Source organism: Crinia signifera, chromosome 6 (genome assembly GCF_055691185.1).
Source record: "Crinia signifera chromosome 6, ASM5569118v1, whole genome shotgun sequence".
Classification (NCBI taxonomy): Eukaryota; Metazoa; Chordata; class Amphibia; order Anura; family Myobatrachidae; genus Crinia; species Crinia signifera.
This window is the reverse complement of record NC_139222.1, coordinates 112,337,727-112,481,905: the sequence shown is the minus strand read 5'-3', so window position 1 is coordinate 112,481,905 and position 144,179 is coordinate 112,337,727. Positions and strand designations below refer to the sequence as shown.

The window sequence follows — 144,179 nt, the reverse complement described above, 5'->3', positions numbered from 1 at the left end:
TATGTCATGTGCTCTGCAGAAGTGGTTTAACCTCATGGCCTGAGCCTATCTTCTTGGGGTGTGCCCAATATTTTCAGAGGTGTATATGTACAGTATACTGATTTTGTATAAGATATAAGGTATAAGATATAAGGTCTACATAATGATGTAATCAGAAATACTGTACAGTATGCGGGCTAATTTTGTAATATTACTACAGAGTAAGGGTGTATTAAGAGAGGAGACTTTCTATCCATCCAAATGTCTGCACTTTCCCAGTTATTTGTTAATTCTGCCACTGTCAGGGTACTCCAGAGAAGTAAGTCCCCTGTCAAAAGTGGTTGCAGGGTGTGTGGTGTGTCCCCACCTGGACTCAGGGGCCCGTGTGAACTGTACACACAGTACCGATTATAGAAACACCACTTCTACAGAGATTAGGTATTGGGCAAAGGTCCTTATTCTGGTTCACTCGCAAAGGCAAATTCCTTCTCAAATGGACAAAACCATGTGCACTGCAAGAAGGGGGGGGGGGCAGATGTAACGTGCAGAGAGATTTAGATTTGGGTGAGATATTTTGTTTCTGTGCAGGGAAAATACTGACTGCTTTATTTTTACACTGCAATATAGATCTTTGCTGTAATAACCCACCCAAATCGAATTATCTCTGCACATGTTACATCTGCCCCCCCCCCCCCCTGCAGTGCACATGGTTTTGTCCATTTGAGAATATGGGCCAAAGACTCTACTAAACTGCTACCCACCTGGCATGGTGTGCCTGATAGATTCAGTATTACTTAGTTTATGCTAAGGGATGAAATCTGAAAATAAAAAATAAAAAAAATGTGTATTGGTGTGACATATACCATACTGAAATTATGAGCTGTCTTTTGTTGCATAACATGTTCAGTGTAAATTTACACAAGTTATCTCCACAAAAGGCCCACATTGAATCGTACGTCAGCTCATATAATCTGTAACTTCAGCATGTTGCTGAGCAGGGTCACAGATATTGTTAATTAATTCTGTTCTGTGGTGTGGTTGGCAAAGGAGAAAGGAAATCTGACAGGAACAAATACGGTGATTTCCTCAACAGGAATACATTTGATTTGTTGACAATGAATATTGTATGAATAGTGACACAACAGTGCTTAGGTGTTATATAGACAGGAATAATTCATCCTTAATTTTTACAGCAGGTTTTCAATATGCCTTCATTTGGAAGCACACCCAACTTGTTCATTAAACGTATAAAAAGCCTAATTAAAGCATTCAAAATAAAAAAAGTGCAATACTGTTGAATTCAAATAACACATTTGTTATTTGAAAAATACACTCACAAAAAACATATAAAATAGGCATACAGTTGGAATTCCGAGAATTCGAGATTCCGATGTTAGAGAAACGACCGTTGGAATCCCGATTGTTGGTGACTTATACCATACCCTACATCTAGTGTGTACCCAGCTTTAGACTCATGGCAGCTATGGAGGGTTTCATTTGTGCCCAAGTGCAGGACCAGCTGAGAAAAGAACGTGCTTGGATTGAGCTGTCAGCGTTTGTCAATTTACCAAGCAGAAAGGATAAGCTATAGAAGTCACATTTCATTTCGAAAACAATGAAACAATACCAATTATTATCATAAAGATCGAAATTGGTAGAAATAGTACTGTATATGGATTTGAAAGAAGAAAAACAAGTAGAAGTATAGTTTTCATTGACATGTTGTTAAGACTATACCCTGTAGCAGAGTATACAAGTCAGTAATTTCTACGAGTCAGATTGCATCCAGTGAGTCAAGATCAGGTATTAAAGGATCTGGATTGTTTTGTATGTGAGTCAGGACAGAATTTAAGGTGGAACCACCGGGAATCCGACTGCCTGATCTCTTATAAAAAATATTCCAAACCGTTTGACTCAGAAAACCTCTTTATGAATGTAACCACAAAGTGTCAGATATTACAGATTACTTTTATTAGAAGAATGTAAATGTTTTCAAGGCTTAGGTTTGAAACACAAACATTCACATGGTGAAATACAGTGGTTGTCACCTTAGCACATGGGGCCTTATTCTAGTTCATTCTTTCTGACAAAATCCTTCTTAGATGGACAAAACCATGTGCACTGCAGGAGGGCAGATGTAAAATGTGCAGATAGAATTAGATTTGGGTGAGTTATTTTGTTTCCGTGCAGGGTAAATACTGGCTGCTTTATTTTTAAATGCAATATAGAGCTCACTTTGAAGTAAAACCCCACCCAAATCTAATTCTCTCTGCACAAGTAACATCTGCCCCACCTGCAGTGCACGTGGTTTTGTCTATCTAAGAAGGATTTTGTCATAAAGAGTGAATTAGAATAAGGCCCTGTGTTTTTAATATTTTAACATTAATGATTACATTTTTTATTATCTTGAATCAGCTATAAACCGATAAAACACTTAACATGAATTATCATAGACTAATATCATAGTCACAATTTCTGAAAAATAGGGCCACTGTCAGGAAAAATTTAATTAGAGGAAGGGGCAGAGAGTGTAATCAAATACAGTCTCTTCCATCAGCCTACAATTGAACAATGTCTTATTTTACTGGGTGATTGAAGCAGGTTTCTACATCTATTTGAAAAGTTCTTATACAGTATATAAGGAATTCAGACTTGTTTATACTTATCTCAATGTGATTCTTTTTTTTTTTGTACGTACAGTAGGTAACCATGATGAAAAATTCAACATTAACTTTATAAACCAATAAATATTTTAAAGGGAGGTTCTCTGTGGGTTTTCAACTGTCTAGTCATTATAAATAAAATCATACCCTGTCAGGCTTTCAGTGCATTCTGGAGCTTGTAGTTTCTCGAACTGGTTAAGCTTATTCCTTCGGTACTTGTTTCCTAGCACGGCGCCCACGATTTTAATCCTGTTACATAGTTTTTATCGCATTGATCGCATCGAATGCGACCAGATCGCATGAGATGCGATCAAAACGATGATTTCATTGTACAATCACCCTGATGGGTGATTAGTATGTTATATGCACCCCCATTGTTAACACCACTGCCACTATTAATGCCAGCTCGAAGCGTGAAAAGCGCAGCGAGCCCGCGAGGGGTGGCGGTATGCGTCCTCCGACCTTTTCATACCCCCACTATCCACGTTGGCGTGGAGCTGATTTTATATAGTGTGGAGAGCGCAGCGAGCCACCGATCCCGAAGCGTGGCGAGCGCTGCGAGCCCCGCGAGGGGACGTGGATAACTTCACATGTATTACGCGTCCCCTCGCGGGGCTCGCCACACTATGTAAAGTCAACTCCACGCCGACGTGGATAGTGGGGTATGAAAAGGTCGGAGGACGCGTACCGCCGCCGCTCGCCACGCTTCGGGGATGCATATAACATACCACTCACCCTTCAGGGTGCATTTACAATTGCATGTACAATTAAATCATCGTTTTGATCACATCAATCGCATCGCATGCCATTTTAGTGGCATGCGATGCAATGCGATTTTAAAATTGTACAGTGCGGCTCTTAGGACCCGAAAATCGGGTCCACCCCATACCACTAATTAAGGCATGCGATGGTATGCGATGGGCGCCGTGCTAGGAAACAAGTACCATTCCTTCTGTGTGGCCACAAATGGAAATGAGTAAATGCAGTAGAAGAAACATAAAATGTGGAAAAAGTATTTCTAATGATTCTGGCAAAAACCGATACATGTAAGACCAGTATTACAAAGTAAGCAGTATAGGAAAACATGGGGGAAGATTATTAGAAGTTAGCATCATTTTAGACCAGCGGTTCTCAAACTGTGGGTCCTGACTCCTGACCCCAAAGTGGGTCCCGACCTTCTCAGCATGGGGTCGAAAGTCTGAAAAATCTGTTGAATTGTCTGTTATTTTAGACTCCTCACATCATGTTATGCATCAACCATGGTGCATGTGTTGTTTGCTGACTACGCACGTGATGTGATGACCTTCTACAGTTACTTTCTCGGGTCCTGTAATTAATTTTATTGTCTGATGGGGTCCCAGAGCAAAATAGTTTGAGGACCCTTGTTCTAGACCATAATGTACTGTCTTATTTACTATGTGTGGTATATGCTCAAAGGTAGAATGTGTAATTTTATCACTATGAAAAATTAAGAGACTTCAGTCAACAAGGGGAATGAGGTTAGGTATGTGAAAATGGGAAAAAGAACAAAAAGATGCTGAAAAAGAGATATTGATAAAAGAATACATAAATATTTGATACTATTTCGGATACTGGTTTATAGATAATATATATTGTGGAAAGCAGAAGCAATACAATAAATTCGGTTGTATGATTTTTCATGTATCACCTGTCATGTCTTTTCAACAATACCGCAAAAAGTAAGTAAAAAACAAACGTTTTTATTTATCATACAATTTTTTTCAAAATGTATTTTTATTGAAGCGAAGTGTTGTACATTCACAATGAGTGATCAAGAAAATCAAAGCAAGTGCATGTAAAAATAACAATAAAAATATGTGTACAAAACCCATGTATCAATTTTACAAATTATAGCTTAATACAGTAAAATAATGTTGGTCCGAAATATTGAATTTAAAAATTACAAATGTAAACAATTGTCCGCGCTTGGCTCTCCTCCTTTCTTTATCAGATATAGAAAAAAATACTTAATAGGACAGTGGGTGGGTCTCCTCCTAATGTTTGTACCGTATATTCCTAGAGAAGGAATTATACATTTGCAATCTTACTGGGGCTGATAAAGTAGAGATGTAGCTTTCGCAAACTTCTAACATCACACAATTTTTAATAATTTGAAATTCAAAATAACACATTCTTGCAATGTAGAGGTCATCACTTTCATGCCTTCAGTTATATGATGCTCTGGTGGTCTGTCCTCTTTAAGGCTGTGGAACTGTAATATATAAATGTCTGTATGCAGGGACATATAGGACAGAGGGAAAATAAATGAATGTCATCAATAGGAAAAAAAAAACAAATACATTGGTCCCTAAAGGAATGGATAAAATTGGCCCCACACTCTCTCCCCCGCCTGTGCTCTATCACAATGACGCACTCCCTCCCCCTGCAGCCATTCATAGAGTGCAGCAACCCTGGGTCTGCAGAAGCCCCTCCTCTCTGTCTTTCACTGACAGCAGCATTAGTCCAGTGTAGCTCTGTCCAAAATTGAGTCTTCTTAAGGCTTCCTAACCCTGGCCACAGTCACGCTATGCAGGTGCTACAGCGCTACTGCTCCTGGCTAATGGATCCCAGGAGTGTGGCCTGCCAGCTGGACAAGCAATATGCTCCTGCCCAAATAGGTTTGGCAGTGGACCTGCCAACCTGGAACCTGACCAGTATCTGTGATCTGATTTTTTTTATAGGGTGTAGTCACACTTCCTGTAATTAACCATGTCCTTTCAGTAACTGGGGCCATGATCGTCATGCAAGCGTATAGAACTGAAATTATACCCTTGAAAGAAAGAGTCGATGAAAAGAGAGAAGTGGTGACTAAAATGGCTTTATGGGCTTAGATTAATTTATTACAATGGGCTGAATAACACCTCTTTAATGATCTCTTTACATGCCTGACCCATGGTATATGGCTGAATATCAAAGAATATTATCTTTACAGAATGCACTGACAAATTTCAATCAGAATTATAGCTGCAAATTTACATTTTTAAATTCATTAGAGCCTAAATGATACAATTATATTTGTAATTGTAGCTTCTGGAAAAGATACTATACTGTAACTGCACACAAAAACTGCTGGCCTCAGGATTTGGTTGGCTAGAACTTAATGATTTGACTGAACTTAAACCTTGCATACATTGTAAATGTAATGGTCTGATTCTAAATGGCATGCAAAGTAGCTGAGGTTGTGGGCAGCCACGGAAGCTACATTTACTATTGCACCTTACTATGCTAATGTGAGAATCTGAGCTGAATTTACACCATACACAGCATTTATAGCAGGTGTAAAGCTGGCACAAAGATGATTGTTACCTACCAGCTCCAAGCTCTGGATTTCACAAGCTTGGTAACGGAATGTAGCCAAAACTCTAAGTTTTGGAAATATTTTCAGCTTTAGTAAATCTGTCCCTGCTTCTATATACTGTACATCTGAAAAGCCACCTTACAGTCAACAGAACAACAGATACTGTATGTAGGCTAACATATTTTCCAAAACTGTGCATCATTAGATATGGTATTAAAGGCTTGCAGCAGGTCTATAAGTAAGTTTATATTACATTTGTAAAAGGTCTTGTATCATGTCAAAGTGCCTCACAGCCAGGACTTTCTCCAGAAGGGCAGAGGAAATAGCATCCTCCACCTTTTTGGAATGTAAAATTATGCTTTAGGATATCTTTAAATGATTGGTAGAGTGTTGGGAAGTTGATGGTTCACATACAGGTCAGGATGGACTATGGTTGAAATGTGGTAAAATTTGAAAATTGCAGAGTTATAACGGTGCTTCCTGTTGGTACAAAGCGCTGGAAAGCACAACTTTCTGGACCTTGTACCTTAGAATGTGTTGCCTAATAGAAGCTTATTTTGCATGCTTTCCTTGCTTGTCAGCCAGCGCATTCACAGAAAAGGTTCATGTGTCATAAAGAGCTGTCCTTTGCAATTTTAATCTCGATTGTACATGCATACCAGCATTATTAATGCCACTATGCCTGCCATAAGTAATGTGTATTACAACCCAGCTAAATGGGGTGAAAAGCTGGCAAAGTCTTTTTTATTTTTATTTGTAGCTTTTTTTTAAACTACACTAGCAAGGTCTAAACTGATGATGATCATTGCCAGCTTGAATTATTACACTCGACCTTCAGTAGCCACAGATAGGGCTTTGGCTGGACATCACCATTTATCACCCTTGCATTTATCTCTTTTTAAGGCTTAGTACATCTGCCCCTCAATGTATGTGGTAACTTTTTATATTAACCCGTTTTCTACATTACTTATTTTTAACCTACCCAACCTTTTTTCACATTGTCTTTCATCTATACCTGATTCCAAGCATATAATAACATCACATTTAATCACCACTAACCATGGGAGGCTCCAATGGGAGGGCTGCAGAACAGTTCAAAATTGAAATAGAGGAGGCACAGCAACCACCACCAACTGCCATTTCAAACTGACCCACTGGTAGTGGGTGAGGCTCCCTGTCCCACAGCCCCACCCATGGAGCCGCCATTGCCACTAACCCCCTATTTTAAATGATCCTGCAGTCTTCCTCTAATAATTGGGAGAGGTACCCCTTCAATGCGCTTAGAAATATAAATAAATAAAGGTGGGCAGCAACCAGGTGTGTCCCCTCTGTTAGTAGGGGATAGAGACAGATAATGGAACAAAGGGATTGACCCAGTGCGCCCTAAATTACAATATCCACCCCCAGATCAATAATAGAATACAGTTATGATACTGTACAGAAATATTTAATACAAATGACTTAAAAAATACAATAAAACACTTGTCATCTGTATATTCAATTCAGTCAGTTTGTGGAATAACCCAACGTGTTTCGTCGACCAGGCGACTTCCTCAGGGGTTAAATTTATCCAAATTCAGCTCAAAAGTGTATATAGAGCCTTCAAATTTCTGACTTCATGTAGAAAGGATAAGTCCTTATAAGGTCTTAAATCCTAAAGTATAGTGTGATTCTCAATTTCCAGATGATGCCCCTTTTTTTTATACGTAAAAAAAGGGGGGGAGGGACTCAGGATGATTTAATTGAATCCACTGGTTCCTTAGGTGAATCTCACAGCCGCCTTACACTGGACCGAACTGCAGGTCCAGTGTAAGGCGGCTGTGAGATTCACCTAAGGAACCAGTGGATTCAATTAAATCATCCTGAGTCCCTCCCCCCCTTTTTTTACGTATAAAAAAAAGGGGCATCATCTGGAAATTGAGAATCACACTACACTTTAGGATTTAAGACCTTATAAGGACTTATCCTTTCTACATGAAGTCAGAAATTTGAAGGCTCTATATACACTTTTGAGCTGAATTTGGATAAATTTAACCCCTGAGGAAGTCGCCTGGTCGACGAAACACGTTGGGTTATTCCACAAACTGACTGAATTGAATATACAGATGACAAGTGTTTTATTGTATTTTTTAAGTCATTTGTATTAAATATTTCTGTACAGTATCATAACTGTATTCTATTATTGATCTGGTGGTGGATATTGTAATTTAGGGCGCACTGGGTCAATCCCTTTGTTCCATTTCCTCTAATAAATGTTAATAATAATGTATGAAATCTTCTGAAAAGTTCCTGTTTTGTTCATATGCTTGTAAATCCAGTCATAAGGACATGAGTTCACTGCTGTGCTGTTTTATTCCATCTAACTCCAAGCACACTGTCTCAGCACCACCCACTTCGCAGCATTCCCCTGGACCTAGGGACCATCACCGAAGATTCAGGCTTACACATATTAGTAAGGGAGTGTCTACAAATATTAAGCATTCTAATATACCATCACAGTCCCTATTTTATTAAATTAACCCTTTGAGTACAAAGCAAATTTGTCAAAACAGTTTTGAAAATTGTCAAGAAAACATTTGTATTCATTATAATGATCTGTAATGTTTCCATATATACATATATATATATATATATATATATATATATATATATGAAATATAATCTCTTTTTAAATAACATATTTTATTTGAATTTATATAACAAATGTGAGTGATGCTGGAATTTTTCAGCAGATATTTTGCACTGAGATGTTGGCACTCCGAGGGTTAACATTACCTTTCCATTTTGGGTATATACAGCAAAGAGAACACAGTGAGTCTACCTATTATGATAGCTAGATGCAGAATGATATGGCAACTTCCCCACTTGTCCACTTTAGAAAGTTTCATATGACTCCCCGATTGGCTCTTCTTGCTATGACCATCTGTCCACTGATTGCTAGATAATAGCCCTCTAATAACTTCTGTTACGCCACTGAATTCCTACTGTTTTATAACTTGGCTACCGCTTCTCATCAAACTGCTAAAACATTGATTAATGAGCAAAGTGAAAACCAAAAAAATTTAGGGGTAAGAAGAATATACAAGTTTCTGTATTGTATTTATCAAAGCTGAGAGAGAGAGAGAGAGAGAGAGAGAGAGAGAGAGAACTACATTAAATTGTGAGAGTTAAAGTATTAACCAAATAATCTAGTTTACATTTTTGTTCTATGCTTCATAAGTGATAAAATGGAGTGATAAACAGCCAACCAATCAGCTTCTACATGTCAAGTTACAGGATGGGATTGAAAAACAACAGGTGGAAGCTGATTGGCTGGTTGTTTATCACTCTCCACATTATCAATTTTTTTAAATAAACTTTTATAACACATATATGTTACAATAAGCATGATTTGTCACAAAATTCAGAATTCAAAAGAAACTAAAAACAGACAAAATTACAAAACATATACTGTATATCACATATCCAACCATTATATAGAAAAAATAATATATTGGTAGCATCCATATCCATAGTTCTAATATAAGAGGACAGGGGGCTCTTAATCAGCCAACCAAGTACAGTATTAAGCCTGGTGAAGAGATAAAGTGCAGATAAAATGAAAGGTGATAACGCACCAGCCAATCAACGCCCAACTGTCAAATTTAAAACGCAGTTTATTGGCTGGTGTGTTATCCCCTTTCATTTTATCTGCACTTTTTCTTTACTTTATCTCTTCACCAGGTTTAATACATCTGTCCCCTAGCTAGATGCCATGTAGTTGTTTTCAGGCTTGCATGTATCTGTTGTCATGTGGTAATTGGAAGAGTGGATATGTAAGATTCCCATACAAGAAATAAGTTTACCTCTACCTACAATGGATTCTACCCAGTCCATCCAAAATAAGAAATTAAGCTTGGTTAAAATTAATAGGAGTTGTGGGGGAGTGGTATCAATTCATCCCTGAAGAATCATCTTTTTAAGGGCTAGTAACAGTTTTTTACTTTCTTTTGTCATACGTAAAGTAGGATCACACATACACAGTATTCTGGGGTAAAGGGTACATATGTGATTAGTTTAGCTTCTGCATATCGTCTAATGTGCCCATATGGAAACGCCGGCGAGGGGACAGATATGATTTGTGGCATATATTCAGAAAAAGTTCTGTATGCATGTTAGCTTTAAGAGCTTGTCGAGAAAATAGCTAAGTCTTTTCTAATAATGGTATGGTTAAGGTAGGAAAATGTACCAACCATGCAGACATACCTCCCTTTATTTTAGTGTGATAAAGGATTTGTCAAAAAAGTATAATGAACAGATGTAGCTTTACTAGATGGCACTGGGTAGGACAAAAGGGTATCTAAGGTATTATTCAAATCTGCATCTGAAAAATGAGTAAGTACATGGGAAATGTAAAATCTAGCCTGTAAAAACGCTAGTGGATGTGGCTAAACCATTGCATAATCCCTACCAACCTCCACATAGAGAAAAGATGAGCAGCCATGCCCAGGCGTGCACGCAGGGGGTGTTTCCGAGTATCTGGAAACCCCCCTGAACGCTTCTCCATCGGTACAGCTGCCCAAAATCTATTTAGTTACTAGACACAGAGGACTGGAGCGCCGCAGGCTGTGTGAACTGCGGCAGCTGCCTCATACTTTACAAGCCAGAAGGCTGGCTGAATATACAGTAGGGGAGCTGCAGGCAGCATGCAGCACGCAGCTCCTCGTAAGAAGTTGATTGAAGTTTCTGTTCCATGGTGCTGTCTGAAGAAGGAGCCAGCTGAGTGAGGCTCCTCTGACTCTGCAGATTAGAAGCTACCAGGTCTGTGCCAGGGGTGGGATAATGTTTTTAAAGCTGGGCAGGTCACACTATGCATATGTGCATCTGACTGGGTGATGCAGAGAGGGAGGGTGGGGGGGGGGAGGGGGCGTAGTCCTCTTTAATAAACTGTGGTAGCTTGTTTATTTGTTTTAAATGATGGTGGCTGTTATTTTATTGTATTAAAAGAGGTATGTGAATGACAGTGTATGTTTGTGACCTGTGCTAAATACAGTAGATGTTTGTATTGTATGTGAGTGTCTGTGACATCCATATTTATATGTGTTTATATAAATATATATATATATATATGTACCGTATACAGTATGTGTGTAAAATATATATATATATATATATATATATATATATATATATATATATATATATATATATATATAGCATACACAAAGTTCAAACAATAAATACAGAAAAGCAAACATTCACCCCACCCCCCATGTCACACCCGATTGGCTCAACACTCACCCTCCCCCGTCCGCATCCCGCCGCACACCTGTCAACCTTTGCCGCGATCAGCCCGCCGTAACACACCGGGCGGGGAGCACGTCACTCTCACTGACCTGCTCTTCCGCACCACGTGACCGGGCAGGCTGCATCGTAGCATTGGACAATCCACATGCGCGTCATCAATGCCAGACGGAAGGTGGAAGGGCTCAGTGTATTACCAAATCGGTTTCTATGGAAACAATAAACAAAAATGAAAAAACAGAGTAAAATGACGATCAGCAACGATCAACAATATAAAATATATAAAATATGAAACTAACGCTTGCACAACAATCCATTCAATATAATAATATCCATAAATATATAGGATTTAGCATCTAATGCAGATATTTACGTATAGTATAAGACAGCATTATAATAAGGCATTAACTGGACAATATGAATGCATAATTTGTATATATATATCAAGTGTTACAGATACAGGTATCAAACATAGCATAATGGTGGCTAAATGAAACACTGGAGCCCCAGAGTCTCATTCAGACCACCAGGGGACATAGTCCCCAGAGAGAAAATCCAGCGACTCTCCCTTTGGAGTAGGATTTTATTCCTATTACCCCCTCTAATTGATAATGGCACATGATCAATGATCATGGTGCGTATAGAAGCTACACTATGTTTAAATAGTAAACAGTGGCGAGCCACGGGTTGGTCACTGTGTCCACTAGATTGGGCTTGATGGATGGCAGACCTATGCAGGGCCATGCGCTCTTTAAATGTGCGCTGAGTTTTTCCCACATAGGTCAAACCACACGGGCGGGTCAAAGTATAAATAATATAAGATGAAGAACAAGTCAGGGGAAACTTAATATAGATTTTATAACCCTTGTGTGGGTGTGTAAAAAAGCTCCCCACTGACATTGACCTACACATGGTGCACCCGAGGCAACCGAAAGCATCCATTTTTCCTGGACAAAAAATGCTGACCTGGATTCTTCTTATCCCAACCCGTGATGTCATATTTGACAATTCTATCCTTGATGCTGTAATCAGCACCTCCTTGTTCGTGAAAGCGACCGACAGAAATACATTATTAAGAAATGAAAGTTTCCATCCCACCCCCCTCCGTAAAGGGCTCCCTTATTCACAGCTACTGCGTGTTAAAAGGATAACATCGAACCCTGAGGAAGTCCCCATCGCACTACAAACAATGGTGGAAAAATTTGTAATAAGAGGGTACTCTAGATGTGAATTAAACATTTTGAAAGAAAAAGTACTAGCCATGCCCCGTGAACAACTTCTAAAATCCAAATCAGAGCCGCCTGCTGACAACATGGTAAAACGTGTTCCCTGGGTTAATCGATATTCCGTTGGTTCTGAGCATTAAACCAAAAAGGTCAAGCAATTATGGCCAATGCTCTCAACTGATGGTGATTTACCACTTTTACATAACTCCAGGGTGCTCCCCAGTTACACTAGGGGGAGTAGCATCAAGGATAGAATTGTCAAATATGACATCACAGGTTGGGATAAGAAGAATCCAGGTCAGCATTTTTTGTCCAGGAAAAATGGATGCTTTCGGTGCCTCGGGTGCACCACGTGTAGGTCAATGTCAGTGGGGAGCTTTTTTACACACCCACACAAGGGTTATAAAATCTATATTAAGTTTCCCCTGACTTGTTCTTCATCTTATATTATTTATACTTTGACCTGCCCGTGTGGTTTGACCTATGTGGGAAAAACTCAGCGCACATTTAAAGAGCGCATGGCCCTGCATAGGTCTGCCATCCATCAAGCCCAATCTAGTGGACACAGTGACCAACCCGTGGCTCGCCACTGTTTACTATTTAAACATAGTGTAGCTTCTATACGCACCATGATCATTGATCATGTGCCATTATCAATTAGAGGGGGTAATAGGAATAAAATCCTACTCCAGAGGGAGAGTCGCTGGATTTTCTCTCTGGGGACTATGTCCCCTGGTGGTCTGAATGAGACTCTGGGGCTCCAGTGTTTCATTTAGCCACCATTATGCTATGTTTGATACCTGTATCTGTAACACTTGATATATATATACAAATTATGCATTCATATTGTCCAGTTAATGCCTTATTATAATGCTGTCTTATACTATACGTAAATATCTGCATTAGATGCTAAATCCTATATATTTATGGATATTATTATATTGAATGGATTGTTGTGCAAGCGTTAGTTTCATATTTTATATATTTTATATTGTTGATCGTTGCTGATCGTCATTTTACTCTGTTTTTTTTCATTTTTGTTTATTGTTTCCATAGAAACCGATTTGGTAATACACTGAGCCCTTCCACCTTCCGTCTGGCATTGATGACGCGCATGTGGATTGTCCAATGCTACGATGCAGCCTGCCCGGTCACGTGGTGCGGAAGAGCAGGTCAGTGAGAGTGACGTGCTCCCCGCCCGGTGTGTTACGGCGGGCTGATCGCGGCAAAGGTTGACAGGTGTGCGGCGGGATGCGGATGGGGGAGGGTGAGTGTTGAGCCAATCGGGTGTGACATGGGGGGTGGGGTGAATGTTTGCTTTTCTGTATTTATTGTTTGAACTTTGTGTATGCTATTGTGTCCCTGATGACGGAGGTTTCTCCGTAACGGCGTAGGACCGCTACAATAAAGGACTTTTAATCTTTGAACTAAGCCTGTGAGAGTGCCGCCTTCTTCCCATTTGTTATATTGGATCTTCTGGCTCCGTGGATGGCACCGCAGCAAGTTACTGATTTCACAAGCAGAGTGCCGGGTAGAACTGCATATATATATATATATATATATATATATATATATATATATATATATATATATATATATATATATACAGAAACTCCCATAGGGGAAAACAGCACTCACCAGACATCATACAGTAAGGTCATCAGGGTTTTGGTGTTCCGTGTTTAATCAGGTAAAGAAATGGAGCCTGCCGACGTTTCGGTCCTACTGGACCATTCTCAAGGCAGTGATAATCCACAGCAACAAAAACAGCAATGTAGGTAAGGTAACAGGGATGTAGGTAAGGTCCCTGTTACCTTACCTACATTGCTGTTTTTGTGGCTCTGGATAATTACTGCCTTGAGAATGGTCCAATAGGACCGAAACGTCGGCAGGCTCCATTTCTTTACCTGATTAAACACGGGACACCCAAACCCTGATGACCTTACTGTATGAAGTCTGGTGAGTGCTGTTTTCCCTTATGGGAGTTACTGTATCTACATAGCACTGTTCTCTATTTACACTGCTATTTATACGGCACCCCAGCGGCTACCTAGACACAAGGGTGAGAGTGCAGGTCTTGTTTGCATATATATATATATATATATATATATATATATATATATTCCCAGCGAGGGTGCTGCACTCCAACAAAATACTTCAGTTAATCCATATAAAATGAAGTTTTAATAAGCAACGTTTCGATGTCAGCGCGACATCGTCATCAGGCTACAACAAAATTACATACAAAAGAACATACCTTTATAACAAACACCCAGGTGAGTTCCCAGACAGTGAACGCTGGAGACCAGCCCCTCAGCGCAGGCAGATGACGTCAGCAGCGTGAGGAGGGTCATCCAGTGATTGTGCACCCATCACCAGGACAACAGCAATAAACAAATGGACGCGACCATGTCTTGTCAGGATCGTATACAAGCACACTGAAAAACAGAAAAACAGAAAAACACATATCAATATATACTGGAGGTGTATAGAAAAACGCTATGCTAAATCATTAGAAAATATACAGAAAAACAGACAAAGGATAAGAATAAGCATATAAGCAGAAAATACATCAATGACGGATATCTCATATATCACATATATATATCGCATGGTGCAGTAAGCTATATTAGGTCAGAAGCAACAGGATATAATTTACATGACTAAATCATAATAGAGCAGAAATACCAGTATGCTCATTAAGCCCGTAAGGAGCAACGGTACCTAATTTAATGATCCACCGAGCTTCGCATCGGAGGAGTGCAGCTTTGCGGTCTCCACCCCGTATGGACGGGGGGACATGATCTATCATGCAATATTTCATTGTCGTTAAATTGTGTTTAAATGCCGCAAAGTGGCGCGCCACAGGTTGCTCACTAGTGCCAGCTATGAGAGCTTTTTTTATAGCTGACCTGTGGGCGGCCATTCGCTCCTTGAATGTACGCTCAGTTTTCCCTATATAGGAAAGGCCACAAGGGCACAATATCTGGTACACAGTATATTGCGAATTGCATGAAAGGGTGTATCTGATGTACATTAGTTTACCAGTACGAGGATGGTTGTAAGTTGGGCCAGGTATCATAAACTGGCAGGTAGTACAGCTACAACGGACGCATCCCAAATTCCGTGCAGCTCTACCTATTTTGCAGGGGGCAGCATCGGATTTAACTAAAATATCCCTAAGGTTACGGGAGCGCTTGTAGCTCGGTAGCAATTTGCCATTATTGATACCAATATCGGTATCAGTTTGAATCATGGGCCAGTATGAGTTCGCTATGTTTTTAATTTGTGGGCTGAGTTCATTGTATGTAGTAACCCACGGTATGGTGGATGCCGTCAAGGGGTTAGAGATTTTAGGGACTAACAATGAATCTCGTTCTAAGGCCATGACTCTGTTTTTAGTGGCTAACAGTTCTGACATAGGGTAGCCTCTGGCTAGAAAACGTTCTACCATCTGATCAAGATGGATGGATACCTGGCTGGGGTCGGAGACTATGCGTCTGACCCTAAGCATTTGAGAGTAGGGTAAACTGCGAATGGTGGATTTTGGGTGACAACTAGAATATTCAAGGGCATTATTGCGATCTGTGGGTTTACTGTAGAGACAAGTGGATAAACAACCATTATGTAAATTAATAGAAACGTCAAGAAAATGAATAACAGAAGGGCTCCAGGAGTACGTAAACTTGATGGGACTGGTGCTTAAATTGTGAGCATCAATGTAATTACATAAAACCTGGGGGTCAGAATTCCAGAAAATCAAAAGGTCATCTATATAACGAAAATACTGTAACATATGAGGAAAAATGGAAAGATTATCAAAGAAGAAACTTTGTTCAAATTCAAACATAAAGGCATTGGCATATGAGGGAGCTACCGCCGCCCCCATAGCCACGCCCATCAGCTGTAGGTAGAACTCATTGTTATATAGAAAAAAAATTTTTGTTAGCACCATATTCATAAGCTCCACAAAAAAATTTACATTCGGGCCCAAGTATTCGGAATTATCACTTAAAAAATGGCGAAGAGCCGACAGACCGTCGGCATGTGGAATGGCCGTATAGAGCGAACACACATCAATCGAAAACATGCATGTATGTTCACCCAGACCTGTCAATGATTGAAGACTCTGTAATAGGCTGGTGGTGTCCTTGAGGTACCTTGGATGTTTGGAGATGCAAAGTTGGAGTTGGCTGTCCAAATAGATAGAAAGGGGTTGCATAAGGGAGTTCCTGGCTGCCACGATAGGGCGGCCGGGTGGGTCCACCAGTGTCTTATGTATTTTGGGTGTACAGTAAAACAAGGGCACCACAGGATGATCAGGTAACAGAGCCTTTTGTAGTTTGGTCGAAATATAGTTGTTGTCCACTCCAGTCTGCAGTAATGTCTTGAGTTCCTTGGCGAAGATCGAAGTTGGATCATTAGCAAGCTTGCGGTATGTGACAATATCATTTAAGTGAGATAGTACCTGTGTATGGTACTTATCCAGGTCCATCAACACAAGGGCTCCCCCTTTATCAGCTGGGCGAAATACCAGCGAATTGTCGCTGGCTAGATTTTTTAATGCAGATCTTTCGACCCTACTCAAATTGTTGTGCAAACATTTGTAGTCGCGTGCCGCTGATGAGACATCTTCATTTAGTAGGCGGGCAAACGTCTTAATTGACGGATTAAACGACTGTGGGTCGAAAGTCGACCTGGGTTGAATGCGCAACAGTTGTTGTGGTAGTTGGTCGACATGGTCAATAGTGCTGACACTGATGGGAGGGGGTTGAGATTTATTAAAATATTCTTTGAGGCGAAGTTGTCTGGACAATTTTTGTTGTTCGACCGTCCAGTCGAGTTTGCTGAAAATGGTGGTAGGAATGTAAGAAAGTCCTTTGGAGAGGACCCTAGATTCTGTTTGGGTCAACTCTCGTGTCGACAGATTTATAATTAACGATTCTTCGGGGTTTTTTTGTAGCCCCTTCCTCGTGTGGCGGCCACCCCTTCTGGTGTGTCTACGTGTCCTCCTGTGCGGGCACGGGTTGTCACAGCTAAAGGGATAAACGGTTTGGGTTTTCTTCCTTTATTTTGTGTGCTGTCGCTGCCTGAGGAATTAAAATCTGTCGATGATTCATTAGTATATTGGACTCTGCCACGATTCCTTCTAAAGAAAGGTTTTCTAGCTCCTCCTTCTCTTTGAGGGGTTGCCCAGTGGTAGATGCAGTTGGTCTCATAATCAAGTTCTACTTTTTGTTTTTTGTCTTTTTTGAACTTAATTAATTCTCTTTTATATGTCTGCAGTTGAGTGTTAAGCTTATCGTACCAGGCATTGGTAGTGTCTTGTTCTAGATTAGCTTTGTGAAGCATCTCAAATGCTGCAGCTTTATTCTTGCAGACGGAAACCTCTTTATTGGAGTATTCAATGATTAAAAGCATGTGATCAAAAGCGCATTTATTGGCGATGGCTACCCACCTACGACAGAACGCCGGATCATGACGTCCGATCGTGGGGGCATTCTTCACCCGCAGGCCTCTCGGAATTTTCCTAGAGCGATGATATTCGCTCAGAGAGAGCGCATGGAAATAATAGTCGATTTCTCTGCGTTTGATCTTCAATAAATCATTATATACATCCTCCAGTGAGGTAGACTCTGCTAGATCTCCCAGCAGGTCAGTGTTGAGGATACGGTCTGCTTCATTGTCTGTATATGTGTAGATTTCTCCAGCAGCAAACGCGGGGTCTGTGAAGCCTCCAGCGTCATTTTCATGGGATGTAGACGGATCCATATGTCGACAAAAACAATGGTCTGTGTCCAAACAAACAATTGCAGCACAAAGCTGCTAAAATCAATCCAGATAGGAGGTGTTTTTATAATATAATCCTCCTAAAGAACTGTGGATGCAAATTCACAGTGCTGAAAATTCACCTGATGTGTAAAACACAGCGGGGGTGCTCTTGGCATGGGTGGCCGGCTGTAAGTTCCGGATCACCCCAATATAGTCCCAGGGTGGCCAGGCACTACCTCCTAAGTCGGTTACCGTCTGGGTGCTCGCACCAAACAAATGTATGTATATTCCCAGCGAGGGTGCTGCACTCCAACAAAATACTTCAGTTAATCCATATAAAATGAAGTTTTAATAAGCAACGTTTCGATGTCAGCGCGACATCGTCATCAGGCTACAACAAAATTACATACAAAAGAACATACCTTTATAACAAACACCCAGGTGAGTTCCCAGACAGTGAACGCTGGAGACCAGCCCCTCAGCGCAGGCAGATGACGTCAGCAGCGTGAGGAGGGTCATCCAGTGATTGTGCACCCATCACCAGGACAACAGCAATAAACAAATGGACGCGACCATGTCTTGTCAGGATCGTATACAAGCACACTGAAAAACAGAAAAACAGAAAAACACATATCAATATATACTGGAGGTGTATAGAAAAACGCTATGCTAAATCATTAGAAAATATACAGAAAAACAGACAAAGGATAAGAATAAGCATATAAGCAGAAAATACATCAATGACGGATATCTCATATATCACATATATATATCGCATGGTGCAGTAAGCTATATTAGGTCAGAAGCAACAGGATATAATTTACATGACTAAATCATAATAGAGCAGAAATACCAGTATGCTCATTAAGCCCGTAAGGAGCAACGGTACCTAATTTAATGATCCACCGAGCTTCGCATCGGAGGAGTGCAGCTTTGCGGTCTCCACCCCGTATGGACGGGGGGACATGATCTATCATGCGATATTTCATTGTCGTTAAATTGTGTTTAAATGCCGCAAAGTGGCGCGCCACAGGTTGCTCACTAGTGCCAGCTATGAAAGCTCTCATAGCTGGCACTAGTGAGCAACCTGTGGCACGCCACTTTGCGGCATTTAAACACAATTTAACGACAATGAAATATCGCATGATAGATCATGTCCCCCCGTCCATACGGGGTGGAGACCGCAAAGCTGCACTCCTCCGATGCGAAGCTCGGTGGATCATTAAATTAGGTACCGTTGCTCCTTACGGGCTTAATGAGCATACTGGTATTTCTGCTCTATTATGATTTAGTCATGTAAATTATATCCTGTTGCTTCTGACCTAATATAGCTTACTGCACCATGCGATATATATATGTGATATATGAGATATCCGTCATTGATGTATTTTCTGCTTATATGCTTATTCTTATCCTTTGTCTGTTTTTCTGTATATTTTCTAATGATTTAGCATAGCGTTTTTCTATACACCTCCAGTATATATTGATATGTGTTTTTCTGTTTTTCTGTTTTTCAGTGTGCTTGTATACGATCCTGACAAGACATGGTCGCGTCCATTTGTTTATTGCTGTTGTCCTGGTGATGGGTGCACAATCACTGGATGACCCTCCTCACGCTGCTGACGTCATCTGCCTGCGCTGAGGGGCTGGTCTCCAGCGTTCACTGTCTGGGAACTCACCTGGGTGTTTGTTATAAAGGTATGTTCTTTTGTATGTAATTTTGTTGTAGCCTGATGACGATGTCGCGCTGACATCGAAACGTTGCTTATTAAAACTTCATTTTATATGGATTAACTGAAGTATTTTGTTGGAGTGCAGCACCCTCGCTGGGAATATACATACATTTGTTTGGTGCGAGCACCCAGACGGTAACCGACTTAGGAGGTAGTGCCTGGCCACCCTGGGACTATATTGGGGTGATCCGGAACTTACAGCCGGCCACCCATGCCAAGAGCACCCCCGCTGTGTTTTACACATCAGGTGAATTTTCAGCACTGTGAATTTGCATCCACAGTTCTTTAGGAGGATTATATTATAAAAACACCTCCTATCTGGATTGATTTTAGCAGCTTTGTGCTGCAATTGTTTGTTTGGACACAGACCATTGTTTTTGTCGACATATGGATCCGTCTACATCCCATGAAAATGACGCTGGAGGCTTCACAGACCCCGCGTTTGCTGCTGGAGAAATCTACACATATACAGACAATGAAGCAGACCGTATCCTCAACACTGACCTGCTGGGAGATCTAGCAGAGTCTACCTCACTGGAGGATGTATATAATGATTTATTGAAGATCAAACGCAGAGAAATCGACTATTATTTCCATGCGCTCTCTCTGAGCGAATATCATCGCTCTAGGAAAATTCCGAGAGGCCTGCGGGTGAAGAATGCCCCCACGATCGGACGTCATGATCCGGCGTTCTGTCGTAGGTGGGTAGCCATCGCCAATAAATGCGCTTTTGATCACATGCTTTTAATCATTGAATACTCCAATAAAGAGGTTTCCGTCTGCAAGAATAAAGCTGCAGCATTTGAGATGCTTCACAAAGCTAATCTAGAACAAGACACTACCAATGCCTGGTACGATAAGCTTAACACTCAACTGCAGACATATAAAAGAGAATTAATTAAGTTCAAAAAAGACAAAAAACAAAAAGTAGAACTTGATTATGAGACCAACTGCATCTACCACTGGGCAACCCCTCAAAGAGAAGGAGGAGCTAGAAAACCTTTCTTTAGAAGGAATCGTGGCAGAGTCCAATATACTAATGAATCATCGACAGATTTTAATTCCTCAGGCAGCGACAGCACACAAAATAAAGGAAGAAAACCCAAACCGTTTATCCCTTTAGCTGTGACAACCCGTGCCCGCACAGGAGGACACGTAGACACACCAGAAGGGGTGGCCGCCACACGAGGAAGGGGCTACAAAAAACCCCCGAAGAATCGTTAATTATAAATCTGTCGACACGAGAGTTGACCCAAACAGAATCTAGGGTCCTCTCCAAAGGACTTTCTTACATTCCTACCACCATTTTCAGCGAACTCGACTGGACGGTCGAACAACAAAAATTGTCCAGACAACTTCGCCTCAAAGAATATTTTAATAAATCTCAACCCCCTCCCATCCGTGTCAGCACTATTGACCATGTCGACCAACTACCACAACAACTGTTGCGCATTCAACCCAGGTCGACTTTCGACCCACAGTCGTTTAATCCGTCAATTAAGACGTTTGCCCGCCTACTAAATGAAGATGTCTCATCAGCGGCACGCGACTACAAATGTTTGCACAACAATTTGAGTAGGGTCGAAAGATCTGCATTAAAAAATCTAGCCAGCGATAATTCGCTGGTATTTCGCCCAGCTGATAAAGGGGGAGCCCTTGTGTTGATGGACCTGGATAAGTACCATACACAGGTACTATCTCACTTAAATGATATTGTCACATACCGCAAGCTTGCTAATGATCCAACTTCGATCTTCGCCAAGGAACTCAAGACATTACTGCAGACTGGAGTGGACAACAACTATATTTCGACCAAACTACAAAAGGCTCTGTTACCTGATCATCCTGTGGTGCCCTTGTTTTACTGTACACCCAAAATACATAAGACACTGGTGGACCCACCCGGCCGCCCTATCGTGGCAGCCAGGAACTCCCTTATGCAACCCCTTTCTATCTATTTGGACAGCCAACTCCAACTTTGCATCTCCAAACATCCAAGGTACCTCAAGGACACCACCAGCCTATTACAGAGTCTTCAATCATTGACAGGTCTGGGTGAACATACATGCATGTTTTCGATTGATGTGTGTTCGCTCTATACGGCCATTCCACATGCCGACGGTCTGTCGGCTCTTCGCCATTTTTTAAGTGATAATTCCGAATACTTGGGCCCGAATGTAAATTTTTTTGTGGAGCTTATGAATATGGTGCTAACAAAAATTTTTTTTCTATATAACAATGAGTTCTACCTACAGCTGATGGGCGTGGCTATGGGGGCGGCGGTAGCTCCCTCATATGCCAATGCCTTTATGTTTGAATTTGAACAAAGTTTCTTCTTTGATAATCTTTCCATTTTTCCTCATATGTTACAGTATTTTCGTTATATAGATGACCTTTTGATTTTCTGGAATTCTGACCCCCAGGTTTTATGTAATTACATTGATGCTCACAATTTAAGCACCAGTCCCATCAAGTTTACGTACTCCTGGAGCCCTTCTGTTATTCATTTTCTTGACGTTTCTATTAATTTACATAATGGTTGTTTATCCACTTGTCTCTACAGTAAACCCACAGATCGCAATAATGCCCTTGAATATTCTAGTTGTCACCCAAAATCCACCATTCGCAGTTTACCCTACTCTCAAATGCTTAGGGTCAGACGCATAGTCTCCGACCCCAGCCAGGTATCCATCCATCTTGATCAGATGGTAGAACGTTTTCTAGCCAGAGGCTACCCTATGTCAGAACTGTTAGCCACTAAAAACAGAGTCATGGCCTTAGAACGAGATTCATTGTTAGTCCCTAAAATCTCTAACCCCTTGACGGCATCCACCATACCGTGGGTTACTACATACAATGAACTCAGCCCACAAATTAAAAACATAGCGAACTCATACTGGCCCATGATTCAAACTGATACCGATATTGGTATCAATAATGGCAAATTGCTACCGAGCTACAAGCGCTCCCGTAACCTTAGGGATATTTTAGTTAAATCCGATGCTGCCCCCTGCAAAATAGGTAGAGCTGCACGGAATTTGGGATGCGTCCGTTGTAGCTGTACTACCTGCCAGTTTATGATACCTGGCCCAACTTACAACCATCCTCGTACTGGTAAACTAATGTACATCAGATACACCCTTTCATGCAATTCGCAATATACTGTGTACCAGATATTGTGCCCTTGTGGCCTTTCCTATATAGGGAAAACTGAGCGTACATTCAAGGAGCGAATGGCCGCCCACAGGTCAGCTATAAAAAAAGCTCTCATAGCTGGCACTAGTGAGCAACCTGTGGCGCGCCACTTTGCGGCATTTAAACACAATTTAACGACAATGAAATATCGCATGATAGATCATGTCCCCCCGTCCATACGGGGTGGAGACCGCAAAGCTGCACTCCTCCGATGCGAAGCTCGGTGGATCATTAAATTAGGTACCGTTGCTCCTTACGGGCTTAATGAGCATACTGGTATTTCTGCTCTATTATGATTTAGTCATGTAAATTATATCATGTTGCTTCTGACCTAATATAGCTTACTGCACCATGCGATATATATATGTGATATATGAGATATCCGTCATTGATGTATTTTCTGCTTATATGCTTATTCTTATCCTTTGTCTGTTTTTCTGTATATTTTCTAATGATTTAGCATAGCGTTTTTCTATACACCTCCAGTATATATTGATATGTGTTTTTCTGTTTTTCTGTTTTTCAGTGTGCTTGTATACGATCCTGACAAGACATGGTCGCGTCCATTTGTTTATTGCTGTTGTCCTGGTGATGGGTGCACAATCACTGGATGACCCTCCTCACGCTGCTGACGTCATCTGCCTGCGCTGAGGGGCTGGTCTCCAGCGTTCACTGTCTGGGAACTCACCTGGGTGTTTGTTATAAAGGTATGTTCTTTTGTATGTAATTTTGTTGTAGCCTGATGACGATGTCGCGCTGACATCGAAACGTTGCTTATTAAAACTTCATTTTATATGGATTAACTGAAGTATTTTGTTGGAGTGCAGCACCCTCGCTGGGAATATACATACATTTGTTTGGTGCGAGCACCCAGACGGTAACCGACTTAGGAGGTAGTGCCTGGCCACCCTGGGACTATATATATATATATATATATATATATATATATATATATATATATATATATATATATATATATATATATATATATATACTGTAGGAAGGAGTCCATATGAAACCCCCCCTGTAATAATCCTGCTTTTGCCCCTGTTGACGTCCAAAAAAGCAGGGTTATTCAACCCTGCATTTCATAGTATATGCCAGATCTTTCTGGTGGACCATAAAAAGGGTTGGATTTCAAATTATCGGTATTTCCTGGTCATGTTGGTGAAGAAAACAAGTCAAGCTAGTGTTACCTAAGAAACCCTGGTCAAAATCTACATTAGTGTAAACCAAGCTATTGTGCAACCAATCACGTAGATGCCTCAGAAGAGTGGTATGATTATAAATGACTATGGGACAGATTCTTTAAGGGTGCATACACACTGTACAATTTTTTTGACCAATTTGGTTGAAAGACATTTCCATTGAACAAAGTGTCCTGGACTAAAGATGTTGACGAAAAATAATGACGACAGACGAAAGAAGAAAGATCTAGCTACAGTTTATAGGCTCTTTTTGAAAGATATTCAAATTGAGCTGCATGCACAGTTGACGAACAATCTTGATGAACAACTGGCGGGTATGCGCATCATCATTCATCGTTTGTTTGTTGACAATATCTTTTGTCAACATCTTTCGTCCAGGACACTGGGTTCAATGGAAATGTCTTTCAACCAAATTGGTCAAAAAAATTGTAGTGTGTATGCACCTTTAGCTTCAAAAGTGATAAAATGTAGAGTGATAAACAACCAGCCAATCAGCTCCTGTCTGACATTTTTCAACCACAGTCTGTGACATGGCAGGTAGGAGCTGATGGCTGTTTATCACTGTCATATGATATATACCTATCCAAGGTATAATCAGGCGCACTACTTAGATGTAATTAAAATTAATATCACTAGCTATCAACCACAGCTTATTGCTGCTCCCAAAAATACAGAAAAAAAATGTAATATATTTTCTCTGAACCTTAAATAGAAAAAAATGGTAACAACCAGACAGCCCACTGTATTGATCTAATTTTCTATTTTTATTTATATTTATTTGTACAAGTAATTAAATCGCATACATGATAATAAAAGATATTAAAACAAAATTTAAATACACCTTAAAAAAGGATAATTGATTGTTATAATCAATTTATAAAAGAAGCATATACATCCACCTTAATAATCATTTGTATATATACTGTGTCCTTCTGGGTAACTCAGACCCAACAATTATCGGTTTCCTTGAAATGACAAGTATGTGGCAAAGTTAGTGCAACAAAGTTTTAGATGACCATGCCTTTTGGCTGATATAATTGAATATCTGTCCTGCAAACAATTAATTGGAATATATTACCGGCTTCTGGCTTGGTGTGGTGCTGAGACGTGATGTTTAAGAAGCGTCTGCTTCTACCGGTGTTGCTCCGATGGTAGGGAGCCGGTGCCGGGAGCAGACTCGCAGTGGGCGATGGTAGCTGCTCGCACCAGCGTGACTCCCTTGGAGAGGGAGCCGGCGCTGGGAGCTGCCGATGGACGTCTCAAGATGGAAGGGGCGCTGGTAAGTTGGTTCCGTACCCGCTCACACCAGCGTAACTCCTGTGGGACGTCACTCACAAATTGCCAAGGATGTGAAGGATCTTCTGAGGAAACCGTCAAGTTTTACAGGACGGAGAAACGCGTCAAGCCAGCATTTTGCATCTTTAATAACATCCACCCGATCCTTCACATCCTTGGCAATTTCATTTACCTGCACGAGATTTCAACTTTATTAAAGGAGACCTGCGGCTATTCCTAAACAGCAATATCCGGCATCTGTAAAGGTGATTGGCAATCGAGCACACAGTGAGTGACGTCCCACGGCGGCTCCCAGCGGGTACGGGACCAACTTACCAGCGCCCCTTCCATCTTGAGACGTCCATCGGCAGCTCCCAGCGCCGGCTCCCTCTCCAACGGAGTCACGCTGGTGCGAGCAGCTACCATCGCCCACTGCGAGTCTGCTCCCGGCACCGGCTCCCTACCATCGGAGCAACACCTGTAGAAGCGGACGCTTCTTAAACATCACGTCACAGCACCACACCAAGCCGGTAATATATTTCAATTAATTGTTTGCAGGACAGATATTCAATTATATCAGCCAAAAGGAATGGTCATCTAAAACTTTGTTGCACTAACTTTGCCACATACTTGTCATTTCAAGGAAACCGATAATTGTTGGGTCTGAGTTACCCAGAAGGACACAGTATATATACAAATGAGTATTAAGGTGGATGTTGATGCTTCTTTTATAAATTGATTATAACAATCAATTATCCTTTTTTAAGGTGTATTTAAATTTTGTTTTAATATCTTTTATTATCATGTATGCGATTTAATTACTTGTACAAATAAATATAAATAAAAATAGAAAATTAGATCAATACAGTGCGCTCTCTGTTTATCACTCTCCATTTTATAAACTGCCGGCCCTGGGCGGGATGCAGGAACTACCTCAAAACACGGGACGTTCCTGCGGAAAGCAGGACAGTTGGGAGGTACTGTATGCATACTGTCTCTGCATTGAAATGGGTTCTATTCTTTTATGGTGCAAACATTTTTCTTCTCACCACCATTAGTTGCCATCCCTTGCCCTTGTATAACTATATGTACATACAGATCCACTAACAATTATTGCTTTTATGAGTTTTGAGTTGTAATCCTCTTTCTATTCTTTTTGACCTTCAATAGCTGTGTAAAATAAATTAGCATTTAAGCCAAGAGCAAGAATCATCCTCTTCTTCTCCAGCACTGGCATAATCTGACAAATGCAGGGGGACATCTCTGGAGACACACAGAATTAAGATAAAAATACACAGAAAATATCCAGGGAGAGCTTCCACACAAATGTTTTCAGTCCCAGATAAATTAGGTGCCGCAGATCACAACTCCACTGCATTGCAAGCAGAGCCCTGAGACACATTATACATTTAATAATCAGGCAAAGTATGTACAGAGAATAGTAAACATTAACATGAAAGTTTCATTTGTGACCCAAGACTCTGATGAGCTTTCTAAACTTATTTACTTTTCGACCGTGATGTTGTTTGTGAGATTAAAGGGAATCTTCTCTCACATCTGTTGCCCCCACTACAGAACACCTTTTATAAGATATTCTCTTTAAAATCACTGGCTGCGCTGAACTTCTACCAAAGATGTCTACTTGGATAGAATATTACATTTATAGTGTAGTATATGTATGTTGCAAATAGATTTTAATCCTACATAAATTCTATTTCAGAAGATTTTAATCCTACATAAATTCTATTTTTGATGGATTTAAATTCATTATGCAGTATTTCTATCTATTGTTTAGCACAATACTTTATTGTACTGAGACCAAGATGTAACAAATGTTTTATAAATGAGATTGTTTTTTTCCTTGCTGGTGTATCTTCTTGCCATCCTGGTGTGCTTGGAAGTGCCTTCACTTTTGATTTCTGCCCCCTTCAGTTGAAATGTGCAAACTCAAGGGAAAGGTAACAAAGAGGGAATCTTTGGATCCCTCCAGTGGAATTTTGACACAAAGTAGCCCGTAGGCTGCAATAGTCCATGCCATGTAATGATGCCGTAGCTATGGGGCCCCGGGAAGTTACATTTTCAGAAGGTTGATCCATGCAGTCATATAGCAGCCCCATAGTAATTTATAATATGTGAGCTGTTTGCTCCGGCCCTGTTAACCCCTTCACGACATTTGACGTATATATACGTCATGGCCGGGAAGTACTTCCCGACACATGACGTATATATACGTCATGACTTTAAACTGTCACTGCGTCTCGAGACGCAGTGACAGAGGGACGATGTCTGCTGTCCCTGACAGCAGACATGTCCCTGCATGCCCAGGGGGGGCTGCGATGTCGCCCCCCCGTCGGCGATCGCTGTGATTGGCTGTTCAGTGTGAACAGCCATTCACAGCGTTTTCCTGTGTTACCAGCGAATCGGACGCTTGGTAACACAGGTGTCAATCACCGCCGGGCGTCAGGGGGCATGAGGGGGTCATCGGTGACGATGACACCTCACCCCACCCTCACCCCACCTGCCCCCAAGGCTGTGATTGGTCCGTGGGACCCACGGACCAATCACAGCCAAGGCGCGACATTTAAACTAACGGTGACTGCGCTGCAGACGCCATTCCGGTCTGGAATAGCGTGCAGAACGGTCACCGTGCCTGTCTGCCGTGAATACCGACCTGATCCTTGCTAATACTTACCTGATCCTTGCAAATACCTTACCTGATCACCTGCTCACTGCTTGTAGCGTGCTGGACGCTTCCTGGATCTGACTTCCTGAGACTTCCTGCTGCTGCTGCAGTGTGATAGAGAGATAGAGAGATAGAGAGAGAGATAGAGAGAGATAGAGAGATAGTGACAGAGAGAGCTATATTTTGTGTCTGCTACCCCCCCTTTTTGGGGGTGCAGGGGTTTTTTATATATAAATAACTGTCGCTGCTGCTGCAGTGTCATAGTGATAGATAGTGATAGATAGTGAGAGATAGTGATAGATAGTAATAGATAGTGAGAGATAGAGAGATTTGTGTCTGCTACCCCCCTTTTTTGGGGGTGCAGGTTTTTTTTTTATATATATATAACTGTCAGTGCTGCTGCTGCAGTGTCATAGTGATAGATAGTGATAGATAGTGAGAGATAGAGAGATAGAGAGAGATAGTGACAGAGAGTGTATATTTTGTGTCTGCTACCCCCCCTTTTTGGGGGTGCAGTTTTTTTTTTATACATATAACTGTCAGTGCTGCTGCTGCAGTGTGATAGATAGTGATAGATAGTGATAGATAGTGAGAGATAGAGAGAGATAGTGACAGAGAGTGATAGAGAGTGTATATTTTGTGTCTGCTACCCCCGCCTTTTGTGCTGATCACTATATCTGAGGTGATCAGCAACTTTTTGGGGGTGCAGAGGTTTTTTTTTTTTATATATACCTGTCAGTTGCTGCCAGTTGCACCAAAGGTTGTGCACCTGCTGCCCCTCACTGGTAATCAGTGTCGCATCACTGATCACCTTTTTTTTTTTTTTGTGGGTGCTGTGTGGTCTTTTTTTAATTTTTTTTTTACACACACTGTGATTTTGTGGGTGTCCTGTGGCCACTGTGCGCTGATCAGTGACGTACATCACTGATCAGCTTTTTCGGCACAGGGTTGATCTATTTTTTTTTTTTTGATCAAATTCCTGTTGCCTTTGAGCGCTGTTCAGTGACAGACGTTACTGACCAACATCTGTGCTCAATTTTTGGTGCAGGACCTTTTTTTTTTTTTTTAACCCCTTCATTTTTTTTTTTTTTAACCCCTTCAATTTTTTTTTTTTTTAACCCCTTCATTTTTTTTTTTTTTGTATAAAGTATTTTTTTTGTTCTGCACTACATACACACAACACACTACATACCCCCCGGGTTGAAATAAAGTTTGTACCCCCCCCTACACTATACACGTGTTGAAACATTTCACTACCAGTAACACAAAAATAAAAATGGCATCCCAAATGTCCTCCCAAATGTCCTCCCAAATGTCATCCCAGTCATCCAGAAGAATGTATTCAGTGGAGGAGGCATATGCCATGCTTGCCTCTGATTCTGACACAGCCAGTGAGGCAAGCGGGGAATTTGAAGGATTCGTCTTAAGCTCCTCTTCCTCCTCTGGTGATGAGGGACCCCCTCAAAGACGCCCCCGTAGAGCAGCTGAGACCCCCCCCCCAATAATTGATCTCGTATGGACCCCACCACCAGACAATTTTGAGCCCCAGGTTCCTGAGTTTTTGGCCATGCCAGGAATCCAATTTGATTCCACAGGTCTCAGAGAAATTGACTTTTTCAAATTATTTTTCTCTGATGATTTTATAAATTTAATGGTGGACCAAACTAATTTATATGCCCAGCAGTTTATTGCTCAAAACCCCACGTCATCATTTGCTAGGTGGACCCCTGTAGATGCAGTAGAGATGATGACGTTTTGGGGTCTGGTGTTTCATATGGGCATAGTAAAAAAGCCACAAATTAGGCAATATTGGAGTACAGATGTTCTGTACAGCACCCCATTTTACCGTATGGCCATGACTCGGACTCGTTTTGAGGCAATCCATAAATTTATACATTACACCGATAATGCACAGTGCCCACCCAGAGATGATCCCACCTTTGACCGGCTATTCAAAGTCAGGCCGGTCATTGATCATTTCAGTGCCAAATTTGCAGAGCTATACATCCCTGAAAAATTTATTTGTATTGACGAGTCCCTTATACATTTTAAAGGAAGGGTTAAATTCCGCCAGTACCTTCCCAGTAAGAGGGCAAGGTATGGCATAAAAATGTATAAGCTGTGTGAAAGCACCACAGGGTACACCCACAAGTTTAGGGTATATGAAGGGAAGGATTCAAGAATTGAACCGCCAGAATGCCCCCCCTCCCTCGTAGGTGTTAGTGGCAAAATTGTCTGGGATTTAATGCACCCCTTCCTGGATAAGGGTTATCACCTCTATGTGGATAACTTTTACACCAGCATCCCCCTGTTTAAGGCCCTTGGTTCAAGAGGTACAGCAGCTTGCGGTACTGTGCGCAAGAACCAAAGAGGCCTCCCCAAAACGCACATTGCCCAAGTAATGAGAAGGGGTGAAAGCAGGGGAATATGCACCGAAAATATGTTGTTGGTCAAATATAAGGACAAGAGGGATGTCCTTATACTGACAACAATTCATGGAGACAGTACCACCTCCATCCCTGTACGAGGTACCAGTACCCACACCTCAAAACCAAATTGTATCCTAGATTACAATAAGTACATGGGCGGAGTGGATCTTTCAGATCAGGTACTGAAGCCGTACAGTGCCCTGCGGAAAACAAATATCTGGTACAAGAAGCTGGCCGTGTATATCATCCAGATGGCACTGTATAACGCTTACGTGCTATTCCGTTCTACCGGCCAGAGGGGGACATTTATGCACTTTCAAGAGGAAGTCATAAAGGGCCTAATATTTGGGAACCAGCAGGCAGAGGGCCCCAGTACTTCTAGTACTGGGCCCCGTATTGTACCAGGGCAGCATTTTCCCAACGAAATCCCCTCCACTGCAAGAAAGGGCAGGACACAAAAAAGGTGCAAAGTTTGCTATAAAAAGGGAATAAGAAAGGAAACTATTTTCCACTGTGAAACTTGCCCCGACAAACCCGGCCTATGTATAAAGGAGTGTTTCAAAATATACCACACATCGATGGATTATTAGGTTCATCATTTCACCGTGCATCGGGGGTCTTGCTAATGCCACATAGCACCCACCATTCATTCCACCAGAATCTGAGCTGCAAAATCCAAAAATCACTCCTTCCCTTCTGAGTCCTGCCATGCACCCAACTGGTATTTTTTGGTCACATGTGAGGCATTGCCGTACTCTGGAGAAATGGGGGCACAGATTTTGGGGTGCTTTGTCTCCTTCATTCCTTGTGAAAATGAAAAATTTTGAGCCAGAAGTACATTTTTGTGTAAAAAAATGTAATTTTTCATTTTCACAGCCCAGTTGTACCAAAATTGGTGAAACCCCTGGGGGTTTGAAATGTACACTATACCCCTAGATGAATTCCCTGAGGGGTGTAGTTTGCAAAATGGGGTGACTTGTGGGGGGGTTCCACTGTATTGGTAATGCAACATAGCACCCACCATTCATTCCACCAAAATCTGTGCTGCCAAATCCAAAAATCACTCCTTCCCTTCTGAGTCCTGCCATGCGCCCAACTGGTATTTTTTGGTCACATGTGAGGCATTGCCGTACTCGGGAGAAATTGGGGCACAGACTTTGGGGTGCTTTGTCTCCTTCATTCCTTGTGAAAATGAAAAATTTTGAGCCAGAACTGCATTTTTGTGTAAAAAAATGTAATTTTTCATTTTCACTGCCCACTTGTATCAAAATTGGTGAAACCCCTGGGGGTTTGAAATGTACACTATACCCCTAGATGAATTCCCTGAGGGGTGTACTTTGCAAAATAGGGTGACTTGTGGGGGGGTTCCACTGTATTGGTGCAACATAGCACCCACCATTCATTCCACCAAAATCTGTGCTGCAAAATCCAAAAAACACTCCTTCCCTTCTGAGTCCTGCCATGCACCCAACTGGTATTTTTTGGTCACATGTGAGGCATTGCCGTACTCGGGAGAAATTGGGGCACAGATTTTGGGGTGCTTTTTCTCCTTCATACCTTCTGAAAATGAAAAATTTTGAGCCAGAACTGCATTTTTGTGTAAAAAAATGTAATTTTTCATTTTCACTGCCCACTTGTATCAAAATTGGTGAAACCCCTGGGGGTTTGAAATGTACACTATACCCCTAGATGAATTCCCTGAGGGGTGTACTTTGCAAAATAGGGTGACTTGTGGGGGGGTTCCACTGTATTGGTGCTTGGGGGGTCTTGCTAATGCGACATAGCACCCACCAAAATTCCACCAGAATCTGAGCTGCAAAATCCAAAAATCACTCCTTCCCTTCTGAGTCCTGCCATGCACCCAACTGGTATTTTTTGGTCACATGTGAGGCATTGCCGTACTCGGGAGGAATTGGGGCACAGATTTTGGGGTGCTTTTTCTCCTTCATACCTTCTGAAAATGAAAAATTTTGAGCCAGAACTGCATTTTTGTGTAAAAAAATGTAATTTTTCATTTTCACTGCCCACTTGTATCAAAATTGGTGAAACCCCTGGGGGTTTGAAATGTACACTATACCCCTAGATGAATTCCCTGAGGGGTGTACTTTGCAAAATGGGGTGACTTGTGGGGGGGTTCCACTGTATTGGTGCTTGGGGGGTCTTGCTAATGCGACATAGCACCCACCAAAATTCCACCAGAATCTGAGCTGCAAAATCCAAAAATCACTCCTTCCCTTCTGAGTCCTGCCATGCACCCAACTGGTATTTTTTGGTCACATGTGAGGCATTGCCGTACTCGGGAGAAATTGGGGCACAGATTTTGGGGTGCTTTTTCTCCTTCATACCTTCTGAAAATGAAAAATTTTGAGCCAGAACTGCATTTTTGTGTAAAAAAATGTAATTTTTCATTTTCACTGCCCACTTGTATCAAAATTGGTGAAACCCCTGGGGGTTTGAAATGTACACTATACCCCTAGATGAATTCCCTGAGGGGTGTACTTTGCAAAATGGGGTGACTTGTGGGGGGGTTCCACTGTATTGGTGCTTGGGGGGTCTTGCTAATGCGACATAGCACCCACCATTCATTCCACCAAAATCTGTGCTGCAAAATCCAAAAAACACTCCTTCCCTTCTGAGTCCTGCCATGCACCCAACTGGTATTTTTTGGTCACATGTGAGGCATTGCCGTACTCGGGAGAAATTGGGGCACAGATTTTGGGGTGCTTTTTCTCCTTCATACCTTCTGAAAATGAAAAATTTTGAGCCAGAACTGCATTTTTGTGTAAAAAAATGTAATTTTTCATTTTCACAGCCCAGTTGTACCAAAATTGGTGAAACCCCTGGGGGTTTGAAATGTACACTATACCCCTAGATGAATTCCCTGAGGGGTGTACTTTGCAAAATGGGGTGACTTGTGGGGGGGTTCCACTGTATTGGTGCTTGGGGGGTCTTGCTAATGCGACATAGCACCCACCAAAATTCCACCAGAATCTGAGCTGCAAAATCCAAAAATCACTCCTTCCCTTCTGAGTCCTGCCATGCGCCCAACTGGTATTTTTTGGTCACATGTGAGGCATTGCCATACTCGGGAGAAATTGGGGCACAGACTTTGGGGTGCTTTGTCTCCTTCATTCCTTGTGAAAATGAAAAATCTTGAGCCAGAAGTGCATGTTTGTGTAAAAAAATGTAATTTTTCATTTTCACAGCCCAGTTGTACCAAAATTGGTGAAACCCCTGGGGGTTTGAAATGTACACTATACCCCTAGATGAATTCCCTGAGGGGTGTACTTTGCTAAATGGGGTGACTTGTGGGGGGGTTCCACTGTATTGGTGCAACATAGCACCCACCATTCATTCCACCAAAATCTGTGCTGCAAAATCCAAAAAACACTCCTTCCCTTCTGAGTCCTGCCATGCACCCAACTGGTATTTTTTGGTCACATGTGAGGCATTGCCGTACTCGGGAGAAATTGGGGCACAGATTTTGGGGTGCTTTTTCTTTTTCATACCTTGTGAAAATGAAAAATTTTGAGCCAGAACTGCATGTTTGTGTAAAAAAATGTAATTTTCCATTTTCACATCCCAGTTGTACCAAAATTGGTGAAACCCCTGGGGGTTTGAAATGTACACTCTACCCCTAGATGAATTCCCTGAGGGGTGTAGATTGCAAAATGGGGTGACTTGTGGGGGAGGTTCCTAACTTTTAGCACTTATGGTGCCTAGAAACCTACATGGTGCCTAAAAAAAAATCTCATAAAAAGGAGGCTCCAAAATCAAGTAGGTGCTCCTTCTATTATGAAGCCTGTGGTTTGGTCAAAGTGCACACTAGGGCCACATATAGGATATTTTTGAAAACAAAAGAATTGGGGGAATCAATTTTTAGTCACATTTCTCTAGTAAAATCTACTGTATTCGTTAGAAAAATGTATTAAAATTGAAACTCTGCAAAAAAAAAGAAATTTTGAAATTTCACCTACACTTTGTTTTAATTCCTGTGAAACACCTAAAGGGTTAACAAACTTCCAAAATGCTGTTTTGAATACTGTGAGGGGTGCAGTTTTTGAAATGGCATCATTTATGGGGGTGTCTCACATACAAGTCCCTCAAAGTCACATCAGAACTGAACTGGTCCCTAAAAAAATCAGTGTTTGAAATTTTCTTGAAAATTTGAGAATTTGCTATTCATATTGTAAGCCTCCTAGTGTCCAAAAAAATTAAAAGGAAGTTGAAATAATGATGTCAACATAAAGTAGACATATGGTCTATGTTAGTTATTAACTATTTTGAGTGGTATGATTATTTGTCTCACAAGCAGAAAATTTAACATTTTGCAAATTGCTAAATTTTCCATTTTTTCACGATATTTTGGTATTTTTCACAAAAAAACACAGACTGTATCGACCCAAATTTACCACTAACTTGAAGTACAATGTGTCACGAGAAAACAATCTCAAAATCACTGGGATAAGTAAAAGCAAAAAAAAGTTATCCCCACTTAAGTGAGACATGTCAGATTTGAAAAAAAGGGCTCTGTCATGAAGGCACAAACTGGCTCTGTCATGAAGGGGTTAACATAGATGTGAGCATACTTTATTCACCTTCAATTAAATAGTGCAGGGGTTCTCAAACGCAGTCCTGCATGTTTTCCAGGTCACCCGGCAGGTGCACAGGTGCATTAATTGCTCATTAACACATTTTCAAAGATCCACAGGTGGAGCTAATTATTTCACTTGATTCTGTGAGGAAACCTGCAAAACATGCACTGCTTGGGGTCCTAAGGACGTTTTCACTCATATTGTGAAAACGTACTTCACTATTATTTGCTCTCATTTCTCACTTCTATGTGAATACCTTGGAGAGATCTGGGTGGATTCAAGATTCCAAGCGCCCGATAAGTTGTATTCCTCTTTTTTTTGTGAGTATATGATGTTGGTGAAGGTTTGAGAGGGACCTTTTTGGAATTATAACTTTGCATACCTCCCAACATGACCCGTGCCAGGAGGGACACAATGCTCTGTTCCTGGACTTTCCTCTTAATTGATGGATTGCCTTCACCTGTGTGGGACTGGTTAATTGAAAAGTAAGGTGTTTTACCACAGGTGATGGTAATCATACATTAAGTGGAAAGTCCAGGAACAGAGCATTGTGTCCCTCCTGGAGAGGGTCATGTTGGGAGGTATGACTTTGTGGCTGCTGGATGCGCAACAGACCAGTCTATACATTTTCTACAATACACTATACTGAGTAAAAGTGCCAAAGACAGAGGTCCAATATGACAACCTAGTAATTGTCAAATCTAAGTTGCGGCATGTGTCAAGTGCCATAAAAAACAAAGCAAAGATGTGGACAAGGTCACATTTCTATATAGATTAAAGTGGCTGCATCCACTTTAATTTAACAAAAATACAAATAGGATGTTGCATGCTTACTGTTATACAAATAAGCATTGTTTCACATTCCAAAACATGCAGGTGTACACATGCAAATTACTTCCTACTGTATATACATAAAATAGGAATTCAGAACTGCTGAATCAATGGCATGTTGTACATGCTGTCATGTATTTAGATCCATGTATATAACTCTATACAGTGTGTGTGTTATTCAATATCAATAGTGCAAGCAGTAATAATTGAGGTGTATGGACTTTACATGATGCAAGGGCTACAACTGGGTGCCGGATGATGCCCCAACAGTTGGGTTTTCAACAATCAGTACTCCAACATCGGAATCCCGACTGTGTAAATGCCCAATGGTCAGGATCCCAACTCACAGGGATCATTCTCCCCTGTGGGGGTCCACAACTCCCATCAAGGGAGTATAGAACCTGTTATGAACCCGCAGCATGGCGTGTGCAGTGAGCCCACAAGGGGCTTCATTGCAATCCCCCCCCCCTTTTTCGGAGTACTAGTGGTCGGGATTCAGATATCAGAATCCCGACTGTCAACCCACTGGTCCGCGGAGGTTGTTACTATCCCTATTTCAAAGCACAAAAGTCCTGTGCAAGGATCAATATAATTTCTTACAATCGGGGGTTCAAGTGGGCCGGAACGGGGCAGAACTGAGTTCCGGTAGTTGTAGTTGAAGGCGGAACACAGTTCAGCCTCCTTCTGCGACCATCCACATTGCCTATGTGCTGTGTTGTTCCAGTGCCGGAGTGCTTACTTCCTGGGAGGGAGGGACGGAGGTTCAGGTAAAGTCCATCTGTTAGTGAGGCGTTGGAGCGCATTGGAGGTGGAGTCACTGCCGGAAGAAGCTGCTCTGTTGAGGGGATTAAGGAGCTGCCTCTGCGCACACTTTGCCTACCTCGTGCCACTACCACCACGCTGTCTGAACCCACACCGTAGAGAACGTGGAGATGCTGCCGCACTGCCCATAGCCTGCCAATGTCACTTCACTGCCTGGAGCTGCTCAGTATAAAAGGTGGTGCAGGTGCGGCTGCGCTGATCAGAGCCTGCCTGGAGCTGCTTCGTGGAGAAGGAACCTGCCTGGAGATCTTCAGTATAGAAAGAGGTGCCGCTGTGCTGGTCAGAGCCTGCCTGGAGATGCTCTGTTCCATGGAGGGAGGATGAGCTGCTGCTGCACTGAGCTGCTCTGTGGAGAGGAAGCTGATGGTGAGCAACCCCCCAACTCTTTGTCAGTTTGTGTATGCCCCCCCCCCCCCCCATCTATCTAGGCTGCCCCCATCCATCTGTCTGTCTGTCTTTGCCCATTCCCTGTTTGCTTGTCAGTTTGTCCCCCCATATGGTGTTATGTCAATCCATGCTCAATATCAGTATGTACCCCCATATGGTGCTATGTCAGTCCATATCCCCTGTCAGTCTGTCCCTCCATGTGGTGCTATGTCATTATGTCCCCCCATACAGTGTCAGTCCATGCCCCCTCTGTCTGTTCCCCCATATATGGTGCTATGTCAGTCCATGCCCCCTGTCAGTCTGTCCCCCATAAAGTGTCAGTCCATGCCCCCTCTGTCTGTCCCCTGTGCTATGTCAGTCCATGCCCCCTCTCAGTCTGTCCCCCCCATATGGTGGTATGTCAGTCCATTCCCCCTGTCAGTATGTTCCCCCATATGGTGCTCTGTCTCACTTTACACCAATATGGTGCTCTTTCTGCCATCTATGTCCCGTTTCCATCTGTCTGTCTTCCCATAGGGTGCTTTTTCCTGTCTAAGTCCCTGCTTATCTATCCCCATCACCATCAGTCTTTTCATCTATGTTCCAATTTGGTGTTCTGTCTCCCTATTTATACCCTTATATGGTGCTGTCTGTCTATACTTGGCCCCTACCCACCCATTTCCTTCATTGTCTTTCATCTGTACGTCTATGCTCTCCACCCCCATTCTGTGCTGTAACACAAATGTAAAACAATGAAAATATTTAAAATGGCGGAGTAAGGGGTGTGGTCTCTGCAAAGTGGGAGGTGCTAGGGGTGTGGTTCCCAAGGGTGGGTGTAGAGGGGGGAGTTCCACCATCTTCCTTGGGCCACTTTGAGCACTACTTACAATCAATGCATAATTAATCGGGAGGAAGATGTATTGCATTGAAGCCTGCACATCTACAATAAATTAATACATTTTAATTAAGCAATAAACCATATTTGGCACATACAGTACACAAATTTGCAAATTTTAGCGTAGCATCCCTGTCAGAATCAGCGTAGTGTTCCCACGGCCAGCGTAGGCAGCGTAGGGAGTGTAGTCAGGGTCCCTGTCAGTATCAGCGTAGTGTTCTCACCCGTTTGCGGCTAGCCGGAGCTTACATAGTTAGCGTAGCCAGTAAGCGTTACGCAGTTAGCGTAGTCAGTCAGCGCTTATTACATTGTGTGGGAACCATTGAACTTTTTAACCTGCCTGACATGAAAGGTGAGAAACACCCCCACTATCCACTCCAGCCCGAAGCGTGACGAGCGAACGTGGTACGTGGTTCATACCCCCACTATCCACATCGAAGTGGAGTTGATCTTATAAAGTGTGGCGAGCTCAGCGACTTCCGAGCCTCCAATCCCGAAGCATGGCTAGCCCAGCGTGCCCCACGAGACAGGTATCCTTGATTCCCTTTTCACACCTGGCACTCTGGGGAGCGGGGGGGGGGAGCAAATTGCATAGCTGGGGGGGGGGCAGCATTAAAGCAGAACGCACAGCCAGGCAGCAGATTCCCCCATCAGCAGCAGTTCGGAGTCAGGGCACTCAGCACATCCCCCAGCAGTGGCAGCATCCAGATCCGACTCAAGAGCATACAAGAGGACATAAAAAGGCAAGTCCCTCTTACCTGCCTTACCGAGGGGAATATCCAGCAGCCCAGGAGCAGAGCAGCAAGGTCCAGGACACCCTTCCTCACAGCTGCTGGCACTCTGCCCAAAACATCTGAGGGGCTTCCTCGGCAGCCGCATTATACATCCAGCAGCTTTACGGGTCCAGAAGAGTAGCCACATCCAGAGGTCAAAGGGCAGCATGGAGATCTCAGCACCCAGACCTTGCAGGAACAGGAAGCAACCCAAGCGATTCATACAGGAAACGGGGGAGGAGCCCAGCAGAAACAAAGATCAGAGAGCTGCTAGTCGGCAGCAGCAGCCTAGAGGAGCATGGCAGGGAGGTGCAGTCAACAGGAGCACAGAAAAAGACTGGTAATGCAGAAAGTCCTGTGCCCAGCACAGAGCAGCATCAGGATAAAAGTTTTGTAGCAGAAAATTATGACGACGTGTCGGCAGTGGCAGAATCGGACAGGCCAGAGTCTGATAGTGGGGAGCAATTCGTGGGCATTACTACACACCCAGACAGCCCCCACTTACCCTTCACACAGCAATCGCAACACATCCGCAGTGCATCAGAGGAATGAGTGGCGTGGGTGCAACAAACAGCGATGCAACAGTATGCTGCTTTGGCGCAGCCTACCACCATCACAGCGGCATCTTCATCCCATCATGACAGGGGGTCGGTGCCTTTCCAGCGCATATCAGGGATGGACCATTCACACCAGCAGCAGTCCCCAGCCAATTCACTACCAAGGAGAAGGTATCAGCACCCCAGGTTCTGTACTGAGCGACATGGCCGCCGCAGCTGCAGTTGCACAAGGCAGTCAGAAAGGCGGGAGCATGCTTGCCACCGTGAAGACCATGATTTCCAGCATGGGGGGAGGGAGGCCAGCAGAAGGCAGCAGAGTCCGCAAACTTGTCACAGCAGGAACCATACACAGAGATACCATGGGTCAGAGCCCTGGGTTACCCTCCGCCGGTCACCGCAAAGGAGCAGCAATATTACAGCACGCAGAGAAGATACCATGACAGGCACTCCGGTGGCAGCGTTAGGGGACAAGTAGAGCAAAGCACAGGCACCGCTATGGTCGGCGTAGCTCCTACATTCACACCCCAGCAGGCAGAACACACTTGGTCACCTCCTTGCGCATTGTTAGGTGCAGGTAACGGGGGACACGAGAATACCTTTCCGGCTATCGACGCAAGAGTGGAGCAGACGGGGCACAGGATTGTCATCAGTGATAATCAGCATAGCATGTTTAGTACGCCAGTAAATGTATGCAATAGCCAGAAGGTTAGCAATGCTATATGTGATGTTTTGAGGGTACCGAGTGTTGTTTCACAAAATGTATGTATTACACCGGGAGGGGCTTAGAACTTTAGCAATGCTACAGGTGATGTCGTAGGGGTAACTAGTATGGGGTTGCAAAATAGATGTGTTACAGCAGGAGGGGGTCCGAATGTTAATCGGAAAGAAGGGGGAAATATAGCAAAACACATCTGCAACAAGTCACAGAAGGGGGAAACACACCTGCAACGAGTCACAGGGGGACCTTCATTTAAAGGAGGGCCCCATGGAATCAGATGAGGATGAGGCGTTCAGAGTTTTAAGGGAACAATGGAGGGCCGCAGTAGCTAAATGGAGAAGCAAGATGGGTCGCATTCCAGGGAGCAGTTGGGCGGTATACAGCTGTATAAGGTGGCATCCTTTGGGCAAAGCAACACCACCATGGGATATGCATTCGGGTCATCAGCGGCACACCTGCCAGCAGTGACCAGGAAGGAGATAGAGAAAGGGGCTTTTAAAGACATATGTTCTTTAACTGCAGCAGGACTGAAGGATAAAGAGAAGGCCAAGCCAAAAAGGGGGGGGGGGGGGCACAGGGCGATAGCTATAAGGCAAATGAGCATTGGCTGAGCAGCATGTTCGCTTACCCAGCGTGCTATACGGAGGCCTACCCTGAGGCATGGCTAGGCTTATCAATGTATACGGATTTCATTTACAATGCATACAAGGAGCAGGTGGGGACAGTATGGCATAGATATGACGAGGACTTCAGGGCGAAGGCTGCGGGCGGGAAGCCCATAGACTTCGGCTCTAGGTATGTGGACTTATGGCTTAATGCGCAGTCAGCAGGGTTAGCAGAGAAGGCATCAGCCCCACAAATAATAGGTGCTGGGAGGCCTTGCACGCAGAAGCAAGATATTAAATGTTGGGCATTTAATGATATGCGCTGAACCCACACACAGTGCAAATTCAAGCACGCATGCAGCACATGTGGGGCTAACCAGGCAGCCAAGGAAAGCACCAGACAAGTGGGTAATTACTGGAAAAAGGTACCTGCAGCACCAGGAGCTAACAAAAGCAGTTAGTGCTGTCAATGTTGACAGTTTACTGGCGTGGATAGCCAGGTATCCCAAGGGGCAAGAAGCCAAAATGCTACGGGTAGGGTTCAGGGAGGTTTCAGGATTCCGATCACCAGGGAGGTTGCACCCACGGGCAGCTCAGCGAACCTAAAGATTACCAAGGAACTTGCATTGGAAAGGATGGCAGGGCCATTCCTAACCCCGCCAGTTCCAAGGCTAATTATATCACCTTTAGGGCTGGTCCCAAATAAAGCAGCGTGGAAGTTTAGGCTCATCCAGCACCTGTCATATCCTGAAGGGGGCTCGGTGAATGACGCCCTAGACAAAGAGGAATGTTCAGTGCAGTACCAGTCATTTGACTCGGCAGTCGAGACGATATGAGCGCAGGGCAGGGGAGCACTGATGGCAAATTTAGACATCGAGTCAGCTTTTAGGTTGCTCCCTCTGCATCCAGAAAGCTTTAGCCTAATGGGCCTAAGCTTTGACGGATACTTCTTCATAGACAAATGTTTGCCTATGGGCTGCACAATATCATGCGCTTTTTTCGAAGCATTCAGCACCTTCTTGCAGTGGTGCTGGCAGGAGCGCACAGGGTCGAGGGCAATAGCACACAACCTGGACGATTTCCTGATGGCAGAGCCGCCAGAATCACCACTATGTGGTTACTTTTTGGGCAAACTACAGGCAATGCTGGAGGATTTCAGTGTGCCTATTGTGCCAGAGAAGACAGAAGGGCCCAAAGCGGTCCTATCTTACTTGGGCATAGAAATCGATACAGTCAAGCAGGAGTGCAGGCTCCCAGCGGAAAAAGTTGAAAAGCTGGGTAGGGAGGTGGATCATTGCATTAGGGAAAAAAAAGTGACTCTAGGTCACCTGAAGTCCTTGTTGGGAAGCCTCAATTTTGCATGCAGAGTGATCCCCATGGGCAGGATATTCAAAAGGCGGCTTGAGCAAGCCCCCACAGGCATAGCAAAGAAACACCACTTTGTGCGCATTACTAGGGAGCTCAGAGAACACCTGCAGGTATAGGCAGAATATCTACAGAATTTCAATTGAGTGCGGGTTTGGCCCACCGAGTTTCGGCCCAATCGCACGATGCATTTATTTATGGATGCTGCCGGGGCCACAGGCTTTCAAGGCATATTGGCAAGGGGAGTGGTGCACTTAGGTGTGGCCGCCCACATGGGAGGCCATTGGGCTAACCAGGAACCTGGCGGCATTGGAGTTATTCCCAAAAGTTGTTGCAGTTACAATTTGGGGAGAGAAGCTTGCCAATAGCCAGATTCAGTTTTAATTTTACATGTCCTGTCTGGGGGGACCCGCTGCAGAGTGCCACACCTGTAGTGTCTATTTGGCCCGGCGATAGTGATGCTGCGGGGCAGCATATCGCTATCGCCCACTGTGTACACATAGGGCGATTCAGGGAAACCTAATCGATTTTGAAGGTGTAATAATCGCCCTGTATGTTTGGATTGAAGAACACAGCATGACATAAGAACTGGATAAGGGGCATGATGGCTGGGTTTCATTTTTAGGGAGGGTGTATTAATGATATTTTAAGTAAAAATTGTATTAGTCTTATGGCAAATAGTAGTTGTTAGTTTAGAAAGTGGTTGTCAGTGGTTTTCCCTCTGAGTGGGAGTTTCACAATTTTTTTAACTTTGAAAAGATTTAAAACAATATTGAGCATATCTGTTTTTCATATGGGGCCAGCCTCATGTGTGGCTGGAGCACAACAATAGCATGGAAGCCGCAGCAGCGATAGCACTTACAGTATATGTTTACATACCCTCCAACTGTACCGAATTTTCCGGTACAGTACCGTTTTTAAACAGTCTGTACCGGCAAATTTAAATTGTACCGAATGTACCGCATTTCAGCGGTCAGTCACTCACAGTGCGCCTCATGTTCCTCCTGGCTCCCGGGCGCTCCATGTGTGATGTCTGGACTGCACCGCCGGCTCCCCCCCTCACCCGTTCGCATGTGTGCAATGCGCGGGCCGGTGCGGTGCCGTGCTTCATGATGTCACGCGCCGACGCCGGCACCGCGCACCCAGTGCAGTGCGCAATCATGGGAGAAGAAATAGGACTCTTCAGACTCTGCCCTCAGTTTCCCTCTTGGCTGCGAATCTTCCTGAGTGCTCAGGGCTGCGGTGGCCAGCCAGGAGCCCCGGGGTGCGTGACACACTGACTGAACCTGGATTCGGAGGAGCCACAATGTAAGTGCAGCAATGTAAGGTGGCTCAGCTTGTATACTTTATATATCCATCGTGTGACGCACCTGCTGCAGCTCATGTCACATGGTGGCTTGGTGGCTGCTGTTATATTAAATAATATACTTATTTATTTTAATATTCCAGCAGCCACCAAGCCACTATGTGACATTAGCTGCATCAGGCTGAGGGGAGGGGAGGGGGGGGGCATATTGCCATATGTCCCACAGGGCCACTCAGTACACATTCGGAAAGGGGAGTGACCACGCCCACTTTACCCATGACCACGCCCACTTTACCCGTGGCCACACCCCCTTCCTAAATGTGTACCGATTTTGGCCCCTCAAATGTTGGAGGGTATGTGTTTATGCTGCAGGAGGCATCAAGTTTCCTTCTAGCATTAGTGATCCCAGCTGCATCCTAGGACACAGCATCAAATCACCTGCAGCACTATCGGACAGCTGAGTGACCCATGGGGTTGTGCAAACTGACCGCCCCAGCTATAACATTGAGGCCATAAAATCTATATCCTGACCTCATCCCTTCTGCACAACGGTGGTTACACGGAAACAGAGAAGCAGGGGCCATCACTGCCCTCCAAAGGCATCAGACTTGTAATCACTGCCGATCTGACTGGTACATAGCAGACCTATACAGCACATGCACAGAATGGGTCCGCATAAGCACAGCCTCTATTCACCACTGCTAAGCAAAGCAGTAGAAGGCCGGGGGGTCTCCCAACTGCCTGCCACACTCTCCACCGTGGGACACTGACAGCCTGGAGGGACATGGGACAGTCCCAAAAAGCAGAACTGTGCTGTGAAAATCAGGACAGCTGGGAATCTGTGAGGTATGGCACTGTCAGGACTTGAATTAGGCCCATGATCAGGGGCGGATTGGGGACTAAAAGTGGCCCCGGAAAATTTCTGGAAGTGGCTTCATGTGGGCAGCAACAAATCAATAAAGGGCGGAGCCAACATAACAGTAGGCGGGATTATCACATCACTATACTTAGATACATTGTTGACAGGTAAAACTAATGCCACACACCGTAACACACCATAATGCCCATTACACATCATGTCTGGGCTGTACAAACATTTGTAAAATAGGGACAATAGGGATAGCCAAAAATTAACACCATAATGCCTATTACACGTCACACACCCATTACATAGTATACCACATGCAACGATGGCCTGCCCGGCTTGCTGGTGTCAGGCCCCCGGCCCACCCAACTAATGACTACACTACGGCACTGTCTAGTGCCGTACAAGAACCGTTGTTAGTGTTACCTATGATTTTAATGCTAGCCCACAAAGCAACTTACTGCAGACTTTTTTTTTCACCGTAATCCTGTATTGAAACATACATCGCTCTCATACATACTTCTCCACTCTCATACATACAGTACATACATACATACATAATCCGCCACTCTCATACACACAAACATACATACATACTCCGCCACTCTCATACATACATACATACATACACCGCCACTCTAATCATACACCGCCACTTTCATACATACATACATACACCGTTCTAATACACCAATCTCATACATACTCCGACACTCTCATACATACATACACAATTCTAATACATACACCTTTCTAATACATACACCAATCTCATGTCATACACCGCCACTCCCATAAATACATGCATGCATTCACTGTTCCAATTCATCCCACACCTCCCTCAGGCTAGTGCACACACCGTAATCCTGTATTAACCCATATATCGCTCTCATACATACTCCTCCACTCTCATACATACAGTACATACATACTCCGCCACTCTGATACATACATTCATACATACACCGTTCTAATACATACACCGCAACTCTCATACATATAAACATACTCCGCCACTCTGATACATACATATATACATAGTTACACCGTTCTAATACATACACCGCTGTCTTACATACACTGCCACCAGTGGCATAAGTTTGTCCCTGTGGCCCGGAGGCAAGATAAATATTGGTGCCCCCTAAATAGTTCAGTAGTAAGTGTCTGTCTCCAGCAAGACAGGTCATGGGTTCTAATACAGGGTGTGCCACTTGCAAAAATGATGTTAGGAGGGGAGTCAGTGTCATAAACTTGGGGTGCACTACCACTCGGGGATTGGCTAGACCTGACACAAGGGCGCGGAGTCTAACCGTGCCGGGGGTTTTCTGCCAGTGACCCCTCCAAGCGGGATATGGGCTTCTGCGGCACCCGACACGTCGGTCGCGGCCCCCTGGTCAGGTTCCCCGTATGAGTGGCGGTAGCTTGTGAAATATGGAAGCGTGGTTGTCTAGCCGAGTTGGTATCAGTGTGGGCAAGTAGGAACACAAGGGAAAGGCAAAGGAGTATCCAAGGACAGGCCGGGTCATACACTGGAAGCACAGTTCGCGGTACACTGGGATAAGGCTGAAGAATAGTCAAACGGCAAGCTGGGTCATACACAGAGTCACTGGACACGGTACCAAAGGATCAGGCAGGAGAATAGTCAGGAAACAAGCCGGGGTCAAATATGGTAATCAGGAAACTGGTAATATACTAAGCACAAGGACGCTGGAGCTGGTGTGAACCTATACTCTGGCAGCTTCTTTCTGCCAGAGGCTGCCTTTTATAGGAAGCACAGGGAAATCACAGGTGAACTAATCAACGGGCTGAGCATGCTCAGTTTACACTGAACTCTCCTGCAGGAGAGAGAGTTACCAGGTGTTACTAATTAGCTGAGCTCAGATCTCACAGCACAGTTCAACTATACAGAGCTTGTCAGCAGCAAGGACTCCTCCAGGTGCTGTAATTAGCAAAGCTCAGGCCACACAGAACTTCCTTGCAGCATGGAGCAGGCTGAACAGACAGGATAAGCCACAAACCAGGTAAGAAACAAACAATAACTGAATGTTGTGACAGTCAGCCATAGAAGCCATATCGACAGCTTTCAATTAACTGATTAAAACTTGCAGGGGGGAGAGGTGCCCCCTTGAGAGCAAGAGCCCGGCGGCAGATGACTCCATTGCCTCCCAGAGTTACGCCTCTGACTGCCACTCTCATACATACATGCATGCATGCATACACTGTTCCCATTCATCCCACCCCTCCCTCACGCTAGTGCACACACCGTAATCCTGTATTAAAACGGGTTGGGATCGTTTGGTCGAATGCATTATGGTCGAATGTCATTACATCGAATCCATTAGGTCGAATTGCAAAAAGGTCGACATGACTCTAGGTCGACATGGGAAAAGGTCGAAATGATTCTAGGTCGAAAGGTCATTAGTTCGACAGGTCATTAGGTCGACAAGGTCATTAGTTCGACATTGTCTAGGTCGACATTCACAAAGTCGACATGGGGTTTTTCACTGTTTTTTTACCTGAATGTCAACACAGTCGACATGGACACAGTTTAAAGTGCACTGCATCCCCTCGCATCGCTCGCTGCGCTCGCAATGCGTCGGGCACGGTGCCTCGCTACGCTCGGCACACTATTTTATTCTCCCACCATGCCCTAGTGGATGGTAGGGCATGAAATACCGCCTGTCAGCACATGTCGGCTCAAAAAACAGTGAAAAACCCCATGTCGACTTTGTGAATGTCGACCTAGACAATGTCGAACTAATGACCTTGTCGACCTAATGACCTGTCGAACTAATGACATTTCGACCTAGAATCATTTCGACCTTTTCCCATGTCGACCTAGAATCATGTCGACCTTTTAGCAATTCGACCTAATGGATTCGATGTAATGACATTCGACCATAATGCATTCGACCAAATGACCGCATCCCATTAAAACATACATCGCTCTCATACATTCTCCGCCACTCTCATACATACATACACCATTTGTTCTAATACATTCATCGCCACTCACATACATACACCTATCTCAATCATACAACACTGTCTTACATACAACACCACCACTCTCATACATACATACATGCATGCATACACTGTTCCCATTAATCCCACCCCTTCCTCACGCTAGTGCACACACCATAATCCTGCATTAAAACACACATCGCTCTCATACATACTACACCATTCGCATACATACATACATACATACATACATACATACATACATACATACACTATTCTAATATATACACTGACACTCTAATACATACACCAAGCTCATACATACACCAGTGTCTTACATACAACACGCCACTCTCATACATACATGAATGCATACGCATATGTTCCCATTCATCCCACCCCTCCCTCACGCTAGTGCACACACCTCACAGCCACTTCTACAGACACCCAAACCCCTAACAATTATTCTGTATCTTACTGCTGGCCCAGGGTAACGCAGCTGCTGATCCATGGTGCTCCTGGCGAGTAGGCGGGGGGAGGAGGAGTGAGGAGCACTGCTGGAGGTGACAGCATCTCCCTGCGTAAGGAGCCGCTGGTAGTGGGGTGGATAGACGCAGGTGCTGGTGGCAGAGGAAACGGTTTCCTGTGAAAGCTGCAGGCCAGCTCCGCACTGCTGCTGGTGGGAGGGACACATAATGCTGCTGCGCTGCTTGACCCCTGGCCCACCCCCTTCTTGTTCCGAAGCTAGCAGCATTTTTTTTAAATGAGGAAAAGGTTTAAAATAATGAGTTGCATGGTGCAGGGGGGTGTTTGCTCTCTGCAGGCCCCTGGAACAGCTGGGCCCATAGCAAGTGCACCCCCTGCACCCCCTAGTTACGCCAGTGGGACGGCAATTGTGCAGGGGTGCCTGTCATTAGCAGGTGCCTGTGACTTTTGCCCCCCCCCCTCATATTTTTTATTGACTTTTGCAGCCCCCCCCCTCATATTTTTGTTTAACTTTTGTAGCCCCCCCTCATAGTTTTATTTGACTTTTGCCCCCCCCCCCCATTATATTTAAAAAATATTCTGCTGTGTGGCCCCCAGCCCCCGTTATTTTAGGATGCTTTTCAGTGGGCCCCCTCCCCTTAAATTTCCTCGAGTCTGGTGCTCATGTGAGTCGCTCCTCTGCTTCTCAGCCTAGGCACGGAGCAGAATCACTTCCTGTAACTTGTCGCAGAGCAGCAGCAACAGGCAGCCTTGAGATTGGCTGTCTGTTACTAGGCTACCAGAGACCAGTCGGAACCATGACTCAAGCATCTCCTGCCAGGCGCCGGACACCCACTGCATATCACCCGCCGCGTACCCCCCTTCCCCCGCACATATAAAAAAAATGTCATGCCGGGCACTGTAATCTTTCGGCCTCACTCTGGCGTCGGACTCCCGGGAAAGTTCCTGGTGAATGCAATGGTCAATCCGCCTCTGCTCATGATCCACAGTAGCCCTATGAACCTTTCCTGAAGCTAAAAAAGATTTGTTGCCAGAAATAGTTAAGAGCTGTGAGGATTTTTCATTTAGCACAGACTAGAGCAAAGCCAAATAACGGGCCACTTCAATACAGTGGGGACTCTATGCATGCTCTAGTATAATGACAAAAAAAAATAGAGTCTCAATTAATAATTCATTGGCTTTGAAGCTAGAATGCCTTAACAGGAGTTCAAACAGCATGCAGAAATTCTGTCTAATGTGTCTATAAGTACCCATACATCCGAATCAGCAGCCGAACAGCTTAAAATGGTAGATGAAAGATTTAAACTATGAGCTTGCTAGATAGGGTGTCTTTTTACCGCAACACTCTAGCATTTTGATGATGTTTCCTTTATAATATTTCTATTTAAAGTCATACACTGTTTTTATTGTAATAAAACAAAACAAAAAATGATAAAAAAACTAATGTTGTCCAGATTTCATTTATCTTCATTGATGAAAGAGTACACAAAAACATAGAATTATATGCTAATAGTATTCAATATACATGAAAAGTTTTCATTAGCTTCAAAATTAAAATATTTGCAATAATCTGTTTTCTATATCCTCTAGTCAGTGACTCCAGGAAGATACATAGGGGGACATTTACTAAGATTGGCGATTATCGGCCGAAATCAACCTGAAAATATGACCTGAGAATTCTGCCAATTCACTAAGCTGCCGAATTCTCAGAATTCATATTTTGCTATGGTGAAGTTATTTGTATTTGGCTGCTGAGTTTCTTGGCAGTCAACTACGAATGAGCATGAAGAGATCCATGCAGGCCTCTCTGTGTACAAATTATATAATTATGAAGACCCATATGGGGTCCCCCCCACCTGTATAACCAGCCCAGAGCTATTTGAGGCAGTGCTGGTTGCAAAAATATAGGGGAAATTTTTTTATAGGGGCGCCTGTATATCTGTAACCAGCACTGGTTCCCAAAATATGGGGAACAAAAGTAGTGGTCCCCCATATTTTGGAAATCAGCATCGGGCCCCAGCAACCAGTGGTGTCAGTCCACAGCTGGGAGATACTTATTATCATATAAGGTCCTATGGCCAAAACATGACAACCAGTGGCAAACGCAGGATTTTCAGAAGGGGGTTTCCAGAGGGGCGGAGCAAAGCACGGAGATGGACACTTAGGTGACCCAGTATATGCCGGGTCAGTTAAAGTATTATAGATAGACCAAATGTATATAAATAATAATAATAGTAATAATATATATATATATATATATATATATATGTGTATACATACATATACATACATACATACAGAGGCGTCAACAGCAGTGTAGACCCCTGGGCATAGCAATGTATTGGGGCCCCTACCGATCCTCCAGCGGTAGGAGTGGGGGAAGCTTTGATGTCCCGCAGCTGGTAGGGGGTATTATATCAACCGCTCAGCATATAGGGCCTGGATTAGTAATTTACACTAATTACCACCTTACTGAACAGATGGATGGAGATGAGGTGGGAGAAGGGGGCATTGGGCTGAATGAAGGGGCCCTGATACATAACTTCCAGGTTAGTAGAGGATGTTTAATATGCAGAGGAGGGGTGTATAGTGGAGTGGGCTTATTATTCATAACTTTGTGGTGGGAGGACAGCTTGCTTGACAGTTTTTGTAATAGAATTAAAAACTAGAGAATCCCACCTACCAAATGGTATTGGGTACTAGGGGATCAGATTTCAGGAGGCAGAGCAATCTGCCAATGAGTGTATAAAACTACATACCAGGTGTGTGGAGCTGGAGCAGTAACCAGCTGCTGGAAGGCTGATATAGCTGGTTCTGGGGACAGTAAAGACAAGCTACTAGTGTCCCTCAAAGGGGGAGAATCCCAGCTTTTGGAATATACCTTCAGAAAAATAGTCAGACAGAACCTGAAATATCTGACTGGGAATAATAATTAACAGGCTTGGATGGGGACCACTGCTTTGAAGTCAGATATCTCTGGTTCCCAAGGGCCGATTTTTACAATTCTTATACCCCTGGAAAGAGTGGACCCTCAGCTTTCAGCCTTGGACTCCTGGGGGGGTTTCTGGGTACTCAAACCCCCCCCCCCCTGTGTGCGCTACTGACAACCATTGCAAGTCAGCCCTGGCCATGTCCCTGGGGGAGTGGGGATCCCCCAATAAAGGACCCCCCAATAAAGGACCCCCCCCCCTCCAGGGCACCCCCTGGGCGGTGAGCACTGGGCTGGTAGTATAAAAAATAAAATAAAAAAATATAAAAAATAAGGTATTTGGTTTTGTAGTAGCAAGCCTCCAGAACTGAAAGAACTGACCTACAGATAATAAAGTGTAATGTTATTACACACTACATGCATACATACTTACTTATCTTGATCCTGTAGGTTTGGTCCTCTTCTCCAGTTGAATCCATAGGGTTCCTGTGAAAAAAAAAAATTATAGTCACCATCCCGTCAGCGTAGATCGCGTTCTCTTTGGTCCATGTAGGCAAAAACACGAACCAGCGGACTGAGGTTTCTCTCCGAGAATGAGGGAAGCCAATCAGGAGCAGGCAACCTGATAGGTTGTGCGCAGCTCCATAGACGTGCATGTTATGAATATAACATGGGTCTCTATGGCTAGTTCCCACCATAGAAGCCTATGTTAAAGTTTTAGCATAGGTGTCTATGGTGTGAACCAGAACCCACTTTTGATAGGCTGGGGGAAGCCCCAATGACTAACATGGGCTTGTATGCAGCTGTGCAGAGCCTATCAGGCACGGAGCTCCCCCAGAGCTTTTTCACAGGTACCCTATGGATTATCTACTGGAGATAAGGACAGGCCTATGGGTGACCCTATAGGTGAGTATGGATGTATGTGGGGTGTAATAAAGATTTACTTTAATCTATGTGTGTGTACGTTCTTGGAGTATTGGTTCTGTAAGTCGCAGTGGGCACATTAATGTTGTGCTTGCTGGGACTTGTGGTTCTCTAAGTCCCAAAATTTGGGGGAGGCTTGGTAGGCCTTTTCTTTCGACTACAGAACCCAATATCTATTTTGTACACTTAGTTCAAATCTTTTTTTACACCATCAGCCCATGCTATAATGTTTAATTTAGTTGTCAGGAGCTGAACGGATTTGAGGAGAACAAAATATACTCATATTGCTTTCAGATAGCAGACACAGGTTGACCTTTTTACACTGAACCCGGATCACCCATTATAAACACTGTTGAAATGCTGGGTTGATCGACTGTTATTTACTTTGTTGCTTTCACACTACACCTTGACCCAGGAAAAAGAGGCAATAACCCAGGTCATTTATGCAATGTGATAGGGGGTATAAGTGGTCGTTGGTACCTTCCTCTTTCCCACACACCCCATCAGCATTTGGTGGTGATGGAAAAGGGGAACAGGCAAAGGACAGAGTGGGTCTAGTATGGGAATATATTTATTGCAAGACAGGAGATGTAGGAGAGGGACCTGGTTCAGTGGTGGAGTAATGCCCAGTACACACCAGGGCGACCCGCTCACGATGCACATTGTGAGCGGGTCGTCCTAACCGATCACAATCACGCGGAGCGCAGGACCCGCTCACAATGTGCACCGTGAGTGGGTTCCAATCCGATCGCGGCCTTCACCCGGGTGTATGGTCATTTTATAACTGCCGACCTGCAGGGCTGCTCATCGGATCAGGATCAGATCAGAACAGGCAAAAAAGAGCCCAATCTACCTACAATCTACATCCAATCGGTCGGATTGGATCTAGATTGATGGGATTGGGCACTTGTCGTTCTGGTGTGTACCCTGCATAAGACTTTGAATCAGCCTTATATCCTTTAACATGCTATAAATTATATTTTATTATATACAGTTTATATGAATTTAAATATATCTAGCTGATAGCATTATTATTTTTTTCAGAAAGTTTTAGATAACAGGTTTTATGATAAAGGATTGTATATCTGTACTAGCTTTTATGGAAAAGCTTTAAAATATAAAACAATTACACAAATGACATAACATGGAAAGGCTTCTGTGGTTACCTCGTAAATTATTATTCGCACCTACAGTAAAGAATTAGTAACTCCATCATCTGAATCACTCACGTAGAGCCAGCTGTGGTGAAGGATGCTGTTTAAGCAGAATGTTAAATACCAGCACAGACCACGGAACACAGGCACAGATTTCTTTGAAGAAAAAGGCATCCAGTCAGTGTTTTTCCAGCTGCCACACTCATTAACGCTATGCAAGGGAAAGTTATTACATCTGCAAGCTAGGCCCTTTCATACAAAAAGGTTCGTTATTTTTGTTTAGTCATTTATTCTCTGTGATTATTTATTATTTTTACATCTGTTGTTGTGTTTTGTATCAATCTGATTTCGCCTTCCCTACTGTATGTACGTTAGCAGGTTAAGCATTTTTATTGCAGTCTGTTATATAATTTGAGCAAAATTAGAGGTGTTCTGTACAGTATGTGTGATTCTTGAATCCAGGAATGAAGTACTGTAACTGTTTCTGGAATCCTGAGTGCCCCAAGGAGGTCATGCTTAATATTGTTTGTTTGTGAAGTACAAAAAAATGTTGCCAATAGCAGCCAATCAGATTATCCATGTAGCTATCCTTTACCTATTGTGTCCTAGTAAAAGACAGAATCTAATTGTCTAATGTGAAAATCCACACCACTTTCTTAAATGATTTACCTTTTATGCTGCTTTATTTGCATATGGGACAGAGTTGGAACTACCATTGGTTGAGTAGAGGAGGGGGAACCAAATTATGGGTGAAATGTAATAGGGTGAGAGATTCAGAAAGTGGGAGATTTGGTAAGAAAGCTCCAGTTTTTTTAAAGTGGAAATCATTTACACTGCAAAACCAGTTTGATTTTGAAGTGTAAATGATTGCCGCTTTAAAAAAACTGGAGATTTCTTACCAAATCTCTCACTTTCTGATTCTATCATCGTATTATATTTCACTCTATATTTCTGCACCTGGTCCAACAACTCACAAGTTCCGCCATTGGTATGAGTGACTACTGGGGTACTATTGGTTCAAGGTGCACATCCACTTCAAGGCAGTGAGGAGAAAGTATCAGTGCCAGATACACACACACACACACACACACACACACACACACACACACACACATACATTCTGTACGCAGACAATTGGGTGGTGAGTTTGGACAATAAAAGCACTAGAATAATACAAAGATGATATTCATAAGTTCTAAATATCCTCTTTGTATTATTCTAATAATTTTTTTTTATGGGTACCGGACTACCACCTGACACTCAAGATTCCGATGGTCAGTAGACAGATGTCAGAATTCCGACTGTCAAAAGTTCAATAGTCGGGATCCCTCACGGGGGTCCACGTCCACCACAGGGGGAGAATTTAAGCGTGGCGAACACAGCGAGCTTGCAAGAGGCTTTATAGCTCTCGCCCACCTGTCAGGGTCCCAGCAGTCGGGATTTTACCTTCCATCTAATGAATGTCAAAATTCGACTATCGGGAGGTCATACCACACCAATAATTTACAGTTAAACTCTGCAATATACTGAAGTATGAGTTCACATCCACTTAAATTAGGTTTGCCTCTATAATAGCTACAGTGTTAGCACACCTCACACCCAGCAAAGGCCATTTTCCTAGAATTTTGTACATGATCTGTAAGCAAATCTCCAGGAAAATGGCCATCAGACCATGATATTCTGCACATGCCCAATAGAGCCTATGCCCCTAGTGCTCAGACTGTACTGCGTTGCTGGCTAAAGAGGGGGCCCAGACAGTGAAGGCTGCACACCGGCCTCCTCCTCTGTTAAAATACCCCCTAACTTTCTTGCCAATGGAATATCGGTCTAGTTTTGTTGTGTTCAAATCCTAAAAATGTACTTGGTGGAAAAATAATAAATAGCCATTTGAAAGTCTGACCTAGGACTATACCATTTATGAAATTCTATTATTAGATTTTTCTTCCAAAATGCTGCTCAATTTAGCCTCTTTAATGTTTAAAATGAATTATAAGCGAGAGAGAGGACATTGGGACGTTGCCTAGAAACATGCTTATTAAAAGGCATTTGGAAGAATAGAAATGTGTTGTATGGAAAGTATAGATCAAGAACACATTTCCATCATTATCAATTTTCAGTTCTTTTGGGAATAGGAAAAGGTGCTGTGCCCTAGCGTAAGACAGGGAACTTCCCTCAGGTAATTTTTCCCTTTTCCTTAGTTAAATAAAATATATGCGGTTTTGGCTGTAGGTACAGAAATACATGCCATAAATCAGCATTGAGCAAGTAATGCTAGCTTATCCAATTTCTACCCAATCAAATGGTTTAACTAGCAGCCCAGCAATTGTGACCCTCTTATTACCCAAATACATTTGTAATAACATCGGCCCTTATTCTGATCCGAATATGCGGCCAGGACCGTGCGTGCGAAACCCCACCTTCCATACGGATCGCCAACTCCGTCCGTACGCGGTAAGAAGCTGGCCGAACGGACCGCACGTGTATTTTTCATGGAATATGCCTCCTCCATCTCAGGGAACCTCCCCCATCAGTCGCAGACCATCGAATGCAGGACCGAGTGGTCCACCAGCTCCCGCAACCTCAGACCACACGGACATTTTTCCGTGCAAAAGCAGGGATCTGGGCGGGCAGCTGACATCCGGCGATGTCATATGTCCGCCCCCTACACGTGCGTCACGGCCGCATTACCATACGTACGCCCAGCGTTTGCATGGGAACGCCCATGAAACGCGGGGCGTATGCATATGATAATGAGCCCAAATAGCCGTTCACGCCCCTCTCCACCCCCTGTTCGGAATGTTCACATTTCATGCGGGATTTGGCCGTCCGCCCCGCTCGCACATGCGCAGAGACGCCTCTGCACATGCGCAGACACAAAACATCGGCGGCACGAACGCACACGGATATTACCGCACCGATCAGAATAAGGGCCATCATGAGACTATGGGGGAAATTTACTAAGATGGGAAATACACTTCACAGGTCATGTTGCTATGGGCAACCAATCTGGTAGTAGCTTCTGATTGGTTGCCCATAGCAACAAGACCTGTGAAATGTATTTCACATCTTAGTAAATTTCCCCTTATATGTAAGTATGACCACAGCATCAACACAAAGGAAACATTGTGGCATAAACATTACTATGACCAGTAACACAAAGTTCATAATATGGAGGATTTACCAACAGATTTCTTCAATAAAGTACCGCACCTGTCCCTCCACTGTTGCTTCCTGAGCAATACCTAGCAAGTAGTTTTAGCCATGCTGCAAAAGAGCAAACCACACTCATAGCCAGGACTTGGACTAAAAATTGGCCCTCCTACTTAAATAACACAGTCACAACTGCTGCAGACTCTATGCACAATATTGCTGCACAAACAGTAAATTGTTATGTATATACTGCAGTGGTTCCCAAACTGTGTGCCGTGGCACCCTGGGGCTCCATGGGAGACTTACAGGGGTGCCCTGGGATGGTGGTCCAGGACCAATTCAATTTTTTTTATGTACATTATAATAATCATATTATTGAAAAATAAAAGTGAATCTTGTCCATTACCACATAACTGATCCTAAGCATGAGATATAAACACAATTATTAACTTAATATTTGTTTCTGACTTTCTCAATGAGAAACCTTTAGCCTTGGGGTGCCGTGATTCAAAAAAATTGGGAACCCCTGATATAGAGTACTGTATTGTAAAAGAAGAGCCTGCATAGCCATGACAACTGGCCTGCACTAGCTTGTCACATGTCTTATTGCCCAGCCTGTAGTCTACACATACCCTCCAACATGACCCATTTCATTAGGTACACTATGCCCTGCTCTTAGACTTCCTGGTAAAGTATGACACCCTTCTCATCAATTAAGTTCAACACAGGTGATGGTAATCATACATTAAGAGGGACGTCCTGGAGCAGAGCATCAGGTACTTATTAGAATGGGTCATTTTGGAGGGTATGCTTACATGGCCATTGTTTCTAGTGTACTTAGCCTGAGCAGGCTTTTGCTGCATGAGCTCATTGAATTGCCATTGGCACAGCTAAGAGTCAGACAGCTGGGTACTTTCTGAGAAGGGGGCCCAGGTAACATGCCCAGGTACTTCCCCACTTAATCCAGCATTATCAACCTGTCCAGTAGACCATCGCCAATAAGGCATTCACTAGAACGGCGAGTCGTTCCCTGAACTCATCTACAAGATTAACACATTTCACCTCCAATAATTATTGTGCTCTTATGGCCTGATAATTGCACTACTATGCATTTTACTAGATTTATTTCCATACAATAATGTAAATTAATTTCACTCTTCCTAGAAATTAATACAGCAGACAGAACTTAGTGTGTGAGAAACTATCTGCCAGAGTTGTTTTATAATCTGTCTGGCTTCATGTTGTTCTAACCCCTCAAAGTTCAGAATATGATAATGAAAAAGAATATAAAAGAGTGATTTAAACACTTAAATCACAAAACAAAATATGAAAACCTCAGACTCATTCTTTTAGGTGTTCTAAGAGAAGGTAATCATTTTCAAAAAATTTCTCTCTATTTCTTCCCTGCAGAATATGGAAACTATCCATCTCAGGGGAGCAGCCATTTTAGATGTAATTTATCATATAGAAACAGTTGTTTTTGTCATGCAAATTTAAACATGTTTCAGTTGAAACTAAACATTCTCTTACCCGAGTATACAGCGGTTTGGAAGCAAATCAATGTATTGCTATAAAGTGATATTTTTATGTAGGTTGCCTTCAGTGATTTTCTACCATACACATGCATCCTTTTATATCTAGACTAGCATCCATACATTGGATTCGGTATGAAATCCCGACGGTCAAAATCCTGACATGGTCAAAATCCCGAATGGGTCAAAATCCCAACATTTAAAATCCTGACAAGGACAAAATCCCGACATTTAAAACTCCAGCAAGGTCAAAATACCGACATATAGAATGTATAGGTGAAACAGTCAACATGACTTTTGGTCAAAAGGTCGCAAGGTCAACATGTTTTTTTCACTGTTTTTTGACCCGAATGTCGCCATGGTCGACATGGACACAGTTGGAAGTGAACCGCAGCCCCTCGCATAGCTCGCTTCGCTGGCGATGCTTCGGGCACGGTGCCTCAATATTCTTAAGATACAGGGCGAGATGTATTAAGCCTTAAAAAGTGATAAAATGGAGAGTGATAAACCTTCAACCAATCAATTCCTACCTGTCATTTTTCAAGCACAGCCTGTGGCATAGAAGTTATGAGCTGATTGGCTGGTGGTTTATCACTTTAAATGTTATCACTTTTCAAGCTTAAAACATATGGCCCACAGTACACTGCCAAATTGGCTCTGAACTTCATGCCACCTTTCATATCTACAGTATGTTATGCCACCAAGCTGCATTTTACCAAGATGTATGCCTGTCAATACTGTATACAGTATTCCTTAACATATAATACACAACAAGTGTGCTGCACCTACGGTTGGCCTGTGTGGGTAAAGTGATCACTTTTCATAGATGGCGCCTCAGGTTTGGAGTCCTGGTAAGGGACAATGGGGCAGATTTATTACGTTTTAAAAGAGATAAACAACAGGGTGATAAAGAGTGATAAACATCGAGCCAATCAGCGCCTAGCTGTCAGAGTTTCAAAAATGGCAGTTGACTGGCTGGGCGTTTATCAATCTCTATCACCCTTAGTTTTATCTCTTTGAAGGCTACTACATCTGCTCCAGTGTCATTTTGTAAATCATTAACATTTTTCTCCAATATCTCCAATACAATATTAAATAAAGGATTAACACACACACACACACACACACACACACACACACACATTCTATGGTTATTTTTTGCTATATTTTATGGGTGGGTGGCTGTATGAACAACACTTAAGACCATTTAAAGCACTTTATACAGTAAGTGTTTTGTAAGTGTACGTGTAGTAATTACTAGTAGTAATAGAGTAATAGAGCAGTCAGGGTTTATTTTACAGAATGTGCATTATTTTTGGTTTTCAAACAGTTTTGAGGCAATTTTGCATTTGTAATTTCTTCTCACATGCCTAAAACTGCACCAGGAGGAAGAGGAGGAAGCGGGTAATGATTAGTAGATGGACACACTAGTTTACTATTAGTGTCATTTTTTGATTTGACAATAAAGCTTGTTTTCTTTTACACACAGACTGTCTAGCAATTGATGAAGTGTTCTACCACTATTCTTCTGCTCCTTTTTAAAATGTCTTCATTTTGTACTCTCCGGACTCTCCCAGTGGCTCTACACCCTGACAAGGATTGTAAGCTTGCGAGCAGGGCCCTCCTACCTCCATGTTGGTTTGTATCTACCCAGTTTGTTTAATCACTGCTGTTTCCAATTCCAATTGTAAAGCACAATGGAATATGCTACGCTATATAAGAAACTGTAAATAATAATAATAATAATAATAATAATAATAATAATAATAATAATAATAATAATAATAATAAAGGATCATTAAACACTCAGACGACAATCATGATGCACCCGGGAAAGGAGCATAAAACTAGCATGTAGGTTGGTAACTCCTACTACGGGAATTATGTTTAAATTACACTACAGGGGGCATTATGTGTGTAAGCTGCATTAGTGGGGGGCATTATGTGTATAAGCGGCATTATGTGTATAAGCAGCATTATGGGGTTAATTTACTAAGATGGGAGTTCTATGCCCATAGCAACCAATCAGTGTGCTTGGTTTTTCATCTGTCTCTAGATATTCTGCGTTTCTGTGTTACCATGTGGAACTCCATGTATTTCACATTGTTTTTGAACAGATCATTTTATTGCAATATATTATATACAGTATGGTATAGCAATGTGTAACAAATTGTTTAGGATGAGAATTCTGCTTGCATTTGTCTCTGGAGATAATTTCAAAGGAGCAATAGGCCATAGGTCACAACCCTCAGAACTGGCCTCCAAATCAGCAGCTGACTACAGTATACAGAGGAATGAGAGAGCATTCCTGGCCATGTACAGGGCAAGGAGCAGAAATTACTCACAATTGTCATATGCAAAATAAGAGCTAAATTCAAAAGCAAGCCTAGTAAAAGGAAAAACCATAAAATGCTCACGTAGCCTGTTGCTCAAACACTCTATTATTTATTTCTTTATTTACAGTTTCTTATATAGCGCAGCAGATTCCGTTGCGCTTTACAATGGTAGACAGTGATAAAAAAAAACTGGGTAACCACAGACAGACATGGAGGTAGGAGGGCCCTGCTGCAAGCTTACAATATACTGTATAAGGATATAGGAGGGAAAAACAAGGACAGGCACCAGTAATAGCATAGCATTCCCACCAAGTTGCAAGTCCAGAAGGGAAGCTATACAATACATACTGTAAGTGCCTCTGAGGGCTATGGGGGTCATTCTGGTTTCATTGGCCCATTGGCCGAATTCGCAATGGGGACCAATGTTGATGGCCTGCACATGAGCATAATTTCTTATGCCCATGTGCAGGTCTTCACTGTGGGCGCCCACGGAGACATACATTGGCAGGTATTCAATGACCTAATTTGTCCTGTGCAGTGAATCCTGTTTTGAATTTTAACCCCCCGGCGAATGCCGCAGGGAACCGAGGGACGGCAGCAGGCAGGGAGATGGAAGCCTCCCTGCCTGCGCCAGACACTGTGGGAGTGAAGGAGGGCTCCCGGGGACACAGGGAGAGCCCCAGAGAGCTGGCAGGGGACTGGGATAAGGAGCCGCTGCACTCACTGGTCCCGATACAGCATATTCAGTGATAGGGACCAGTGTACAGTGAATATATGAATATTGATGAGCGGCTCCTGGCTCCCGGCCCCCTGCTGGTGAATGTGTAAAAAAAAAAAAAAATTGTAAAAGTAATTAAAAAAAAAACCGAATTAAATATATATTAAGCACATGAAGAAAAATAGCATTCCCCTTCACAGAAAAAAAATTCTGATTATTTGACACCAAAAATAAAATAAAAATCCCTTTATTTTAAAAGATCACATTCCAGTTTTCCTAAAAAATATGACGAATGCAAAACGGTGAATCATAGCGAAAATCACTGGAGAAATCAGTTCTTCATTTGAGCATTGAATACTCTCTCTGCAAATTTGACTAAAAACCCCATTGAAAACCACCGGCGAATCGCACACGGCGAATCGGCAGACATTCGCTGTTCACTTGCAACAAATTGTCTCCACTGAATTGGGAGAATCGTTTTTTCAGAGGAAAAATTCGCCGTTATCATGGATAAATGCCAGATTCGCTGTAAACTACGGCAAATCTGAGGTATTGAATACTAGCCATTGGGGGGAGGGGTTCAGAAAGGGGGAAGGGGGCTATCGCATGCAAATGCCCTGCATTTCCTGGGATTATTCATGAGAATGCTGGGTGCACCCAGAAAAACGCAGGGCCTCCTCATGCGAACGAGGGCGGCCACCTGCCTTCTGGGGGTGGGTGGCTGACGTCAGATGCCCACCCTGTTCTCGGCGCAGAATCCTGCTAACTAAGTCACCAGAGAGTGAACAGAGAGTACAGAAATAATTTGATGGTTGCTGACCATTGAATGATTTCAGGCCCCCATGCAAGGCTGTGAATGGATGTTTATGCAAAACATCCATTCGCGGTGCTGCAGGGAAAATCAGTGAGTAGCGGGGGGGGCATCCGCAATGGTTGGTGGGCAGTGTTACATGGCTTGCAATGCAACAAAATACTGCTGCTTTGCAAGCCAATCAGAATCAGTGCCTATGTGTGTGGTACTTAAATATGATAGGCTTGCCTGAAGAGGCAAGTTTTCAGGGAATGCTTAAAAGTTTGTAAGATAGTAGAGAGTCTTCTTGTGTGTGAAAGGGCATTCCATAGGGTGGGCACAGCCCGATGAAAGTCCTGTAATAGAGAATGGGAGCTAGTGATCCGTGCAGAAGAAAGAAGCAGATCTTGTGCAGAGCGGAGTGGTCGAGTTGGGACAGAGCCGGCCATAGCCTAAATGACGCCCTAGGCAAGATTTTGGCTGGTGCCCCCTAGCACCGCTACTAGTTCCGCCTCTGACCCTGCTCCCCTTTCCCAGCACCATCAACCCTCATCATAGCAGTCATCATTTTGGTGCCCATACCCGCAATATTTTAAATAGAAACAGCGCACACATTTGGTGCGCAGCCCAAACAGGGGTGTGTTCTTGCTGGGAAGGGGCATGGCCACACAATAGTACCCCCAATTCAAATGATGCCACACAGTAGTGCAGCTTTATTCACATTATATAATGTGATGGTGTCCCTGATTCACGTTACATCACACAGTAGTACCACTTTACCTTATGTACATTACTCCTCACATTATTCACATTATACCCTTAGAAAAAAATCCTGAGAAAATATTGTATTTTAAGCAACTCCATGGCCACACTGCAACCCAGCACAAAGCAGTGTGTGCTGGGCAGAGGAGAAGAGCTGCAGCTGCTGCTGTCACTTAAGGGGAGGGGCCCGGGCCCCCACTGGGCCCTTCCATCAGACTTTGGCCTGGGTAAATTGTACCCCCTACCCCTTTCTCTCGGCACCCCTGATAATACCACACAGTAATGCCCCTTACACATGACACACATTATTAATGTTCTTATAACCATAATGCCCCTTACACATTATGCCAACCTTTAATAATGCCCTTCATACACATAATGATACACATTATGCCCCTTACACATATGTTGCATATTATTAATTCCCTTATACACATGACACACATAATGCCTGTTACACATATGTCACACATTAATAATGCGTTTATACATGACACACATAATGCCCCTTACACATATGCCAAACACTATTGCACAACCAACCCACCCGCAGACAGCACTCGCACAGCCGCTAACACTGTGACCTCTGCCTCTGCTAGGATACAGATGTTTCCTCATACATCTCAGACTCAATAGGCGATGCAGCTCCTGGCCAGCTCTGCTAACGTTGGGTGCCTTTTTTTGCTGAAAATTTGTCTTATTTGCATTGTTATGACCAGCACACACGGAGCTTCCAATGATTAAAATGATATGCGGCATGCCTATATTCTGTGTGCGACTGTGGCTGTACCTGCATACGGAATGCTATGTTACAGTGATTTCCATGAATACACTATTTCATATGCAGATAAAGCCTCACTCACACACAGAATATAGGCATGCTGCATATCATTTTAATCAGCAGAATCTGCTGATGCCCCTAGGCATTCCAAATGCCCTAGGCAATTGCCTACTTTGCCTATGCCTAAGGCCGGCTCTGAGTTGGGAGATATTTTGAGTTAAGTGAAGAGATGCACTCAGTGGTGAGATTTTGTTCTTGAGAAGACCAGTTAGAAGACTATTGCAATAATCAATGCAAGATATAATGAGTGCATGGATTAGAGATATAGCAGTCTTGTGTAAGATAGGGTCGTATTTTAGATATGTTTTTTAGATGCATGTAACTTGATTTAGAGACAGATTGAATGTTTCAGAGTTGAGGATGACCCCTAGGCAGCGAGCTTGTGGGGTAGGGTAGATTGTCGAGTTGTCAACAGTTATGGAGATATCAAGTTGGTAACTGCTCTATATAGAATAATGTGATTTGGTCACATTGCAAAGCCATTTGCGTAATGTGTCTGAATGCGCACATCATATAATGGATGCCATTAGATGAAAAACTCTAACTTAAATACATCTATAAAAAATACACTTCTTTAGCTGCACCTTCTGTATATAAATGTGAAGATCTGTGTGCAAGCGCTTGCTAGTGAACGAGGACACCCAGGGACACAACGCATCAGGAATGCAAGAACAGGTTTGTAATAAAAGGCTTTTATGAAACATAGAACCTGACAATGGGTTAAGAGCATTATCATCACATTAGTCTTCCTCTGTAATAGCAGATCAGCTTCCCATCATTCCTTTAATAAAGAAATGCGACTTCATTATTTTTAGTACTTGTAAATTAACTTTCTGCACTATCCAATTTGTCAAGTCCAACGCTATCAAATTAAGACATTGATTTCGAGCGCTGTGGACAGAAAGTCAAATTTAATTTTTAATTGAGCTCTGAGATAGGAAATAAACTCTCATAAAGCATATTGTACAGAGTTTATGTTGTAATATGATTAACTGTTATGGTACAATAGCAGGCATGAAAGATCTTTGTGTTATAAGGTGGAAATGGAGTTTATAAGCTCTCATTTTTATTACTCCATGCAAATTAAATTGTTTGACATTCAAAACAATATTAAATAACCAAAGCCCTAGTTGCCAAGGTAGTTACAGTAGGATGGCATCTCTTTAATCTTAGTTTCTTTAGCTGTTTTGGATGCTAGCACCTACTGTCATTGATTTTTAAGATCACTAATGTACCGGTCTCAAATTTTCAACTGTGCATGTGCAGGGACGAGCGTCTGAACAGAGTATTTCAGATCAATCGAGAAAGCACTTTGGAAAATGCACTTGCAGTTTTAAGCATTTTTAAAGTGCTTTTTGAGTGGAGCTGCCTTCAAATAAATTTAGTATTTTATTTATTTATTTGCCAGAAAGAAAAGCATAATACTTTGAGTTACCTTTGATTTTCAAATATGCCCTGAGTGGGTACCGTTAAAGCAGGATTTACATGTGATAAAGCCAAGGTCACTGGTTGGCTCAGGCTCCTCAGCTTGTAGAAATTATCATAAACATTAATAATTGCAGGCTTGGAATTTTCCATCTCAAAAAATACATTTCTGCATGTGAAAGGCGCAGTAGGAGGATGTATGATAAGTGGGGCACATATGTATAGTGCCCCAATGTTCATTACCATCCCAGACAGACAACAGACCTTTATACAATACACCTTGCCTCAAAGGTAAATAGGCATTAAGCTTGTGCTACAATTGGGTGTCAGGCCCTACTTAGAACCCAGGTCCCATTGCTACTGTACATGGGCACTAGGCCCAGGGGCGTTACTTGCATGAAGAGTTCTCTGGACTTCTTGCTACGGGACCACCGCTCCCTAAGCTCCTAAACCCTGTAGAGTAGAGACCACGGTAAGTAAGTGATAGGTGTACTAAATCCTCTCTGTATTAAGCCATATTGTTATAGGACCGCCCAACGGTCAGAATGATGACAGCATCATCACAACTTTTAAAATCCTAATAGATCCCACCCTGCAGCCTAAACCCAACTGTCCCTTCCCATAGTCTAACCATAACCCTCCCCCAGGTTCATAACCTGAACCAAAAATACTTACTCTCAGGATCCTTTAGGATTCTGAGCGTTGGGATCCAGACTGCTGGAATCTTGGACACATCCGGTTTTAGGAGTTAAAGCTACAGTATACTTAAAACTTAGGCCATAACATTTAGTATACAGTAGCTGGCAGCTCTGTAACTAAGCTTTATAAGATGCAGCTGGGTGTGCTGCTTCTTTTATACATTGCAGCAGGTGATACACAGCAGCTGGTGGTGGTGGGGCTTATACAAAGGGAATTATGGGTGGATGTGGCCATTTTTATTTGCAAACTCATTTATTAATAATCACTGGCATTGAAGTTTTTTTTTTTAATAGTAAAAGATTTATATCTATATTATAATCAATATCAATATTGTCTAATGTCTGTCCCTTCTCTGACATACTCACAGACCGATCTGCTGGAGAGAGTGGAAGATTACTCTGCAATGGGAAGAATGAGGCAGTGGCGATAGGGTGGTAGAATTTGGGAGGAGGGTGCACCGATGGGACCCTTTGTTTGCTGGGTGTCTTTATTATTGAATTAATATTCATGTCTGGTGCCATGCCCAAATCCAGCATGAATAATTGGTAAGTATTTACAATGCATTGTGTTTAGATAGTTTAGGAGGGAAAGTACTCTCTTTTTGTTTGGGGTACTCTTGTGTAAAGTTAAAATATATTTTATTTATTCATAAATAATAATGATAGGGAGATGTCCTATATAAATGTCTAAAATTGAAAAAAGGGACACAATATGACAACAAACGTCGAAAAAGACACAAACATATCAAAAACACCAAAAACAGTGCAAGGTATCAACTCCTGTGTTATCTGCATAAGAAAAACAGCAAAAAAATGTCAACACAAGTGACGGTAATGCTGTTGTCATGCGTGTGGTTCATAAAATCTATGGTGAGATAGTATGCATGTACATCCCATCCATTATGTTGAAAAGACACAAATCTCTATGTCTCTGGATGCTGTGACGCTTAAGCAAAACAACTTTCAATATCCTTAAATAATATCAGTGCACTCACCTCCTGAATTAGAATGTACTGCTGCCATTATTGTGATCATTCAGGAGGCGAGTGCACTGTTATTACGGACGGCAGTCTACACTCCTGTACTTATGTTAGAGAGGCTGGCCTGCATGGGGCCTGTTGTAAGAAGCGAATGAGTGGGAGCCCAAAGTGAAAACTGCGCTATAAAAAGTGGAAAAAGTTCCATTCTATCAAAATAATACAAAAAGATGACATGGTCAAAAACACTTGTAGATAAAATATACAGTACAGTATAACTATGATCATTACCATTCATGCTAAAGCATAAAAAAATGACCATTCAGTGACACAAGGAAGGGTCAGACTTGTGTGCACAGCAATGAGGGTGTAATGGTCCTTAAAAAGCATTAAAAAAAATCCCAAATCTCTGCAGTGCCACTGATAATGATAGCATAACAAAGCCCGCTTATAATGAGCTGGATTCTTTCCTCTAGCTACAGGCATATGACAGGTAAATGGAATGGAAACATAATGACTACATTGTGAAAATTGTAACTTAGCACTAATAGTCCTTCACATTGTCACTAACTGATAAAAGGTGAAATTTAGTTAGTCACACATAATATCACTTACTATATAACTAAACATGTGTGGAAGAAAAATATGCATTGAACAAGTCATATCTTTAAATAAGAAAGTAACACAGAGATGAATGGGTAAAGAAAAAATATATGTTGGAGAAACTTGACAGCATTAAATAGTTATATTGTGAATTTCCATATGAAATATACATTGGCCAGTGGCTGAAATATACATGTGCGTGTGCCAGTGGCAAACGCAGGATTTTTAGAGGGGGGTTTTAATGTAATCCAAAATCTCCCTCTCTGCAGCACATTGCGCTAAATACGGGAGTCTGGGGGAGCGGTAACAGCCCTGAAAATTGGTATTTTTATACACTATATATATGGAATACAGTATTACAGTATTAATATTTAACAGTGCAGATGGTCTATAGGCTGTTTTATACATTTAAATAAGGTCAGGAAAAGGTTAAACATATAATAAATTAATACACAAACATACTGTAATAGAAACAGTACTGCAGTTTCTAAGCTCACAATCTCCCAATTCATGGTAAGGTTCCTGTCTCTTCCTCCTGGCAGCTACTCTCTGGTCCATTGCAGTGTTTGTGGGCTCTGATCCACACATACAGTAAATGTGCTAGAATAAGCTGGTACACTAGGCATGTGCACTAGCCCTGCTCTGTCCCTTATATTGCGTGATGTGGTGGCAGCTCTTTTGATTATATTATATACCAGTGCTATTGTTGTAATAATTTAAGACACTGCCAAGAGGAGGGGGTTTCTGGGAAACCAGAAACCCCCCTGCGTGTGCCTATGTGTGCACATACAGTAACACTCAGGACTCCTCCTAAAAAGCGTGTATACAGTAGTCTGTGATTATAAACAGTATACTCCTCGCAATTTATATAAGTGATCACATTAGTGATCCATGCGGAATTAGCACCAATGCCAGTGACTCATCGGGGTGCGACTAGTCATGTTGAGGTTGTATACTGTATCTCCTATATATTTAGCCAGATCTGTCAATCACTGTGTGTATAACGCGGGGAGGAGTTCTTAACTATGCCCCCCTCCCAGCGTTATACACACAGTGGAACAGATTTGGCCAGTCCTTCCACCCAACACACTCTCACCCAAAGCCTCCTCACCCTCCAGACTCAACCAACCCATATACCCCTGTCCGTTGGCCACCAAGGCTAAAGTCACACACAAATTGCCACCGACGCCAGTGTTGCCTACCCTCCACAATAACACACTGCGCATATGCGACCCAGAAGTCTTGCGGGCGGCGCCTGCATGCGCAACGTCACGTCGCCATTATTATGTCTGTCCGCCGGCCACCGCGGCGGGAGAGGACCCAGGTGTGGCAGCAGTATTAGGATTGACCTGCACCGGAAGTAGGAGCGGCAGCGGTGGCCAGCACAATCATTACAAGCGGCAGTGGGAGCGGGAGAACCGGGGACAGTGCAGAATGTCACAAGCAATCAGTGCCAGTGAGTAAAGTGTCTACCCCTCCCACAACACCCTACTTTATTATTATACAAAGCACTCAGTGGCAGTCAGTATAGTGTCTCCCCCTCCCACAAGACTATATTTAATTAATGCTAATTGGTCATCCTCCAAACCCCTCTCCTTGCTAACACCCAATACTTGTTCCACTCTTCTGATTCCAGCCCCATAATGCCCACAATAATCCAATGGTTGCCGCAGGCAGCAGCCTGAGCCGGGGGAAGATGGCGGCGTCCTCTGCCACCCCAGCCGCTGCCCGGACAGTCAGTTGGCGCTGGGAAGCCGCTTCTCAGCTGGAACATGTGTGAGGAGCAGAGTGTGGGAGCTGCATCTCCACCCGCACCCCCCTAATTTCCCGGCAGCATCTCTGCCCCCACCCACCCCCTCCTGGCAGTGTCTCCGCCCGCACCCCCACCCACCCTCCCGCCAGCATCTCTGCCCGCACCCCCCTCCACTCACCCACCCCCAAGCACCTACCCCCCATAGCACCCTACCCTCACCCTGCGTTCATAGGTTAAGGTGGCGCAGCCCCTTACGCCGGTGTGCGAAGAGCTTCCGTAGGGCATGATGAATCAACTAGTATTATATATATATAGACATAAACAGCATACACTGGGACACTTCAGTCTCCCTATTACTTTTTCCCATCCTGCCATATACAGATGGAGTGATCTCCAACCAGCAGGGGTCTGGCGGTTGGATTGCCAACTGCCAGCCGCCTGAAGGGGACATGCGCACACACGAGACGCGCGCCTGTCCCCTTACAACGGAGCTCCCTGCCGGTCCCTGTCGCTTGATCCACCCTCCCCGCTTCCCCAAGTAACCCTGCCAGTCTCCCTGAAGTGTAGACAGTCAGAGTTAGAGTCACCCGCCGCCTGGAACCTGGCACTCGCAACCCTGTCAGATGGAGCGCCATCTCGCCAGCGGGGGTATTCTGACGTGCCTGGTGCTGGCCGAGATGCGCTCCATCTGTATGACCTGCATTGTTGTGTCCGAACACTCCCCATCATTATATCTCAAACTGTATGTAGCCCCCATGTGTATGTCTTGCATTGTGCTGTGCGCTACCCCCTACTCATCATTAAGGCTGGCATTGTGCTGTATGCCTGCTCAATATTGGCATGTCCTTCACTGTGTGTGCTCCTCCTATCTGTATATCCTGAACTGCGCTTTCATCCACAAAGCCTAACTTATTGTTAGTTTGTGCCCACTATCATCCCATTGCCAGGCCTCAAATACATCACTACTAAGTATTATCCTTTTCAACCCCAGAGGGGTATTGTTCTCTCCCTCACTGAGGTTCAGATGTATTAAGCTAAGTGATAAAGTGTAGAGTGATAAACTATCAGCCAACCAGCTCCCAACTGTCATTTTACAAACAGCCTGTAATATGGCATTTAGGAACTGATTGGATAATTGTGTATCACTCTCCACCTTACCATTTTCTGAAGCTTAGTATATGTTGCCCAGTGTGTTTTGTTTGTTGTCCTCTGCCACAACCCTCTTGATTTTTATTGTGCAGTCACCCCTCCCCTCCCTGCATATAACTTACCTTTGCATATCCAGGTCATCTTGTGCTCCAGATTCTGCCCCTGATTGTCTCCCCAGACAGCAATGTAATTTTATAATATCTGTTCCACGTGTGATCCTGGTGTCACCTGCTAGGCCATGCTACTGAGGCTGTGGGAGGTGACGGCACACTGGATATACACTTGATACATTAGCACTCATCTGTCTGATGGCATATACCCGAACTGCCAGGCCAGTAGCTTATGTGGTGCGGTGTACTGGCCCGTATCCCCATACTGAACCAATGTTTAGGAATAAGCAATGTTTTGTAATTAATATTAATTGGTTACAATTACAAAACATTGATTAACTGAAGTTTTCTATTGATGTTCCATCCCTAAATTTGCTGTGAAAGTGGTCTGAAGTGAGGGGGCGGGGCCACACCTCCACACTGGATCACATTGCATGCAACAGGGCTCACCTCACTACTGGTGCCACTGCACTGGCTGCAGGACAGACATTCTAGTTAGTCGATGGTGCGTGGCCCTGTTAGGGGAATGGAGACTGGGCAATGTCTCCTTAAAGGTGGTATTGTGGCGTTACAGGCTAAGTGCATAGCTGGTAATGATCCTGCCCTCACCTTTGCTGCCACTCACACATATAGACATATAGGCACACCTCAGCCTGGTAGGTCAGGGCCACGGCTGCTATGAGAGAGGGGGGTCAAGCCCAGTAGGGTATGGTATTCCGGTGGGCCAATCCACCTGCAGTATTATGCTTAGTAAGCAGGCATTGACCATCAATATCCTAACAATTATCCTTTTAAACTGTGTTATACCTAATCAAAATAATAGTATAGCTTAGTGTAGTGCTTGGTTTAGCAACATGAATACATTGCATTATAGCCCCCCAGGGGATATACCCTGAGTAAAATAGCTCAGTTCCATCCAAACACATATGTATTTATCATTTTCCTTGCCACCAGCCTAAACTTCCTCTGGTTCCATACATCCATTAAAGTGTTACAATGTTGTAGTATTATTTGTAAATCCTATTTTTGGGCTTTTCAGTATAAAAGTTGTGTTCAGAATTTTTGGGACCAGTAGGTAAGGCATCCCTGAATTGGTAATCTGTAATTTGTTCCAGCCAAACTGGTGACTACGTTCGCACAGATCCCTGTGTCACACACTTATCTTTATTGCCACCACCCATTATAAACAAAGGAGCCATAGGCTACCTACCTGTAACTCTCATTCACAATTGCAGCTCAGTGACAGAAATAACCCCACAGTGATCATTGTTTGTTCAAACCCCCCCCCCCCCCCCCCCCCCACACACACACACACACAAACACACACAACCTTATATAAAATATATGTCTGTCCTGAAATATATATCATATATACTCGAGTATAAGTGGAACCGAATATAAGCCGAGGCACCTAATGGGCCCCATACATCAGCAATCACAATTTATGGATTTCCAGATATTGGGATTTTTGGGCCAGATAAATGGATTTTACAATCTATCTGACTTTGCCGACACATTACAGATTTATTTCAGTGATCGGCAGATTTTTCCATCTAAAGATTGCATCTTCATATCTGGAAATTGCCCCAATCGATTGTCATTTCAGCTGTTCATAATGTAAATAGATGAAGAAGACGAATTGGGAATGCCCACACATATAAAAAAGATCTGCAGATAATACCAGATTATTAAACATGTTTAAAAACCTGATTAAGCAATCGATTGGCGATTTTGATTGGGATTGCCAAAAGGGGGAGCCAACACATCTAAAATTAATTGTGGCAATCATCTACATATCTGAAAATTGTCACAATTAATTGCTGATGTATGGGGCCCTTAACTTTACAACAAAAAAACTGGAAAAACTTATTGACTCAAGTGGGACCCTCACTCGAGTATAAGCCGAGGGGGGCTTTTTCAGCACTTTTTGAGCCTCAGATGTGATATCAATGGCTTTCAATTAGCTGATTTAAACTAGCAGGAGAGGAGAGGCCCCCCCTTGGGAGCAGAAGCCCGACGGCATATGACTCCATTGCCTCCAAGAGTTACGCCTCTGGATGTAGCAAATACACACTGAACAAAATTATTAACAATATCATTCAGTGACTTCACCTGGCTGCCACTGCTAGCTTGCCTCTTGGATGATATAGGTCCTTATTCAGATCTGATCACAGTACAAATTTGTACTGAAATGGGCAAAACCGTGTGCACTGCATGTGGGGCAGATGTAACATGTGCAGAGAGAGCTAGATTTGTGTGAAGTGCACATGGTTTTGCCCATTTTGAGAACAAATTTGTACTGCAATCAGATCTGAATAAGGGCCATAGTCAACATTTGGCAGGCAGCACAGGCGATGGGGAGGGGATGGGTGGGGGGAGTTAACAATATTGAGCATACACGCTGAACGATATTATAAACGTTATTGCCCATGAAAGGCAAAATAAGTAATATCATGTATAATATACCGTAGTACTGAATGTATGGGGCTTTAGAGTGTAACCTCTCAGTGATAGTAATATTGTATATTTCTGCACTTATTTATATATTTAGATGCAAACAGCTCTGTACTATCTTAATATCTAAATATACTACAGGCCATTTGTGTAAACATTGTATCTTCTAACAACATACAGTATACTGTACAAATAAGCCTACTCTCTCCTCTGCATGGGGTGCATTTTCAAGAACTTTCTTAGTGCTCGGCTTCCCTGGGCATAAGTTTTCATACACACAAAATCCATTTTGTCTGCATATAGTTTGCTAAAACTATTGATTCATTATAAAACTGTTTATTTTGCAAACATAAGCCAACTATTATGACCTATTATTTTTTATCTTCTGTTATTTGCAATTAGTCGTTAACAGCTGTGCAACAACCAAATTCAATTAACATAGAATGTTTAGATGAAGAATTTGTGTAATTTTGGGCATAAACCAACTCTTGGTTACAATGTTGCTTTGGGTGTCCTTGAAAATAGTATCATCAGACACTGAGATGTCAGATGAAGCTTTTTTATTTTACATATTTATGCATTGAGTGCTGGTCTTCTAATGTGGCATACATACGGGACGTCTGAAGCCCTGTGCTAAGTGATGTAGGTTAGCACAAATCGCTCAGCACACATCGCTGGCACACATATGATGCCTCAGCTATGTGTGCTGAGCAATATGTGTGGACCAGTGTTCTCACCATGAGAACACTGGTGATCTAACTAGATTTATACTGAATGCAGTATATATCTAGTCAGGTGATCATAGGATCATACATCACCATCTCTGGGGGAATACACACAGAGTGATTCATGCTATTAGTAATCCCTGGAATTGCCCCGTGTGTATGTCCCATAAAGCTGTCTACACATGATGCGATTTTGACTATGCAGTTTCCCTTGTACTCCCCAGAGCCCAGAACCATACAATCTTGACCATGTGCTATTTGGCCTATGATCAAATACATTAGCTATGCCTGCACAGTTTATTTATCCATGCAATACGGACCTCACGGGGCCACGCATTGGTATCACAAGCAGGGGAAACATTGAGATTTTGGCTAACTTTCTATATGATTTTGACTACATAGTTAAAACTGTAAGCCAAATTGGGGTTCATTCTGGTCCATTGAGACGGGGCTGAATTTGACACCATTCCAATGGTTGATGGAATGTGCATGCGCACTGACTTTTCTGCGTGTGTGCAAGTCCACTCTGGAAACGGCCATTGTGATTTACAATATCGCTGGACCGTTCGTACGGAGAAGTGCAGGCAGGGGGAGGTGGGTCCGAGTGTTGCCCATGCATCACATGACATCAGCCTTCCACCCTGTATTCAGCGGGATGGCCACAAATATAAGTCAGTCTCCACTGACTTATATTTGCGTTGCCTCAAGAAATCATTCAATGGCAGGCGATCATCGAATAATTTCTCCACCAGTGGGACATGCGAGGGGATGTGTCTTCTTAACACATTCCCTCGCATGGTTGCAAGGGAATACGACCGTGTGTCCCTTCAGTGGAACGCACTTCCTCGCTCCATGAGACTTTCCCCGACCTTGCAAAGCTTCAAACGGGCACTAAAAACTCACCTATTCATCAAAGCGTACCCTTCCGCTGCATAAACTAGTCCTGAGGCTGGTTCTCCAACCTCCTGCCTGCTTACATCCTGCTATCAAGCCACCTCCCACTTGCTAGGTCTATCTCCCCTTCCTACTAGATTGTAAGCTCCTCAGAGCAGGGCCCTCTTCCCTCCTGTTGTTATAGCCCTCTTCTCTTCACATTTCACTCACAGCTCTCCCATACTCAAACACTCAGTAACTATCTTTGTCCACATACTCATCTTAATCATTCTAGTAGTAAGTTGATCAAGTCCTCACTACTTATATTTAAGCTGTAATGTGTATTGAACTGTGGTGCTCTTTACCTGTTTTGTTATTTATTCAATGTAATGCTACGTTTTGTCTCCCTGTACTTGTGGCGCCATATAAATAAAATAATAATAATTTGGCTGAGAGTGCCCTCTCGGACTCGGTAAGCTGCAAGCTTTGCATCTTACCAAGTCAACCAGAATTAGGGCCCATGTGTACACACCTTTACTTGTTATCACATTTATTCACCTGTAGGATTATATCACGCACCCCATCTGTGATACTGTGGAATAGACACATACAACATATAACCAGTGCAATTATACTATGGACCATTCCCTAATATGGTATTTGTGTACTTTCACGGCACCAGCATGGCACCGTGCATCTGTGTCCCCTTGCATGGCTCACTGCGCTCGCCCACACTACGCGCTCGGTGGCTTGCTACGCTTGCCACGCAATCATAAAACGACTCCATGCCAACGCGGATAGTAGGGGTACGAACTATCCACGTTGGCAATGCATGGAGTTTACAGCCCCGCTGCTGGACACAGACGCCATGCTGGCGCCGTAAAACTACACAAGTACCCCTAATATAATAAAAATAGCTAATCATAAGACAATGCCACTAGCTAAAACCATTAGTACTGCTTGATAATGTCTTTACCTTTAGCAATTTCCATAAGCGTTACACAGTCAGATGCATGCACGTGTCATTCATACTCACTTATCTAAAAATAAAGACTCAGACAACTGAATTTGGCTTTTTATTTATTTGAAGAGGAAGGCCTGTTTATAACTAACTCTTAATAAAAGGTCCCTTCCTCTAAACTAAGATGGCAGTGAGAAGAATGGTTAGAAATATGGACAAACATTTATGCAAAGAATTATATAATTCAAAATAAGAGAAGGGGCTAACTGCCCTGATGGCCAAGGATTAACCATCTGCCACTATCCTTGGCCACCTTAAAATTAAGGATCGGCCTTCTGACCCTATCCTTTTCAAACCAGAAAATAACACCAACATTAAATTCAAATCTACTAATGGGCCAACTGCCCCACAATGGTCAGGGATCGACCATCTGCCACTATCCCTGAACACGGCACAAAAGGCAAAACTGATCACTCACCCGCCTATGGGAATAATAATTGGGCGAACTGCCCCATAACAATTCATATAATTACGACAGCCAATCATAAAGTTGTGCGTGGACCCACCTGGACCGGTGATGCCCACCTTCGTGAGCTGACATACATGCATAGCCACTTATATGACTAAACTGTCCTTCAACCAATATTTTAAATATAAGCAAAACATATAACCATTCTGAACCGGCCACCAATAAAGCCAACACAATAATTTTCAGATGTAAATACCCAACCACTTAGGGTGGGAGGGTGGGCAACGAGTCTGACTGAAAAGAGATGGAACCTTCTAGATCATAGGCATATTTCAGATGTAGAGCCACTCCCCTGATATTCCATCAACCAATCAAATCAGTACTCCCTTCACACAACGTTCCTCCCCTTAAAAGCTCAACCCCACAAGCCAGTGTATATGATTCCTAGTTAGCAGCCCATGCTGGTAAGCTTATGTTGCTTCGGATAAACTAGTTATCCTCTGCAATCTCGTTAGGTAATAGATGCATAACAACATCACATACCGCCTAAGATTAGGATGGACATGACACTAGATAGAAGTTTCAATACTGCATACAAGGGACTGGACATTAGAAGACTGTGCGGCGAGAAGAGTTACAACATAGGTAAGTATGAGGTAGACAAGCAAGAATATACCCAAGAGTCACTACTCCTTTGGGCAGGATTACAGTATTTGCATTAGTTCTCCAATAACCATTCACACAGCTAAAATATGTCTGCAAGAAACATGTCGCAGTATTTTCCAAACATTCCTGTAGGCTAATGTATAATGTAACTTGGTAACATGTCTTGTTAACGAGCACTAAGCTTTAATTCTATTAGCCATCATGTTGTGCAGGAAGGAAGAATAGAATGGGTTTAAGTGGCATTAGGCATCGGATGCTCTGAACATGAAATGCATGCTTCTGCATGGTTAACAATCTAATTCTGGCTGACTGAGCTCACATAATCAATTTTTATTGCGCTGCCGTGATAATTATTTTTAAATCATACATGTATGCAGTTGATAAGCCATCAATATCACAGCAGCAGGGACTGAATCCTCAGCGGTTATTTAATGTGACGCTTGATAGATTTCAGAATCAGATCTCCTCGTTGATGACTTTTAAATGAGAATGGAAACTGTATTCATTAACAGTCAGACTGTTTAATATGCCCGGAACAATAGATCTGTCACTGGAGAAATGCGTTTATTTTTTTGTGAATGGTTATTCATTTGAGAAAACAGAGCATGTAAAAGAATGGTTTATTTCCCAGGGGGTCTCTCACTAAACTGCTAGTCAACTGGAGCTCATCACTTGCACCTCTCTGGTGACATGGAGGTGCTCTCTGCATGAATCTGCTCAACAAGAAATTGCTATGCTGTGCTGTATTTCCAGGAATTGCAGCACACAAAGAAACTGCCATGGTATTGTTTATCAAAGGCAGGTTTAGAGAAATGGAAACATAATATTCATGAGGTATTTTTTTTTTAATTATACACTAGCTTGATTCTCCCATAATGCACAAGGCCTTCCCTTTACAGATATACTGACAGGTGAGTGGTTTCAACAATTTTTAGCAACCATGGCAACTGCCTGCATCACTCTCCCACACCGCTCCAGCAAAGAAAGCAATATGTCTTAGTGCAATGCAAGTAATGGGCTCTATGGACAATATCATGATTTGGATTAATTATCCAGACTAAAGTCAACACACACATAACGCGCTGACAGAGATAAATCAGATTATAAACAAAGTGAACTGTATCTTCACATTTCATGAAGAATTTTACCCATAATTGTTTCGCCTACAGATAAATACATACTTATTACGCATGAAGATAAATCTTTCAGCCTAGGAAAACATGCAACGGGAAATATTTATTAATACGAGGACACAGCAGAGAAAGGGAAGGTACTGTAGATTTTAATCTTTAGTTAGTGTTTCTTATTTTTGAAATGTGGACTTTCTATTGATTTTTTTTTTTTTCGCTTTTATTTGTTATAGGTTCCTTATACTGTATCTATGCTGGTCTGATTTGTGTGCTTTCAGTTATTACAAAAATGTCTGCAATATCATTCACTTTTTCTCAAGACATTGAGAGTGTGTGAAAAAAGTTGCACTAGTCACAAAAGTAGAACAAAATACGTATTTTTTTCATATTGTTTATAGCTTCATAAATACTATGTAAACACACTATAACTTTTTTCAATTTGTTTCAAGCTCATATGTTAGATTATTTGAAATGTTAAAATTATAAATAATAAATGTATACTTGGTTATGGTGAAAGCACTGTTTTTGCAGTGCAAATATTACTTTTGCTGACTCATGTCATCACAGCCCTTTGTCACTGGTGTATTGGGCTTGGCTTTCTTCAGCAGTCCCCCACAAGGCCGCCGAGAGGGGGAGAGGGGAGCAGGTACTAATTAACTGGGCCCGGCTTTTCTGGAGGGGCACGATGGGGGCCCTGGTCTGACCCCACCTTCCCCCTCCGTCCCTCCCAGGAAGCAGCAGCAGCACACACCTCTACAGCATGTGCTGCGCTGACAGCAGGCTCAGCATGAGTGTCTCACTGACAGTGTGAGAGCTCATGCTGAGCCTGCTGTCAGCACAGCACATTCTGTAGGTGTGTGCTGCTGCTGTTGATGGGGAGGGGGACAATAACACCCCCTTGACTTTAGAGTGTTTTTTCACGCCCCCAACATTTTACCGGGGCCCGGCATACCTCTCAGCTGCCCTGGTCAACCAGACATTCTGATCAAGCAGTTCTTGATTATCTAACAAAGGGCCCCATTTTTTAACTAATCTTAATAACTGGGGCATATTTATTTTAGTATACTTTAACTGCAATGCTAATGAATATGCAGTTAGTGTTACTTACCTCTCGACAATGTCCAGCAAAAGATTCCTCCTCAACAGCATACTACAGTGTCATGTTTCTGTGTCATGCACATGTAAAATGTCCTATCTGCGTATGTCCTTGATAGTTTCAACCACCAAGGACCCAGCAATGCCCAGAATGCTTTGCTGAAGCCGGTAATGCAGCAATGGCTTCTCATTGCTGGTAATGAGGATCCTACCATTCTCACCATCTATAGATGGTGAGAGTAGTGCAGGGGCAAACAGAGGAAAACCACTGTTTCTTGAATACTGAACATAGTACATAGCCCTTTTAGTGAGTGCTTATAGGGTTCTTTTCCGTTGATAAATGGGACCCTTAGGCTTTTTCTTTCATCTTAGTTGGAGGGCAGATAAGTGAAGAGATTTCATACATGCAGTTTTAAACAAGATAATAGTACAGTAAATTTGTCCTCTTCATTCTGACTATAAAGTAGGAAGCCATTTACAGTATTGGGGACATTAAAAGCTTGTAACTAAAACAAATAGCCCCCTTTTTATGCTTTCACCTAACCCTAATAGGTTAGTACTTAGCACACTAGGCTCCTCTCCTACTCTTATCTTCCCTTAGTAACTTATGTTGCCCACAGGAAGTGAGCCAGCCTTGTGCCGCTCTTGCCCAACCCCAGCAGCCACTTGCCAGCACTTTAGCCATCTTGACCATCAGTTTCTTTTGAATGTTGGCTGCGCCTAGATGGGTTCTGGGTAACTTCATTTATAGGTCACCTGACACTACATCAAGCTACACCCCCTTGCCAAGGTCTTTCCTTGTGCTTTTTTTTGCAGCTCTATTGGCCACAGTGCAGCCCTGCCCCCAGTTCCAGGCAGCTCTTCACAATCAAAGAGGTACAATATTATGTTTGTTATACATATCTGCTATGTATTAGTTTAATAAATGGTACTCTTTACCTAGAACGGCGCCCATCGGGGTGATCGCGGGATCGCGGGCAGTACATAAACGGCCGCGACGCGATGCCCGCGATCACCGCGATTTTCCCATAGGGAACAATGTTAAAAAGCCAGATTGACCGCGATTTTGCATTCAATGCCTCAATGCCCGCGATTTTACCATAGGAATCAATGTTAAATGGGCTACAGAGCCCAAATAGGCTCAATTAACCCTTAAATGTCACCCCAATTTTTTGACGCCACCCCACGATCCACGCCAACCCGAAGCGTGGCGAGCGCAGCGAGCCCGCGAGGGGCGGCGGTACGCGTCCTCCGACCTTTTCATGCCCTACTATCCACGTCGGCGTGGAGTTGAGAATAGAATAGTGTGGCGAGCGCAGCGAGCCACCGAGCCCGAAGCGTGGCGAGCGCAGCGAGCCCCGCGAGGGGACGCGGATACCTTCACAGTTATACGCGTCCCCTCGCGGACTTCACAGGTGTCCGTGGCGACGCCGACACCTGTGAAGCCCGCGAAGGGACGCGTTTACCTGTGAAGGTATCCGCGTGCGCTCGCCACGCTTCGGGCTCGGTGGCTCGCTGCGCTCGCCACACTATTCTATTCTCAACTCCACGCCGACGTGGATAGTAGGGCATGAAAAGGTCAGAGGACGCGTACCGCCGCCCCTCGCGGGCTCGCTGCGCTCGCCACGCTTCGGGTTGGCGTGGATCGTGGGGTGGCGTAAAAAAATTGGGGTGACATTTAAGGGTTAATTGGGTCTATTTGGGCTCTGTAGCCCATTTAACATTGATTCCTATGGGAAAATCGCGGGCATTGAGGCATTTTACATTAAAATCGCGGTCAATTAGGCTTTTTAACATTGTTCCCTATGGGAAAATCGCGGTCATCGCGGGTACACGATTTTGATGTACCCGCTATTTACCCGCGATGCCTGCGATGACCGCGATTTTTTACCCCCGACGCCCGCGATTCTGATCGCGGGCGCCGTTCTAGGTAAAGAGCACCTAATAAATTTTAAATTCACAACTTTGGAGAATACTGCAGTGGAGCCTCTATCGTCTCTACCTACCCTGACCGCACACACTGTCTGAATAGCTCTGGCAGTAGTTATTTACAAAAAATAGTTGGTAGTGTTTGTACTTGCATCTTTGGGTGACTCCAACCTGAGTTCACCTCTAACATACTCTGGATTTTCACTGCTAATTCAAAGGTGGGAGAAGAGCAGAGATAATTGCAATTTCTATATTTATACCAGGATCCCCAAAATACTGCAGACTCCATAGGAGTAAGTAATGGTCAGGAGACATGAAATGGGGGATGTCCCATAGCGGCACATCTAACTCTACACCTGCACATGACTATGGTAGAACTTTAACAGGTTATAATTCCTGTAAAGTGGCTTACCATATTGTGTGCTTGTTAGGAAAGTCACGCTTTATTTCAGCCCAGCCCAGCTTTGTAGCTGGCAGATATCAATGCTAGTATGGTGCAGGGACTTAAGAAAGGGATGTGTGTGCGATGTAAACAGGCCCTCAGCTGCATACCAGCTCCACCTAGGCCATGGTGCCTGCACTATGTGGGAAGAGATACTGTGTCTTCTCCCTTTGAGCCATGGGAGCAGTGGTGCTGCTAGAAGGGACTGTAAAATGCTCTTCACAGTCGTTGTTGAGCACCATCCAGGCTAGTATCAGCTGTACTCTTACCTCTGCTGGTGGCTTGTCGTGATGCAGAGATGGTTTCTTTGTGTTGGCAACCACTTTTTACTAACCAGCAACGGGCAACAAATTGCAAGACAGCAATCTTCACCAAAGATTCTACAGAATATTTCCACAGTATTAAATAACAGCCAAAGCCTTTTTCTGACTTTACAATTTGATGAAGCACCCATCCCACAGCCGCTCAGCTCAGCTAATTCATAAATACCTCCTGGCTGTTCCAAATATACTAACCCCATTTCAGCAGCTCCATTGTATTCTGTCTACAAATAGAATAGCCTAGAGGATTTTAAACGAACAAGATGCTTAATATAGGTTGTAAATGTGTTATAGGATGAACCTCGAAGGACCGATTGTCTTAAAGTGTACAATCCAGTAATACTACAATATATGAATAGACATTTTGTAGCATCTAGTGGTGCAAATTAAAAAAAAAATTGTGTGCTGTTTCTTATTGTACTTAGAGGTATATTTACCCCTGGTGGCAGAGGACCCTTGGTAACTATAAAGCATGCATAGTGCAGTTACACCTATGTAATAAAGTATGCAACTTACCTTTGGAAAAACCTTCTTTTAAAAGTAGGAAGACAATACCATATGGATCGTTAACCACCAAGCATACTCATTTTGTATCCAGTATAATTAGGTAACATAAAGGTCACCCCAACATAATGCTACAGTAGCTGTCAGCAAAAAGGCTGGTACTTATATGTTAGTTGGGCGCCCACTATAGTTAGTATGCTCATACCCCCACTATCCATGTCTGCATGGAGTTGATTTTATATAGTGTGGCGAGCACAGCGAGCCACCGAGCCTGAAGCGTGGGAAGCGTAGTGAGCCTCGCAAGGGGACGCGGAAAACTAAGCAAATAGCTAACTAACATATAAGCATCAAAAGCCAACTAACATATAAGCATCAAAAGGCTTAACTATATGTCTGGTTTGGGCCTCCATGGGGTTCTCCAAATAAATTAAATTGGCAGGTGTACAAAATGTGATTATTTCTATAACAGAAATGTACTTTAAAAAAATCTTCCTTCTGTACTGTATGCAGATTTTGTTGCAATTCAAGTCCTCACACTTAAAGAGGTATGCAGGGCCGCCGACAGGGGGGTTCTGGGGGTACTTGAGTCCGGGGCACCACCTCTGACAGAGGGTAGGGCCCGGGCACCTCTATCCCCAGCATCCCCGCCCCTTCACTTGCGCTCTACACTGCCGCGGTAAGCCGTGGCCGGCCGCACCCACTCCCACATCCACCGGTGATGGTCACTGCAGCCTGCAGTGAGCCCACCTGGCTCCGAGTTCATTGAGGCACACAGGAAGCCAGGACTCGGAGCCTCCACACAAGAAGCCCCCCCACCGTGCGGTGTGACGCAGCCTGGAGAGAGGAGCTGCATAGTGTGTGTCAGCCAGCACAGTACAGCCCAGCTGCCCCAGCCCGCCCTTTCCGCCATTGCATGGACTGGTAAGAGATGATTGAGAAGGTGGTAAACCTTAAAATCATACTTTACATTGATTGCTGTATTTATATGCCCACTGCCCACCAATGTTTATATACTTTTAGATATCCACTGCCCACCAATGTATATATTTTTCTATGCCCACTGCCCACCAATGTATATATTTTTATATATCCACTGCCCAACAATGTATATATTTTTCTTTGCCCACTGCCCACCAATGTATATATTTTTATATGCCCACTAATGTTTATATTTTTCTATGCCCACTGCCCACCAATAGTTATTTGCCTACAGCTACCAATGTATATTTAAACACCACTGCCCACCAATTTTTAGTAATAATAGGTGGTAACGTATAGATTACTGGCACAGGCCAGCAATGTATATGTTATCACCTATTATTAATAAACATTGGTGAGCAGTGGTGTTTAAAGAAATATACATTGGTGGCAGTGGGCATATAAATATATACATTTTGGTGGACAGTGGACATATAAATATATATACACATTGCTGGGCAGTGTGTGTGTGTGTGTGTGGGGGGGGGGGGGGGGGGACAGGGGACTTCCTATTTTGTCAGTCCTGGACCCCACAATTTCTGATGGCAGCCCTAGAGGCATGCTATACTACTACTACTACTACCAGTGGCGTAACTTGTGCAAGGCAGCCCCCGCCACTGCTTGGAGGAGCGGGGGCTGCGTGGGCGCTGGCTCCCGCCCGGCACACTGAGTGCCAAAGTGAGCTGCTGCTTTTGGTAGTATGTGTTGCTGACGGCCGCTGCACGGCCGCAGCCATGACAGTCTGACAGACTCACTGTCAGACTGTCACATTGCCCTTACTTGATGGGCGGGCGGCTGTCCAATGGGAGGATGGGTGTGCCAGCGGCTGTCGAATGAGAGGACGGGGGGCGGGCAGGTGCGCGGCCTGGAACAGTGACAGAGGAAGCAGCAGTGACTGCTGGTCCCTGCCTCAGCTTCTCCTATGCGTGTGACGTCATCACGTCACACGCTGGAGAGGGCAAACAGAGCAGAGGAGCCGGGAAGATTCAAGCTGAGCATGGAGGGAGCCTCAGGGAGCAGAGAAAACAGTGTCCCAATCCACCCAGTCCTAGTCCCGGGAGCGCAGGAAGTCTCTCTCTCTCTAACCTGCATATCTGAGGTGAGGTCCGTCCTGTCTCTCCCCCCCCTTCCTCCCAGCAGCAGCAGCAGCACACTGGTAGGAAGTTCAGAACTGTTTCTGTGCACACTCGCAACCTCCGTCTGTCCGCGCAGGCTGGGCAGCTGCAGCATCGTCCCTCTCCCTGCTTTCTGTTCCTGACCATCCTGCGTCCTGCTCCAGTGGCTGCCTTCTCTTCCCCTGCACTCTGCACTCCGGTTACAGAGCCCTCCCCTTCTACAGGCTTCAGCACAGGAGCTGAACACAACAATAAGGTTAACCCTTTCAAACCCTGGTTTTCTACAGTGGGATGCAAAACAGTCAGTGTCTGTGTCATCACATGTCAGCATATTTGTGTCTGGGTGTCTGTGTTATGTCTCTAGATGTCAGCGTCTGTCAGCATCAGTGTCTCTATGTGCAGTCCGTGTGTCAGCATATCCCTGTGTATAGGCATCTGTCAGTGTCCATGTGTCAACATGTGTGTCTGTGTCAGCATCCATGTATCAGCTTGTCAGCGCCAGTGTTTTAGGATCTGTCCATTTTTCAGCATATGTCTGTTTGTCGGCGTCTGCGTGTCCAAGCGTTAACATATGTCAGCATACAGTACTTCCCATCTGTACCGATTTTCATGCGACAGGGATTTTTTGTCTGTCCCATGACATTTTGCGCCTACACAGAGCATCTATTCATGGAAGACAGAGGGGATGGGGGCATGCCAGAAGCTCACAGAGCGCTTAGCATGCCTCCATAGTGATGAAAACGGGAGGCATGGCTTGTGGGAGCATTATTCCCAATAATCCTTGCCCCCTCTCAGTGCAGTCACACACTTTTTCTGGCGGCGGTGCGGCTTCGTCGCACAGAAGTCTTAATTATAGAGTAAGAAGCATAAGGATGTGTGACATACAGTATAGGGTGGAATTGAATGCCACCTGAGTTCAGTGCAGTGCAAGATGTCTGCTGATTTATGACGTTTTTTAAAGGGGCATTAACTTACAAGGCAAAACCATGCCTGTTAAGTTAATTCCCCTTTAAAAAATGTCAGAATTCAGCAGACATCTCGCACTGCACTGAACTCAGGCGGCATTAAATTCCGGCCATAGTGACTTAGGTGTGTGGAGTATAGTGTAAGGTTAATGACAGCATGTGGCATATAGTGCAAGGGGCATTATGATGTGTGACGTAATGTTTAAGGGGGGGGGGGGGGGGGCGCCAGAAACTTTTTTGGCTGGGGGGAGCAAAATGTATAGTTACGCCACTGACTACTACTACTACTACTACTACTGCTCATTCTACTTAACAACAACCCCGGGCTTCAGCATGGGCAGGAAAGTTCTGGAGGGGGGACCCCTTCTTAGGGTGGGTTCCCACTTCCCCAGGACCCCTGCCCATGCACAAAGGCACTGGTGCATGTGCAGATATGCACCGGCGCATGCACAGATGCAAAGAATCCCCCCCCCCTGTGCCAACGCGCATGGGACCGATCAAATTAAAATAACCCCCTATGTGTAAGGAACACTTCTACTTACACCTTAGACAAAAACAGAAATAGATAATTGCTTTGTATCACGCCATTAACAGAAATTTTGCAGCTTGTATTCCTTTAGGCCAGCGAACACCAGGTGCATGTAATTACATAGAAAATAAAAGTAATACAAGGTGTCAGTAAAACATTGCATTAAAGAGGTATATTTTTACAAGAATGTTATGTAGATCAAATCTTGGTTTTATACCTCAGTCATGAAATATATATGGCAAATAGCATTATACCTTAATTCACAAAGCTAAATGGATTTTAGAAGTGAAAAGGGAGCAAAAGAAAATGTCTAACCTCTATACAGCAATTAATGAACACAGAATTCTACAAATATATTGCACCAACAAATAAATAAAGAGCACTAAAAAACTCTGGATTAAGAAAAGAAAAGGTCTGAGATATAGTTTTTCTCTTTCTGTCTGTGCATTTTGTTTCTGACTGAAGTGCAAATTACTCAATTTGTCAAGTGAAAAATGAACGACAGAATTGTAGCTCATCAAATAGCAGGGAACAGGAGAAAAGGATCGTTATCACAATTATTCACCCCAAGTTACCAATGAAGAGAACACTGGGGAAAAAAGCTAAGCATATTACAGATATAAAGTAACAATAGTCTACGAATGTTATTTTTCAGTCTGCAGAGTAGATTGTTAGTGGGTTTACTATGGGGTAACTGAGTGGGTTGTACACTGATTAGGTTGACATTCCATTTCTTTTTTAACTGCTTAATATTATGCCTTCAAATAAACACCACATACACAACGTAAAAGAAAAATGGCAATGGACCTTATTCAGCTTCCCCTAACATGTTGGGGGCCGCCCAGCACAGATCAAGGCTGCCCAACATGCCAAGACCCTCTCCATGATGCAAATGCAAAATACTTAGAATAACATTACAGAAATACAAGCACTTTTCTGAGTTACAAAGTGTTTACTTACATACCTAAGGTAGCCCCATGCCTGAACAGTCTAGCTGTGAAGGCAGCCGCCGGACCACCATGATTTGGCTCCCAGCAGCCCCCACAACCCCCCCCCCCCCCCCCCCAAAAAAAAAAAAAAAAAACATTTTGGACAAATCAATTCCAAGGTCCCCTGCTATCAATTAGAATGTGGAAGAGATCTATTACTTTATTACTTTAGCTCCAATATTAATTTACTACTTGAAATATTATTAAAAATGGCTGAATGTTTATAGGGGCACTAGGTTTTTAAGATCCGGTTAATAACCAGTGGGAAAGATGAACAGGCATCATTGGATTTCAGTTATATGTAACCAATGTAGTATGAAGAAGCTTCAGTTGGGTGTCTAGTGCCTAAAATTGATGCAGCTATTGCAAATTTGCAAATGTGCCAGTTTTAACTACTATTAGATGGGGGACCACTACTGCAAGAGATGAGATGAGACTATGGAAAGTTACTTTACAGATAATCAGGTACTTGTGTACTAGCACGGCGCCCCGATTATTAGTCGCCCGATTTTTTAATCGAATCGCATCGCATGCCATACACCCGATGGCATGTGATGCGACGCGATTTTAACTCATATTCGATATTAAATTGTATAAGCACCCTTATGTGTGTTTTTAAGCACCCTAATGGGTGCTTACAATGGTTAATTGCACCCCCAAGGCACCCCCCAAGTATAAATGTGAACCCGAAGCGTGGCGAGCGCAGTGAGCCCGCGAGGGGCAGCGGTACGCGTCCTACGACCTTTTCATACCCCCACTATCCACGACGGCATGGAGTCGAGAATAGAAAGTGTGGCGAGCGCAGTGATCCAGCGAGCCCGAAGCGTGGCGAGCGCAGCTCGCCCCGCGAGGGGACGCGGATACCTGTGAAGCCCGCGACGCGGATAACTGTGAAGGTATCCGCGTGCGCTCGCCACGCTTCGGGCTCGGTGGCTCGCTGCGCTCGCCACACTTTCTGTTCTCAACTCCACGCCGATGTGGATAGTGGGGGTATGAAAAGGTCGTAGGACGCGTACCGCCTCCCCTCGCCACGCTTCGGGTTCACGTTTATACTTGGGGAGTGGCGTGGGGATGCATTTAACCATTGTAAGCACCCATTAGGGTGCTTATACAATTTATAATCGCATCACATTGTATGGCATTGTATGCCATATACAATTGCATACAATTTTTAAATTGTATGCCATTGTACAACATCGGCCGATATTGCGTCGCATCGCATACCATCGCATGCGATATGGTCTGCGATGCGATGGGCGCCGTGCTAGTACACAAGTACCGATAATCATATATTAGTATATAGTACAGGTTTGGCTGTATTTTCAGAGCCAGATGTATTGAGCTTCAAACGTGATAAAAATAAAAGTGATAAACAACCAGTCAATCAGCTCCTACCTTTCATGTTACATGCTGGGATTGAAAAATGACAGGTAGGAGCTGAGTGGCTGGTTGTTTTTCACTTTTATTTTATCACTTTTTGAAGCTTGATACATCTGGCCCTCAGTCTCCTAGAAGATTAGCATATGAATAGATATAAGATACAATAGAAATATATATACTGTAGTATTTATAGATAATGAATTAACGTGTTACAAGACATGATTACAATCTTATATAAACATTCTATGTATACAATACTTTACTTAAAATAAAGGCTTTGAAATGAGGCATAAACAATGACATATTTATACAGAATTGTTTAACCACATTTCCATTTGTTTGTGGAATAACTGGATTCCATGATTCAGAGAGACTAGAAGAAACTCTCATCTTTTACCACAAGGTAAAAGAGCTAGTTTGGCCATTGAACTTCATCTTCTCATGACAAGCACTTCAGAGAAACATACAGCTATCAGCCAGGGAAGCATTATTTTAGGCAAATTAATGGCAAGCTTTAAAGCAGATTTTTTATTCCTTCAGAAGTAATTATGTCAAAGTCAGGGCCGGTGCAATTGTTTGTGGCACCCTAGGCAAAACTTCTTTGCGCCTCTTTAGCGCCCCCCCCCCCCCCTCACATTGAACGTGTTGCGGCAGCAGGTAACATCCAGGATGCCGGCCAGGGAGGAATCGGAGCTGGACGAGCTGTCCGATGGAGTGGCAGCCGGGGATGGGAGCGCACGGCGGAGCAACACTACAAGTGACAGGCGCAGGCCGGAATCGCTATGCAGTTCAACAGCTTGAAGGCAGGAGGACTCCCCTGGCCACCGATATCCTCCAGTCCAACCATTTGCTACGCCCAGCCACCCTTAGCCCAAAGCAGCTCCCGACAGGCCGGCCCATGGAGCGGTGCAGCAGGCGCCGCCTGATCCCGGTAATAATGTGCTCTGTGGTGAGGGTGGCTACAACTTGCTGCACAAGTGGCTCCCCTGCCAGTACCAATTATATTGAATTGTTGGGCTGAAGAGGCGCCCTCCAGTGGCAGGCAGCCTAGGCAGCTGCCTAAAGCTGCCTAGTGGTAGTGCCGTCCCTGGGCAAAGTGAGCCAAAGGCTGCACATTTATAGGGTGTGATATACCAATGCCAAAATGCCATAGAAACCCTGTTTTCATCTATATATTTTGAATATTTTTTTTATTAAAGTGTTTCAATAAATGTAAAAGTAAAAGGGTACAGAAAATGAAAAGAAAGGGGTAGGGAAAACAGAATCTAAATTTTAAACAATTACATTTGTATTCAGTATTAATCAAGAAGGGTGTGGATTATTAGGTTGACAGTAATAAGATCGACAGTCAATAGGTTGATTACTATTGGTGGACAGGCAAATAGGCTGACATGAAAAAGTTCGACTTGGAATGGTAATTTTTTGTTGTCTGTGTCAACATTTGTAGACATGGCCACCATACAAATGTGTACCGCATCCCCTCGCATTGCTCGCTGCACCTGCCATGCATTCTCCCTCCATGCTCACGTGGATCATGAAGTAAGTATTTTTAAAAAAATAAATAAAATCGTGAAAAACTCATGTTGAACATTTCCTGTGTCCACCATCAAAGTCAACCTTTTTCATGTGTCAACCCATTGCCTGTTGACCAATGTAAAATAATTTGTTGCTGGAGTATGGACTGGGTGCAATTTATTTGCAAAGAATTTTACAGTGATTTCTATATGAAATTGTTTTAAGGCTCAATTAAAAGTAAACTAATGTTTTTATAGATTAGGATATTTTATTATTACTGTATGAGATATTGTTACTAAATATTTTATAAGGTGGCTGTCTAAGTAATGTTATAATTCATATAGAAATAAATATATACAATGTATTGTTATTATTCAGAGTGTTTGTGTGATTGTATTCATCCATTGTGCTTTAAACTCATTTATCAGGGCAGAAACTCCATATCCTTGCTTTTTGACCAATATTGGTTGACCTATTCTATTGATTGTCGACCAAATCACTGTTGACTCATCGACCAGATACCAATCAAGAATACAATATTTAAACTACTGACACCATTTGGAGGACTTAATCATACCAATGACAGTACGGAGGTTATTAAAGGTGTTTCAGACAACAATGTAACTCCTTCCCCATCAGATTCCTGCCATTTTGACCATTTTACCAACAGAGAAGCAATATTGAGTGCCCATTGTTTCCATAGGGAAAGAATACTGGACTTTACCTACGGTTTTATGAAGATGTGGTAGAGAGACATATTGTTGCAGGATGAAGTTACAATCCCGGCGGTCAGAATCCCGGCATTCAAAATCCCGACACCGGAATCCCGACCGCCGAAATCACCCATTGAGGGAGAATAAATTTAGTGTGCCAAGCGTGGCAAGGCACCGGGCCCGCTGCGTGGTGAGCGCGGTGAGCGATCCACGCCCCCCCCCCCCTTGTCGGGATTCCGGCGTAGGGTTTAGTTACATCTGGTTGGCAGACATGAGGAAGGGCCTGAGCTAGGGTCTGTTTAATATGTACATTGAGGACTGTATAGACTAATACAAAGATCTCTCGGCAAACTAGCTGTATCTTATGGCATTCCCAAATAATAACATGGAAAATATATTTCGACTCATAGTGTGATTCATATTTTGTTACTGTGCAGGGTAAATACTGGCTTTATTTGTACACTGCAATTTAGATTTCCTTTTGAACATGCCCCATCCAAATCAAACTCTCTCTGCTCATGTTAAATCTGCCCCACCTGCAGTGCTCATGGTTTTGCTCAGTGTGCTTTTTTTGCTTTGCTAACATACCTGAATCTGACCCTCTTAACAGTTCTCCCAGCAATATTTCAATTGAGTGTAGTTGGTGTAAGTTATAGGCTATCCAGCAATTTAAATGGCATTTCCAAGGGGTTATAGCATTTACAGTAGCTATGCGATGAGCTGTGAGATATAGGGATTCCAATTGCTGGGTTGTAAATGTCACTTGCCACATGTTTTAAATTGACAATAGTTTTAAAGGCAAAAGTAGGTTGATTTTTTTGTAGCAAATAAATTTATTGTATGAACATGAACTGATGCTACTTATGTGTATTTTAGAGAAAAAAAGAAACAGTTCCGGTAAGATAGAAAACTATGATTTAATTTACTAATATAGAAATCCATTAATTACATACCATTTCTAATAGCAATATTAGAAATGGTATGTATATATACATACATACATACATACATACATACATACATAAAATAGTCCACTTTTGCGCAAAGTCCTATTTTGTTAAAAGTCTGTCCCGATTTTAGTAGATGATAGTCAGGTGCAGCCCACTCCAAATGGGGTTTGCCCAACCCAACGCGTTTCGTCATCAAGGACTTCGTCAGGAGGTGTGTCCATTGGTAAGTATAGCAGGGTTTATATACAGAGCTAATTAGCAATGCTCATCAACGGCTGTGACTTAATTGAAGCACTTAATTGAAACAATATCTTCTACTCAACATTAATATATAAGCAACAAATGGAGAAGTACAATTTAAAAACAATCTTATTAACAAATTCAGGTGCAGGAGAAAAAAATCAATCCTAAACCGAAATGACACAGATTTATATAAACAATTTTAATAACTCTAATAATAATAAAATAGACTGATATAACAAATACTGTACATATAATATGGCAACATATACAGTATCACTGTGCTAATAGACACATATACAAGAATAAGAATACACTAAAAAGATACAATTAGCTATATCACATGTTCAATCGGAGAAACTGCAATAAAGTGCAATCATTATTTTTGGATATCTTTAACCCCTTCCCGACATTTGACGTACATTTACGTCATGGTCGGGAAGTACTTCCCGACACATGGCGTAAATGTACGTCATGGCTTGTAACTGTCACCGCGTCTATAGACGCGGTGACAGTTTCAACATGTCTGCTGTCCCTGACAGCAGACATGTCCCTGCATGCCCAGGGGGGGCTGCGATGCCGCCCCCCCGTCGGCGATCGCTGTGATTGGCTGTTCAGTGTGAACAGCCATTCACAGCGTTTTCTGTGTCACCGGCGAATAACGTTCGCCGGTGACACGTGATCGGAGGTGATTGGTGCTGTAAAGTACAGCACCAATCACCGCGGGGTGTAAGGGTGACACTGGTGTCACCCCACCTCACCCCGCCCGCCCCCAAAGGCCGTGATTGGTTCGTCGGACCGACGGACCAATCACAGCCAAGGAGGGGGATTTAAACTAACGGTGACTGCACTGCAGACGCCATTCCGGTCTGGAATAGCGTGCAGTGCGGTCACCGTGCCCAGCTGCCGCCATTTACTGACCTGAACCGAGCAAAATACTTACCTGATCACTGCTTCATCACTGCTTGTAGTGTGCTGGATGCTTCCTGGATCCTGTTACTACTTGTGACTTCCTGTGTTGTGAACTTGTGCTGCTGCAGTGTAATAGCGTTAGGATAGAGAGAGATAGATAGAGAGAGATAGAGAGATAGAGAGAGATAGTGTCAGAGAGTGCTATATTTTGTGCTGCTGCAGTGTGCTATAGTTATAGATAGAGAGATAGAGAGATAGAGAGAGAGAGATAGAGAGAGATAGAGAGATAGTGACAGATTGTGCTATATATTTTTTATATAACTGACTGCTGCCCCCCCTTTTGTGCTGATCAGTATAAATTAACTGATCAGCAACTTTTTGGGGGCGCAGGTTTTTTTTTATATATATATATACCTGCTGCAGTGTCATAGAGTGATAGATAGTGAGAGATAGAGAGATAGAGAGATAGTGACAGAGAGTGATAGAGACTGCTATATTTTGTGTCTGCTGCCCCCCTTTTGTGCACCCCCAGCAACTTTTTGGGGGTGCAGGGGTTATTTTTCATATATATAACTGGCAGTGCTGCTGCTGCAGTGTCATAGAGTGATAGATAGTGAGAGATAGAGAGATAGAGAGAGATAGTGACAGAGAGTGATAGAGAGTGCTAAATTTTGTGTCTGCTGCCCCCGCCTTTTGTGCTGATCACTATATCTGAGGTGATCAGCAACTTTTTGGGGGTGCAGAGGTTTTTTTTTTTTATATATACCTGTCAGTTGCTGCCAGTTGCACTGTCAGTTGCACCAAAGGTTGTGCACCTGCTGCCCCTCACTGGTAATCAGTGTCGCATCACTGATCACCTTTTTTTTTTTGTGGGTGCTGTGGGGTCTTTTTTAAATTTTTTTTTTACACACACTGTGATTTTGTGGGTGTCCTGTGGCCACTGTGCGCTGATCAGTGACGTACATCACTGATCAGCTTTTTCGGCACAGGGTTGATCTATTTTTTTTTTTTTGATCAAATTCCTGTTGCCTTTGAGCGCTGTTCAGTGACGGACGTTACTGACCAACATCTGTGCTCAATTTTTGGCGCAGGACCTTTTTTTTTTTTTTTTAACCCCTTCAATTTTTTTTTTTAACCCCTTCAATTTTTTATTTTTTTTTAACCCCTTCAATTTTTTTTTTTTTTTATAAAGTATTTTTTTTTTCTGCACTACATACACACTACACACTACATACCCCCCGGGTTGAAATAAAGTTTGTACCCCCCCCTACACTATACACGTGTTGAAACATTTCACTACCAGTAACACAAAAATAAAAATGGCATCCCAAATGTTATCCCAAATGTCATCCCAGTCATCCAGAAGAATGTATTCAGCAGAGGAGGCATATGCCATGCTTGCTTCTGACTCTGACACAGCCAGTGATGCAAGCGGGGAATTTGAAGGATTCACCTTAAGCTCCTCTTCCTCCTCTGGTGATGAGGGACCCCCTCAAAGACGCCCCCGTAGAGCAGCTGAGACCCCCCCCCCAATAATTGATCTCGTATGGACCCCACCACCAGACAATTTTGAGCCCCAGGTTCCTGAGTTTTTGGCCATGCCAGGAATCCAATTTGATTCCACAGGTCTCAGAGAAATTGACTTTTTCAAATTATTTTTCTCTGATGATTTTATAAATTTAATGGTGGACCAAACTAATTTATATGCCCAGCAGTTTATTGCTCAAAACCCCACGTCATCATTTGCTAGGTGGACCCCTGTAGATGCAGTAGAGATGATGACGTTTTGGGGTCTGGTGTTTCATATGGGCATAGTAAAAAAAGCCAGAAATTAGGCAATATTGGAGTACAGATGTTCTGTACAGCACCCCATTTTACCGTATGGCCATGCCCCGGGCTCGATTTGAGACGATCCTTAAATTTTTGCATTACAACGATAATGCACAGTGCCCACCCAGAGATGATCCCACCTTTGACCGGCTATTCAAAGTCAGGCCGGTCATTGATCATTTCAGTGCCAAATTTGAAGAGATGTACATACCAGATAAATTCATTTGCATAGACGAGTCCCTTATACATTTTAATGGAAGGGTTAAATTCCGCCAGTACCTTCCCAGTAAGAGGGCAAGGTATGGCATAAAAATGTATAAGCTGTGTGAAAGCACCTCAGGGTACACCCACAGGTTTAGGGTATATGAAGGGAAGGATTCAAGAATTGAACCGCCAGAATGCCCCCCCTCCCTCGTAGGTGTTAGTGGAAAAATTGTCTGGGATTTAGTGCACCCCTTCCTGGATAAAGGTTATCACCTCTATGTGAATAACTTTTACACCAGCATCCCCCTGTTTAAGGCCCTTGGTTCAAGAGGTACAGCAGCTTGCGGTACTGTGCGCAAGAACCAAAGAGGCCTCCCAAAAACGCACATTGCCCAAGTAATGAGAATGGGTGAAAGCAAGGGAATATGCACCGAAAATATGTTGTTGGTCAAATATAAGGACAAGAGGGATGTCCTTATACTGACAACAATTCACGGAGACAGTACCACCTCCGTCCCTGTACGAGGTACCAGTACCCACACCTCAAAACCTAATTGTATCCTGGATTACAATAGGTACATGGGCAGAGTGGATCTTTCAGATCAGGTACTGAAGCCGTACAGTGCCCTGCGGAAAACAAAAATCTGGTACAAGAAGCTGGCCGTGTATATCATCCAGATGGCACTGTATAACGCTTACGTGCTATTCCGTTCTACCGGCCAGAGGGGGACATTTATGCACTTTCAAGAGGAAGTCATAAAGGGCCTAATATTTGGGAACCAGCAGGCAGAGGGCCCCAGTACTTCTAGTACTGGCCCCCGTATTGTACCAGGGCAGCATTTTCCTGATGAAATCCCCTCCACTGGAAAAAAGGGCAGGACACAAAAAAGGTGCAAAGTTTGCTATAAAAAGGGAATAAGAAAGCAAACTATTTTCCAGTGTGACACTTGCCCCGACAAACCTGGCCTATGTATAAAGGAGAGTTTTAAATTATACCACACATCTATGGATTATTAGGTTCATAATTTCACCGTGCTTCGGGGGTCTTGCTAATGCCACATAGCACCCACCATTCATTCCACCAGAATCTGAGCCGCAAAATCCAAAAATCACTCCTTCCCTTCTGAGTCCTGCCATGCACCCAACTGGTATTTTTTGGTCACATGTGAGGCATTGCCGTACTCGGGAAAAATTGGGGCACAGATTTTGGGGTGCTTTTTCTCCTTCATACCTTCTGAAAATGAAAAATTTTGAGCCAGAACTGCATTTTTGTGTAAAAAAATGTAATTTTTCATTTTCACTGCCCAGTTGTTTCAAAATTGGTGAAACCCCTGGGGGTTTGAAATGTACACTATACCCCTAGATGAATTCCCTGAGGGGTGTAGTTTGCAAAATGGGGTCACTTGTGGGGTGGTTCCACTGTATTGGTGCTTTGGGGGTCTTGCTAATGCGACATAGCACCCACCAACATTCCACCAGAATTTGTGCTGCAAAATCCAAATATCACTCCTTCCCTTCTGAGTCCTGCCACTTTTTGGTCACACATGAGGCATTGCCGTACTCGGGAGAAATTGGGGCACAGATTTTGGGGTGCTTTTTCTCCTTCATACCTTCTGAAAATGAAAAATTTTGAGCCAGAACTGCATTTTTGTGTAAAAAAATGTAATTTTTCATTTTCACTGCCCAGTTGTATCAAAATTGGTGAAACCCCTGGGGGTTTGAAATGTACACTATACCCCTAGATGAATTCCCTGAGGGGTGTAGTTTGCAAAATGGGGTCACTTGTGGGGTGGTTCCACTGTATTGGTGCTTTGGGGGTCTTGCTAATGCGACATAGCACCCACCAACATTCTACCAGAATTTGTGCTGCAAAATCCAAATATCACTCCTTCCCTTCTGAGTCCTGCCACTTTTTGGTCACACATGAGGCATTGCCGTACTCGGGAGAAATTGGGGCACAGATTTTGGGGTGCTTTTTCTCCTTCATACCTTCTGAAAATGAAAAATTTTGAGCCAGAACTGCATTTTTGTGTAAAAAAATGTAATTTTTCATTTTCACTGCCCAGTTGCATCAAAATTGGTGAAACCCCTGGGGGTTTGAAATGTACACTATACCCCTAGATGAATTCCCTGAGGGGTGTAGTTTGCAAAATGGGGTCACTTGTGGGGGGGTTCCACTGTATTGGTGCTTTGGGGGTCTTGCTAATGCGACATAGCACCCACCAACATTCCACCACCAAAAATCACTTCTTCCGTTCTGAGTCCTGCCATGCACCCAACTGGTATTTTTTGGTCACATATGAGGCATTGCCATACTCGGGAGAAATTGGGGCACAGATTTTTGGGTGCTTTTTCTCCTTCATACCTTATGAAAATGAAAAATTTTGAGCCAGAACTGCATTTTTGTGTAAAAAAATGTAATTTTGCATTTGCACAGCCCAGTTGTATCAAAATTGGTGAAACCCCTGGGGGTTTGAAATGTACACTATACCCCTAGATGAATTCCCTGAGGGGTGTAGTTTGCAAAATGGGGTCACTTGTGGGGGGGGGTTCCACTGTATTGGTGCTTGGGGGGTCTTGGTAATGCGACATGGCACCCACCAAAATTCCACCAGAATCTGAGCTGCAAAATCCAAAAATCACTCCTTCCCTTCTGAGTCCTGCCATGCACCCAAATGGTATTTTTTGGTCACATGTGAGGCATTGCCGTACTCGGAAGAAATTGGGGCACAGATTTTGGGGTGCTTTTTCTCCTTCATACCTTCTGAAAATGAAAAATTTTGAGCCAGAACTGCATTTTTGTGTAAAAAAATGTAATTTTTCATTTTCACTGCCCAGTTGTATCAAAATTGGTGAAACCCCTGGGGGTTTGAAATGTACACTATACCCCTAGATGAATTCCCTGAGGGGTGTAGTTTGCAAAATGGGGTCACTTGTGGGGGGGTTCCACTGTATTGGTGCTTGGGGGGTCTTGGTAATGCGACATAGCACCCACCAAAATTCCACCAGAATCTGAGCTGCAAAATCCAAAAATCACTCCTTCCCTTCTGAGTCCTGCCATGCACCCAACTGGTATTTTTTGGTCACATGTGAGGCATTGCCGTACTCGGGAGAAATTGGGGCACAGATTTTGGGGTGCTTTTTCTCCTTCATTCCTTGTTAAAATGACACATTTTGAGCCAGAACTGCATTTTTGTGTAAAAAAATGTAATTTTTCATTTTCACTGCCCAGTTGTATTAAAATTGGTGAAACCCCTGGGGGTTTGAAATGTACACTATACCCCTAGATGAATTCCCTGAGGGGTGTAGTTTGCAAAATGGGGTCACTTTTGGGGGGGTTCCACTGTATTGGTGCTTGGGGGGTCTTGGTAATGCGACATAGCACCCACCAAAATTCCACCAGAATCTGAGCTGCAAAATCCAAAAATCACTCCTTCCCTTCTGAGTCCTGCCATGCACCCTATTGGTATTTTTTGGTCACATGTGAGGCATTGCCGTACTCGGGAGAAATTGGGGCACAGATTTTGGGGTGCTTTTTCTCCTTCATACCTTCTGAAAATGAAAAATTTTGAGCCAGAACTGCATTTTTGTGTAAAAAATGTAATTTTTCATTTTCACTGCCCAGTTGTACCACAATTGGTGAAACCCCTGGGGCAGGGGTTCCCAATCTTTTTCGAATCACGGCACCCTAGAGTATCAGAATTTTTCCACGGCACCCCTAGGCCCAGAAAAATATATTTTAAATGAAGTAGATTGTGTTTATATGTGCTTCTTAGGTTCAGTTATGTGTTAAAGGGCAGGATTTGCTTCTGATTGTACACATATTTTATGATTGGCAGCCACGAGCACTGGTTTTGTCCATAAATAATTGATCACAAATAATTTTTATTGGTCCTGGACTACCAACCCGTGGCACCCCTGCAAGTGTCCCGAGGCACCCCAGGGAGCCACGGCACACAGTTTGGGAACCACTGCCCTGGGGGTTTGAAATGTACACTATACCCCTAGATGAATTCCCTGAGGGGTGTAGTTTGCAAAATGGGGTCACTTGTGGGGTGGTTCCACTGTATTGGTGCTTTGGGGGTCTTGCTAATGCGACATAGCACCCACCAACATTCCACCAGAATTTGTGCTGCAAAATCCAAATATCACTCCTTCCCTTCTGAGTCCTGCCACTTTTTGGTCACACATGAGGCATTGCCGTACTCGGGAGAAATTGGGGCACAGATTTTGGGGTGCTTTTTCTCCTTCATACCTTCTGAAAATGAAAAATTTTGAGCCAGAACTGCATTTTTGTGTAAAAAAATGTAATTTTTCATTTTCACTGCCCAGTTGCATCAAAATTGGTGAAACCCCTGGGGGTTTGAAATGTACACTATACCCCTAGATGAATTCCCTGAGGGGTGTAGTTTGCAAAATGGGGTCACTTGTGGGGGGGTTCCTAACTTTTAGCATCTTATGGTGCCTAGAAACCTACATGGTGCCTAAAAAATAATCTCATAAAAAGGAGGCTCCAAAATCAAGTAGGTGCTCCTTCTATTATGAAGCCTGTGGTTTGGTCAACGTGCACACTAGGGCCACATATAGGATATTTATGAAAACAAAAGAATTGGGGGAATCAATTTTTAGTCACATTTCTCTAGTAAAATGTACTGTGTTCCTTAGAAAAATGTATTAAAATTGCAAATCTGCAAAAAAAAAATGAAATTTTGAAATTTCACCTACACTTTGTTTTAATTCCTGTGAAACACCTAAAGGGTTAACAAACTTCCAAAATGCTGTTTTGAATACTGTGAGGGGTGCAGTTTTTGAAATGGTATCATTTATGGGGGTGTCTCACATACAAGTCCCTCAAAGTCACATCAGAACTGAACTGGTCCCTAAAAAAATCAGTGTTTGAAATTTTCTTGAAAATTTGAGAATTTGCTATTCATATTGTAAGCCTCCTAGTGTCCAAAAAAAATTAAAAGGAAGTTGAAATAATGATGGAAACATAAAGTAGACATATGGTCTATGTTAGTTATTAACTATTTTGAGTGGTATGATTATTTGTCTCACAAGCAGAAAATTTAACATTTTGCAAATTGCTAAATTTTCCATTTTTTTCCGACATTTTGGTATTTTTCACAAAAAAACACAGACTGTATCGACCCAAATTTACCAATAATTTGAAGTACAATGTGTCACGAGAAAACAATCTCAAAATCACTGGGATAAGTAAAAGCAAAAAAAAGTTATCCCCACTTAAGTGATACATGTCAGATTTGAAAAAAAGGGCTCTGTCAGGAACGCAAAAACTGGCTCTGTCAGGAAGGGGTTAAAGATTTTTAAAGAACCTATATTAATTACAGATGACACCAAATAACAAAAAACGAACAAGATGAATAATATAGGAAGACCTAAATGAGAGAGAGGAAACAGCATTAGATATAGTATAATGCATACAGATATATATACAGTACATATCTCCACAGAGACATAAAATCCCACTATCAAGGAGCTATAATATAAGTATCGATGTCCATCGTATAGGAAAAAATCGCATCGCATCGCATGCGATCGCATGCTATTTTTAACAGAAATGCATCCAAATGCATTGAAATTAGTATCAAACATGTTCAATGGCCCCCAAATGTCATTTTTGAGGCTGTACCACCCCCACTACCAACGCGAACCCGAAGCATGGCGAGCGGCGGCGGTATGCGTTCTACGACCTACGATAGCGGAAGGCCTCGTTTAAGAGCGGGCGGGTGATGATTAGTTGCCCGGAGTAACGTATTTCTATCTGTTTCTTTAAACACTAGTAGAGAAGTGGCCATCCTGTAAAGGAACTGTCACGTCCAAGAAATTTGCTGTAGTACAATGATAGGAAAAGGTAAATTTTCTAGGGCAATCCCTATTGTTGATGTCTGTCATGAGCTTAATGAAGGTTTCCTGACCCCCCGTCCACAAAAGGAAATATCATCGATGTATCTCGTATACATCAAGATGTTGCAAGAAACATTGATGTCTGCAAAAAACATGTCATGTTCCACCAGAAACATATAAACATTGGCGTACGTGGGTGCTACGGATGACCCCATTGTGATGACCCCATAGCACACCCACGCCGCTGTAGGTAGAAATAACTGTCAAAGAGAAAATAGTTTCTGGTAAGGGTAAGTTCAAGTAATGTCAGGTACAAGTGATGATAAAAAGTTCTGGGTCCAAGTTCTGCTCAAGAAATCTTTGCATAGCTTGAATCCCCCCTTCGTGCGGGATAGAAGTATATACAGTAAGCTATTGATATCCAGACATCATAGCAACGTGCCATCTGGAATATTAGATAAACCACTGAGCTTCTGCAAGAAAGATGTTGGGTGAAATGTAATAGGATGAGAGATTCAGAAAGTGAGAGATTTGGTAAGAAATCTCCAGTTTTTTTTAAACCGGCAATCATTTACTCTGCACAGCCAGTTCGATTTTGAAGTGTAATCATTTACACTTCAAAATCAAACTGGCTGTGCAGAATAAATGATTGCCGCTTTAAAAAACACCTGGAGATTTCTTACCAAATCTCTCACTTTCTGAATATCTCACCCTATTACATTTCGCCCGTTGTGTCTTTTAAGAAAGTCCTTAAAAGAGAAGAGGCTGGACAATGCTATCCAGTAGTCTGGAAACAGGTTGCATAAGTGATCCCCGAGCCGATATTATCGGTCTTCCCGGGGGCTTGGAGATGATTTTATGCCATTTGGGCAATGTATAGAACACCGGTATGATAGGGTGAGACACCAGTAGCGCAGTATGTACTTTGGAGGGTAGAAGGTTATTGTCCAAGGCATCCTTCAGAATGTTGTTCAATTCTTTATGATAAATGCTGGTCGGATCACTTTTTAATTAGGTACTTGTGTATTATAGCGGCGCCCCAATGTGCATCGCGCGATGTTTATATCGCGTCGCATCGCATGGCATGCATCGGATGGCATGCGATGCAACGCAATTTTTGCCCCCTATGCGATGAAAGATCGTATAAGCACCATAAAGGGTGCTTTTAAGCACCCTAATGGGTGCTTATAATGTGAAATGCACCCCCACGCCACCCCCCCCACTATAAACGTGAACCCAAAGCGTGGCGAGCACAGCGAGCCCGCGAGGGGCGGCGGTACGTGTCCTCCGACCTTTTCATACCCCCACTATCCACGTCGGCGTGGAGTTGAGAATAGAAAGTGTGGCGAGCGCAGCGAGCCCCGCAAAGGGACGCAGATACCTTCACAGGTATCGGAGTCCCCTCGCGGGCTTCACAGGTATCCGCGTCCGCTCGCCACGCTTCGGGCGCGGTGGCTCGCTGCGCTCGCCACACTTTCTATTCTCAACTCCACGCCGATGTGGATAGTGGGGGTATGAAAAGTTCGGAGGACGCGCTGCGCTCGCCACGCTTCAGGTTCACGTTTATAGTGGGGGGGTGGCCTGGGGGTGCATTTCACATTGTAAGCACCCATTAGGGTGCTTATATAATGTTTAATCGCGTCGCATCGCATTGTATGGCATTGTATGCCATGTACAATGTCATACAATTTTAAAATTGTATGACATTGTACAGCATCGCGCGATGTCGCATCGCATACCATCGTATGCCTTATGGTATGCGATGCGATGGGCGCCGCCAAAATACACAAGTACCTTAATTTACAATAAACTTTTTTGTCATGTAGTAAAGGATCTCAGCTTTGTAATCATCCCAATTTTGGACCACGATGGACCCGCCTTTATCGGCTGGTCTAATACAGATAGTATTGTCTTTCTCTAAGGTCTTAAAAGCCTGAAGTTCCAGCTTCATTAGATTTGGACGGAGCTGGTATGGCGTATGGTATGGTCTGTGAAATGTCTTGAGTGAGGTATTTCCCGATACCGAATCAAATTTGGACCTTGAGTTTTTATTCAGAAAGGAATCAAATGCAATCACTTTCCGATTATTACTTGCGTTCTGGAAATGTACTTTTAGTCGCAAACGTCTGGAAAATTGATGGAGGCTCATTTTCCATTTAAATTCATCGTGGCCATCGGCACAAAACTGACTCCTTAAACTTTGCTGCTCATCCATTACCGCCCAGCTAGACCTGGCTGTTTAAGGTGGTGAAATGCACAGCAGTCCTTTGGAACGCACGCTGGTGGTTCCTATAGTGACGCTGACGCTCTAACTGGAAGTCCGGTTGTGGAGGCTTTCAGGAGGATGGAGACGCGGTAGAGGAGATGCTGAAGACGGGTAAGCATCATGGTATTTATTTGTGCACTGTACACATTTTGGTATTGGCTGTATGTGGTTCTGAGGAAGGGACAAAGGTCCCGAAAGTACTAAACCCGCTAAATACAGATATGTTCTGGGATCTGTAAAGTTTCAGAGTTCCTTTATTTTGGACCTGTTCATATATATATATATATATATATATATATATGTGTCCAAGAGACCGGCACAGTCCACAGCAGCTATGCAGAGGAAATTGGCTGGGTGCCTGCACAGAGGGATAGCATACTTGGTGGGGGTGGAGCGGCACTCTCAGCAGGAAGAAAAACAGGTACACATTGTTAGATAGAGCGACGTTTCAACGTCCTTTATTTGGACATTTTCTTCAGGCTGTTAATCATTTGAAAGAAACATGGCTTTATACCCCACTGTGCAAATTAGCAACACCTGCCACCACACAGGGCGGCGCAATGCGCATGACATCATAAAAAAGTGCTACCATCACCATGGCTACATACAATAACAAACCCCCATTGAAAGACTAAAAATCAGTAAATGGGACATTGAACATGGATTATAGAAAAAAGCATAAATATCATTAGCAGGCAATATAAGTAAGTCACAGGCAGTGTTATACAAGCCGCAAACAAATGTAAGCATAGTGACATATAGTTAATACGCTATTTATACACTCATAAAATATGCTCACAAAGGAGTAAATAATATTAGAATGACATGTAGAGGAGACAATAAAGGCTCCCCAGTACAATGATAAGGTAGCAACAGGTGGAATACCAGAATAATTAGCTTTACTAAAAATGAAGGACAAAGCATAGATGGAATAATGATGTGTAATTCCATAAAAACAGACAACAACCAGATATCACGGGGCACAAGAAATTACTTTCTGGTAAGACAGCTAATGCCCGCTAGCTCATTTAAGCCACGGGGAGCAAGTGTGTCTAAGCGGTGTATCCACCTTGATTCGCATTTGAGTAGCTGTAAACCCCGATTGCCACCCCTCAAATTCAGAGGGATGTGGTCAATCATTCGATACCTTAAAGAAGGTAAGGTATGTTGTCTTAGTACAAAATGCTTGGGTACAGGCAAATCACATTTTCCACCCGCCAGTGCAGCTCTAATAGTCGAACGGTGTGTGGTTATGCGTTCTTTAAAACTGCGCTCAGTTTTACCAATATACGAAAGGCCACAAGGGCAAATTATTGGTACACAACAAATCTAGTTTGGCATGTTAAAGTATGTCTGATGGTATACTTAGTACCCTGAAGAGGATGATAAAAGGTATTGCCCGGTATCATACATGTACAAACTGTACAAGTGCACCGAATACATCCTCTAGGGAAGGGGGGTTTTAGGAGCACTAAAGCCTGTAATGTCAGTTTTGACAAGTATGTCCCGCATATTAGGGCCCCTTTGGTAACATGCCATGAGTCTGGTGTTAGGAATATTGATTTGTTTGTCAGTTTTGACTATAGGCCACAATTTTTTAGAGATTTTATTAATAACCGGGCTAGCTTTAGTGTAAGTGGTAACCCAGGGGATCATGGGAGTAGGGGGTATATTAGGTTTAGTAACCAAAAGATCTTCTCTGGGAATGCCTGCTACCCGATCCCTAGCGGAAAGAAGATGTTGAAGACTGTAACCACGTAGGAGGAATTTGTGAATCAATGTGTCAATCTGAACAACAGACTCAGCAGGGTCTGACACAATGCGCTTAATCCGCACCATTTGGGAAAATGGTAAACCCTTTATCAAACTAGTGGGTTGACAGCTGGTTCCATGCAACAAATTATTCCTGTCAGTCTCTTTCTGAAATAAAGAGGTGGAAACTGCCCCATTAGTGATTTTCACTGTGACATCAAGGAAATTAATGGCACCCTGATTGTAAGTCATGGTTAACTTAACCGGACTGGGGCCAGTGTTGTGGATGTCAATGTGAGCAACCAAATCAAGAATATCACCAGACCAGATTAGAAACAAGTCATCGATAAATCTTCGATATAGGAGGATTCTGGCTGCTATCGATGGTATTTGAAAAAATAATAATTGCTCAACATAAAACATGTAAATGTTGGCATATGCCGGTGCGGCATTAGAACCCATCGAGCAGCCATTAAGCTGCAGCCAGAATTTTCCATCATGCAGAAAGTAATTACGGCACAAAACAAATCGTAACAATGCAATCATAAAGTTGATATCAGGTCCCGTATAGTCAGGTAATTGGGACAAAAATAATCTGAAAGCCTCAACACCATTACCATGGGGGATGATGGTGTAGAGGCTTTTGACATCCAGTGTGACAAGCCAAATCTCACCAATCAAGGTGGGTAGATTTTTAAGTGCTACCAAAAGCGCGGTGGTGTCCAACAAATAATATGGCTGGCACACAATGAATGGCTGTAAAATGGCATCGATAAAAACAGAAATGCATTGTGATAAGGACCGCCGGGCCGCTATAATGGGTCGCCCGGGGGGCGCAGTCAGTGACTTATGAATCTTAGGAATACTATAAATTACCGGTACCACTGGGTGATCAGGAATCAATGCCGACATCAGTTTCCGGTCGATAATCTGCCCATCAACAGCTTGTTGAAGTAATTTGCATAGTTCTTTGCGATAGTCAGCTGTCGGATCATATGGCAGTTTCCTGTAAGTAGATGTATCAGCCAGCTGTTGGTCCAGTTCATCTTTATAGTATTTGTAATCCATAATTACAAGGGCGCCGCCCTTGTCTGCAGGTCGAAAGATAAGTTCTGTATTATTGGACAGATTCTTTAGGGTTTTTCTTTCAGATGATGACATGTTAGAATGATATGGAGGAGACCGGGTCAAGGACTCATCGACCTGGGAATCCAAGAGTCGCATGTATGTTTTAATCGACGGATTGGTCGACTGGGGATCAAATGTCGACTTGGGTTGCAATTTGGCCAGCTGTGGGGGGATTGGCACAATGGGTGTCTCACCAGTGTTGACACAAGGGGATGATGCAAAATGTTCCTTCAATTTTAGTAGTCGACACAGGGAGTACTTCTCTACCTGCCAGTCGAGTGAGTCCATATTAAGCGATGGAACATATTATAAACCTTTAGAAAGGATAGAATTTTCTTCATCGGACAGGGAGTAGGAGGACAGGTTGACGACTAGATTTTGGTCGGCATCGGAGGTTTTTTGCCACTTGGCTTGTCTCTGCCACTGGCGCCCCCTCCTGGTAAATCGCCTGCGCCGTCGTTGTGATGTCGTTATCGTGTTGTCACGGCTAAAGGGCCGGTAGGCTGTCTGCGTCCACGTCCACGTCCTCTCCTCGGGGCTGTATCAATATCGATGTTGGAGGAGTGATTATCTGATGACTGGTCAGAAGTAACATAGCCACGGTATCGATTTTGTCGGAAAAAGGGGCGTCGGTCACTACGGGTAGTGGAGGTCCAATTGTATACTGTGTTACCATCGTAGTCCGCGTCGACCTTTTCACGTTTTTCTTTCTTGAACCGGGTTAGTTCACGCTTATATGCGGTAATCTGGCCAGCCAATTTATCATACCATTTTGTATCCACATCTGCGATAAGTGTGGGTCTGTGGATAATTTCAAATTGGTCAATTTTGACTTTCAAAGCAGCTGCTTCTTTGGAGGTAAAGTCAATAATCAGGAGCATGAGATCAAATGAGCACTTATTTAAAGTGGCAACCCACTTTCTGCAAAAAATAGGATCCTTTTTACCCAGTGTTGGGGCATTTCTGACCCTCAGACCCCTCGGGATCTTTTTCGCCCGGTAATAGTCACTAAGGGTCATAGCATGGAAAAGCAGGTCGATCTCTTTCTTCTTATGCTTTAATAAATCATGGTACAGCGTGTCCAATGAAGGAGGTTCAAAAAGGTCATTCAAGTCTGGGCCTCGCAGGATAGCTTCTGCGTCCTCTGGAGTGAAACAGTTAATGTCTCCCAGGGGATAGGTGGGGTGGGAGTAACCACCTGTGGCTTGATCACCTTCCATTGTTATGTCAAAACCACGTATTAGACAGTCACTGAAGTAATAGCCCAATAAATGCCTTCAGATATAATCCACAAATAACAAACGAATAATGCTTACTGCACTGTAGTTGGCACAGATGAGCACGAAGCGATAACAGGTGGGTGCCTTGTCAGAGCAAGGGGTAACAACTCCCGAGTTCCAAAAGATATGTGTCCAAGAGACCGGCACAGTCCACAGCAGCTATGCAGAGGAAATTGGCTGGGTGCCTGCACAGAGGGATAGCATACTTGGTGGGGGTGGAGCGGCACTCTCAGCAGGAAGAAAAACAGGTACACATTGTTAGATAGAGCGACGTTTCAACGTCCTTTATTTGGACATTTTCTTCAGGCTGTTAATCATTTGAAAGAAACATGGCTTTATACCCCACTGTGCAAATTAGCAACACCTGCCACCACACAGGGCGGCGCAATGCGCATGACATCATAAAAAAGTGCTACCATCACCATGGCTACATACAATAACAAACCCCCATTGAAAGACTAAAAATCAGTAAATGGGACATTGAACATGGATTATAGAAAAAGCATAAATATCATTAGCAGGCAATATAAGTAAGTCACAGGCAGTGTTATACAAGCCGCAAACAAATGTAAGCATAGTGACATATAGTTAATACGCTATTTATACACTCATAAAATATGCTCACAAAGGAGTAAATAATATTAGAATGACATGTAGAGGAGACAATAAAGGCTCCCCAGTACAATGATAAGGTAGCAACAGGTGGAATACCAGAATAATTAGCTTTACTAAAAATGAAGGACAAAGCATAGATGGAATAATGATGTGTAATTCCATAAAAACAGACAACAACCAGATATCACGGGGCACAAGAAATTACTTTCTGGTAAGGCAGCTAATGCCCGCTAGCTCATTTAAGCCACGGGGAGCAAGTGTGTCTAAGCGGTGTATCCACCTTGATTCGCATTTGAGTAGCTGTAAACCCCGATTGCCACCCCTCAAATTCAGAGGGATGTGGTCAATCATTCGATACCTTAAAGAAGGTAAGGTATGTTGTCTTAGTACAAAATGCTTGGGTACAGGCAAATCACATTTTCCACCCGCCAGTGCAGCTCTAATAGTCGAACGGTGTGTGGTTATGCGTTCTTTAAAACTGCGCTCAGTTTTACCAATATACGAAAGGCCACAAGGGCAAATTAATTGGTACACAACAAATCTAGTTTGGCATGTTAAAGTATGTCTGATGGTATACTTAGTACCCTGAAGAGGATGATAAAAGGTATTGCCCGGTATCATACATGTACAAACTGTACAAGTGCACCGAATACATCCTCTAGGGGGGGGGGGGTTTAGGAGCACTAAAGCCTGTAATGTCAGTTTTGACAAGTATGTCCCGCATATTAGGGCCCCTTTGGTAACATGCCATGAGTCTGGTGTTAGGAATATTGATTTGTTTGTCAGTTTTGACTATAGGCCACAATTTTTTAGAGATTTTATTAATAACCGGGCTAGCTTTAGTGTAAGTGGTAACCCAGGGGATCATGGGAGTAGGGGGTATATTAGGTTTAGTAACCAAAAGATCTTCTCTGGGAATGCCTGCTACCCGATCCCTAGCGGAAAGAAGATGTTGAAGACTGTAACCACGTAGGAGGAATTTGTGAATCAATGTGTCAATCTGAACAACATACTCAGCAGGGTCTGACACAATGCGCTTAATCCGCACCATTTGGAAAAATGGTAAACCCTTTAGCAAACTAGTGGGGTGACAGCTGGTTCCATGCAACAAATTATTCCTGTCAGTCTCTTTCTGAAATAAAGAGGTGGAAACTGCCCCATTAGTGATTTTCACTGTGACATCAAGGAAATTAATGGCACCCTGATTGTAAGTCATGGTTAACTTAACCGGACTGGGGCCAGTGTTGTGGATGTCAATGTGAGCAACCAAATCAAGAATATCACCAGACCAGATTAGAAACAAGTCATCGATAAATCTTCGATATAGGAGGATTCTGGCTGCTATCGATGGTATTTGAAAAAATAATAATTGCTCAACATAAAACATGTAAATGTTGGCATATGCCGGTGCGGCATTAGAACCCATCGAGCAGCCATTAAGCTGCAGCCAGAATTTTCCATCATGCAGAAAGTAATTACGGCACAAAACAAATCGTAACAATGCAATCATAAAGTTGATATCAGGTCCCGTATAGTCAGGTAATTGGGACAAAAATAATCTGAAAGCCTCAACACCATCACCATGGGGGATGATGGTGTAGAGGCTTTTGACATCCAGTGTGACAAGCCAAATCTCACCAATCAAGGTGGGTAGATTTTTAAGTGCTACCAAAAGCGCGGTGGTGTCCAACAAATAATATGGCTGGCACACAATGAATGGCTGTAAAATGGCATCGATAAAAACAGAAATGCATTGTGATAAGGACCGCCGGGCCGCTATAATGGGTCGCCCGGGGGGCGCAGTCAGTGACTTATGAATCTTAGGAATACTATAAATTACCGGTACCACTGGGTGATCAGGAATCAATGCCGACATCAGTTCACGGTCGATAATCTGCCCATCAACAGCTTGTTGAAGTAATTTGCATAGTTCTTTGCGATAGTCAGCTGTCGGATCATATGGCAGTTTCCTGTAAGTAGATGTATCAGCCAGCTGTTGGTCCAGTTCATCTTTATAGTATTTGTAATCCATAATTACAAGGGCGCCGCCCTTGTCTGCAGGTCGAAAGATAAGTTCTGTATTATTGGACAGATTCTTTAGGGTTTTTCTTTCAGATGATGACATGTTAGAATGATATGGAGGAGTTGGGTTGCAATTTGGCCAGCTGTGGGGGGATTGGCACAATGGGTGTATCACCAGTGTTGACACAAGGGGATGATGCAAAATGTTCCTTCAATTTTAGTAGTCGACACAGGGAGTACTTCTCTACCTGCCAGTCGAGTGAGTCCATATTAAGCGATGGAACATATGATAAACCTTTAGAAAGGATAGAATTTTCTTCATCGGACAGGGAGTAGGAGGACAGGTTGACGACTAGATTTTGGTCGGCATCGGAGGTTTTTTGCCACTTGGCTTGTCCCTTTTTCCGACAAAATCGATACCGTGGCTATGTTACTTCTGACCAGTCATCAGATAATCACTCCTCCAACAGCGATATTGATACAGCCCCGAGGAGAGGACGTGGACGTGGACGCAGACAGCCTACCGGCCCTTTAGCCGTGACAACACGCCAACGACATCACAACGACGGCGCAGGCGATTTACCAGGAGGGGGCGCCAGTGGCAGAGACGAGCCAAGTGGCAAAAAACCTCCGATGCCGACCAAAATCTAGTCGTCAACCTGTCCTCCTACTCCCTGTCCGATGAAGAAAATTCTATCCTTTCTAAAGGTTTATCATATGTTCCATCGCTTAATATGGACTCACTCGACTGGCAGGTAGAGAAGTACTCCCTGTGTCGACTACTAAAATTGAAGGAACATTTTGCATCATCCCCTTGTGTCAACACTGGTGAGACACCCATTGTGCCAATCCCCCCACAGCTGGCCAAATTGCAACCCAAGTCGACATTTGATCCCCAGTCGACCAATCCGTCGATTAAAACATACATGCGACTCTTGGATTCCCAGGTCGATGAGTCCTTGACCCGGTCTCCTCCATATCATTCTAACATGTCATCATCTGAAAGAAAAACCCTAAAGAATCTGTCCAATAATACAGAACTTATCTTTCGACCTGCAGACAAGGGCGGCGCCCTTGTAATTATGGATTACAAATACTATAAAGATGAACTGGACCAACAGCTGGCTGATACATCTACTTACAGGAAACTGCCATATGATCCGACAGCTGACTATCGCAAAGAACTATGCAAATTACTTCAACAAGCTGTTGATGGGCAGATTATCGACCGTGAACTGATGTCGGCATTGATTCCTGATCACCCAGTGGTACCGGTAATTTATAGTATTCCTAAGATTCATGTCACTGACTGCGCCCCCCGGGCGACCCATTATAGCGGCCCGGCGGTCCTTATCACAATGCATTTCTGTTTTTATCGATGCCATTTTACAGCCATTCATTGTGTGCCAGCCATATTATTTGTTGGACACCACCGCGCTTTTGGTAGCACTTAAAAATCTACCCACCTTGATTGGTGAGATTTGGCTTGTCACACTGGATGTCAAAAGCCTCTACACCATCATCCCCCATGGTGATGGTGTTGAGGCTTTCAGATTATTTTTGTCCCAATTACCTGACTATACGGGACCTGATATCAACTTTATGATTGCATTGTTACGATTTGTTTTGTGCCGTAATTACTTTCTGCATGATGGAAAATTCTGGCTGCAGCTTAATGGCTGCTCGATGGGTTCTAATGCCGCACCGGCATATGCCAACATTTACATGTTTTATGTTGAGCAATTATTATTTTTTCAAATACCATCGATAGCAGCCAGAATCCTCCTATATCGAAGATTTATCGATGACTTGTTTCTAATCTGGTCTGGTGATATTCTTGATTTGGTTGCTCACATTGACATCCACAACACTGGCCCCAGTCCGGTTAAGTTAACCATGACTTACAATCAGGGTGCCATTAATTTTCTTGATGTCACAGTGAAAATCACTAATGGGGCAGTTTCCACCTCTTTATTTCAGAAAGAGACTGACAGGAATAATTTGTTGCATGGAACCAGCTGTCACCCCACTAGTTTGATAAAGGGTTTACCATTTTCCCAAATGGTGCGGATTAAGCGCATTGTGTCAGACCCTGCTGAGTCTGTTGTTCAGATTGACACATTGATTCACAAATTCCTCCTACGTGGTTACAGTCTTCAACATCTTCTTTCCGCTAGGGATCGGGTAGCAGGCATTCCCAGAGAAGATCTTTTGGTTACTAAACCTAATATACCCCCTACTCCCATGATCCCCTGGGTTACCACTTACACTAAAGCTAGCCCGGTTATTAATAAAATCTCTAAAAAATTGTGGCCTATAGTCAAAACTGACAAACAAATTAATATTCCTAACACCAGACTCATGGCATGTTACCAAAGGGGCCCTAATATGCGGGACATACTTGTCAAAACTGACATTACAGGCTTTAGTGCTCCTAAACCCCCCCCCCTAGAGGATGTATTCGGTGCACTTGTACAGTTTGTACATGTATGATACCGGGCAATACCTTTTATCATCCTCTTCAGGGTACTAAGTATACCATCAGACATACTTTAACATGCCAAACTAGATTTGTTGTGTACCAATTAATTTGCCCTTGTGGCCTTTCGTATATTGGTAAAACTGAGCGCAGTTTTAAAGAACGCATAACCACACACCGTTCGACTATTAGAGCTGCACTGGCGGGTGGAAAATGTGATTTGCCTGTACCCAAGCATTTTGTACTAAGACAACATACCTTACCTTCTTTAAGGTATCGAATGATTGACCACATCCCTCTGAATTTGAGGGGTGGCAATCGGGGTTTACAGCTACTCAAATGCGAATCAAGGTGGATACACCGCTTAGACACACTTGCTCCCCGTGGCTTAAATGAGCTAGCGGGCATTAGCTGCCTTACCAGAAAGTAATTTCTTGTGCCCCGTGATATCTGGTTGTTGTCTGTTTTTATGGAATTACACATCATTATTCCATCTATGCTTTGTCCTTCATTTTTAGTAAAGCTAATTATTCTGGTATTCCACCTGTTGCTACCTTATCATTGTACTGGGGAGCCTTTATTGTCTCCTCTACATGTCATTCTAATATTATTTACTCCTTTGTGAGCATATTTTATGAGTGTATAAATAGCGTATTAACTATATGTCACTATGCTTACATTTGTTTGCGGCTTGTATAACACTGCCTGTGACTTACTTATATTGCCTGCTAATGATATTTATGCTTTTTCTATAATCCATGTTCAATGTCCCATTTACTGATTTTTAGTCTTTCAATGGGGGTTTGTTATTGTATGTAGCCATGGTGATGGTAGCACTTTTTTATGATGTCATGCGCATTGCGCCACCCTGTGTGGTGGCAGGTGTTGCTAATTTGCACAGTGGGGTATAAAGCCATGTTTCTTTCAAATGATTAACAGCCTGAAGAAAATGTCCAAATAAAGGACGTTGAAACGTCGCTCTATCTAACAATGTGTACCTGTTTTTCTTCCTGCTGAGAGTGCCGCTCCACCCCCACCAAGTATATATATATATATATATATATATATTCTAGCTGGTGGACATTCTAGCTGGTGGACCCCTGCTGTATACATCCTGTTTCTGTAGACCATTTATGGCCCATGATTACTAAGTCACCGCTGTTACTGTGACTTGATCACTCCGTCATTAAGGTGCTGGTTGTGCTACCGTCTGTGGTTTACTAATTCTGCCCAGTGATTGGCAAACGAATATTGAATTGTTATCCTATTTCTGACCTGGATATCTCTGACATTAAGAAGTATTTGTAACCATGACATCTGAGGCTTGTTAGAACAACCTGGTGATTTTTCACGTCATTTTTTAAATCTAATGTTAAGATTCCTCTTAAACTAAAGGAGACCATTTTTAGCTAACCTTGATGGTATGATAAGTCATCTTTAGCCTTGTATGAATTGTAAACTTCCATCGCCTCTGAGGAAGTCATTCTATATGACGAAACGCGTTGGAATTCTACTCGACTCTGGAAGTCTTAACTCTCAATGAAATTATTCATTTGTTTTATGAAGTGATGTTTACGATGGCCCTAAAGGCTTTTTTTTGGAACCGCACTTTATTTATTTGTATATGTATATATATATATATATATATATATATATATATATATATATAAATAAATAAAGTGCACCGCATATATATATATATATACAAATAAATAAAGTGCGGTGCAAAAAAAAAGCCTTTAGGGCCTTGTGTACCAGATTGTTTGCCCCTGTGGGTTGTCATACGTAGGCAAAACGGAGCGGACGTTCCGAGAGCGTATGACAGCCCACAGGTCTGCTATTAAATTGGCCCTGGAGGTTGGCGGCAGTGATCAGCCTGTCGCCAGGCATTTTGTTGAATGTAGACACTCACTAACATCCATCCGATATAGGATGATTGACTACATTCCACCACCTAAAAGAGGTGGGAATAGGGGCACTATGCTATTAAAAAGAGAGAGCCAATGGATTATGCGGCTCAATACATTAACTCCATCGGGCTTGAATGACCAATTAGGGTTAATTTGTTTTTGATTGTTTTTTGTCAATGAAAATCATCCATGTACTGTATGTATATTTTCGTCATGTGTTCATGCAGCTTAGTGCTATTTATAGTTCTATGTATGTATTAGTATCGTATCAGTTCATTGATTTACAACTCTTGCTGGGTTTATTGGTTTTAGGTGTCTATGTTTACATGGCGTTATGGTCCCGATGGCGTCTTGGTCTCCTGGGTAACCGGAGTCACAGGATGATGTCATCTGTATGCTCCCCGGCCGGGTGCGCTGTCCCTGTCCCGGAATCGCTGTTCACAAGGAGGGTGAGGTGTGCTATATAAGGTATGTCTTTTATTGTTGTCTGTGAGCTTGATAAAAATGTATTAAAACATTGAAACGTTGCTTTGATGCTGCTGTGATACGAGCAGTTATTGGTGAAGAACCCTAGTGTGCAGTCGGTCTAGACTCTGTATTTCCTGGTAATGCTGGGAGGATATGCACCGGGTGTAAGCTGTGCAAGCAAGCTGAGAATGCCAGTTAATTGTTCTACTATATATATATATAAAACTTGGTGTAGCGACTTTCACTCCCTTTGGTGACTGCCGCTGCCTTAGGTGCCTTCAGTAAAAATGGTTACATATCCAATAGAACGCAGCGGCACTAAAATTCCTTTCTGTGCAAAAAAGTACTCTGTGCACCAATGTTTTGAGATGCAACCTTCTCTTTTATGGTGACTAACCCCCAAATATCGGGGAAGGGGACAAATTTGGCCTGTGACAAGCGGGTCTGAATCGGCCCGACAAAACATCCAGCATAAAATATCTGTTTTAAATGAATTGCATTTGTACTCAACATTCTGATCAAAATTAAAATAAAAGAGCTTATTTCTATGAAAGTAATCAGGGTGCTTCAAATTCCTTTAATAAAAGGAAGCAACTACAGAATAAGACCAGAATCCACAAACAATGTGAATAACCCTGACCAGGAACACTTGTCTTAATATCACATGCTGATGCTTTAACTGAGACTGGAGAATTGTCTTTGAATACAGCAATGCAGTATATCCTGAAGGATACATAACATTGCACAGCAGCTAAGTCTAAAGGGAAATAAAGTAACAGGTTTAATAAAAAGGATACAGAAAAGACATTGGAAGACCTAATCTCATTTGATTTCTGTAGTGAAATATCAACACAGAGTAGGATACTGGCAATAAAATTATTTGTGTAAATTGACAGGCACCAGACTCACCTTGGCTGGGTGCAGCTATTCTCGTTTGCAGTACCTTTAATATTACCCACTGAGATCTCAATGCAATTAAAAAATTATTTCCATTTCTCTTTCCTTCTTTATTTTTTTTTATAAATCTTTTTCTCTGTCTTTTGTCCTCTTTAAATTCCTTTTGGCTGAGTTCTGCAGTGAAGAGGGAGTCTGGAACAGAAAGCTAGGCACGGGTCTCTCTTCAGGACTCATTGGACACTTTTGCATGACACCGTGCTGATCCTTAGGGCACTGGGCACATGTTGGGGGAAATTTACTAAGATGTGTATTCTACTTCACATATGATGTTACTATAGGCAACCAATCAGATCCTGTCTACTATCTTCTAGAGGGTGCTAAATAAATAAGTAGATTCTAATTGGTTGCCCATAGCAACATCACATGTGAAGTAGAATACACATCTTAGTAAATATACCCCGTTAAGTCTTTCTCTGAAATGTGTACAGATGTCACCATGGCAGCATCTATGTTGCCCCTTCGGTCTTCCCTTTCAGTCTAATCACCCTTAGTACAGCCATAAAACAATATGAAATATTGTTTTATGACTGTGTTTAATTACACCAAGCTGCTTAAATGCACATACTGGCAAAGCAAATATATTAAAATAATTGTATTACCGTACTAACATTTAAATTAAGAGAGTAGTGCACTACTGTTGCCTTTCATGTGCATAATGCTGACCACCCTAATTTGGGCAACATAAATTTATGTGGAATGAATGAATAACAAGCTAACTAGGACTGTTTTAATAGCACTGCAGTAGATAATTTAACTAGGCCCCTACACACCTATTTATTAAGAACCTAGACAGTGTCCCACTGACCAATTTACAGAGCTACAGTAATTACCTCAGATTGTTACTTGCCAAGTACCATTTATGATCTCCAACTGTAATATAAAGGTACTGTATATTGTGGAGTATTTGTCCAAAATGTTGTGCCAAAAGCCACACTTACACCAGAGTATGTTATGAATATTTTGGCATTGGGCACATCCACAACTATTTTTCAGTCTTATAAAGGGAGAACAGTTTCATAAGTGATTGGTTTAGTTGTACTGGATATACTGAATACAGATAAGGGAAGATCCATCTTTCTTAACATCAGCCACATAGAAGGAACCCTCTAGGTGGCTTCTTCCACAATGGCAATTACCCAGACTTTGGTCACATGACTGTGTTTTTAGCAATCACATGGGGGGAGATTCAATCGCCGTCGAGCATCTCCCGTGGGGGAGATACTCGACGGGCTCTATTCAATGCTGTCTTCCCCGACAGCATTGAACAGGGTTTCCTGTCAGAACGAGCCCGACATCTCTAGCTGTCGGGCTCGTTCTGCCGAGAACAGCCGGGAAGTGACGAGCTGCCGGCTGCAGCTCGTCACTTCCCGGCCGCAACTCGCGGCCACGCCCCCTTCTCGCCGCTCGGCGGCCGGGACATTGAATCCCGACTGCCGAGCTCCAGGCGAGCTCACCGAGAACGGGACAGGGGCACGGCTGTCGCGCTAGCTCGACAGCCGTGCCCCTGACATTGAATACCCCCCTTTGTCTTTCAAGGAAAGTGCAGTCATTGTGCAAGCCCATACAGTATTTTGCCTCATCTAATCACGTGTGATATGAGCAACTTCCCAGTGGTATTGTTTTTAAATAGATAAGCAATGTCCATGAGTTCTGGAACTTTTAATGGATTATGGGGCAGATGTATTAAGCTTTAACAAGAGATAAATCCAAGGGTGATAAGGAGAGATAAACGTCCAGTCAATCACCTGCTAACTGCCATGCTACAGCCTGTGTTTGAAAAAAGTCAGTAAGGAGCTGATTGGCTGGACGTTTATCTCTCCTTATCTCCCTTGGATTTATCTCTTGTTAAGGCTTAATACATCTGCCCCAATGGGGCTTATTCAGATCTGAGCTCAGTACAAATTTGTTTGGAAAATTGGCAAAACCATGTGCACTGCAGGTGGGGCAGATGTAACATGTATAGAGAGAGTTAGATTTATTTGAGTTATTTTGTTTCTGAGTAGGGAAAATACTGACTGCTTAATTTTTACAATGCAATTTAGATTTCAGTTTCAGCACACCCCACCCAGATTTAATAGCGTGCCTAATTAATTTTTTGTATGCCCCTTGTTTTATCATGTTATTTTAAGTGTTATATGTGGTCACAACCGGTTGTGATTTTTTTAATTTTATTATTCATTCATATGTTTTATGTGATCTTAGGATACTGTGCGATTTACTAGAGGCAAATATTAATAAATGTCATATTACTAATAAAATATATTCCTGTTATTGTGCAGTTCTATCTTTTACAAGTTGGTATAGGATCATTAAGAGCTGATGTGCCTTCCCCTGCGTATAACCACTGCCTGCTGATTCCAGCCACAGCGAGTGGCCCTACCCTTTCCCCCATTCTTGTCACTATCACTCCATGTCTGTAGTTTTATTGTACTCATTGTATGTATGCTTTGTACGCCTGCAATGGATCACTGTTGTACATTGTAATTATGTTGCTTAATGTATTTGTTTTTAGGTGTCTGTCTTTTAATAGTAATAATAAGTAGGTAGATCCATGTATCTTTTTGGTTCTTGTTTTGTAGACCGGCGCCCATCGCATGGCATCGTGTACCTTATTTAGTGGTGAGCGATGTGTGTGATGTGATGCTTGTACAATTAAATATCGCATAGCATCACATGCCAGCAAATGGGATGCGATGCAATGCAATTTTTAATTGTACAAGCACCCATGCCATGTAATGGGTGCTTACAATGAGATGTAACCCCCAGTATCCACGCCATCCTGAAGCGTGGCGAGTGCATAGAGCCCCGCGAGGAAATGCGGTACGCGTCCTCCGACCTTTTCATGCCCCCACTATCCACGACGGCGTGGAGCTGATTTTAGATAGTATGGCAAGCGCAGCGAGCCCGAAGCGTGGCGAGTGGTCGCGGAATATGAGCCTGAAGCGTGGCGAGCAGATGCGGAATACATGTAAAGTAATCCGTGTTGCTGCACTCGCCGCGCTTCGGGCTCGTATTACGCGTCCGCTCACCACGCTTCAGGCTCGGTGGCGAGCTGAGCTCGCCACACTATCTAATATCAAGTCCACGCCGACGTGTATAGTGGGGGTATGCAAAGGCCAGAGGACGCGTACCATTGCAGCTCACCAAACTTTGGGATGGCGTGGATACTGGGGTTTACATCTCATTGTAAGCACCCATCACATCTCATGGCATGGGTGTTTGTACAATTAAAAATCAAATTGCATCGTATCGCATGCATTGCATGCCACAATATTCCAGGGGGATGCAATGCAATGAGATTTTTAGGAGCCCATACGATGGAAATCGTGGGCGCCGTTCTAGGAAACAAGTACCATCTTTTTTAATATTCAAACCTTGGAACCTGAAGAAATTGTGATGCAATATAATATTTTTTAAAGTTTTGTTTGTAACAACTTCCCTTTGTTGAATCTTGGAACCTGAAGAAATTGTGATGCAATATAATATTTTTTAAAGTTTTGTTTGTAACAACTTCCCTTTGTTGAATCTTTGGGAATGTGTACCTTATTCTTCCATGCTGACCACTTGCAAAGAAAAATCCTGCATATACAATACAGGTCTTACCTTCTATTCTTACTTTTATATTTGTAAAGCCCACCATACACTATGCAACTTCTCAGAGGGGAGAAGTTGCATGCAATGCCCCTTGAACCGTCTGGGAGTTTCCCGGTTGGAAGGATCACATACGATATATTGTATGTGCACCCATTCCCTGTGCGGGGAGGCTGTCTGAGTTGGGGGTCGGATGTGCAGCACATCTGACCTCTATCACCAATCTGATGCCTATGGGACCACGCATCACATCAGATGTCTAAAAGATGCAATTTGGCCACTTTTCACCCAATTTCTTGGCCCAATCTGTGAGAATTGGGTCACAACTGACTAAATTGCACTAGTGTATGGTCAGCTTTACTTTGCATTTTAAAAAATATTGATGAGTATTTCAAATGCAGAATGTTAGGTCTGCTTCATGAAGAGTTATGGCTTATGAAGGAGAAATCAGAAGGTTTCCCTCCAGCCTGGCTACCTCCATAAAGGAAACATACAAATGACATCTCCAGAAGGTGTTAGATTGTAGACCTATGTATAATGGTGTTCCCACAGAAAACTGTGGTGATGACTACTGCACGGAACCATATATAGACCTTTTTGTGTGACAATTGGCATCTGAAAGACCAAGCTATTATGTCTCTTTCTATATGTTTTTATATATTATGTGTACACATATACTGTATGAACACTGAAAGAAAACAGATTTGGACACAAATCATCTTTACCATAAAATAACACATTTAAAAATACTGCTATTCCCAGTATTCAAACCTTTAACCTGTGGCATTCCCGTTAAACATCCTACATACTCATTGATCTATAAGATACAGCATACAGTAAATAAGAGATTTCTAACCATATAATGCAACTTATATTTTATAAAAAAAATAATTAGCATTGCAATTGAGCACATCTATGTAGTGTACAGCCACAGATCCAATCGATGCAGCCACACACTACATAGATCTGCTCAGCTACATTGCTGATTATCATGAAGTACAAGGTGAGCCTCATGACATTTTCAATATACTATACCAGCATCTTGAAATATATTAAAGGACAGTGTGACTGAATAACAAAAAGCTCTCAAGTTAAGTTGATATGAATGTTAAAAAGGTATTATTGAGGGATGGGGTGGGGGAGAAGACAGGAGCAGTCAGGAGATGGCAGGCATAAAATAAGAGAGTTGCTACAAGTGAAAGTAATTTAAACAGATAATTGACAAGTTCTACTCTAGTTACGGTCCTGCTACTGTGTACGCTGTTAAACGGAGGATAAATCCCAGGTATCTTTTGTTATGTAGCATTGTTAAATATGGATTCTACTTAATTCAGCTGTTTCCATACTTTTAAAGAAATAATTACTTTGACACTCAATCCACAAATTTATCACCTCCATTGGGTAAGTGTCACGTTCACTTTAGGTGCAGAGTGATGTCTGTTATTAATGCTACAATAATATGGCTAGAAATAGATGTTTTTCTCCCTATTTTATTGATTTGAAATCACTTTATATGGTGCTATGTTCACTTCTTGTCTCAGGAAAATGTTATCCACGCAAAATAGCTATCAACTGTATGACTCTACAGGTTATACTTAAAATTAAATTATATATAATTTGCTAGTGGTGTTCCTTGAGATTATGTCAGATGTGAGATTAAAGATAAGAGTATTGACATTTGTACATAGTGTTCTTTTAGCAGACGGAACCATAATTATGTAGATATTTTGCTGAGAAAATATGATACAATCACTACAAAATATGTATTCAAGACTGGAGAAAAATCATTTCAATTTTATAATTCACCTTATTTTACATTTGGATGCAAAATAATACATACAGGTATTTTGGAATTTGATCTTAAGTCTGAGCTCCACTACAGTTACATTTGTATTAGAAAGTACCATTTGTGTTGGTCTCAGTAAATTATTTCAAAATACAGAGAAATCCATCTATAGTTGATGACCTTCCCTGGACTGGAAAGAATATGAATTATACAACGGTTTTTAAATAAAACTGAAATATGGAAGCAACTTCTTTGGCAAGTAATTTGTCTGTGAGTGCCGCCTTCACTGAACGGAGTGCTGGACACTCTTCTGGTATTATATAACGGTATGAAATGCGTTGGGAGTGGCTTGATGCAGTGGCGCAAGAGAAGTCATCCAGATGACTAGCCGACACCTTCCTTTGCTTCTGGCGGTTACCATTCCAGCTGTACAGTACTGTATATTAGGTTAGCTCTGTGAAATGTTCAGAACTCATTCTACACTTGTGGTGGAGTTGTCGTTTATATGCTGGCAAACTGATAGTTTCGACCCTTCATGTATGTGAGATTATGTTTCTACTTAATAGAAAATGTATGATCTTTCTCACTTGGTGAGCCTTCCGTGTGTATTTTCCCGAATAGTGCTCCTAATTGGATCCTAGTTGGGTCTATCAAGAATTAAAAGAGGCTGCATACAACATAAAGATATCTGCCCTGGTTGTTACTACATCTGATGTTTTAAGGAATATTTATATGGATTGGGCATGACCTTTTTTCTTTATATATATATATATATATATATATATATATATATATATATATATATATATATATATATATAATCAAGAAGAAAAGGGGTTGTGGCCCTGTCTGCGCTCTAAGGTTCGCTGCACCTCTAGATACCTCGCTGTTAATAGAGGTATGTGATAGACATAAAGACACAAGAAAAGTATAGAGGTGCGCTGATGGTTTCACAGAATGTGTGTGCACACAGATGTATAATGACAAATTTAAAAGATTTATTTCGTAAAATAACATAAAACATACTAAATTGTACACATGATCATAGTTTGATATATTCCATGTGTGACACACACTTTCCGACAGATAATTACTGTGATATACAGCCAAATTATTTTTTCTCAAATGAAGAACCCTTTTTCTGAAAGACCCTACGCGTTTCGTCCCAATGGGACTTCTTCAGGGGTGTTAGGGTATCTGAGGAGGTGAAACAATGCCGAAAAAAAGTTTCAAAATATCAGACTGTTTGATATATACGTAATAAAACTTCAATATGAAGGTTCCCTAGTATAGGGATCGAAAAATGAGGATAGCGGAGGATGAGTAGAATGAGGAGGAGGGTACTGCATAGCAGGTGATGGTGAATATGGGAAGAGGGTTGAAAAGGAGATGGGTATAGGTACCTTTACTCCCGAGCACCTGAGTGTTTGAATCGAGACATAATATATGGTTTACATACCAATCGACAGGTGTGTTCAATAAACCGGTTTGATAGACAGAAAGGGATCTATGCCCTGACTGGAGTAGATACTGTCAAGGTATCTGAAATAGTTCATGTGGTTTAAGCTAATGTAAGTCTACACTTCGTTACTTTACATAGTATAGCATAAAACTAATGCTCAGAAGAATGGATGGCTTTATGACCAGGACAATCTAAGTATATGTACATACCATAGATCCAGAGTAAAGACACAAGCCAACTGCTGTAAACATCAATAATGGGAATTCAGTGCTCCTCAAAACCGTAGGGATAAAGATATACGGTGAGGGTTCTCCTAAAGTGGGTTAGAAAATGTACAAATAGGTCTTAAAGGGGCTTGCCGAACTCGTGGAGCCTTTCAGATTTAGACATGGAGTAGTAAGATGTGTGGCTCATAAAGACAAAAAATCTATACAAGCCTTCTCAGTGAGTTTACATAACACATAGATTCCAAAAAATTCTAGAGTAACAGGTAGGGACAATTACATATAAATCTCCTATAATATACATAACGAATCTCCAAAAGGTCCTCATTTAGAAAATTAGGAAATGCATAGACCAGTGGTGGCCAACCTGTGGCTCTTGAGCCTCATGCGGCTCTCCCCCTTGTAAAGTGCGGCTCCTGCTCCCACTGCTGCCCGCCGCCCACCGTCTGTCCCAGTCCCTCCTGCTGCCGGTTCCCTGAATCCCTTCTCCTTCTGAGGGGAGGAGAGCGCGCATCGCGCATCTCTCCCACCCATTACTGTGCATCCTTGTGACTGGGCCGTCCGCCAATCAGAGCTCGTGGGCCAGCAGCCAATCAGGAGCCGGCCAGCGAGCTTTGATTGGTTGGTGGCGCAGTCACAGGGAAGTGAGGGGGGAGGAGACGCGCGGTGTGCTGTGACATGACAGGAGGACTGCGGGGGGACGCCAGACTGTCCTCTCCCCGCCTGGCAGCAGCAGCAACAACGGTGAGTGCTGCTGCTGGGAAATTTGCACTGTGGGGGCATAGCAGTTTGTGGCACTGTGGAGGCATAGCAGTTTGTGGCACTGTGGGGGCATAGCAGTTTGTGGCACTGTGGGGGCATAGCAGTTTGTGGCACTGTGGGGGCATAGCAGTTTGTGGCACTGTGGGGGCATACCAGCTTTTTGGCACTGTGGGGGCATACCTGGCACTGTGTGGTGCATACCTGGCACCGTGGGGGGCATATGTGTATCTGGCACTATTGGGGGCATATGTATATACGGCACTACATTATTGGAGGCATATTTGTATCACACCCACCCGAGGTCAAAATAGACTACGCCCCTTTTTTTGGCGCGCGCATGATGTTGGCTCTTTAGCTTGACTACCGATATTTTTCGGCTCTTTACCTCTTACCGGTTGGCCAACCCTGGCATAGACAATAAAAGAAATACAATTTGAATCAAAAGTTGTTAGAGCTTGATATGACCCCGTCTCTCTAGAATGTGTCACCATGAGAACCCATGGAGTAACCATCCCAGGTGAGAGGGCATACTATATTATAAACAATTTTAAATGCCAAATACCAAAGTTCAATATTTACAGATGATCTCAAATGTATGAGTCCTCACATGCACAATGGAGAGTATACAGATAATGGCCTATCTATATTAGACCAATACGGCGCAACCGAATAGAAGGTGTAGCTTACCTCTGGAGGGATAAGTGTATCACATCAGTCAGAAGGCAAATGAATTCTGACTGAATCAGATGGGGTTTATATACCCTAATGTGGTGTGACCTCACTTCCTGTGTGAGCTGATTGGAGGATCAGGTATGTATGGTGTACATTCTTTTTACTACAGTGGTATGCTATGTAAACATTTCCCCCGTCTCCCAATAAAAGCGTTATGGGAGTCCTATAATCCTTGGTCTCTCCCGTGGGGAGATCTGTGTATCGGAAACACTTACTTCCGGGTGTGCGGTGCGTTCCAATCTAGCGTTCCACCACGCTACTTCCGGCGGGATCAGTGCTAACTTCCGGGTGTTCTGTGCGCTCCAATCTAGCGCACCATCTTACTTCTTCCGACGGGGTGGGAGGTGCGCTGAGTGCTACTGCCTTGAGTTTCACCTTGTTACTTCCGGCAAGGGGTGATCTACACTATGTGGACTCCATAAAACATAGCTACGGAGTGCTTGCGTTCCATCTTATATAGACTGAAGTGGCCTTGCGTTCCACCAGCTTAGGATATGCGGATATGTCAGACCTATGTCAAAATTGAAGATTTACATGGATGAGGTGGAAACCAAGAACCGGGGGAGTGTTAATATATGGGGGTGTATAGAGGTGAAACGAGTGGGTTTAACCCTCGACACGATGCAGGTGCCTTAGTCTAAGTCGGGGTGTGTTAAGGTTACGTATCCAACTCATTGGGGACATCTAATCAATAATAATATATGTATGTACAGCAGGAATAAAAACTTAAAGTGCTATATATATGTGCAGAGTCGATAATCTATAAAGTGAGATCGCAGTCTCCATATGAAATATTAGTAATCGGTTATTTATTGACCAGATTAGTGTCATGTAGTGTATAAATAGTTAGTTTAGACATTTGGAAGGTGTAGGGATGGACCCTAAATCGGGTTCGGGTGGTTTAATACCGCCACTAATCTAAAGATGGTGATGTGCAGGGTGTGTAAGGCTAGGGCCTATGGTATTGATTTAGGGGCCTCAACCCAGATGGGATGTGGAGATGGGCCCTAGAACAGATCTGGGGTCCACCGTCTGTCGTAAGATAGTGGTGTGCCGGAAATGTGAGGCAAAGGCCTGGGGTGATTGCCCGGGGGCCACTACCTGAGTGTACAAAAATAGATAAATCCCTATAAGGTTCCATAGTATCTATGCGATCACCTGTATGGTCCTAATGGAGTGAATATCCTACACGTGCAAGCTTAATGGGACAGTGTTACTATATGTATCTAGTCATTTGGATTAGATGCAGTTGAAAGGTTTGTAGCTCATATTGGTCTTATATGTACAAAGGGGTCACAATTTTTACAATATCATTCATCAATGTGACCATCTTTTGGCAATATCCTACAAATATCATACAACGGTGTGACTATATCATTCTTTAGATAGAATACAAGGTAATGCCATAAATGGGTATATGAATGTTTTAGAGAAAAACCACCAGAGAAGTTTTTGTAGGATTACATGAAAACCCGACAATTACGTGATGGTAGAATATGAGTAAAGAATTTAGAAAAAATAAGGGAAAAAATGGAAATGGAATATGAGGTGAAAAAGTTAAAAAGAACACTTTGGAACTAATAGCCTCAAGGGGATCAACTGTTTTACAGGAATGATACTATATCCACGTTTTCGTTAAGTCCTTTGGGGGACAATGAATCTAAAGTGTATATCCAGAATGTCTCTCTTTTGGATAATGTCAGTTCTCTGTTTCCACCTCTTGGGTTAATTGGAATATGCTCCAGGGCTGTAAATGTAAAGTTGCTTTGATCAGGAGTAGAATTATGTTTCTCTGCAAAATGTTGTGGTATGTTGTGGGTCGTGAGTTTATTTTTAATATTTCTCAGATGTTCTTGAATTCTGAGTTTCAGTACCCTTTTAGTTTTGCCTACATAGTGGAGGCCACATCCGCACGTAATTCTATAGATGATGAAGTTTGAATTGCAGGTACAAGGTAAATTCAAAGCGTAAAGTTTGTTGTCGTGTGTCTTCCACTTAAAAGGCTTTTGTCTAGGTACTTGCAACAAATACATCTTGTACAGGGTGTGCATCTAATGATGGTATTCATGAAGTGTCTGTTCGATTCTGGTTTATCTTTTTTCGGATGGAATTGGCTGGGCGCTATCAAACTTTTCAAGTTGGGTGCTCTCCGAAACATGACATTGGGTCGTGGAGGTAGGTTTGGTCCCAGGATCGGGTATTTTAGTAGGATAGGCCAATGTTTGTCCAAAACTTTTTTAATGAAATGATTCTCTCTATTGTATTGAGTAATGAAAGGGCGTAGTTGTTGCTTGGACTCTTTCTTCTTCTTGATCTGTAATAACTCCTTTCGGTCAGTATTGGATGCTCTGATTCTGTCCTTCTCGATATTCAGTGGATCATAACCTCTTTCGATGAACCTGTTCTTCAAGGTTTCTGATTGTGACCAGAAAATTTCAAGTTCTGAACAGTTTTGCCTCAGTCTCAGGAACTGGGCGTATGGGACCCCGTCTTTCCATCTGGGGTGATGACAGCTGTTGTACGGTATAAAGCTGTTGGCATCAACTTCCTTAAAGAAAGTTTTGGTACCAATCAGTTTGCCGGGTGTCCCCTGTAATGTCAGATCTAAAAAATCGATCTTGTTTGCATCAATTTAAGAAGTGAATTTAAGATTAAAATCATTTCTCTGGAGATATTCATTGAATTCTGTGATACTCGGCAGGTCTCCTTCCCAGATGAATATGAGATCATCGATGTATCTATTGAAGAATCGAATATGTTGTTCGAAAGTGGATCCGTAAATATGCGTCTCCTCCCATATGCCCATTAGAAGGTTGGCATAGGAGGGTGCAAACTTTGTCCCCATAGCTGTTCCATTTTTTGGGAGGTAAAATTTACCATTAAACTCAAAGAAGTTATGTGTTAGAATGTAGTTAATACATAATAGAATAAAATCCACCTCTTTAGCAGATTTGTTGGGATCTCTAGATAGCACTTTTCTCACTGCTTGCATCCCTTTAAGGTGGGGAATATACGAATATAGAGCCTGTACGTCTACAGTAATCCAGTAGAAATTTTCTTGCCATTTCATAAGTTGTAGTTTCTGTAGAATACTTGTGGAATCCTTAAGATGGGATCTATTGAGCAATACATACGGTTGTAAGATTAGATCCACAAAATGTGAAAGGTTGGCACTTAAGGATTGGACTCCTGCCACTATAGGTCTTCCCGGGGGTGTGTTCTTATTCTTATGCACTTTGGGCAGATGGTAAAAAATGGGCATTATCGGATATCTAACGTACAAATATTCAAATTCACTTTTAGAGATTAGTTGGTCTTTGAGTGCATTTGTTAGGAGTACTCGTAGTTCTTCCTGAAAGCCGGTGGTGGGGTCTTCTTGGAGGGTGATATACGTGGTCGGATCGTTCAGGATATTAGCTGCTTCTTTTAGATATGCCTCAGTTGTTTGAAGGACCACAGCACCCCCTTTATCCGCCCCTTTAACTATTATTTCCTTGTCCTTTTTCAAAGTTTTTATGGCGCGTGTTTCTTGGGAGCTTATGTTTTTTATTAAACTTGTGGTTGATAACCTTAAGTTTTCTAAAGTCTTCGTCCACAGAGTTGTAGAATATGTCGATGTAGCTGCCTCTCGACTCTACAGGGTAGAATTTAGATGGAGGTGCTACTCTTGGTGGTGTTTTTAAGTCGCCATCTCGTTGTGTAGGAGGGTTCTTTAAAAAATGCCTTTGTAAGGTAAGATTTCTAGTAAATTTATTGAGATCTATGTACAAATCAAAATTTTGGACATGGGAATCCGATGCAAATTTGAGGCCCCTATTTAAAACGGGGGTCTGCGTTGGAGGTAGTTCCCTTGAAGTGAGGTTAATAACCCCCGTTTCTAATTTGTTAGGTTTAGCCCTGATTTATTTTTCTTGGGGCTTCTTTCTCCCCCCTCTGCAGCCTCGTCTTCTTCGTTCAGGTTTCTCTTGGTTCCTTGAGGGGAATCCATAGGGGTGAACAGTTCTTCTTCTCTCTGTAGGATTGGTCGGGAGCCATCTCCCTTTCTCCCTAAAAAATGATAATTGGATTTTTGGGTATTCGGAGATGGTGATTTGTAGTTTCTTTGATAGTTATGATCTGAAGGAATTCTGTTGCAAAAGTATTGTGGTCCTCTGGGGTCTAGGTGTTCTCCATAGTTTCTGGAGCCCGAATGGTCTCTAGGGTTCCTAGGGCCTGAATAATCGCGATGGTTATTGCGATATGAATGGTGGGGTTTATTATATTTTTGATAGACAGGTTGCTGCCATCTATTATGACGATCACTACTTTGGTGGTAGTGCTGTTTCGATCTGTCGTTTATGTAATTCCCCTCTTGTTATTGGTATGTCCGTCTGGGGCCTTCATTATAGTTCCTTCTTATAGGCCTATATAGGTATAGATTCTGTTCTGTTCTTCTTTCGAAATTTGACCAACTCCGTATTTTCCCATTTAAATAGTCATTTCTATCACGGGTAAATTTCCTTTGTTTTCTTTGTATAATGACGTCCTCTTCCTCATCAAGTTTTTGTTGTAAATCAACAACATCTCGTTTGAATTCTTCGCTTCCTTCGAATTTCTCTAGAAGTTTATCGAGTTTAATCAGTTCTTCAGTTTTGGCTATTTCTTTCTTTCTCTCGCTGACAATTAGAGCCATTAGCTTAGCCGAACAGTCGTCCAGTATCGAATTCCAATGGGTCATGAATTTTTCATTCACATTCCCAATAGTGGGTGTTTTACTGATCCTTAGTCCTCTTGGTATCCGACCTACTTCTAGATACTTTTCAAGGGTGGTAATATCGTACCAGTTTTTCAGTTCTCTCATGGCTAATTTCTCAACCAAGTTCAAATGGTTGTAATAGTCATCCTCATCTATTCCTATCATCTGTTCCTCTTCTGCAAAGATATTTCTTGCTTTAGTTGATCTTTTAGATCTATCATAAAACGGCATTTTTGACATAGCAGCAGATAAGGCCCACTTAACAGCTAGACGGATGTTTCAAGAAGAAAAGGGGTTGTGGCCCTGTCTGCGCTCTAAGGTTCGCTGCACCTCTAGATACCTCGCTGTTAATAGAGGTATGTGATAGACATAAAGACACAAGAAAAGTATAGAGGTGCGCTGATGGTTTCACAGAATGTGTGTGCATACAGATGTATAATGACAAATTTAAAAGATTTATTTCGTAAAATAACATAAAACATACTAAATTGTACACATGATCATAGTTTGATATATTCCATGTGTGACACACACTTTCCGACAGATTATTACTGTGATATACAGCCAAATTCTTTTTTCTCTAATGAAGAACCCTTTTCTGAAAGACCCTACGCGTTTCGTCCCAATGGGACTTCTTCAGGGGTGTTAGGGTATCTGAGGAGGTGAAACAATGCCGAAAAAAAGTTTCAAAATATCAGACTGTTTGATATATACGTAATAAAACTTCAATATGAAGGTTCCCTAGTATAGGGATCGAAAAATGAGGATAGCAGAGGATGAGTAGAATGAGGAGGAGGGTACTGCATAGCAGGTGATGGTGAATATGGGAAGAGGGTTGAAAAGGAGATGGGTATAGGTACCTTTACTCCCGAGCACCTGAGTGTTTGAATCGAGACATAATATATGGTTTACATACCAATCGACAGGTGTGTTCAATAAACCGGTTTGATAGACAGAAAGGGATCTATGCCCTGACTGGAGTAGATACTGTCAAGGTATCTGAAATAGTTCATGTGGTTTAAGCTAATGTAAGTCTACACTTCGTTACTTTACATAGTATAGCATAAAACTAATGCTCAGAAGAATGGATGGCTCTATGACCAGGACAATCAGATAGCATGCCTAACATTGATGTGATCGCTATGTGTATTGTAGCCATATTGAGCGATAGTGCTAGGACCTGCAGAAAGGTGGGGTCCCGTGAAGGGGGCTGCAGGCTTAAATGCATTGATCAATTCATGAACCAAATCTCCACTATTTATTATCAGTTAATTTAGTGTGTGCAGAGCCCCTACAATGTCTATATATAGAAGAAGCAGAACTCCAGGACTTGTATAAAGAAGAAGTCACTCTTTATTCATCAATCTACGTTTCGGTTTTGTGAAAAAAAAACGTCATACAGGAATGAATATATATATGTGTATATATATATATATATATATATATATATATATATATATATATATATATATATATATATATATATATATATATATATATATATACATACACACACACACACACACACACACACACACACACACACACACATAAAAAGGGCTTCTGGTGATCTTTCATTAAATAATAGACAGAGTAACATTGTTTCCGCACACTGTCGTTGTAAATGTGCTGCTATACTAGGAAGGTTATAAATTGCAATATGAAGTACATACTAACCTGAAAGAATATGGAGTGTATTCATTAATCTCCACAAAATATATACAAAAAGTGAATGGAATTTCTAGTCCTTTTATGGTGATTTATGGTCATTGAAGGGGTTAAAAAGCTGTTCTACCTGTTAAGGAACAGAAGATGCCTTTGTGTTACAGTAGAATAGACTGTATCTCAAGCAGGAATATTTATTAAACTGTAATTATCAAGTCGCCAGGTATCCTCTCAGAGACTCCCCAGGTCAGAACAGCTAATTAACCTTTTTTAACACAATCCAGAGATGCTGTAATCAGTAATCAGAGACTATAGACATAAAGACACCTTATGTATGTCACAAGGAATATAACTTAATATATTCTTTCTTGTTAATTAACAAGGTCACGACTCAATTCTATTTAATAATTGGTGCATTTGTACTCTGAAGATTCATTAGTCACTCTTCTCTAATATTCCCCTGGAATGCAGTGTGAGTGGTAGAGTATTCCACCACTTGGCAGCTTTTTCCTGTGTGTCTGTGTTACCTTATGCATTAGTGACAGGCCCCCTGAACACCTATTGTTTTAAGAACAAGAATTTAAAGAGCCCCTAAATTTAAAAAGCCTAAATTCAGCATTGGAAAAAAAAATATTTTACTCACTCCTAACCAGCTAATTTATTCCAGCATGGTAAAATGTCCTAATAGAATGTGATACAGCCCAAACATTATTGTTACTACAGTATGTCATGGTTTACCTTGTCTCTGTGTATGATTTAACCATTTTACCGAGGGAATGTCATTTATAAAGCACTGAGGAGCCCCTACAAAATATCTTAATTTATCACCCTTGCACATTAGTGGTCGGCACATTGCAACAGAGGTACAGTACATGCCTCCACCCCACTCAGCTACAGAATCCAACAACTAATGGGGTAACTCAGACCAGATTGCACACTGGATGAATCACGATACATGTGCGAGGCTGTCCTACGTGAAAACCTGCTACTTCTGTTCACAAACCATTTGCAAAGCGATTTACTGGAATTAGGCATTTGGGGTTGGAAAATAGGCTATTTTTTGGGAGTAATAAGATAATAGCAGGTGTGCCTAAACTCTGGGAGTGTCCGGGATAATGCTAGGTGTGCCCGAGAGGGTGTGTGAAGTCATCTCCAGACTGCATACCCTGTTTTTCTATCACACTGCGATGACTTGTGCCCAGTGTAAAAATCTGTAGATGGTGAGCCTGTTACGATGATTTCTTTTATTTCTTATTTGCTTGGCTGCGAATAGATTTGTATCCATACACATCCAATCGTACAGTGAGCACAATAATTCGCAAGGCAAGATTTCACTCTAACGGGGCGGTGGCTTAACTAAATGCTGGCCGTTGTGAATTTGCGGCCATGCGGTCGGGTCTGAATTACCCCATAAGTGTGTAAAAGCAAAAAAGTTATTTACAGTAAGTCAAATATAATTGATTACATTTTTCATATTTATTTATATGGTCTAAATTTATATATCCGCTAATGGTTAACCATTTGAATGCCAATTGAATTTGTCAAAATAGGTGTGAAAATTGCCAAGCAAACAGTTTTATTTATCATAATGACCTGTAATGTTTACCTGATTTAGTCCATATAATCTTTTTTTACACAGCATTTTTTATTTGAATTTATATAACAAATGTGAGCGGCGCTGGCATTTTTAGCCGGATATTTTGCACATCTGTCACAGAGATGTTGGCACTCAAAGGGTTAAACACTGTCACTCAGCCAACTGCTCAATGTTAAACACTGTCACTCAGCCATCGCACACAAAAACAAAGGTGTTAGATTTTAGGAAGGCTGATTTTGTAGAGATGGGAAACTCTGTAAGGGATTCTTTGGCAGAGTGGAAGAACTTGGAAGGAGTGCAGGATAAGTGGGAAAAGGTTAAAAGTGCAATTCTAAAAGCAACAGAACTTTGTGTCAAAAGAGTTAGGAAAAGCACAAGAAAAAGAAAGCCATTGTGGTTTGCAAAAGTAGTAGCAAGTATTGTGAAAGCAAAAAAAGTTGGCCTTTAAGAAATTTAAGCAGACGCAGAAGAAAGAGGACAAAGAGGTGTATCTTGTTAGACAGAAGGAGGCTAAGAAGGTAATCAGATGTGCAAAAGCACAGGCTGAAGAGAAAATGGCCCAGGCAGTGGGTAAAGGGGGGGGGGGGGGAACTTTTTTTAGATATATAAGTGAAAGGAGAAAAACAAAAAGTGGAATAATTAGACTGAAGACAGAGAGTGGAAGTTTTCTTGAGGGGGACAATGTAATAGCAGATAATATTAATAATTATTTCTGCTTAGTATTCACTGCTGAAAGAGAGGGGAAGGGGCCACAGTTAAGTTGCAAGTATAGTCAGAAAACTGAGGGAGAGACAAGTACATTTACAGAGGAGAAAGTCCTCACAGAACTCTCAAAACTGAAAGTGGATAAATCAATGGGGCCAGATGGGATACATCCAAGGATACTAAAAGAGCTTAAAGGGGAGCTGGTAAAACCAATAACAGAATTATTCAACCAGTCACTAGCTACTGGAGTAATCCCAGAGGACTGGAAAACAGCGAATGTAGTCCCACTGCACAAAAGTGGAAGCAAGGAAGAGGTAAGCAACTATCGACCAGTGAGAATTACATCAGTAGTAGGGAAATTGATGGAAACACTCTTAAAACAAAGAGCTGTAGAATATCTCAAAACCAGCAATTTACAGGATCCAAAACAGCATGGGTTTACTGGGGGAAGATCATGTCAAACAAATCTTATTGACTTTTTTGACTGGGTGACTAAAGTAATAGATCAAGGTGGGGCTGTAGATGTAGCTTATCTAGACTTTAGTAAAGCTTTTGACACTGTCCCACATCGCAGACTGTTAAATAAACTTGAAAGCTTGGGATTGGATTCTAAGATAGTTAAATGTATAAGAGCGTGGTTGCAGGACAGAAAACAGAGAGTTGTAGTAAACGGAGTACAGTCAAAGGAGGGAAAGGTTACAAGTGGATTACCCCAGGGATCTGTACTTGGACCGGTGCTTTTTAATATCTTTATTGGTGATATTGCAAATGGAATTGAGGGTAAAATGTGCCTTTTTGCAGATGACACAAAGGTATGCAACAGGGTAGACACACCAGGAGGGGTAAAACAAATGATTGAGGATCTAGGCAGATTAGAGAAATGGTCAAGAGAATGGCAACTACAGTTTAATGCCAAAAAATGCAAAATCATGCACTTGGGTCTCAGAAATCCCAAGACTCCCTATTATACAAATATAACACCCATCTAGATAACATTAATACATTTCCACACCTCAACTGGCACTTCTCTGTCCCAAGGAGGATCTGACTCAGGCTGGCTTGTAATTTTTAGCCTGGGGCGGCCCTGGCTTTTCTTTTTGTGCCCTGCAATAGAAAAATGGGCATCAGCCAAGCATACGCACATGCAGAGCATTTGAAGCACATCCCCATTCATGACTGAAGGGGCATAACTGGGCTTAATGTATATATAATGTATATATATGTGACAGTGAATTGTAGCAATAAGATGTCCATAAGCATAAATACAGATGGAGCCAGCTTTAACTTTGCCGGTGGCCGGCTACCGCCAGGGGCGCATGAGACGCTCGCGTGCCCCATGGCAAACAGAGCCTTCCGCTGGTCCCCCTCACCGCCCGACCCCCTGCCGAACTGGGCAGCGTCTCCCTGAAGCAGAGACGGGCAGGGACACACTGCCCAGCCACCGTGATACTGGGACGCGCGTGCATGTGAGACGCACACGTGTCCCAGTCTCTATCGCCGCCCCTCGCCAGCGCAAGGGATCTGGCGAGCGCCGGCCAAGGACGGCTGACGCTCCATCTGAACTCATATTTTCAGTTACATTCTGGGAGACCCAGGGAAAACGCAGGCGTGCCCAGGTGTTTGAAGGAACATCATGTGACGTCAGTTCCGGCACTGGTCATCTTGTTTCTATCGCAGCTGCTGAGTACTGTAAGTGCTGGGCTAGGCACGGACTGCACACAGTGGAAAAATCATTAGATGGTGAGGGTCTTGCTTATGGATGTGCTGCTATTCACCAATCTACATAATTTTCACAAGCCCTCTGCAAGCTGTGCACATTGATTCACATGCTTGCAGAGGGCAGGTTTTCACACTGGCTTGACGGTGATTACCTGATCGCAGGGCTCTGCAAATTAGCAGCCCAGTGATCAGGTGTGTATAACCCCATATGTTAGGTCTGAAATCAGGATGCATATACAGTACTTCACAGAAATATATTGATCTCTTTGGAACATAGAGGTGGACTGCTTGGGGTGCGAAGATAATTGGAACAGATCACATTTGCATTTGAAAAACTTGGTGTACAAGTAATTTGTACTCATATTTTGATCACACAGAAATATCAACTTTGCTATTGTTATGCTTTTTAGAAGATTTATGGATTTAATCTCTCTGAGCTCTGAACAGTTTGCAGACATGTCAAAGTCTTACATGTCATTCCAACGCTTTGTAGAGATCTTCGGGTGTTCATGGAACAAAATCAAAGGCCTCATAACTGAAAATGTGAGAGGATGTTGCTCTCTACTGGGTCTCGCAGCTTTCCTTTGTTTCTGATTTTCAATATTGTCTCACACAAACAGTATTAAATATTAAATCTTTTTTTCAAGGGCTGGATTTTAAGTTAAAGCAACGTTATTAACCTCATATCAATAGCACAGTCTGCTCTTTTCAGTATGATTCCTTGTTGAATGTTCGCTTACCGTGTGTGATGCAAACATCAAATGATCTTCAGGCCATTTCATTGGCTGCTTTGAATTTAAATTCCCATACCCATGTAAGGATTACACTGTAACATTTTCGGTTGTTGGGATTGGCTGATATTAGGTTATGCTTTAATCTAATGTAATTTCAATGAATTTCTTTTAGAATGGTTAAATGTTCCAAGCTACAGTACTAAAAGGGTGTTTCCAAAGGTTTTTGAGCAGGACTTTCATTGGGTCACAGGAACAATGAGACTTTAATCCAGTAAGTGTTGGCTCCAAAAATGTAATGCTGATACAGTAGTTGTAATATTGGTAGGCATTTTAGCCTTCCATTAATTTGTTGTTGCTGCTATTCTCTTACCTTCCATCATGTTTGGACAACACTGTTCTTTTCAGATGTTAAATAAGCAGCAGATCGAAAAACTGAATAGGGGAACATTGTTTTAGACTACTAAAAAAGTTCCTGCACTGATCCAATAATATTTAGTGAATCCAGCGGCGTAGCTACATTTTGGGCGCCCCCCCGCCGCCCATTCAAACCCCCCCAATCCCCTGCAGCCTTACCTTTCTCGCTGGTCCCGGCGGCTCCGTTCTTCTGCTAAGGACCACCACAAAATGGCCGCCCCCATACAGCAGACAGTTTCAGAGAACTGTGTGCTATATGGGGGCGGCCATTTTGTGGTGGTTCTCAGCAGAAGAACGGAGCCGCCGGGACCAGCGAAATAGGTAAGCTTGCGGGGGATTGGGGGGAGGTGTAACTATAGCACCGTAGCCCCCGGCACCCCCATATGCACAGCACCCCCCCCCCCCCCCCCCCGCGGTGGCGGGGGCTGCGGTGCTATAGTTACGCCACTGAGTGAATCCATGCAAACCTGTCTCAAGGAAGACACATTAATGGAATGACAAGGGAAGGGAGAAAATATCCATGCAAGGTTACATTAACATAGTGGTATTCAAAACATTCACCTACAGTATTTAACTTGTGTCTCTTTTGTTAAATATTGCTTTTGTATGAAGTTTAATAGAAATATACATTGTATAGTAAGGACTGCTTACTATAGTATTGCATTGTATTATTATTAGTGTTTGTTATAGCATAAGAATGAATTCGAAAAATTCAAAAACTTTACCAAAGAAAATACAATTATTGTATGCAAGAATTATGATAAAATATACACAGGTTAAAAGGCTACCTACAGTAGGAACATTATATAGAAACGACAATAAGATATCTCTATTATTAAATATTTCTTGCTGTTGGTATGTAATGAATGCTAGTACTAACTGTGTGCAGAAAATGCTATGGCCAAAGCCCCGTGTGTTCATACATTTCAGTAGAAATACATTTTAGAGCAGATGTAGGGTTGTTTGCAATTTGAGCATAATTGCATAAGCATGGCAACTATTGTATTTACTGTACATGCTACTGTATATACACACGCATTGTGCATATGTTCACTTTATCATGTGCAAATCCAAACCATGCAAAATATGCAAATTGATATAGTGCTCGCATTGCGGTCCCTTATAATGTCCAGACAAGAACCAATGTTCAAGTTACTCATTCTGTTGCAGAACAATCTGAACTAGATAACAATAGGAAGGGATGTTCCATTTTATCCATGTTGAGTAAGTGCTTCAAATTTGGTCATTTACTCCTCTTATGACAGTATTACAAGTGATAGGATATTTTCTAAAATATCATTGAATATCTTTCCTTGTCATGCCTCAACAGGGGTCCATCATGAATGGGAAGTCACTCAGCAAACATTGCCAAGTAGGACCTTTGGATGTCCTTGGGTTTGTTTCTCTCATCAGTATGAAATTGGGTGAGTATGTTTTCTGTTGTTGTAATAATATGTAGATTATAAAGCAGTGCTTTTTGGATGTTTACTATACTCTGATGCTTTTTTGCAAATAGCGAGTGTGTGTTGTCTGCTGCATATTTTGTTATTCTTCAGCTTATAAAACAGTGATATTTCTCAATAAGGGAAACAAATGGTTATGCTTCTACACTGTATCATTACATATAGCGCTACTAAGATCTTGACCTGTTAGTACAGTCTGGGGTGTGCAGTAGGTTTACGGATGTGCAGTGAATATGTAGAGTAGACATAATCTGATTGTCTGGTTGTGAATCTATGACTAAAGTCATTGTAAAATAAAAAGGCACAGAACCATATAGTATATAAGCAGCACCACACACCAAAGTCAGCATGTCCGCTTTCTTCATAAACTCGAGAGCCATAAACTTCTATGAATACAAGAATGGTCTGTGACAGCAAGAGAGTTTTGACTGACAGCAAGCTCCTATTGTGAAGGAAGCTGCATCCCCTACCACTGTGTTTAAGTGGTTTGCAGAATTTCACCGCAGGTGTCAGTCCCTGGAATTCCAGGAGCTCTGAGGCCAACCTGTGCCCACCATTATTGATGACAGCATTGCTGCCATGTGGGCCATAGTTAAGGTGGACTCAGGATGACTGTGGCCCAGTTAGATGATGTGATAGATACTCCATGAATAATTGACCCGAGGAAGGTTTATGCACAGTTGGTGCCCCATCAGCTGCCACAAGAGCAGAAGGAATTGCAGGAGATTTGGTGCCACAGCATGCTGGCTAGGTTTCATGGTGGTCACTAACGGGTAAATTTACTAAGACTTTCTCTTGAAGAAGGGACATTGCCCATAGCAACCAATCAGATTATACAGTACTTCGTATACAGTATTTAGCACCTTCTATAATAGTATCTGATTGGTTGATATGGGCAACATCCATCTCTTATAGAACTCCCATCTTAGTAAATTTACCCATAAGACTCTGTCTAGGTGGTCAAGCCTGTGAGTGCATCCAGTGGCAAAATCTGAGTAAAACACACTTACATGTACAGATGGAGCCTTCTTCAGATAGCCTTCTCTGGACAGCTATGGGTCACCAAGGCCTATTGTTCTCAGCTGCAATACAATACATAGAACAATACAATACGGGATAAGCAGAGGATTAAGTCTGACAGCTCTGGCTCACTTTATCCTATTAAAGGGCTAGAAGAGGATGGCTTCATCTGTATTCATGTGGTTTCTATCCTATTTGGGAGAGCTAGTCCCTCTTCTCTCTTTTCACGAATGCTGCTCAGGGGGACTTCTATTTCTAAAGTGACTTTTGGCCTAAGTTAATACAATTCACTGGTATGTTTACAGATATGATTAGTACATTTTAAATTAACTGTTATTTCCTAAGGACTTCCGAGTTTGGCCAATTTTGTATTTGATAATATTTGTGATTTCACTGGTATTTTTGATTTTGATTCAATGCAACACTCCTGTGTTGTAGCTTTGGCAAATATCAGTCTTTGTAAAAATGCCCAAATACACCCTAGAATGTAAACTAGGGCAGGTATGGACCTTAATAAATGTATCCCTAAAATAATACAGTAGTGTCTTAACTGCATTATTAGTAATGTAATGGTAACATTTTGATTTAAAATATAGGGCTTTGTTTGTCAACAAATCATAAGCCCTTTACTACTCACTAAAGGGGTTATGCCCTACTTTCAGTATTTAACAAACAGAGGTAAACTAAGTTTAGCGCTGTTTGCCCCTATACCTCTCGCTACTGCCTTTCCAATTTCAGCAGTCTTCTAGGCCAGAAGCAGAACTACCATTGGTGCCGCAGGTACATTGCACTAGGGCCCCAGAGGACTAAGGGGCCCACTGCTTTGTGGCATATTGTGAACTTGGGCTGGAGTGGAGGAGGGGACCCAAAATATATTTTTGCTCCTGGGTCAACTACTCACAAGTTCCGCCGCTCTATCGGGTATTGCTGGGTGAGCGTTGGATGAAACTGTCATGTACATGCATAGACTGGACTTTGCACATGTGCAGTAATGGTACACGGAAGCCTGCCACCAGCTGCTTTAGGTTCCCAGAAGCAGAATGCAGCTAGGTAGAGAGACATTGCTGGAACTTGTCAGATATGCTGTATACAAACTACCTTAGTATCGCAGAATACTAAATGAAATATGCTGCTGGTATTGTAATCCATTGATATATGGGGCCCATAAAAGCCAGCAGGAATCTTCTTTGCTGTGGTTATTCACTTGCTACAGTTGCACATACATGCCCTAATTGGTGAAGTTATTTAGAAGCCCTGGTGAAGATGTCTCAATGGAGTTGTTAAAACCCTAACACCTCACAGCCAACAATGTTCCCGCTTGCACCCCATATAGGCGAGAGAGAAAATGTGTGATGTAGCCCATATAATAACTGTCAGATGAAAATGTTATTTCCCCCATTGTGTACTTACTGTACTTACTGTAGCTATGCTACTTACTGCCACTTCAGCTCACCTACACAAGTGTGATATGCTTCACTTCTCTACATGCAGACTCATTGAGCAGTAAGCATATGCGGTAAGAACAAATGAATATCTAAGCCTCAAAAATGTGTCTAATGTATTGTACATCACACTCATATATAAATGCTATACTGTATATACTGTGTATGAATAGAAAGAATACATTTTGGTTGGCAGTTTAGGGAATAAAATACCCCTGTTTGTGGGTACAGTAAAGTATAAGCAATTTTAATAATTAAAGTCTTTAAAATCCATTGATTTTTGGGTACTTATGTAATATCTGGGCTCCCGTTTTTCTTATGAGACCGCGTCCCCTCGCGGGGCTCGCTGCGCTCGCCACGCTTCGGGCACGGTGGCTCGCTGCGCTCGCCACACTATATAAAATCAACTCCATGCGTAGTTGGATAGTAGGGGTATGAAAAAATGGGGTGCATTTAACATGGTAGCCCAGATAATACATAAGTACCGATTTTTGTTCAAACGTTACATAGTGGAATTTCTTTTTTTAACGCTACAGCTCTTAAATACTGTAGAACATATAATAATTCCTGGTTTGTAGATGTAAGTGAAATAAATAACATGAATTATACTGCTTATTTTCCAAGAAAGGTTTCTATAAACTCCCCATGTCATTCACATTGTGCAAAACCACAGACAGCTCTTATTCCACACTGCCAAGCTGGTGTCCCATTATTCAGTCTTTGTACAGCAATACAAACACAGAGCACTGAGGTTAACAAGCCATAGCAGAAAAATTGTGTACTCAGCATTAAGCCCATATTGGTCCCACTCAATAGGAAGTGAGTCTTCTAATCATGGAAAAAGCTTTGTTCAAAATGAAATACTGCAAGCACCACATTTCCTGGTATTTCATTCTCTATCCCACAGAACAACTTGGGATTAAAGCCTCAGGAGTTTAGTGAAACCCCTTCGCTTTTTTGTAGGTAAGCTTTGAGATATTTCACAGCAGTGAACAGCACATTGGAATGTATCATAGTGAGAGCAGCTTACATTTTACTGTATATCTGAGGCTGATCACAAAGAGGTTAGACTGGTAAAGTTTTGGGGACGTAGGAGCTATGATCACAGCTGGCGGAGATCAAAGGAGGAATTATAAGAAGCACTCAACCGGTTCTCTCTCTGTACTCACTGAGGATTTCAAAGTGTTTTTAAAAGTGTCAAATATAGTAGGTGGCAACATTGTAATGATAACTCTGTATTCCCAGTGCAGCCCACAAATGTGAAATAATGTCTTCGTATGAAGAGAGATGTACAATCTAATCTGTGTAGGAGTGATGTGTGTAACGTCATCCAGTGAAACAGGAGTAAATGCCAGAACTGAATGAAAATCATCTTATTTTTATCCTATTATTTTTCCTCTGAATCAGAAGTTTTTACTGAGGCACTGCTTTTATGAAAGCCATGTTATTAAATCAGTAATTATTTATCCGGGATATACTGTACAGTTACAGTTGGCAAATGTCCATAATTTCCAGGCCCAGAACCAATAAATACTTTCCCATAGCTACAGCAGTGCTACACAATAGTTTTATGTCTTGTGTTCTATAAAGTCTAATTTTAATTCTATAAGGTTTTTATCTGTTAAACCTATTGGGCGAGATGTACTAAGCCTTGAAAAGTGCTAAAATGATGAGTGATAAACATTCATTTAATCATGTGACATGGCAGTTAGGAGCTGATTGGCTTGATTGGCTTGTTGTTTATCACTATTTAAGCTTAGTACATCTGGCTCATTATTAGAATGGCTGAACGTAAAAATACGAATGAGGTATTAAAATAAGAGTCTTACCATGTAGATGTGTCAGTCAGAGAGAAATATGAGATTGGGGAAGGGGTTTGGAAGTTGCGAAGTGGAAACATGACCATGTAAATTCTATGGCAGAAGCATGCAAGAGCAATGTAAACATTTGCTCTAATGCTAGATGCAAAATATCCACTTTATATGTTTACCTTGCAAAGCGGCTAATTGCCCTGATCTACATAAGGCACACAGTTCAGTGTCAGAGTTGGTGTTTGCATGGTGTTCTATGATCAGTCCTAAAGTAAGCATACAATGTCTCCTCTGCAGCATAAAAAAAAGTAAGAGCCTTACTGGAAAGTGTGAGCAATCAATGAGTTGCAACTACATGTCTCAGACATGAGAGAATGAAGAGTATTCTCAATGCGACTCATTTCAACAACATTTACAACCAAACCAAGAGGTGAAGACTATCTAGCCCTTAGACATAAACCTCTAGACAGCCAACCAAAATGGAGGCATTAATGGCAAACCTTGAAATCCCTGATGGGACACTGCCCATCTCAAACATCAGTGAGAAATTGAACCATTTGGGACTTTTGGTTCACTATGAGCACTTTGGCAGTTTCGATTTACAGAGGTTTACATTTTGATTGCAAAAAGTTTGGCATCAAGCTGAAATTCCATTATAGTAGCCTTTGCCACAATAAGAAAGTTCTCCTGTCACCAACTTTCTCTCACCCATTACTTTAAAATCATCTAAAGAAAGATGCCGAATCCAGAAGCACCATTTCTTAGACAACATCAGAAAATACAGCAGATCAATGCCATTAGTTTGTTTGCAGGTATTACAGGTCACACGCTGGTTAATAAACATTTTCCTACCACTGTGGATGTCTAAAACTGTTCCCAGTCCTAAAGCTTGACATGTGAGACAGTTAATGCACTTAAAACACCCTAGTTTAGGGTCCAAAAAAGTTGGAGATAGCCTGCTGGCTATACCAGTGATATCAGTACGCATCACCCCCCCCCCCCCCCCCCCCCCAACTAATCAGCATGCACCATCCTGTCGCACAAGTTACAACCTCTGGTACAGATGTAGCTCCACCCATTCAGTGCCAGAGCTCACCAGACCACCCCCGCTGGCGAATTCACCGCCAGCCCCTACAATGAAGAGAAGTGCTACATCTGTATAACAGGGCATAATCTTGGTTATTATAATTGAATTATTGATTATTATAAAGAAAAATGGATTCCCTGGGATTTCCGGGTCAAAAAAGTCCCTACTATAGGTATGACCTTATGCTGCTCATTATAGGCTGGGCAATTGCGGCCCTCCAGATGTTGAGGAACTACACATCCCAGCATGCCTTGCATCAGTTTCAGCATGGCCACATACAGTAGCAAAACGAATGCAAAACTAATGCCCAGCCCTGTTATAGAGGAATCAAGCCATGAATTAAAAGCAACACAAGAGAAACTGTCTGAGTTTGGAAAGGTTTAGCACGCAGCCTTTGAAGCAGATTCCACTACTAATTGGGAGGATAAACTGACCAAGCAAGTTGAAAGTTATAAACAAGATCTACTTCAATTCAGAAAGCAGAAATTAACTAAAGTTATTGCCGACTATGATCAGAATTTGGTGTATATGTGGGTCAGAAATGGACAAGCAGAGAATACTTCCTGACTCGTTGACATGGTCGACAGAATAATACTTCTGATCCTGACACCTCTAACTCTGACTTTAATGATGACCGCACATCAAGGTTATCAGTATCCCCTTTAGGAGTTTGTACCCATTTACAAAACCAACCCATAGAGGCCGCTACACCTGGAGGGGTGGTCAGAGCACCAGGACGTGGAAGAAAACAACAAAACTCCAACATCAAAGATGAAGCAATGATCATTTTGTCCTCTCATGCTTTGACCTCCACAAATTAGGTAGTTACGCCACTGGTGATACCACTTCTTTCTCAAATAAGTGACAAGTTTAAAACATTCCTTGCAATAGCTGGTTATGTAGTGTTGATATTAGAAGCTTGTACATGGTTATCCTGAATTCTGATGGTGTTGCAGCGGTGAGGAAGCTAATTTCTAACCATCCGCTATACCAGGGTCTCAGTATTGATTTGATCTGTGACCTTTTGCACATGTTACTTACTTCTAATTATTTTTTATTTGATGGAGCTTACTTTCTGCAGGTATCTGGCATTGTGATGCGGTCCTCAGTGGCCCCCATCGTATGCCAATGCCTACATAATACAATGTGAACATGACATTTTTTTCACTGATTACTATGTATCTAACAGGATTAAGGTCTATGCCAGATACATAGATGATATCTTCATGATCTGGACTGGATCTTGTGTGGAATTTGAGACACTTGTTAAGACTAATAATAGTACGATATGTCCGATTAAATTTACCCATACCATTGATGCTGAAAAAGTCAATATTTTGTATGTTGAAGTTTCCCCATTACAGGGAACTATCAGCACCTGCCTTTATCAAAAAACTTCTGATTGTAACACTACACTGCATGCTGAAAGTTTTCATCCATCTTCATCAAGATTAGGATTGCTTTTTTCACAGTTTATTAGAGCACGACGGATCTGCAGGGATCCACTAGTTGCTTCACAGCAGATTAACGTCATGCTCAATACATTTTTAGCCAGAGGCTATTGTTTAAAGCAGAGGTGGCCAAACCTGTCCTCAAGATCTATCAACAGTTCATGTTTTTTTCAGGTAACCTGTGGATCTATAGTAGGAATGACTGCAGAATGTTTGAAAAAGTGACAGTTAGTAATGACTACAACTGTGCACCAGCAAGGTGATTTGGAAAACATAGACCGTTGGTAGATCTCGAGGACCAGTTTGGCCACCCCTGATTTAAAGATCTTAAAAAAGCTAAGGATCGAGCCCTAGCTATACCTAGAACTAAGCTGTTGGCCTCTTCTGTTAAACAACAGAACTGTGACAAGATGCCATGGGTAAATCATTTCAATGCCCATAGTAATACTATTAATCATACTTGTAAAAAAATTATGGCCAGTGATGGGTACAGACCCAGACATAAATCTTGGTAACACCAAGATTATGCCCTGTTATACCAGAAGTTGCAACTTGCGTGACAGGGTGATGCGTACTGATATCACTGGTATAGCCAGCTGGCTATCGCCAACTTTTTTGGCCCCTAGGGTCTTTTCAGTGCCTTAACTGTCTCACATGTTGAGCTTTATTGACTGGGAATAGTTTTGGGCATCCCCACAGTGGTAGAAAAATGTTTATTAACCAGTGTGTGACTTGTACTACCAGCTATATAATTTATCTGATTACGTGCCCTTGTGGGCTTAGTTATGTACACCTTATGGAAGGCCACACATAGACATGCCATTAAAAATGCCATCTCTTGCCATCTGGTGACCAACCCGTGGCTCTGAATTTTTTAGAAGCCGGACATGGGTTGGCCACCCTGCGCTATATAATCATCAATCATATTCCACACTGTGATTGTTCTGCAAAATTACTAAAATATGAAGTATGGTGGATTAAGCAGCTAGGGACCCTAGCACCTCAAGGATTGAACAAACAACTGGGCTTAGGATTTTTTTCTTTGAATTTGAAGGGCCCTGCTACATGCTTGCTATGTTTATTGCCCATTACTGCCATTCTTTGCTTACTGTATCTTTATTGTATTTTTGTCATTGTATATTGAATATTGCCATCTTTGTTTTTAAGTGTTTTTAAATGTATTTAAGTGTTTTTAAATGTATTGTAATTTATGTATACAGTATACCGGTCTCAGTGGTAATGGGTTGACATTCAGTGATGTCCATAACGTGCGCCCTGACGCCGATTCCTGGCCTGACGCCGATTCCAGTAGTGGAAGAGCGCCAAATAACTCCTTTTTTGGAGAATAACCCATCTGGTTATATATATACACACAACGA

At 42.6% G+C, this 144,179-nt stretch overlaps 1 long non-coding RNA gene across 1 annotated transcript; it reads left to right on the top strand.

The window, feature by feature from the left end:
- Window positions 1–77,066: 77,066 nt before the first annotated feature.
- LOC146007036 (uncharacterized) lies at window positions 77,067–135,950 on the top strand. Its single transcript, XR_014444207.1, has 3 exons — window positions 77,067–77,185; window positions 113,288–113,443; window positions 135,857–135,950. It is a non-coding gene; the product is annotated as an uncharacterized LOC146007036 (long non-coding RNA).
- The last annotated feature ends 8,229 nt before the right edge of the window (window positions 135,951–144,179 follow it).